We start from the raw sequence: 121,896 nt of genomic DNA on the forward strand, positions 1-121,896 counted from the left end.
TGTTGGGTCTTCATTGCTGTGCACAAGCTTTCTTTAGTTGTGGAGAGCAGGGGCTACTCTTCATTGCGGTGCATGGGCTTCTCATTGCAGTGGCTTCTCTTGTTGTGGAGCATGGGCGCTAGGCTCACAGGCTTCAGTCGTTGTGGCACACGGGCTCAGTAGTTGTGGCTCGTGGGCTCTAGAGTGCAGGCTCGGTAGTTGTGGTGCGCGAGCTTAGTTGCTCTGCAGCACGTGGGATCTTCCCGGACCAGGGCTCGAACCCATGTCTCCTGCATTGGCAGGCAGATTCTTAACCACTGTGCCACCAGGGAAGTCCCCATGCCTTTTTCTTACAGTCTCTCTTACTATATTGTTTTTTGAGTTACTTTCTTAGTGGTTGCCTAGGAAATTACAATTAGTATATTAACTTGCAACAATTAAGTTTAGATCAATAGCAACTTAATTTTAGTAGTATACAAAACTTTGCTTCAATATGGCTCCTTTGTGCTATTATTGTTATATACATATACATTACATGTTTATGTATTATAAGCCTATGAACGTGATTTTATAATTATTGCTTTGTGCAACTGTCTTTTAAATCAGGAGACAAAAAAGCTATAAACAAAAATAATTCATACAATCTTTTATATTCACCTAGGTAGTAAACTTTATTGGTGCTCTTTATTTTTTGGGTGAATTTGAATTACCATCCAATGTCCTTGCAGTTCAGCATGGACTCCCTGTAGTTTCTCTTGTAGGGCAAGTTTGCTAATGAGAAATCTGCTGTTTTGCATTTTTTTAATTGGCAATGTCTGAATTTCTCTTTATTTTTTAATTGTTCCTTGGATGTGTAATTCTTGGTTGACAGTCTTTTTTCTTCAGCAGTTTGAATATATTATTCTACTACATTCTGGCCTCCATAGTTTCTGATGAGAAGTTAGCTGTAAATTTTACTGAGTACCTTTTGTACTTGTGAGTCACTTTTCTCTTGCTGCTTTCAGGAGTCTCTCTTTGTCTTTGTCTTTTGACAGTTTGCCTATGATATATCTAGGTTTGGATCTCTTTGAATTTATCCTACTTGGAATCCATTGCACATTTTGGAGGTGTGGATTAATGTCTTTTATTAAATCTCGTTCATTTTTGGCTATTATTTTGTTCTCTCTGCCTCTTTCTTTCCTCTCCTTCTGAGATTTTCCTTATACATATGTTGGTATGCTTTATGAAGTCCTGAAGGTCTCTTAAGATTTGTTCATTTTTCTTTTTCTTTTCTTACAAAAGTGTAATCTACTTACAATATTATATTAGTTTCAGGTGTACAACATAGTGATTCAATATTTTTACATATTATGAAATGATCACCGTGATAAGTCTAGTTACCATCTGTTACCATACAAAGTTATTACAATATTATTGACTATATTTGCTGTGCTGTATATCACATCCCTGTGATTTATTTTATCTGTTCATTTTTCTTCATTCTTTTTTCTTTCTATTCCTCAGACTAGATAATCTCAGTTGACTGATACATTCTTATGCCAGCTCAAATCTGTGGCTGAACCCACTGAGCATAATTAATAAATAATTTTATTAAAACATATGAATCTATATGTACCATACAAGCAGTGAATACTCACTTTTTGTTACATTGCCATGCAATACTTACCAAAAAATACCATATTTTAGGTCAAAAGAAAATATTGCAAGGGGTATAATTTGTATTGGCTACATCCTAGATCACAAAATGCAGTAAATTCTAGCCATTTTGAAATTTAGAAACACCCTCTTAAATAACTATTGGGTTCAAAAGATAAAATTAAAATGGAAATTACAGATCATTTGTATTTGTCTTTATCTAACTTATTTCACTAAATATAATACCCTCTCTATCCTTCCATATTGTTGCAAAGGGGAGGATTTCATTTTTTTTATGGCTGAGTAATATTACATCATATATATTCATATATATATATCATATCTTCTTTATTTATCCATTCATCTGTTGATGGACACATAGATTGCTTCCATATCTTAACTATTGTAAATAATGCAGCTATAAACATTGGGGCAAACATATGTTTTTGAAGTTCTGTTTTCATTTTCTTCAGATATATATCCAGTAATGGAATTGCTGAATCATACGGTAGTTCTATTTTTAGCTTTTTGAGGCACGTCCACATGTTTTAAATAGTGACTGTGCCAATTAAAATTCCCACCAACAGTGTACTAGGGTTCCACTTTCTCTACATACTGGCTAACATTTGTTATTTGTAGACTTTTTGATGATAGGTGTCACCTGTTCTGACAGGTGTGAGGTGATAGTTCATTATGGTTTTGATGTGCATTTCTCTGATGATTAGTGATGTTGAGTATCTTTTCATGTGCCTGTTGGCCATCTGTGTAGTATATTTTCTTTGGAAAAATGTCTATTCAGGTCTCCTGCCCATTTTTTACTTGGGCTGTTTGTTTTTCTGATATTGAGTTACATGAGCCATTTATATATTTTGTATATTAACCTTTTGTCAGTCATATCATTTGCAAATATCTCCTCCCGTTCAGTAGGTTGTCTTTTTGTTTTGTCAATGGCTTCTTTTGCTGTGCAAAAACTTTTAATTAAGTCCCATTTGTTTATTTTTGCTTTTGTCTCTTTTGCCTTAGGAGAGAGATTAAAAAAAAAATATTGCTACAATTTATGTCAAAGAGTGTTCTGCCTATGTTCTTATCTAAGAGTTTTACGGTTTCAGATCTTACCTTTAGGTCTTTAATGCATTTTGAGTTTATTTTTGTATATGGTGTGAGAAAATGTTTAATTTCATTTTTTTACATGTAGTTTTCAGTTTTCCCAGCACCCCTTATTGAAGAGATTGTCCTTTTTCCATTGTATATTCTTGTCTCCTTTCTTGCATAGATTAATTGACCATAATTATGTGAGTTTATTTCTGGGCTGTCTATTCTTTTCCATTGATCTATGTGTCTGTTTTTGGGCCAGTACCATGCTGTTTTGATTACTGTAGCTTTGTAGTATAGTCTGAAGTCAGGGCGTGTGATACCTCCACCTTTGTTCTTTTTTCTCAAGATTGCTTTGGCAATTCAGGGTCTTTTGTGGTTCCATACAAATTTTAGGATTATTTGTTCTAGTGCTGTGGAAAATATCATGGGCATTTTGATAGGGATTGCATTAAATCTGTAGATTGCTGTGGGTAGTATGGACATTTAAACAATATTAATTCTTCCAGTGTATGTACATGGGATATCTAGGAAACTACAGATAATTTGGACACTAATGATAATGACGATAACATACTTAAAACACATCAGAGTGGTTCCTATATTTAAAGGCCAATTTGTAGATATAAATGCTTTTATCATTTAAAAGTTTTTTAAGATAAATAGCTAGACATTCACCTCAAGAATCCAGGAAAATAATTGCAAAATAAATGTAAAAAATAGAATTAATAAAAGATACAGACATTAATGAATTAGAAAGAAGAAAAACAATCTATAAACTCCCTTTTAAAAAGTCATATGTTATGTTTTTGTTCTTCAAGATAGTTCTTTATGAAGACTAGTAAAATAGACATATTTTGGTCAAAGTCACTGTTTTGTAGATAAACTAGGCCATATCTAGGGCTTTAGATAGGCAACACTACTGTAATTGCTCTTCTAACATAATAATGCTTAATATTCAATAGTTTCTATTTCATAACATTTCTGTTTCATTCACACAAATATTGTTGGAATAAGCCATATAATATCAATATGCCTGTATTTTCAGTCATCTCTAGGGTGGAGGTATGTTTATAAGCATTTCTATAGCAGAATCAATTAAATATTAATAGTATACTGTTGGAAAAGAAGTACTAATTGAAATAGAAAAACATATACATGTTCTTCACTCTAACTGGGGTTTCTGGACTTTGGACTCTGTACCACTAACTGAGCTTCTGGACAACTAAACCACAAGAGAATTCAACCAGCCAAGACTCAGCCAGATTATAATCACACCCCAGTGTAAATGGTGCCTTGGGAAAATTGTTGAAACTGGAAAACCATTTGGGATAGTGGTGAGCAGTTTCTACATTCTTGAACTCTGGAATTTGTCCTTGAATCTGGAACCTCTCTCTTCCTTGTTCTGGTTGTGGCTGCTTTGGTGAACTTTTAAAATAGTTTTGCTGTAGACAAGTACCTGGCCATTGTTCTTATGGATACACTGAACCAAGTGCAGATATTTCTGATTTAAATATTAATTTTTGTTTAGCAGTAAAAATTGCATTATGTCTTTCTAGGATGGGGCCACTTCAGATTTAGGGGGAAAAATCTTTCTACTAATTGAAAGAGAATTGTTTTTGATAGATGAGTGCCTTTTTATTCAGTTATTTCCTCACAGGAAATCATGAGACTAGGACCACACCGGAGGGGATGCATGGGTCTAATTTCCTCCTTTCTGCATACTGAAAGAAAGACTATGAAATGAAACTGCACTGGATTTTTTTTTTTAGTTTTTTTTTAATAATAATTTTTTTTATACAGCAGGTTCTTATTAGTTATCCATTTTATACATATTAGTGTATATATGTCAATCCCAATCTCCCAATTCATCATACCACCCCCCCTGCCACTTTCCCCGCTTGGTGTCCATACATTTGTTCTCTACATCTGTGTCTCTATTTCTGTCCCAAACTGCACTGGATTGCTGCAGCCTACCATGTACTGAATAATTAACATCTCACATGAGGTACCATTTATAACTGAATGAGTCAGAGTTTGGGATGTGTACTTTGAACTACTGTACTTGTTTACTTTGTATAGGTTAAGGGGTCCAAAGGATCTGAGGTGAGGGTGGGGATATCTCTCCTGAAGAAAATGGTGGACCCATTGTTAGTTTCCTGGAGAAAGAATAAAAATAGTTGTGGATTAAGGAAGGGAGGACTTCATCCTCTCTCCTGGTTGGAGGCAGTGGGATGTAACTCTGGTTAAGGAGGACATGATAGAGATAAATGACTGTGGAAGATAAGATGGTGTTGGCTACTTGTTTCATGCTACAGGCTAAAGAGGGAAATGGCTCAAGTGGATCCTCAGTGCAGAGCAATGGCTGATTGACTCTAGTACTAATATCTAAATTTCTATTTTACATTTTTTCTTTTGTATGTTCTAAGTCTCCTTTAGTATTTTTCAACCTTCACTAAAATTTCAAGTGCTACGGTCCAGTGTTACTCATGTTGTGGGGCATTAGGAATAAGTCTGTGTTCACTGCTGAAACGGAGTGGTGGAGGAATGTGGGTTTTCCCCCATTCTGCCCTCTCCTCTGAAGTCAGCTTGGTGGTAGTTGTCAGAAAATTGAATGGACCTCTTGACTGAGTAGAGAGTATTTGTCATACACCAGGCAATAGCTGAGGGCAAGTGGCCACTATATTACCAATGTGAGACATCTTCCCTGCTAATATTCCAAAAGGAGGAAGTTGGTCAGTGTTGGGAGATATTCTGATATCGTATACATGAGATTATCTAGCCAGTAGATATTTTAGTTACAGTACGTCCATCACATAGAAAAAGTCATTCATGCCAGTTAGGATATCTTGGCAATTAAGCTGTACCAGTTTGTGGTATTCAATAACTACCACAGAAAATTCAATGGAGAACTAAATTACTTATGGTTAATAATTAATAATAAAATAATGAGTTTATTACCTTCTCAAAAATGTCTAATGTTGAGAAAGAATATGACAAGAACAGAAAATTAATTTATACCAAAAGAAAACCAGATTTAAAGTGAATGCAGCCCATAGGATTTTTTCCCTATAATCTCTTTGACTAGAATAAAGGAACATGTTGACCAAGACATGTGGACAAATGTCTATATGTTAAAGAAAGATGTTGTTTGGCATCTCTTTGTTTGTGGGCCAAAGGTATAAATTCTTCCTGTTTCCTAGGAAAATTCTAGAACACTCAAGATTGTTAATAACCCACTGTTTTCTGTGCTTTTTTTTTTTCTTGTCAGGATTCCTATTATGCTGTTCTAAACACATGCTGAGGGGATTATTTGCTTACTACAATAGCACTGTGGGAAAGTTAGGTTGATTTACAAAGTATTATAGTTCTTCAAAAGCACAAACACTAAGAAAATCTAATTGGATATGGGCAGGAAAGCAATGGGCACATACTAAAATCTATATATTATTTTGTTTTCAGCATCAGTTTTGTCACAAAAATGTTGCAGTTCAGTTACTCTGTGTATATATATAATATCTGCAAATTTTGACCATTACAGATTTTATTTTGATTGGTAGAATATTGTACTTGTTTGGACACAATTATGCATCACAGCAAAACCTATGTGCGGAACTTATGTTGTACAGCTATTTTAATGAGCTGAAACAGGGGTTGGCAAACCTAAGGGCCAGTTCAGTCACATCCATTTGTTTACACATTATCTTCATGCCTGGAGTTATTCAAACTGCAAAGTTTGAAGGCACAGCTCCTAAGGACTGCTCTCACTTCTGATGCCAACTGAAAGTTTGAGAGGTTCCTAAAACCACCCTCAGGTTTGATAATTCATTAGAAGGCTTCATAGAACTCACTTAACGGCATGGTAAGTCCCTAAGCATTTTTGTACCTGTTGATCAAAAATTAATTAATTAAAAATTTTAAATATAGTTAATGCCAGTATCAGTGTTTCGTTCTAAGACATTCACAGGCAAATGATACTGGTAACAAAAAGGATGATACATAGGGAGTCTCCCTGCTAAGGCTGGATTTAAACCTCTGAGCATTGTTTGTTTTGTTTTGCACCAAGTAGGGTGATTAAATTTTGGGACTTACCATGCTGTTAATAAATGTTTATCGAGGGCCTCCTTTCGGCAAAAGTTATTATACTCATGATTCTGGTTTATTACAGGAAATGACACATTAAAATCAGCCAAAGGAAGAGGCACATAGGCCACAGTTTGGGAGAGCTCCAAACACAAAGCTTTTGTTGTCCTCTCCCATGGAGTAATGACCCACTAACCTCCCAGCACTGATGTTTGTCAATATGCCGGGAGTATTACCAGGGAAGATCAGCTGAGCTTTTGTGTCCAGAGTGTTAATGGAGTTTTATTCCACAGGCATAATTGACTGATTTCTTGCTTATGTGAGTGAACTCAGACCACTGATACCGTGTGACTCAAATCATGTGGTTTGTCTCTCTGGTATGGCCAGCTTGCATCCTAAACAAAGACAATCCTATTAGTTATGACATAGATCACCTTCCAGAAGCATTTTTGTACCTGTTGATCAAAAATTAATTAATTAAGGGCTTCCCTGGTGGCGCAGTGGTTGAGAGTCTGCCTGCCGATGCAGGGGACACGGGTTCGTGCCCCGGTCCGGGAAGATCCCACATGCCGTGGAGTGGCTGGGCCCGTGAGCCATGGCCGCTGAGCCTGCGCGTCCGGAGCCTGTGCTCCGCCACGGGAGAGGCCACAACAGTGAGAGGCCCGCGTATGGCAAAAAAAAAAAAAAAAATTAATTAATTAAAAATTTAAAATATAGTTAATGCCAGTATCAGTGTTTCGTTCTAAGACATTCACAGGCAAATGATACTGGTAACAAAAAGGATGATACATAGGGAGTCTCCTTGCTAAGGCTGGATTTAAACCTCTGAACATTGTTTTGTTTTGCACCGAGTAGGGTGATTAAATTTTGGAAAAGAGCAGGTAGTAGGGACTTACCATGCCGTTAATAAATGTTTATCGAGGGCCTCCTTTCGGCAAGGTAACTGCCAGGCATGCAGTTCTCCAATTTTTACATATTTGTTCCAGACAATGCTGGAGAAAAAGGTGATTTTCTAACTAAGGCACAGAATTATTTGATTCAAAACTGTTTATTCTAGATCTGTAAAGTCATTTGTTTTCAAATCTAAGTCCTGTGAAGATTTGGTGTTGTTTTGTTTTACACAATCATTTAAGTTAAAACTAAGCCATATTCTTTCGCCTGTGCAAGTTGTTAACATAATGGATGGTCATTGAATAAATAGAAGACAAAGTAGAGAAAGAAAACAAATAGTCCATTGTCTCATCTATCTTCTAATTTTAGGTTTTAAAAATGAAGTTGTGGGCTTCCCTGGTGGCGCAGTGGTTGGGAGTCCACCTGCCGATGCAGAGGACGTGGGTTCGAGCTCCGGTCTGGGAGGATCCCACACGCCGCGGAGCGGCTGGGCCCGTGAGCCATGGCCGCTGGGCATGCGCGTCCGGAGCCTGTGCTCCACAGCGGGAGAGGCCACGGCAGTGAGAGTCCCGTGTACGGCAAAAAAAAGGAAAAAAAATTGAAGTCATATCTCTACTCTTTATATTCAATATATCTTATCTTTCCTCCATTCATCATTATACTTGTTTTTTCAAGTTATTACACATTTTTAAAAAACATCATTTTGATGGTTATATAATAATTCTTGCATGGATTTAGCATTGTTGATTTTACCATTTGACTTTAGTTTTCTATATTTTTCTCAAATAATGTTTTTATTTCTTTGTTTGGTGGGATAATGCACCAGAATGCCACTTCAAACATTTTTTTTCAAATCTATGCAAACTATAGGGTAATCCAGAACATTTCTTCTAATAGATATCAATTGCTTATATAATAAAACACATGTATTTACATATGAATTAAATTTAATAATCAAGTCAAATAAGTTTTCTTATTTATAATTTTCTTCACCTTGACAAATACTAAGAAATATTTAATGCTATGTCTCATTTGTATGTTTAATCAAATCGAGTTTTCAGAAGATTTCCACATAAGGAAGGAACAAAAATCAATGTTGTCTAGTAAGGAGTGATTGTCTTGGGCAGTGTGGATTGGCCTGAGATGGGCAGTCACCAGGTTAGAGGGTAAGAGGATGTTCTTCATGATTCTGCCACCCAGAAGGCAGGAAGTGGGGTTTTAATCTCAGCTCTGCCTCCTAGCTGGTGGCCTGGATGCCTCCACCCTTCCTCATGATGTACTACTTTTCTCTGTAGGTCATTCCTCAAGACCTCCCTCTTCTGCTGCTTGGAAGTACATGACGTTGCTCAGCCTAACCCCTTCTCTCCGTTCTCCCAATATTGGCAAGGTTCTTGGTTCTGAAGTGAGGTTATTTCTTTCCTCACGTGACACAGAGCTATCTGTTCTCAGTGTCTTGCTGTGCTTCTAGTGATAATAGTTCTTTATTTAGCTTCCTCTCTATTACAGCTTTTCTCTCCCTAGGAGTTTGGCATGAGTTTCCGAGGGCTGGGTGGGAAGGCAGTCAAGTGCTGCCTCTCATGCTGCATCCAGATTTGTCCTCCTTCTCAGACCTCAGCCCTGTCTACTTACCAAGCCTGGTTCTCTCATTCCCTCCTCTGGGGTAGAACTCTTTCCCCACCAAGTACATTGCCTGTCAGAGGATAAAGGAAGAGTTTCTGCTCCCCAGTGGTTTCAGGGCCTCAGGCCTAGAGGTTGGCTGTCAGCATCTCCCACTGTTCTTGCCATGGTGCTCCTCGGTCCTCTTAAAGTTGTGCTCTGGTGAGCCTGTCTACAGGCTACCCTGACATGTTTAGACCTGTCTGAGTTCTCAACTTCTCAACTTGAGCTAATGTTCTGGGACCCTCACTCCACTGATTTAGAAATTATTGGACTTGATTATTCTTTTGTTAACACTAATTTTTAAATCTCACATCACTAAATCTCCACTGAGTTTATTTTTCAAATTCATTTGTGTACCAAACTACAATTTAATTGGGAAACTGGTCTAATACCCTTGTGAAAATGTGATTAATTTTTTTTGAACCTTGACTGATGAAGTAGATGTTTTCTGTTTTTATTTTATGTTCACTCTTCTTCCCATGCCCTTTATGGTGAAAAGTGGGTGACGAAGCAGGCAAAAGGAAGGGAAATAATTGTTTTTAATTTTTATATAGAAATTTCATTGTTCTTAAAAAATCTTTTTAGAAACTTTTCCTACAGCTTTTATGTACTATGATAAGATGTAGCCTTTATGGCAAAGCTTCAGAAGGTATGGTAAAAACTACTATTAACAAAGCAAGTAATGAAGAGGTTAGAAAAGCTGTTAGGTGAGTGCAAATCTCATGTGAAAGAAACTTCTTTCTTAGCTCCATCCATCCATCCATCCATGCAGTCATTTAGTTTTCACATTATGCCAGATGCTGTGCTGTGCATCAAGGATATGAAAATGATCAAGATATGGTGTGTGCCCCAGGGAGATATATAATCTGAAGGGGGACAGAGATGTGTCAAGAGGTATTATAGACATTGTTGATGCCCTAGGTCACATTCCTTTGGCCACCTCTAACTTGAGCTGTGGTAGACAGTGCCATGTATGTTGAAGCCTTCTTTTTTGTTTTAAATTAATTAATTAATTAATTTTTGGCTTAGTCGGGTCTCAGTTGTGGCATGTGGGATCTTTCGTTGCAGTAGACAGGTTTCTCTCTAGTTGTGGCGCATGGGTTCCAGAGCACGTAGGCTCTCTAGTTATGGTACGTGGGCTCAGTTGCCCTGTGGCATGTGGGATCTTAGTTCCCAAACCAGGGATCGAACCTGCGTCACCTACATTGGAAGGCAGATACTTAACCACTGGGCCACCAGCGATGTCCCATGAAGGCTTCTCACTACTAGTGTCCACTGAGTTTCTCAGCTTTACTGCCTCAGGGATCTCCCTGAAGCTACTCTCTGCCTGTGTGTGTGTGTGTGTGTGTGTGTGTGTGTGTGTGTGTGTGTGTTGGGATTGAGTCCTAATTACCCACGGTTGTAAACTGCTTAATAATTCCTCCTTTATTGGTTTTCCCTTTTTATCTGTCTCATCCTTCCCTCTTCCTCACTCTGGCTTCCTGGGAACACCACCCAAATAGTCTATGTGTACTCAAGCTCCTCATCATTTTCACCCCAGATCCTGCTTTTGGTCAAACCCAATTCTTGTATTATTAATACAAAGTAATAATATCTGTAGATGACGAAGGTATAAACAGAGTTCTCTTGTTCTACAGAGGATGGAGCAACTAATTCTCTCGGTAGGAGTTGCCAGGAAAGACTATTTGCAGGAGTCAAAGAAAGGGAGAAATTCGAAATTGATAGTTGAAAGATAAAGCTCTCCAATTTCTTTAACTATAGCTCAATATGAGGTATATAGTTCTGGGATGATATAATAGAGGCTACTTTGCATATCTCCTGTTATTTGCGTGACTTATACATGCCTGAGACTTTCTAGGCTTTCTGGAGGAGTGAATGATAAGGTGGAGCTAATGCCCAGTTCTCAGACTAAGTAGCTTTTAGAACTAAGAAAAGGAACAGTTCTATGCTTTGACCTTAGAAAACAACCCTGGACCAGGGAGGATGCTTCGAGATAGGAGAATGTCAAGATATCCAGGCTTGGTCCAGGGATAATGGTTGTGGTCAGGGATGAAAGGACAGTTTGCTTGCAACACTGTGTGGTAGCCTTCTGTTGTTACCAAGCTCCCAGGAGAATGTGTGTCAGGTTCCATGAGAGAAGGGCTGTAAAAATTTAAAGAGAAGGTCAAATGGAAAAGTTGTGATTCATCAAATCATTGTAAAAAACCCCTAAAATTATGAGAACCTCCCTGGGGAAGGCCCATCCCCCAGGAAAACCCAGTGCTTTGCCTGAGACCTCTGGAGAGTATGAGGTCTGAGCAGGTCCATACTGGTGTTGATGGGAGGAACATTGTATTCGCTCGGCTCTAGAGCCTCTAACCATGCCAAGAGGCAGGCAGAACCATCGAAGTTCCTGAGGCCACAAATGGCGGGAAGCCAACTGTGGCAGCTGCCCCATGAACTGGGCAGATGAAGGCAGTTATGCAGTGGGGGTTGGGTGAGAGCTCTGGTTCTCAGACTCAGAGACTATGAATATGGTTATCCACAACCCAGTCACCATTTCTCCCTGGTCATCTGGTAGCTGGACACTGGCCAAGCATGAGTTACCATGTCATGCTTAATGAACCAAAAAGACTACGCCACTTCTTTAAAAAAAAACAACATGGACTTCTCCATTTGGGCAATATAATAAAGCCTAACGTAGAATGCAAGGACAAACAACACAAACCCCCAGCTTTAGGCCTCTATTTCTCAACATAATTCTTAAAATAAAAAAAAAAGGGAAGTTGCAGAACAGTTGTATAATAAGGTCCAACATACATAAAAGACGTGTGTAAGAGTGTAAAGGCGTTGAAAGGGAACTGGAAGGGAGCTGCCTGTTTGTCGACAGTGGTTACTTGCAGGGAGGCACTGGGAGCTGGGCGTGGGAGGGAATGGTAAAGGGGACTTTATGTTCTGTTCTGGATTATCTGAATCCTTTACATATTATTTATGTAACCAAATAAAAAGCACACAGTTAAAAAAAATTACTTTCAGATTCACTCACTTCTCTGAATTTCCATTTTCTCATTTGTAAAATGGAAATAATAATACTTACCTCCCAAAGGTATGTTGCATATGAGAAAATGTCTGTTGAGCCTCCAGCATCTCAGTGCCTGACATATACCAGGCATTCAAGAAATTTTAGCTGTCTCTACCCTCTCTTCTCATGAGGTAAGGAAGAGAATAGCCATTTTAAATAAATCTGATTTCTTTGTTAAAATTCTCAACATTAAAGTAAAGGGAGAACCTGAAAGCAATCTTTCTTTCCTTAAAGGCCTAATAATCAGATTTGGGGTATTTCTTTCAGGAGATCAGAAAATGGGCCACACCACCGTGAACGTACCCGATCTCTTCTGATCTTGGAAGCTAAGCACGGTCGGGCCTGGTTAGTACTTGGATGGGAGAAAATGGGTTAGATTGCTCTGATTATTTCCTCACTTATAAGAGTCCCCCTGAAAATTTATGCCTAATTTTGCAATCTAAGCATTATAAACTGTCCTTACTTTGAAGACTTTTATGAAATTGCATAGACATTAGATCATATCAAGTATGATTATATAATTGATGGTTCATGAAAAAAACAAAATCAGTTTTCTGAAAATGTACCTAGATAAAAATGAGTAGTCTTCTTTCTGTCCACACAAGAACAAATAGTATATCCAAAAAAGTCACAGGACTGTAATGCTTCTTTCACTATTTTACTACATTTATATGTTACTGTATATATTACTACATATTACTAATATTGCTATATTTATATATTTTACTATTACTATATAATTTACCACATATTATAGTATACATTATATACCATACAATTTACTATGTAATTTATATATTTCACTATAATACTGTTTTTTGGTTTTTTTTTTTTGTGGTACGCGGGCCTCTCACTGCTGTGGCCTCTCCCCTTGCGGAGCACAGGCTCTGGACGCACAGGCTCAGCGGCCATGGCTCATGGGCCCAGCCGCTCCGCGGCATGTGGGATCTTCCCGGACCGGGGCATGACCCGTGTCCCCTGCATCAGCAGGCGGACTCTCAACCACTGCGCCACCAGGGAAGCCCAGTGAAACTTTTGAGGTAAGAAATATAACTAACTTGACATTTTCTCAATACTCACCGGCTGTCAGTATAGAAAACATGGAATTCAGATTACAGCCCTTGCCCAAAGGATTCACAAATTAAATTTGTCAGACTGAGGGAGAAGCAGCATGATGGTGGGGTGAAGCATTCCCTAAGGAGAAAAAGAAACAGAGTTAGGGAGGGGTGGGTCACTGGCACAGATTAACAGAGTGTTCTAGCTGTTTAAAGGACCCGAGATACCATTTAGCCATGTTCTGGGCCTTTTAGGAAGTTTCTTGGGAACAGAGCCTCCCTTACAGCTTGTTCACTGCTTTACCCCCAACACCTAAAACAATGTTCACCACTTTGTAGGTGCTCAGTAAATACTTGTTGACTGACTAGTATGGAAACTCAGGTCAGACAGGTGAACTGATATATGATCAAGGTCACTCAGCTGGTTTATAGTAGAGCTGGATCTAGCAACTAGTTTTGACTCTTCATTCTTTGCTCTATCAAATTTAGGAGGCAGCTCCTAAAAAATGAACTACTCCAACGAATGAAACCTCCTGTATGCTTTCTCTCTACCTTGCACATAGCATTTCTTCTTCCTATATGAAATATTACCAACCAAATATATCAATTTAATGTCTGAAATGTGAGTTGAGAGACTCGAGTTCTGTTCCTAGTTCCTCCATTCACTTCCTTTGTAACTGAGGCAAATGACTTAACCTGTTCAAACTCAGTTTCTTTTTTGGTTGTGAGAGGGGCTAAAGGTTCTTTCACTTCTCCTGTCCTGTGATTCTAAATTTCATGGAAGGTTCTAATAAGCTCACCTGTGGACTGTATGTCTTAATATCCTTATATCAATGTCCTTGAAGTGTGGTCATTGCATCACCTCTATCAGAATCACCTGGGGTCCTTTAACTATGCTGATTTTGTAATTGTTAAAAAGAATAAATTAGACACGTAGTTGTTGATTTGGAGGGATTTCCATTAAGTTATGCTTCCTAACACTTTCCACCTTTATAGTAATGGTACACATAAAAAGTGATAATACTTATGTGGTGTACTGGGGTAAGAAACTTTAGACTGTCTCTTTGCCAATTCCCCTCTCACTGAGAAACTCTGCCACTGAGTGAGAAAAACAAGTTGCAAAAAAAGAAAAATGATCCCCTTTTTGCAAGACAATACCAAAATTCTGTATGACTATGTATAAGCATGTCTGCATGCATATGTATTATATGTTTGTATACGATTATGTGAGTTACGTTATGTGCTTGTAGATATACAGTATTATAAGAATATTGAAAGGAACATACTGGGTTGTTAACATACGGGAGAGGAAGGAGGACAAAAAATAAAAAAATTTTAAAAAGGTGAAAACACTAGTGTGTATGCTATGAACCCATTTATGCATTTATGTAAAGGAATATATTCATATATAAAGACATTTAAAAATAGAATAAAAAATGCAGATCCATGGCCCCTACTGTAAAGCCAAATCTCAGGGACAGGAGATATGGAGAGGTGCATCATTAACAAATATTCCAAGTGATTCTGTAACAATGAAATCTGTAAATCTTTGCATTAAGTGCTAATATCATTAGCTGTAAACACAGCTTCGTTGGAAATTTCCATCCTGCAATGCAGGCTCAGCTGATCTTCATTGTCTTGGAACATAGTAGGTGCCTAATAAATAGCTGCTGATTATTTGGGTCATTTGGAGGACAGGTGGAGGGAATGAGGGCCAAAGTAGTGGGAGAAGTCCATCAGCTGGGCAAGGTCAAGCTCAGGAGCCATGAGGTAAAACAGGTAAGAACAATGGACTGGGCTCCCTTGGCATTTTCAAACATTCAACAGTATTTGCTAGGCACTATATACATGCAGGGCACTTTTCTCTATCTTATTTCATTTAATTCTAAAATAACCCTTTACAAACTCAGAGAGGGGACGTGGGCAGCACAGGTAGTATCAAAATGGGGATTTGAACCCCACGCATATTTTGAGCGCTCAGCTATAAACTAGACTCCTGGCAGCTGCTGAGGATAGGAGGGCAAGCACAATAGATGGTTTGCTCTTTTTCATGTCCGCAATCTTGCAGCTCGGCCACGATCATTCCAGTCTGTTGTCGATTATTATTTGACAGTCCTAGTCGGCTGCCTAGAAGCAGCATCTTTGTCATATATCCCAACCCGGATCCCGCCAAAGAGAGAATACAGCAAATGTGCTTTTTTGTCTATCGTCACTAGCTAGTGTTTTCACAGTGGGGAGAAACTATTTCCCAGATGATTTTGAATAGTGCAAGAAGACCAAGAAGACTAACTCTAGTTCCTTCCAATTCTTAGGCACCTATCAAGTGAAAATAATTCTGGCTTTTTATAGCTTTATCTGCTAAGTGTTTTGCTGTTAGAGCAAAAGGAAGGTGAGAGGTGGGGAAAGAGATGCCCCCTCATTAAGTTCAAGGGTGGGGCAACGAACGGTACAAATAAATTCCACACACATACTCATTTTTTGGTAATCTCTGGTGTTGGGTAGTGGATAGGAAAATATCAGAAGTGTATATTTTGCGCCTGAATGCTTGAAAGAAAACAAAAACGGCATCTTTTTGTCACCCACTAACATTAACTTAAGGGCCTGGATCTTTGGACCTGTGCCACCCCGCGATCATTTCTGGAGAAGTAGCCATTTTGCAGATCTGGAGAACGGTACCAAGGGCCGGACCCTGGTACTGAATCTCTCTTTCCCAAACGTCTGCGGAGCCAGTCCGGATCGGTAGCATCACGGCTGGTCTCCGTGATTTAGCAGCAACCCAGAGTCGGAAAAAACCGGAAGACGGGAGGCAGGGATTTCCAGGTGGAATCAGGGGTGTGCGAAATTCATTAGTGAGGACAAGGCCCCACCGGGCGTTATCTGTGGTTACAGGTGCGGAGCTTCTCTAGGTCTCCGAGCCTCTGAGCCCAGTTAAGCTGCCACTCCTTCCCCAGGTGTGCAGCCTGCGTCCCAAGCAGCCTTCCCAACCTGGGGAAGTGGTCTTAGTGTACGTCTTTCTTGCCAACAAAGTGCCACCTCTCCCGTAAGTCATGCTTGGCCACACGGCGCCGATTTTAAATCGATAACACAACCAAGTCCAGCCGGACGCTCCGCTCATCCAAATGGCTTAGCACAGAACACCTCCGCGCTCCTTCCACTGTTCCCAGCTTCCTCCGCCCCTAGTTCCTACTCGGTCGTACTTAAAGTCCGGAGTGCTGGAGTGCGGCTCGGAGGAACGGGATGGCGAACTAGGAGCGGCGCCGGCGTCCGGCAGCCCGTCGCACCGGGCATGCTCAGTGGCACGGCCGGCTGGGTGGCCTCGCGAGCTGTACCCGGATCTGCTCGGCGGCGGCGGCGGCGGCTGCGGCGGCGACGTGAGCGCGCAGGGGGGCGGCGGCCTCGCCTCCTCTCTGTCTCTCTCTGCGCCTGGGTCGGGTGGGTGACGCCGAGCGCGAGATGTCGGATTTTGATAGTAACCCGTTTGCAGACCCGGATCTCAACAACCCTTTCAAGGTGAGCGTCGTCCCCAGCATCTCCCGCCACCGTGACGCGTCGTTGTTTGTTTAAACCGACAAGTTCCTTCGCGCCCGCCACTCGGCCCCCTTCAGCCCCTTAAGACAGGGGCTCGGGGCCGCCGCACCCCTCTGGGGGGTCGCGCTCCGGCCCACGCGTCACTCGTTTTGGGGTCGGAGTGGAACCTACCGAGCTCCCCATACGGCCGGCCCTCCCCGCGTCCCCGACTGGAGAGGGTCGTGCCCTGGCTCGGGAGTGAGGGTTCCTGGGGCTTCGGGGTTCCTGGCCCGCCTCTCGGGAGCGGGGAGAGTGATGAGCCTAGAGCAGGTGGAGTTGTCACCTGTCAGGTAAGTGTGGCTGGCCGGGCAGGGGCGGGGGCCGGGACGCGGCGGAGGGGGGCTCACCCTCGGGAGGGGTTGTCATGGGGACCCGAGGGGGCGCTGAGAGGAGCTGCGTGGGTGATGGCAGAGATGTGGAGGAGAGGTGAGGGCACCGAGTACGCTGCAATTAAAAATAAAAGGTTTTTGTTTTTAATTTTTAAACTTGTGTTGCGCCCAGGTGCCACCAGCGGCGCTGCCACCCCTCCTCCCCACCATTTGCTTGAGGTTGAGGGTACTGATAACAAAGCGTAAGTTAAATATAAATAAACACACCTGGAAACAATAGTGCACGTGGACGATCATCTTCCTTCCTAACCGCTCTTAGTAAGGTAAACGACGGGATATTTTCCAAGCTCCTTGTGCGTCAGCTGTTCTCTGGGCTGTATGAGGATACCATTTCCCACATGAGCTTCTTTCTTTCTTGGAGTATACCTTTTGGATCCCAGCTTCGAGAGGGCTTGGCATAGAAACCGGCAAAGGAAGACGACTAAGGTGTTCATTATCTGCGCCTAACTTAATGCAACGTCTATATAAATACCTTAAAAAGTACCACTCCAGGTTTCTTAATGAGTGCTGTTGTTTAGCACGTGTAACTTGTTTCTGTTGCTCGAAGTTGGTTAATTTCTCCTGGTTATGTACAATAGTAACTTTAATTTGTGGTCCTACAAGGGTCACTTCTGGCTTGTTGAATTTACATCTCTTCTTTTACTCCTGGTTTTATCTCTTATTAAGAATTCTAGAAAAGGAAAAACATCCCTCTTCTGATTGTTTGCCTGTTAATTTCATGGAGGATTATCTTAACTAAATAATTCTGATTATTATTGACAGCTTGACTCACTGTAGAAACGTAGAATAGACTCAGTCAACTATTCCTTTGCCTCTAATAGCACTTAAGAAAATTCTCTACACCTGGCCTGAAACTTTTAGGTTTTAAAGAGGATATGGTTATACTTTGAGTAGAATTTTTTCCCCCCAGAAGTTTAGTATTCCATCATCCCATGTTGTGGAAAATCGGATTGTTCTTAAATCATAAACATTCTAAAGAGACATCTCATCACTTGCCAAATGGGTATTATTTTAGAATATTTTGAGGTATAACATTAAGAACCTGTTAGCTCTTCCTAATTCAAATAATTCATTGATGCTGTTTATTCAGCATCTGACAGTTTGGCTGTTTTCTGTTCTGTCATTCCATTTCCTGGCTTAATTTACGTAGCTAGTTCTCTTGTTAGGGCAAGACATTGTCGGCTTCTTAGCCCAGACTGCTTTTTTGTGACAAGTAATGTTGCCATGACACTTTCCTCTTCTGCTGTACAGAAGGTTGCTGTAATAATTCTAAACCCAAAAGTAGCTTTAAATATTCATTGTGGCATAAAATTATAAACTTTTTTGTTCTTTATAAGTGGGTGCATTCAGAGGACAGTGATTATTTAGGTTCATAAAATGCTTCAAAGGACGGATAATTTAGGCCTAAAGAAGACTTGGTTGTACACGTTTCTGTTTATGATCTTTCCCTATTTTCGGTGACTGTCAGAGCATTGTGTATCTGACCTTTGATTTTTCTACTTAAATTCAGCTGCCCTTCCTCCTCTCAAAGTAAAGCTTTACATTTATAGCATATTCTTTCTTCTTTCTACTGTTGGTTTCCTTCTATGTAAATGTGATTCTTGACATAGCATTTCTGGTCCTCTCTACTTACATATAAAAAGTTCTCAGGTGCATCTTTGTGTTACCTTATTGTCATCTTCTCAAATCTGTTCTTATTTTCAATATTTGAAATATTTCAATATTCAAAAATAAAGTTCATATTTTCAAAATATATATTTCACATTTGGCAACCATCCTAATTTCTTAATTAAAAACTATTTGATTTCCATTGCTAACTTGCCCATTGTCTTACATCGAGGTGTAGGTAGTGCAGAATTGGCATTGGAATTTAGATCACCTGATTCCTAGTCAATTGCTGATGGCACTCTATATTCTCTGTTTGCATTTCTTTCACCAAAATTCTTGTCTTGTGTTTGGAGCTTGGACTTGAGGCTCTCATGTAGTATTTAAAAGTTTTGGGTCAAGAGTTAAAACAAACAAACAAAGAAACAAACAAAAACCCCAAAACTGCATTTAATCTTGGCTTTGTCACTGACCAGCTGTGAAACCTTGGAAAGTTACTTAGCCTCTCTATACCTTTCGTTTACTATTATGTAGAATAAAATGATATCAATAGTACCTTCTCCAAAGGATTGTTAATAGGATTAGGTGAACATGCATTTAGTGTGTTATCAGTGCTCAATGCGTGGTGCCTTTAATTAGATAATAATAGGTAGTATTAATAGGAATTCAAGGAACTGTATTTAATTATAGTTGATGATATTATTCTTAGCTTATTAATTTGGTGAAGTTCATGTTACCTTTGAATCTTCTAGAGTGCTAATAGTAGCTGTTTGGCGGGTCATAGTTGAGGGATCAAGGCTAAAAATAATTAAGTGGTTTGCCCTAGGTCACCCTACTAAGAGTAGACCCAGGTTGTCTGAATCCTAGTGCTTTGTCACTTCACATGCTTCCTCCCTAATAAAAGAACTCTATATTAAAATTGAGCAACTGTCCATTTTATTCTGGCCTCAAACATTAATTCTACTCTATTGAAATAATCTATTTTAAATGGCATACAATTCAGTGTTCTTATTTATCTTTTTAGTTGCAGTAATATCAGTGGTATCCTAACAGTTTAGTTGAAGTTGAAAATTGAAAACTTTGTCTTAAAAAGAGACCCATGGGCTTCCCTGGTGGTACAGTGGTTACGAATCCACCTGCCAATGCAGGGGACACGGGTTCGAGCCCTGGTCTGGGAAGATCCCACATGCCGCGGAGCAACTAAGCCTGTGCACCACAACTACTGAGCCTGTGCTCTAGAGCCCGCAAGCCGCAACTACTGAAGCCCGCAGGCCTAGAGTCCATGCTCTGCAACAAGAGAAGCCACCACAATGAGAAGCCCGCGTACCGCAACGAGTGGCCCCCGCTCACTGCAACTAGAGAAAGCCCGCACGCAGCAACAAAGACCCAACGCAGCCAAAAAAAAAAAGACCCATAATTCAAGGATGATACCCGTTTTGTTTTCATTTACAATAAAGTGGATGCTACTCTTCCCTTAGCCATTTAAAATTTTAAGACTGGAGATTGGATAGCAACAGGAAAGGATTTTTTCTTTATCTTTCAGCATTAATCTGGAACATAGCGGTAGTAATTTATGGTCTGTGGTATTTTATGTTCATGTGAACTGCATGAGTTCCCAATCTCTTTTCCTCAGGTTGATATTTTAAAAAAGAGTCCACTGAGCTGCTGATTATATTTCATCAAATTAAGATGCATCATTATTTTATTTACCTCTGTTTCAGTTATCTATTGCCGTGTAACAAATACATGCAAAATCCACAGATATGGAGGCCGGCTGCATTACACCAGTTTATATAAGGGACTTGAGCATCTGAGGATTTTGGTATCCAAGGGGGCTCCTGGAACCAATACCCTGCTTATAGCAGGGTAATCCCAAAATGCAGTGGCTTGAAACAAAAATTACTTGCTCAGTATTTTGTTATTTGAGCTACATTTAGCTGGACAGTTTGCTTTTAAATGTTATTGTCTAGAGTCACTCATGTGGCTTCAGTCATCCAGCAGCTTGCCTAGAGTGGGACGGTTTAAGATGTCTTCGCTCAACTACCTGGCAGTTACCTGGGGCTGTCAGTGGGGGCAGCGATTGGTGCTCTTTCATGTGGCCTTTCCTAGGAATAGCCTGGGCTTTTTACGTGGTGGTAGCAGTGTTCCAAGAAGACGAGTGAAAGCCACAAGGCTTCTTGAGTCAGTTCGCTTCCGCTACATTCTTTTAGTCGAAACAAGCCACAAAACCAGCCCAGCTTCAGAAAAGGAGTGGGAGGATTAGACTTCACATCTTGATGAAAGGAACTCCGTCCCTCTTGATATAGACCTAGGAACTGAAAAGATAAACCCAGTGTAAAATGGTGAGACAGGTACAGGATAACCTCAATAGAACTCCCATCAAATGGAGGAGTGGGAGGCATGTAGCAGTCGCTGGTACAAACAGCGGGTCTCAAATCCAGCCAGGCTCATTATTCAGGGTCCCCTACTTTGGGGGCAATGAGAGTTCTTTGATTAGGGCCCAGTTCTACTACCTTGGAAGTCTTTTTCTAATCTTATTTTCTTCTGCTTTTGGCTCTACCCTCTGAGAAGTCCTTCTTTTCTGTAAATTACTCCAGTTTGTAACTGAGTAGTATTTTCAGTCTGCTTCCTTCCCATTGAAAATTGGGAGCCCAGAAACCTCTTTTCAATTTGAAATATCTCTGTGTCTTTTAGTCCAGGCTGGTACAACTCTCTTAACAATTTGTTAATCTTATATGGGTTCAAACTATCGCTTAAAACACATCTGTAATTCTTTTTGAGACAGTCTTCTTTATTTAGGGTATAGTGTCAGGGTGCTATGGATCAACGCTCTTTTTTTTTTTTTTTTTTTTTTTTGCGGTACGCGGGCCTCTCACTGCTGTGGCCTCTCCCGTTGCGGAGCACAGGCTCCGGACGCGCAGGCTCAGCGGCCATGGCTCACGGGCCCAACCGCTCCGCGGCATGTGGGATCTTCGCGGACCGGGGCACGAACCCGTGTCCCCTGCATCGGCAGGCGGACTCTCAACCACTGCGCCACCAGGGAAGACCTGGATCAACGCTCTTAAGATATGTGAAAGCCTTTTGTCTAGATTGAGTATCTCCTACGGCAGTGTAAGCTCCCAGGCAGGTACAATGGGAGACTGCTAGTGTGGGCAGGGTACCTCTCACAAATGCTAAAAGACAAAACTAGTGTTTGAGCATGTTTTATTTTGGTCCTTGGCTTTAACAATAATTGTAAAAGAAATGATGGTGAGTGTGAAAATTTTGAATGTAAACTGTTCTTTTGCTGATGTTGCCCCCCCCCCAACCAGAAAGGTTTTTTGGAGTGCAGTTAATATTTACTAGTGTCGAATGCAGATCCAGGAAACTTACTGGATATTTTCTTAATATGAATCACAGTGTTATGTAGTTCCTGAAAATATATATTGGATTAATGAAGTTAGTGACCAGTTCTTAAAAATGAATCTACAGTATTCTGTTCTTGTCCATCCAGTGAATATTGTCTTCAGTTCCCAGTGCGTATTTGAAGACTGGTTTGAACAAGATAGGTTGTTCCCAAGAAGAAGACGGAATGACCATGGGTCTGGAATCAAGTCCTAGGAAAATTAAGTTTACTCAATGGGTTTAGTCTACAGAAGGCTAAAGGGAAGTTTGAGATATACAGATGCTTGAAGGGTTCTTAGCTGGTTGAATGAATAAATGTGTTCTTGCTTCAGGAAAAAAAGGCCAATTGGCAGAGTTCATATGAAAATAGATTTTGTCCTAACATAAAGATTTAAAAAAATCTATTAGAATAGCCTGATAATGCTCTTTTGGTATGGAGTTCCCCAGCACCTGAAGGAATTCAAACAGAATTTCAATGACCTGTCACAGATGCTAAGGCAGACAGTTGTGTCTCAAGTTCTTTTTCTACTTTAAAACTCTCTAATTGTTACATTTTTGGGCCCTTATGGACCATATTGTGAATGCATAAATTCTCTCATGTTTTAATCTACTGGATGTTGGAATTGAGTCTGATCATCTCAGAGAAGAGGGTTTATGTTCTAGGATGCTATGGTCTGAGTCCCAGCATCTACTGAGGGAGCAGCCTGAAGTGATTACTTACACATAGGTGATCATGTCCTTTACTGTGTGATACTTGCCATGCTGGTCTTAGCTGACTGATCTTATCAAGCAGAGGCCAGTCTTTGAGCTGATCAGGAGCAGATAAGATCGCTTGGTCCAAAAACTTTGCCCCAACGAGAACAGTGATAGTTAACTGAGCTATCTTTCTCAGGAGCTATCTTTCTCTGTGAGAGCACAGAGAAAAAGCCAGGTAGTTGTAGCGGGAATAACCACGGAAAGACATGAGGAAAGAGCCAAATTATCTATCATGCAAATCATGAAGCAGTAGAGTAGGAATCGTCTGACCAGGCCTTCTGGTCATTTTATAGAATTCCAGTCCCTTATTCGAGCTGCTCTTGCACTACAAGAGATATTGCCATGTTTTGAAGAATTCCAGCCTCTGTGAAACCTGGCATCCTTCTTTCTGTGTGCAGAGTCTGTTTCTTTCAACCAGAATTGCCTAAAGGTAAATGCAAAGCAATATCTTCTTGCCCAAATAGTGATAGAATCAAACCTGTAGGGACTTCCCTGGTGGCGCAGTGGTTAAGAATCTGCCTGCCAATGCTGGGGATATGGGTTCGATCTGTGGTCGGGGAAGATCCCACATGCCGTGAAGCAACTATGTCCATGCACCACAACTACTGAGCCTGCGCTCTAGAGCCCACGAGCCACAACTGCTGAAGCCCGTGCACCTAGAGCCCGTGCTCCACAACAAGAGAAGCCACCGCACTGAGAAGCCTGTGCAACAAAGAGAAAGCTGCGCACAGCAATGAAGACCCAATGCAGTCAAAAAAAAAAAAAAAAAAAGAATCAAACCTGTATTTAGGGACTTCCCTGGTTGTGCAGTAGTTAAGAATCCACCTGCCAATGCAGGGGACACGAGTTTGAGCCCTGGTCCGGGAAGATCCCACATACCACAGTGCAACTAAGTCCGGGCACCACAACTCCTGACCCTGTGCTCTAGAGCCTGCGAGCCACAACTACTGAGTCCACGTGCTACAACTACTGAAGTCTGCGTGCCTAGAGCCTGTGCTCCACATCAAAGACAAGCCGCCACGAGAAGCCTGTGCACCACAACGAAGAGTAGCCCCGCTCACAGCAACTAGAGAAGGCCTGCGCGCAGCAACGAAGACCCAACACAGCCAAAAATAAATAAATTTATGAAAAAAGAAAAAGACCTGTATTTAGACCGAATACAGATAAAAATGATAGAAGAGGTCTACATGATATAATTAAAGTTGTACTTAGTTTTTGGTGGTAATGAAAGTCCAAACGCTATGGGATGTTTTTAAGTCACAAGGAAATTTCCCAACTTTTAATAGGTATGGGCATAAAAGACGATGTGGAGGTTGGTTGGATTTGACTTTGTACCGAGTGACTTCCCTGTGCAAGAAATGCCACAAGAAATCCTTGTAAGTGTGTATGCAGATAGCAATCTCAATAATCACCTCCCTGGCGTTTGGCATGGGGTGCTTATAAGAATTAGTAATGCCAGTTCATCAGTTGATGGACATTTGGGTTGTTTCTACCTTTTGACTATTATGAATAATGGTGCTATAAACATCTGTATACAAGTTTTTGTTTGAACACTTGTTTTAGTTTCTGTTGGGTATATACCTAGGAGTAGCATCTCTGGGTCTTCTGGTAATAATGTTGAATCATTTGAGGAGCTGCCAGACAGTTTTCCAAAGTGGCTGCGCCATTTTATATTCCCGCCAGCAGTGTATGAGGGTTCCGCATTCTCTACATCCTAGTCAACATTTGTTGTTACCTGTTAATAATTGTAGCCATCCTAGTGAGTGTGAAGTATCTAATTTTGGTTTTGATTTGCATTCCCCTGATGACTGTATGATGTTGAACATATTTTTATGTGCTTATTGGCCATTTGTATATCATGTTTGGAGAAATGTCTATTCAGATCCTTTGCCCATTTTAAAATTGGGTTATTTGTCTTTTTAGTATTGAGTTATAAATGATTTTTTAAAATATATTTTGGATATAAATCCTTTATCCAGATATACGATTTACAAATATTTGCTCCCATTTTGTCGATTACTTTTTTACTTTCTTGTTAATGTCCTTTGAAGCACAAAAGTTCTAAATTCTGATTAAGGTCAAATTATCTATATTTAGTGGCTTTTGTTTTGATATTATATCCAAGAATCCTTTGCCAAACCTGAGGTAATGAACATTTATCCCTGTGTTTTCTTCCAAGAGCTTTATAGTTTTAGCTCTTACGTTTAGCTTTATGATTCATTTTGAGTTAATTTTTGTATAGGGTGTGAAGTAAGGTCAAACTTCATTCTTTTGAATGTGGATATCCAGTTGTTCCAACACCATTTGTTGAACAGACTGTTCTTTCTCCTTTGAATGGTCTTGGCACCCTCGTTGAAAAATCTCTATTCTTAATCTGTGTTCTTGCAAAAGAAATGAAATATTTTAGTTTAAAAAGCCCTTCATATTTCATGCAAAATGGCTCCCAAGTACCTGCTGAAGTCCCTAGAGTATATATATCAGCTCTCCCAGCTTCCCAAATTGCCAGAGCTAGTGTTGCAACTCCTTCTAATCTCTGCTTGTTTCAAAACTTAAAAAAAAAAAAAAGTGTAATAGTGGGTTTTATACTTGTTTTTAGAATGTAATTCTAAATACATCAATATTACCAACTTGATACTTTTCCTTTTCTTTAAAAGAGACACTTCCATTTATTTTACAGAGTACAGATGAATTAGTGAATTTTTTTTGCATATCAGCAGAACTGTTGGAACCCCTTAAAAGAATAAAGCAAATAAGTGTATATTATAAAGTGTAGTGCATTTTGAGTATTGGTGAGATCAAACTAGGAAGAAAGGATTTGTGATAGGTATGCATTATAATTCTAAATTGATTGTTAATAGAAGAAAAATAAATCAGACATTTGAATGCAAGTGATTTAGTATATGTAGCTAGTAAAGATTTTTTCTTATCAAACACAGCCAAAACAATGCATATCATAGAAAAAACAATATGTACACAACAAATACTGGATGTTTCCACTTTGTTCAAGAGAAATAAGCAAAGGCAGAGTTGTATATATGCTACTGGCAGTCATTTTATCTGTGGGAACCCTCCAATGGTGGTTAGAATTCTCATATAGTGATGAGGAATATATGTGGAAGGTGGTAGGTGATAGGAAAAAAGCATCAAGAATATGGGCCAGTCACGGCAGGGGCTGGTGTACTAGTGTAATTTTACTACCATTTAGCAATTTTCCCGAAGCTGTTGATGCTTCTTTTGGTTGATTTAGCCAGTCTTGTGGTTTTATTTATGGCCTAGCATACCTAATTTTTGGCATCTCAAATAGTCATAAATTTTAGTGAATTGCTTACAAGTAAGTGGCATATTATAAAAATGTAAATTAATGTATTCCCTAAGCTTCAAAGAAGTGTTACATGCTTTTTCTACTTGATTAAAAAAAATTTTATGGAAATGTTTATATTTGAATCTCAGGGGGAACTTAACCACCATTTAGGGTTGAGTCCATAAGAAAATATTCTGTGAGCTATATATATTGCAGACAAACATTTCTGTGTTCTTAGGCTGGTGCTGGGGGCTTAGAGGAAGAAGTTAATGAAGTTTACAGAGGTGGCCCAGGGGAGTTGGTAAAAGGGTGGCTTTGGAACCAGGCAGCCTAGATTTGCTTGTTTGCCTCCTAGCTAGGTGACCTTAGGCAAATTGCTTAATTTTTCTGCCTTCAGTATTTATTTTTTTATTTTTTTACATTTCTTATAGTTCCAGAAGTTTAGCTTTTGAATTAAGACAAAGATGGGAAGCTCTTAAAATAACAGATAAAGGAAATAAATTATGGTGCAAGATTATCTTTGGTTGCAACATGTGATTATTCTTCTCGTTTATTTTATCCCTAAATTGCCTATGTTTCTTAAGGCAGACTCTAATTTTTATTAACTTTTAAACTTTTGGTATTAACAAATAGCAACAAAAACAAAACATAGAAATTACTGGTTGTCTTACAAAGTGTGGGGATTTTAGAAGCTATTATATATCACAACTTGAACTGAGGGTAATAATAATGAGAGCTCATTTTATTTTTATGACAAATCACCTTGTGATGTAAACTTTGTTTAAATGTTGGAAAGTTGTACACTTGGTTGTTTAATGTTGATGGTTTTTGAAAAGGATATCTAGTGTTCTTTTTATTATATTTGAGTCTAATATTTTTTAAAGTTGTAATTATGATTACTTTTTGACATCATGGGAAGCTAGCAGGAGATGAATCCCTGGTGTCACAGTTGGAACTCTGAACATTTTCTCTCCATGGATATATTGTAGATTTGGATTTGGTGGTATGATTTTAATTACTGGTCTGAAGAGCTTAACCACTAAGTTAACAAGAGTAGGTCATTTAGCCAGAAATCATTTCATAAGAAAATGTTCTGGGGGCTTCCCTGGTGGCGCAGTGGTTAAGAATCTGCCTGTCAGTGCAGGGGACACAGGTTCGGGTCTTGGTCTGGGAAGATCCCACATGCCGTGAAGTAACTAAGCCCGTGTGCCACAACTACTGAGCCCGTGCTCCGGAGCCCACGAGCCACAACCACTGAAGCCCGCGCCTAGAGCTAATGCAACAAGAGAAGCCACTGCAATGAGAAGCCTGCGCACTGTGATGAAGAGTAGCCCCCGCTCTCTGCAACTAGAGAAAGCCCGTGCACAGCAATGAAGACACAACACAGCCAAAAATAAATAAATAGATAAATAAATGTTCTGTAAAACATATTTAATCTGAGATGGAAAAACTACATTTAAAAGTTGACTGCCGCTGCTCATGCAGCTCAATGTCAAAAAAACAAACAACCCAGTCCAAAAATGGGCAGAAGACTTAAATAGACATTTCTCCAAAATGTATTGTATTGCCAACAAACACATGAAAGGATGCTCAACATCACTAATCGTTAGAGAAATGCAAATCAAAACTACAATGAGGTATCACCTCACACCAGTCAGAATGGCTATCATCAAAAATTCTACAAACAATAAATGCTGGAGAGGTTGTGGAGAAAAGGGAACCCTTTGCACTGCTGGTGGGAATGTAAATTGATACAACCACTATGGAGAACAGTATGGAGGTTCCTTAAAAAACTAAAAATAGAACTACCATATGACCCAGCAATCTCACTACTGGGCATATACCCTGAGAAAACCATAATTCAAAAAGAGTCACGTACTACAGTGTTCATTGCAGCTCTATTTACAGTAGCCAGGAGATGGAAGCAAGCTAAGTGTCCATCGACAGATGAATGGATAAAGAAGATGTGGCACATATATACAATGGAATATTACTCAGCTATAAAAAGAAATGAAATTGAGTTATTTGTAGTGAGGTGGATGGACCTAGAGTCTGTCATACAGAGTGAAGTAAGTCAGAAAGAGAAAAATACTGTATGCTAACGCATATATATGGAATCTAAAAAAAAAAAAATGGTTCTGAAGAACCTAGGGGCAGGACAGGAATAAAGATGCAGATGTAGAGAATGGACTTGAGGAAACGGGGAAGGGGAAGGGTAAGCTGGAACGAAGTGACAGAGTGGTATGGACATATATACACTACCAAATGTAAAGTAGCTAGCTAGTGGGAAGCCCCACATAGCACAGGGAGATCAGCTCGGTGGTGCTTTGTGTCCACCTAGAGGGGTGGGATAGGGAGGGTGGGAGGGAGACACAAGAGGGAGGAGATATGGGGACATATGTATATGTATAGCTGATTCACTTTGTTATACAGCAGAAACTAACACACCATTGTAAAGCAAATATACTCCAATAAAGATGTTAAAAAAAAAAAAAAGTTGACTGCCTATAATATGACCCAAATACTAAGACTTTTAAAAATTTTTTCACAGGTCTTTTCTTGCCACATTTAGCGGTAATTGTTTTGCTATTTCAGTATTTAATATGAATGACAGAAAACTCATTAATCTTGGTGGAGAACCACTATGTATGATAAAACAAACTTTTTGTTGCAAAAATCTCTTGAGAGTTTATTGGAAATAAGGGATGTCTTCCCATCCTTAGGATATTAGTTCAGTGGCTCATTCATTAGTGGTCATTTGAGCTTGGCAGTCAGTTGAACAGACATATGACCAATATTTTCCTGTTCTTTGTGATCAGCCTTTTTCTTTTTATGTCTGTGCATTACTATTGGGGCGCCTAGCTCTTTTAGCTACCCAATTTCTCAAATTTCAGAAGAAATTTTCATGATTCCATATAACAGAATGCTAAAATAAAGTATCCTGTTTGTAAGTATTCAAACTCTTGTGTCATTGTAGTCCCCGTTTGCCAATCCCCCTACCCCATCCCTTTTTACTTTCCTGATGAGCGTTTCTCTATTTAATGAGGGCAGTGAGTGATTTGGTACTTAGATTTTGAAGACATGGATTTATAGGTGGTTGGCAACATTTCTTCCAAGAAACGTTACATCTGATTATTTTATTTTGATTATCTTTTTAAAACACAACTTTGAGATATAATTCATATACCATACAGTTCACCAATTTAACGGGTACAATTTAGTGATTTTTAGTATTTTCACAGTTGTGCAGTCATTACTACTGTCAATTTTTGAACATTTTCACCACCTCAAAAAGAAACTCCATACGCTTTAGCAGCCATTCCACATTTCCCTCCCAACTTCTCCAGCACTAGGCAGCCACTAATATTCTTTCTGGACATTTCAAATGGAATCATACAGTATGTAGTCTTTATGACTGGTAGCTTTCATATAGCATCATGTGTTTAAGGTTCATCCATATTATAGCATGTATCAGGACTTCATTTCTTTTTATTGTCAAATTATAATTCCATTGCATGGGTATACTACATTTTATTTGTACATTTGTCAGTTGATATAAATTTGGGTTGTTTCCAACTTTTGGCTGTTAGGAATCATGCTGCTATGAATATTTGTACAAGTTTTTTATGAGTGGACGTATGGATGTATACCTAGGAGTGGAATTGCTAGGTCATTTGGTAATTGCCAAAGTATTTTCCAAAATGGCTGTACCATTTTACATGCTTACCAGGAGAGTGTAAGGATTCTAGTTTTTTGACATCCTTGCCAGTACTATCTTTTTTATTATAGCTATTCTAGTAGTGTGAAGTGGTATCTCATTATGGTTTTGATTTGCATTTCCCTGATAGCTAGTGATGCTGAGTGTCTTTTCATGTGCTTAGTGGCCATTTGTACATTTTCTTTAGAGAAATGTCTATTCAGGTGCTTTGCCCATTTAAAAATTGTTTTTTTATTACTGAGATAAAGTTTTTTTTAATATATATTCTAGATACAGGTCACTTATCAAATATATGTGAAAATTTTCTCCAGTTTTGTAGGTTGTCTTTATTTTCTTGATGGTGTACTTTATAGCAGGAAAGTTTTAAATTTTGCTGAAGTCCAATTATCTGTTTTTTTCTTCTGTTGCTTGTGCTTTTGGTGTTACATCTAAGAAGACATTGTCTAACCCAAGGTCATGAAGATTTACTCCTGTGTTTTCTTCTAAGAGTTTTATAATTTTAGTGCATATATTTTGGGCTTTGATTCATTCTGAGTTAATTTTTGTATATGGTCAGAGATGTCAGTTCTCTAAAGTTACTTAACTTTTAAAATCTTTCTTAAGGATTTATTATAGATGTAGGACACTTTACTACTATCTTAATGTTCAGTTCTTTACCCTGTTGGTTTAAGAAGTTATTTGCTCAGGTTTCTAGCCACTGCTCTATCTTTAGACATATTGTCTTTTTTTGTCTGGCTTTCATGTAATTCACGTAGCTCAAAAATGGTGCCACATAATAAATATGCAGTTTGGAATTGTAGGACCCCTTTACTTTAGTGATATCTCATGGCATTTGCTAATTCTTTTGCCAGTGGACTATTTTCTGTTATTTTGGTTAGATGGTTAATGTGGATCCAGTGGCATAATTTGAAAAACAGGCCAAGCATATTCTCAGTCTTTATCACCATTATATTTAAACTGTAGTATTTGCCAGTTTGATAAGGTCTTTATAGTTACTTAAAGTTTTTGTGTAATTGCTGTATTAGAGATTAAACAGTTTCCAATTCAGTTGTCTTTAAGAGGTTATTATCATTGAAAATGGAACAAGAGTACATTATTTATTTAGCCAAAAATTTATGGAGCACTGAAAGTGAATCAGACACTGTGATAGTCACTAGGAATACAGAGATGAAGAAGTCCCTGATGTTAAGGATCCACACTTGAGTTGGGAGACATAATGTGTCATTAAGTGCTTTGAAGGAGAAAGAATTGGTCGGTATTGTAGCCTCAGTTCCCCTGAATGCAGAGTCTGAGGCAGAAAGCTTAGGTGTTGTTATAGTTTGCCTCCCTCATTTTATGGATGGGAAAATTCAGACACAGAGGTTAATAGTTCCAAGTTTAGTCAGGAATTACAGAACTTGGATGAAAACTATTCCATGAATGGCTTTAATAAGGATAGAGGATTTCTTAAAGCAACTGCTCAGAGTGCTGTTGGCAATATAAAATAGAACATATATATACACAATATAATATAGAATAGAAAGCACCAGATCTCTTAATTTCATTTTGACTGTGGGCTAAGAAACTAGAGTTTCTTGCTTTCTATATTATTTAAGTCCCTTCCATAGATCATTAATTATCTGGATGAAATTTTCACCATATTATATTATGTTCAGAAATTATGTTTTGTTTCCAAAGAATTCTTCCTTTAGAATGTAGAGGGGCTAGATAGGGAAATAATTTTTTTTTTGGCACTTAATGCTGGTGTTAACATGGACAAAAATTGCAATTTAAGGTGTGGTTTGTTAACTTTTAAGTTTCACTTATGAGGTAAATCTGCTTGGGTGTGTTTGCTTCAGTTGTTTCTAATTTACTAAGGAGAGATCTGGTCCATGAAAAATTAGTTAAGATTGTCATGACTTGCAGTGACAATGAATATTAATTTTTCAACATCATGATTTATTGAATAATTCCTAGTGATTATTAAGCACTCTTTATAATGAGTTACAGAAGTTTTGCTAAATGTTGTTTTAGAGTCTTGCGGAGATTTTTAATGGCTTCTTGTAGCAGTTCCCCCTCCCCCCTTGAAATTCTCAGTGTGTTTTAAATTCATATGATTACAATAGCTTTGAGAAGTATAGAGTAGGAAAAAAATTTTACTCTCTGAAGGTAGTACCTCTCATAGTCCCTAGTTTGGGACTTTTCTCGTTTAATCAAGTTGCCTAGTCTAGTGTGTAATATTGATTGGATTAAGCAGAGCTATTGAGTATTTTAATTAAGTTTTGTGGAGCAATGCAGTGTTTAATTCAGCCTTTTTCTTTTGAAGACATTGTTTGAAACATAAATTTGTATTCTTTATCAGATTTTCTTCTGAAAACTTGGTCTTTGGAGTCAGATTTGAAATTGAATCTTGACCATGTCACTTGTTAACTATATGACTTTGGGCAAATTACTTAAATATCTCTGAGCTAGTATTCTCAGCAGTGAAAGAAAGGATACAGAATCTAAGTCATAGGGGTGGTCTGAGGATTACATGAGATAATTAAAAAATCTAGTATTGTGCTAAACTAGATGAAGTCTTTCTCTCTCCTTCAGTCTGTCTTGGCTTTAGCTGTCTTCAATTTCCCATAAGTTTCCTTGATAGAATTGTAAATATTCATTTTTTTCTGAATTTTAAAAAATATTTAAATTATTGTCTTCTGGTATCGTGAAAAAGTGTGAGGAAAGTGAAAAAGTATGGTGAAAGTCTGCTACCGTGTTGTATAAGAACGTTGGCTTGGAAAACTTCTGATCAGGTCTCTTGTCATCTTTTGTATTTTGAAAAACTTCGAGGGAATTTAGCTTTAAGTCTGAGTTTGTTTTCCTTTTTGTAACATACTGAATTTGCCCAAATGGATGAAAGTGAAATTATTAGCCATTCTTGAATAAATTATAATGACTAGATCAGCACTGTTGAATGCAAATATTTGTGCCACATGTAATTTAAAATTTTGCAGTAGCCGTATGGAAAAGAATCAGGTGAAATTAATTTTAATAATATATTTAACCCCGTATATACAAAATATCTTTCAACACATAATCAACATAACAATTATTGATCTTTTACATTGTTTTGTGCTTTGAAGTCAAAAACATGGTATGTTTTATACTTTCAGCACATTTCAATTTGGACTAGATATATTTCAAGTGGCTAGTGGCCACTATGTTATATAGCAAAGGTCTACGTGAGTAAAATATAATATTACAGCGGTAGTGGGCTTTAGCTGTGTTTGATAAAAATGTCAGTGGTTATCACTGGTTTAAAGCTTGTCTTCGTGCCTTAGCAGTCATTTATGTGGATGGTAAGAATTTACCCATCTTTGCAATCTCTATCCCAATAAATGATTTTACCAGTTATTCATCGTCCATTCCCAAAGATTCGTAAATTTTCATAGGCCCAAAATATGCTCTTCGATTATTGAGAGCATAAACCAAACTTAATATATGTTCTCTTCACAGTCATCAAATCTGTAGGTGTGACATGAGATTGTATTTTGAGAAGCTCATCCTGGATCACTGTGAAGAATACGTTGGGGAAGGGGTCAGAAGATTGGGGGGAGCAGTAAGAAGGCCATTGCAGTTTACATATGAGAAATACTGGCAACTAATGGGAGGGAGTGTGGGTTGGGAGTTGGAGAAGTGGAAAGAAAGAAGGGGGCTGATAGTAGCTTGAGAGTGATTGAAGGAATGCTTTTGGTTTTCTTTGCTTGTGTGCATTTTAAAGATGATTGAGACTTGAAATGTAGATGTGAGGCATCCTGTTGAGAGGAAGCAGATGAAAATATGAGAGAAAAGGGTAACTGATAGGGTGATCCTGAGAAAAGATGGGAAGAGATGAAACTTGTATATAAAGAGAAGTTTGTTGTTGTTGTTTTTTTTTAAAATAGGTTTTGTCAAGTTGGCTTAAACTTTAGAACTGTGGGGAATATCTATCACTAAGAAAAATAAAGGATAAATTAGAATTGTACTCTCCTCCCTCTCTTTTAAATTGGAAGGGAGAGAAGGTGAAATTAGAGTTAAATTAAGAAGTGATAGAGAACAGACTTGTGGTTGCAAAGGGGGAGGGGGTTGGGAGAGGGATGGAGTGGGAGGTTGGGATTAGCAGATGTAAGCTATTATATATGGAATGGATAAAAAACAAGGTCCTACTGTATAGCACAGAGAAGTATATTCAGTATCCTATGCTAAATCATAATGGAAAAGAATATTAAAAAAAGAATGTATATATATATGTGTAACTAGATCACTTTGTACAGAAATTGACACATTGTAAATCAACTATACTTGAGTAAAAAAAAGTGATTGAGCAGCAGTTTTGGATCAGTAAGTATGTTTGCGATCAGTGTGTATACTAGGCATCAGAAAATATTTATACTTATTAAAATCTTTCTCACCCAGAAGATTTTATTTAAATGTAGTTAATGGCAATAAACTGTTTTTCCATAAAGTTTTAATGGAATACAAAATGGCAAAGAACATTGGTTCCACCTGTTCTGGTTTTAAGGCATGGAGATGCACTCAGGTTACCTCAGCTGATGGAGGTCTGTTTGTTTTGGATTCTTGGGGAGGGAAGGAAGCCCAACACAGTCGATCTCTGCAGTTGTGATGAAACAGTTTCTGAGAGCTAACAAGGTGTTTACTCAATCCATAGCCCCTGCCCTTTACCTCCCTTCTGCCAACCATTTTCATGTGAAATCAATGTTTATAAAACATAAAAATTGAGCTTCACTGATTCAAATGAAGGTTAGGGGGCTGATCTCTGCCAGCCTTTTCCCCCTCTTCTGCCCCTCTGACACTTCCTCCTCCTTTTCCCTTCTTCCCGAGGCCCTTCTGAGGATCTATAGGAACATGTGAAAACTCCTCTAACACCAGTCATTCCTCATCAACTAGAAGAGCAGTAACTCCCTTGGCCCTCTTTTTGCTTTGGTGACTCACTGGCAACTCTAGTAAATGCCATTCCCCTCAGGTGCTGAACCTACTGCCGCTTTTCTGGTCACGTTCTTATGACTTAGCTTCTACTTGTCTTTTTTTATACCATGAACTAGTGTCATGTGCTGCTGCTGCTACTGATTGTAGTACAATCTTTATGTCTCATATTCAAATAGACTCTACTTGGATTGGTTAGTTATTATCCAATATAGAGTCACTTCTGTTGGGGTCTGCTAGGCTCCCTCATGTCCAGTTCTAAAAATGGCTGCCGTTGGCACAGAGGCCCATTCTTCATCCTTTCACATGTAGCTAAGCTGTCGGGGTCACATGACACAAGGCTAGGTGGAGAACTCCTGATTGCTTTCCTCAGAAGGTGGCTGCCGTTGTTTTTTGGCCTATTCATTACATAGGATGCTCTGTACGTTCTTGATACCTCAGTCAATCAAAAATGGACAGCTTTTTCTGTTTGCTCCTATTTTGTTGGTAATAATGATAACAGCCTCAGCTATCACACAAGTGTTTTCCATGTGCAGGAACTGTATTAAGCATTTTACATGTAGTAGCTCATGAGCTGTGTGATGCATTTTACTGATGAAAAAACGGAGTCACGTTGAAGTATGAAGTGCCTGTACAACGTTTACAGCTTTTCATTAGTGAGGCGGGGAGGGTTGAATACAGGCAGTCACCTTTCCAAACAATAAAAGACTTGTAGTCTATAGCATAACATTTCAGAGCTGCAACTGACCAGGGCAGTCATCTATCATATTTCTCCTATTTTACATATGAGACAATTGAGAGTTTAGGTGACTTGCTTAAGGTTGCAGAGGCTAGTCATTTCCAGCGAACCCAGAGTTTCTAATTCCTAGACCTAGTCCTCTTTTCTGCTTTAGAACGAGTACCTAAGACACAAAGTTTTGAATGTTAATTTTGAAACCCAAACCTATTAAGTGTTAGCAGATACAGTAAGTGGGTACATAATGTATGGTTGTACACAATCATCCATGTAGGCTTCTTTTGTTTTTAGCCTACTGTTTAGCTTGAGGGTGATATATATATACAGAGAAGAGACTGGAGTTATTCACAAGAAATATTTATTGAGGAAACTATTATTATTATTATTTTTGGCTGAGCCAGGTGGCATGCAGGATCTTAGTTCCCTGCAGAAACTATTATTGAATTAATGTCCTCATGTCTAGGAGAAGGTGAAAGTACTTTCTTGCCAGGTTGGAATCTTCCTGTGGTTATATGTGGCAGTGATTGAGAAAGTCCAACATATAAAGCATGATGGAGGAAATCAATTGAAATACAGTGAAGGTGCACAACCCTGGAGGGTTTGGTAAAGAAACTTGGATTAAAGATAGAAAAGAGCTAATTATGCTAGATGTAAAATATTTACTTATTCTCTTCTTTGAAAAAACATTTATTTCTTTAATGCATCTTGGTTTTTAATGAAACATGACCATGGAGTTAAGTTGCTTACTAAAGGGTTAGCAGAATAGCCCCGGCTTGACTAAATGACGTAGCTTTATGGATAGTCAGGTCCAAAAAGGATATTTAAACTCTAAAGAATGTCTTGATTCTTGAAAGTTAGTAAAATACAGAAGTCTAGTACATTCCTCTAAGTCAATAAAATAAGACCAGGTTAGAATGCTTTCCTTGGTAGAAATGCAAATTCTCAGCCACCATCCTGCACATCAAGGTATGTTCAGAGTGGGCCTCAGCAGTTTGGGTTTTAACAAGCCCTCCAGGTGATTCCAGTGCTTGTGAAGTTTGAGAACCACTGTCATAGAAGCAACCAACTTAACAGTTAAAACAATTTCATTTTGATTGTGCTGGAGAGGAAGTGAGATTTTCCTGCTGAAGTTTTAGAATCAATAAGCAACGAGCTCAACCAGTGTCTTCTCTGGATAAAGTTATGATTGTGGTAAACTGTTTTTTGTATCTGATGGAAAGAGTATATATAGGCATTAGAAGTCCTGGCTTCGTAGTTTATCTCAGATATATGCTACTTAACCTTGAGGAAGTTTCTTTTTTAAGGCCATAGCTTCTTTTTCTGAAAAATGGGACAATACCATCCACCAGGGAGGATCATAGAAAGGGTTGGAAATAATGTAAATAAGTGCTCAATACTTAATAGGCATTGAAAGATCATTCATTATTACTTAAATCATCAGCTTTGTTGGTTTTCTCCCAGTTTAGAGACTATAGCTCCCTCAACACTGTTTACATTTATTAAAAACTAATTTGAAATGTTAATTATGTGATAATTCAGAGATATCAGTTCTTTATCTTCCTAAATCATTTCTTTTTTTAGTGAGTGAGTTTTTTTTTTTTAATTAATTAATTAATTAATTTTTGGCTGTGTTGGGTCTTCGTTTCTGTGCGAGGGCTTTCTCTCGTTGCGGCGAGCGGGGGCCACTCTTCATCGCGGTGCGCGGGCCTCTCACTGTCGTGGCCTCTCTTGTTGTGGAGCACAGGCTCCAGACGCGCAGGCTCAGTAGTTGTGGCTCACGGGCCCAGTTGCTCCACGGCATGTGGGATCTTCCCAGACGAGGGATCGAACCCGTGTCCCCTGCATTGGCAGGCAGATTCTCAACCACTGTGCCACCAGGGAAGCCCCCTAAATCATTCTTGGCTAGATCATTCTTGGCATATAGTCTACTGCTTGGTCACCTAATACTACGTTAGGGGAAATTCCAGACCAACTAGAACTGAACTCAGTTTACATGAGACAGTGATTTTGGCAAACTGCCAGTTAACTTTCAGCCTGGATTAAACTTTTCTAGACTCTAAAAGGAAACAAGATCATTTAAATTATTGTAGTCACAAGTAGAAAATTGGGAGAATGATTTCATTTTAGGCCTCTTTAGAACTAAGTTGTACCTTATGTAGGATTAAAGAAAAAAAGAATTTAATGTGAATTTGAATTTTAGGACACTTGATAATTGGATATATGTATTTGTAGTATGAAAGTTGGAACTCATTGTACTTAAGTAGCGTTGAGAGAATGACATTGATTGCATGAATGTTGGCTAAGCAGGATCCATCTTTCCGACCCTACATTTTGCCTCCCCCCCCTTTTTTCTTTTTGAATTAATTTTCTTCCGTAATTGTGGAAAACATTTTCATGGTTCCAAAGGAAAAACTATAAAAGGCGGTACATTCAGAGAAGTCTCGCTTCCAAGTTTATGCTGTCTGCTCACTGTTCTCTTCCTCTCCCTATAGGCAATCATTTTTGTTTGTTTTTGGTTTATTCTTTTTAAAAAATAAAGACACATTCATTTTTATCTTCCTTTGTGGATAAAAGGCAACATTATATTTACACTATTCTGCACTTTACTTTTTCACTATTCCGTAGCATGTAGATCTTGCACCACTTTACAACTGCATAATACTCAGCTGCATAGGACTTTGTCATATAGATGTATTGTAGTTTATTCAGCCATCTTCTATTGACAGACATTTAGTTTGCTTCCATTCTTTGCTATTACAAATAGTATTTTGCAGTTTATCTTTGCAATAAATTCCTAGAAATGAGATTGCAGGTCGTAGTTTAAATGCAGATGTAGTTTTGCTAGCACTTGCCAACTTTCCCTCCATAGAGGTTGTAACAGTTTCTGTTCCTATTAGGAATGTTTGAGAATCCTTATTTCCTTACAGCTTTGTCAACAGAGTATGTCAGACTTTTGGATTTTTGCTAATCTGATACGTGAGAAATGATTACATCAGCATCCAATTGACTCTTGAACAACACAGGTTTGAACTTTGTGGGTCCACTTATATGTGGATTTTTTTTAATAGTAAATTTTATAGCACTACACAATCTGTGCTTGATTGAATCTATGAATGCAGAACCATGGATGTGGAGTATAGGGAGGGCCAACTATAACTTATACAAGGAGTTTTGACTGAGCCGAGGGTTGGTACCTCTAACCCCTGTGTTGTTGAGGGGTCAGCCGTAGTTTTAATTAGTGTTTCTCTTCTTATGAGTGAGAGTAAACATTAATTAAACATCTTTTCACTTAAACTTTTTGAATTAACTTCATATTTATGTTAATTTTTAAGGAAGTATTTCTTGGTTATTACTGCTGCTACTGTTGCAAATAATTATTCTGGATTTTCCCCCCCAGAGGTCGTAATAATAATCACTCAAGAAACAGTGTTACCTCTCATGTATGATTAAATAAAAAAGACCTATTTACCTATTTCTTGTATTCAGAGATGTCACAGTCTAATTTGGGAAAAAAGACTTGCATGAAGATCATCATGGTTCAGTGAAATAAATGCTGATGGAGATAAATACCAAGTTCTGTGGGAGCATTGAGATTGGGATGGAGTGACTTGGATATCAGGAAGGTATCAGGAAGATTATTGGTTAGCATATGAGGTAGTCTTTGGGTTGAGTCTTTAAGGAAGAGGAGGAGATTGCTAGGCTGAACCTGCCTGGAAGAGTATTACTGCCAGAGGAAGCAATGCCAAGGAAGAATATGGTGTCTGAGCATTCACAGGTTGCCTGGTTTTGTGGTGGGTTGTGGTGGGCTGGGCGTTGTGACGTGACTGCAGCTGGACCATCTGGATTTGCTAGGTCTCCACTTCTTGACCCTGAGCCCACTTCTAAATTTAAGCACAACAATGCCATCTTGATTAAAAATTTGATTAAAATATTCATGTTTCTATTTTCTTAATTTTCCCCCTGATGCATACATTCCCTCTTGATAATCTTCCTACTCATTTTTGAATAAACTGGGGAGGGTAACCCTGAGAGGAGGTAGAGTGATTTTTTTTGCCCCCTTCCCATTTTATTGTTGAGCAGGCCTAAAGACTTTTTCATCTCTGCTGTACTTTTAATTTATACTTACCAATTGCTTATTGCCAAGTTCGAGGCTCCTTATATAGTAGCTTGTTGTTTTTTAAAATTAACTAATTAATTTTTGGCTGTGTTGGGTTGCTGCACGTGGGCTTTCACTAGTTGTGGGAACCGGTGTTACTCTTCGTTGCGGTGCACAGCCTTCTCATTGTGGTGGCTTCTTTTGTTGTGGAGCACGGACTCTAGGCACGTGGGCTTCAGTAGTTGTGGCCTGCAGGCTCAGTAGTTGTGGCTCATGGGCTCTAGAATGCAGGCTCAGTATTTGTGGTGCACGGGCTTAGTTACTCCATGGCATGTGGGATCTTCCCGGACCAGGGCTCGAACCCATGTCCCCTGCATTGGCAGGCAGATTCTTAACCACTGCGCCACCAGGGAAGCCCAGTAGCTTGTTTTGTTTGGTTAAGGGAAAGGACTGGCAAGGTGTGAGGGTGGTTATAAGAGAGTTGATAAGCCTGGAAAGGTAGGCAGGGGCTAGTTGGAAACTTTGTATCTCATTTTGAGGAATGTATATTTTATAGTTGAGTCTCTAAAAATCTGAAATGGATAATGGGCAGAGGAGAGGGATTGGAGGAGGGGAGTGACAAGATTAGCTTTACATTTTTGAAAGGTAACTTTGATGACTGTGTTGAGGAAGATGGATTGGACAATGTACAGTGTAGACAAGGGAGCAATGGTCCCCAGACCAGCAGCATCACCTGGGAACTTGTTAGAAGTACAGATTCTCAGGTCCCACCCCGGACCTACTGAATCAGAAACTCTGGGAGTGGGGTGCAGCAATCTGTGTTTTATTTGATTCTGGTGAATGTGAAAGTTTGAGACTAGGGATATGAAGGCTGATGAGGCTGTATATTATGGTTTGCAAATGGCTTTCACATTAATTATGTAGTTGATTTTGTTGAGATGGTCATTATATTTGTGTCTTACTTTCACAGTCAAGAGAAATAGAATAACTAGGATTTTGTGATTTAGTTACTTATATGAAAGCCTAGTACTAAAATTTGAAAAGCTGGGATAATGTGGTAATATGTTATACTTGGAAGAGGGAGACAGTCTAGGATCATGTGGAACAATAAATACAGTCATGGGGAAGTACTGTAGTAGAATAAAACAAATAAGAGGTGCTTAATCTTGAATGCTCTAGATGTTGCCTGTACATGACATTGATTTGTATCGTGGTACTTAAATCTGCAGTGGGGAAAACTGAAGATATTATTTTTTAAAAAGGGGGAACGTGAACTCTTTGTGGAGCCCAGAGGAAAGGATGGGTTTACTCAAGATTTGCTGAGATGCCCTGTGCAATCGGTTCCACACAGCTGCTATGAGGTGGTCTATTTTCATTCTTTAAATAATAGCTAGCAGCTGATTTGCATTTAACCCAGTTTTCATTTGTTTTTCTTTGAGAGTGTGAGGGCTGTGGGTTTAAATTTCAACTTTCTGGAAGTGGGACTGAGTAAATCTGATAATCTTCTTTATTTTCCTCTGTTAGCTTTGCTGGGTGACCAAAAGGACAGATAAAGCAAATGCTTTGTAAATATCATAATTGTATCTTAAAGGATAAGTAATCTTTTTTTTCTCCTTTGAATTTTATTCCAGGACCCATCAGTTACACAAGTGACAAGAAATGTCCCACCAGGACTTGATGAATACAATCCATTTTCGGATTCTAGAACAGTAAGACTATTCTTAATTGGACTACTTTTAAATATTAAAATGGAAATTAAATAGGATTTATATTTCAATTATGGTTTCTTTTTAGTTGATTGGTTAAACTTATATAAAATAAGCTGTTAGTGTTTTATTTAGAATTTAGCAAGTTTATTAAAACAGGAAGGAATATTCCTAGTAATTGAAAATTACCATGATAGTTCTACAAATTAAATTGCTAATAACCCCTCTAATATGTTAAAATTACTACAGTTCTTTAAACAGGAGAGGTTTTTTGGTATACATGTTAGTTTCATGGTAATACAGGGTGATGTTTTCTTACAAAGAGAGATGTTCGTCTGGAACTGTACCATGAATAACTTGTATGGTTGTCATTTGAATTAGGTGATTCTGAATAGGACTAGCTTTCTACTCTGGTAGACTAGAACCTGTGGGACCTGGCCTAGGAGCATATTCTTCTCAAAATGTAGTCTTGGTTTATAAAATGAAGGAGTATGGAAAAAACCCTTAAAGAACACGGTTCTTTACCCTGAATGCATATTAGAAGCACCTGGAGAACTTTTACAGTATCTGTTAGGGCTCTAATCTCTCACAGGGCACTTTCGTTTTTTGTTTTTGCTATAGCGCTTTTGATGATTTTATTGTGAGCCAGTTTTGAGGACTACTGAAGGTAGGTTCTGTTGAGAATTCTCCCTCAAAATTTCTCTGGCAAATAATGTTGTCTCCTGTATTTGAGTTTCTAGCTCAAATATCACACTCACGAGGCCCCTAATTTTAAACCCTGTTGGCTCTTGAACTGTTAGTCATCCTCTTAAAGATATTAAAGTTCTTCAGTTACGTGCTTGGATTTACATGTCATTATAAGGATCCTTACTTGATCATCTCTTCCTGATGCATGTTTTTCATAGTCTAGAAAATAATTCTAGAAGATCGTGTAGGCTTTTGCTTGGAAATTTCTTCAAGATGTATTAACTTTTTAGTTTTAAGAAGAGCTTTGTACAAAGTAAAAGCACTAAAATAAGAGTGAACTTTAAAATTTCACTTTATTTCAAAGCCCTCATTTATTTTAACAGCCTCTGTTTATGTGTAGCAGCTGCAACCCAGGCTGGGATCATCAAGTGTTCTTTGAGCATGTCAGTTTCAGATTGAACCCTGTGAAATGGCCAATAAGTTGACCAGTTTTGACATGTAAAGATGGCAGCGTCGTATGGCTCAACCTTATAGTGAACTGTGAAAATGTATGAGATTGCAACTTGGTAGGAGTTGAAAGGGAGAAAAAGAAAAGCCCGGTATATTTTATTCCACTATATGTAGTTTGATAATTTCTGGGGGTGGGGTGGAGATGGGAACAAGACTGTTAAATTTGTTGGTAAAGAATAAAGGGAGGTTTTTATATAATTTTTTGGAAGATTTTACTAGCAAAAAATGTTTAACCTTTTTACAGTAGCAGCTTTAGATTATTCTTTTGAGAAGTAGTAATGTTCTTCAACAAGTTGTCTACTCTGTGCCATGTGCTTTACCTGTATTATCTTATCGAATTCTTATAACAGCATTCAAAATGGATATTTTTTGTTTCCTTTTACTGGTAAAGAATCTTAGACACAAGTCATCCAGCTAGTAAGTGGCAGAACTGGTTTATGTAACTCATCTTTTTTCTGTAAAGCTTTTGCCTTTTCCATTTTGTTAGTGCTGTCTTTAGAGACAGATGCCTAAGAAATAGAAGATAATGTCCCGGTCTATGGAAAATTTCTCACGTAATTGGGATTTTAAAAAATTACACGAATTAGATATATCCAGGAAGGATAAAACAGAAATGTAAATTATGGTTCTAAATGTTGAGACTTTACAGTCAAGGAAAGGTTTTCTGAAAGAGAGTAGGTAGGCAATAATGAAAAGCCAGCTTACAACGAAACACTTCCTTAGATTTGATGAGTAAGATAGTGTCAGAACCAGGAAAAATATTGTTACAAGAGCACTTAGGCATTTTCCACTGAACTTTTTACATGACGGAAAATACAGATGCAATAATTTAAAAATTCAAAATTCTTTTGTTTCATATATGTATGATTTTAGAAATTTGTCCCACCACTCCCCCCACCCCCACTGGGTTTTGCAGCTGTGACTATTTTCTAAGAGCAGACGTACTTGGATAATTGATGTAAGTGATATGTCAGAACTCAGTCCAGATACTATTTTAGTTGATTGTTGTTATCCATATTTTTCTTAGAAAAGTATTTGTGAAAATGAAGCTTCTAGATTGTTGCAGAAGGGTGTGGTGAGCTACTTGAGGTCAAGTAGGAAGATCCTTCAGCAGAATGAGCATATAACCTTAAGATTTTAGACAGTTCCTGTCTTTTTAATTTTTTTATTAGGTTTCCTTTTATATTTAGTTTTCTGTTTGAATGGAAACTTTAAGGAAAGTAACAATTAAATATTTAAATAATTTTAATAATTTACATATTAATTCATTCTGTATTATAAATTCAGAGAAAGGAATCCTCATAAAACACCACATAGTTTAGACTTAGTCTGTTGGCAGTAGACTGGAAGGCTATTCAGTTGAAATGTGGTGGTCTGAATTGAGATGTGCTATAAAATGGAGGGTAGTCTTTGGTTATGAAATAATTTTTTTCTGTTTGAACTCAAAATGCATTTTACCACTGGAATTATGTTGAGCTTGGTGGGTAGCTTCCCTGGCCTGCCCTCTAAAGCTTAATGCATAAATTACTAGAAGAATTAGCTCATCCTTGAGAACTGTTATGTATTTAGGGGGAATGTTTTCCTTTTAAATTAGGCAACAGTTTAAAATGCCTACTGCAGCTTGATTCTCACTAGTTTCAGCCACTGGTGATGGCATTCACGGCTTCAGACAGGATGTCTTCTGGCGGGTGTTGAAGTACAGGGATAGGGAGACCTATGTGTCGGGGGGGTAGCGTGGTGCTGTTGATAAAATCCTTAGTGATGTTTCTCAGGGCCTAGTTTACTGTCATATTTTTTTTCTTCAGGAATAGGTTGCTTGGTTCCTTTTCTGTTCTTCTAGTTGTTGACATATATGATCGCTGTCATATAAAGCAGCAAGATCTGCAGAAGAACCAAGAGAAGAAAATTCCAAGTACTGGCATGCTCAAGTGGTCATTTCTGACCATAAAGGACATAGATAAATGATTTATGTAAGTAAGAACTGCCTCTGACTAAGTTAATTCAGGACATGGAGTAGACTTAGAGTCATAAGACCTGGATTCTAATCTAGGCCTTGCCACTAATTAGTTGGTACCCTTAGACAAGCCATCTAACGTCTCTGGGCATTTTTTTTTTTTTTTTCCTTCAATGTGTAACAGTGGAGGCAGAGAGGAAGACTTTGAGATAAATAATTTCTGATGTCAGCTTTTGTTTTGAAAATGGATAAAACTTTAACTCCAGGCACTGACTGGATAGTACATAGTAGCTTGCCTATTTTTAATACCACAAAAGCAATTTCTGTACTGTAATATCTGTCTTTCTTTTCCCTTGGCACGCATTTCTTTTTTTCTTTCTCCTTTGCTTCTTGTCTTTCTTGGAGCTCATTATCTGTCCCTTCCGAAACCAGTCTTCTTTGTTTCTTGTCTTATTTAATGATAAATATTGCCTTCTGTTCTTCTAGTGTCATTGGCTGGAAGTACCTGAGTCGTCTTTGGCCCAAACAGCTTCTTTCCCTACATCTAATCAGTAGCCACGTCCTGTCATTTATACCTCCAGGAGATATTACCTGTCTGTCCTTTTCATTCCTACTAAACTGTCCTAATTCAGGTACTCATGTGAGATAATACAATGACCTGTCTACTTACCTGTCTCCAGTTTCTCTTCTTCAAATCAGTTTTTTGCACTATGACTAGAATTATTTTTTTAAGGCAAAGTTCAGATTAGGTCTTTTCTCCTTAGAAACGTGTGCATTGATTATGCATTGTCTACATAGTAGTGTGCCATGTGGGGCCTCCATGATTTGATTTAAGACTATCTTTTTTTATTTTTAATTTTTTATAGACTTTATTTTTTAGAGCAGTTTGAGGTTTACAGAAAAATTGAGCAGAAAGCAGAGAGTCTCCATAGACTTCTTCCCCAGAGTATCTGTTTAATCTTATCCTCTAAGGTGCCATTTGCTCCAGCTAAAGTCATCTACTTTCTAACCCACAACCCCATTGAGACCACCTCCCTTAGGGCATTTATTGGTCATTGAATGGAGTAAAGAGACACTGTGTGGTCATAATGCCTGGCTTCCCTCCTTTAATGGGCCAAGATGAACCTCTCATACTAGGTATATTCATTTTCTATTGCTGTGTAACAAATTACTAAAAATTTAGCAGCTTGAAAAAGCACACATTTATTATTTTATCATTTCTGTAGGTCAGGAGTTCAGGCACAGCTTAACTGGGTCATTTGTTCAGGGTTTCACAAGGTTGTGATCAAGCTGTGATCTGGGCTGTATTCTCATCCAGAGGCTTGACTGGGGAAGAATCTGTTTCCAAGCTCATTCAGGTTGTTGCCAGAATTAATACCCTTGTGATTGTATGACTGGGGGCCCCAGCTTTTGGCCAGCTGTCCGCTGGAGGCCACCTTCAGGTCATCGATGATGTCTACAGTCCCTAGAGGCTGCATGGTTTCTTGCCACACAGGCTTCAACATCATTATTTCAGAGAGTCTGCAGAGAGTCTCTCACACTTTGCTACTAAGATGGAGTCCCTATATTACATAATGTAATCAAGGGAATGATATCCCATCACTGTTACCGAATTCTGTCGATTAGAAGCATGTCACAGGTCCTGCATACACTCAAGGAGAGGGTTATTATATTAAGACGTGAACACCAGGAGGGTAGAATCATTGAGGTTCACCTTAGGGTTTGTATGCCACACTGGGAATAAGATGGCACATTAGGGTTAGGACTGTATAACTTCAAATCTCTTCATGCCCATTTAAAAGGATCAAAGTGGAGCCTGCAGAACACTTATCCCTCCCTACCCTCAACACTTGACTGCCCTAAGTTTATCAGAACTAATCTCATTATGCCTTTGATTCCTGTTTGTGTCATTCTCTACGAGAAGCCCCAGACTCCTCCTCATCTCCTGGATTTTAATCCTCATGATGCACTGCATGTTTCTTAGTCTGAACCCTTCTATTTCCTTAATTCCTGAAACTTGTGCTTTCTGGAAGTCAGAGTCCAACCAACTTCATCAAAATCCCCTATATCTTTATCTTTTTCTCTGAATGTTTTACCCTTTGCTCTGTGGAAACTGGCCTTTCTGTGAGGACACTGCTTCCCCTGTAACCTTCTCCAAAACTAGCTGCTTTTTCTCTCACAGTTCTCAGACAACTGGGCATAAAATTGGGGTAGGTATTGTCTTTGTTTCTAGCTGCTTCTAGATGGTTTTCCTCCTTCCTGTCTAAAAGGAATCCCATGTCATCATTTGAATCTCATGTCATCAGATTATAATTGGGTCCCAGGTCTCATTGTGGCTGTCATCTACTGATCTCTGAATTACTACACCTTATTTCTCTTTGTTTTCATTTCTTAATTTTAGTTCTTGGTCCACTATTACTCTTTCCAACACTATTCCTATTTTCTAATTTTTAAAAACATCTTTTCCCTACTCTTATCCCCATCCACCATTATGTATTTCTTTTTTTTGGCCGCACTGTACGGCTTGCTGGATCTTAGTTCCCTGACCAGGGATTGAAGCTGGGCCATGGCAGTGAAAGGCTGGAATCCTAACCACTAGGTCACCAGGGAACTCCTCCTGAATGTCATATTTTTTTTTTTTTTTTTTTTTTTTTTGGCCACACCATGCAGCATGCAGAATCCTAGTTCCCTGACCAGAGGTCGAACCCATGTCCCCTGCAGTGGAAGCGTGGAGTTTTAACCACTGGACTGCCAAGGAAGTCCCTGCTGTCCTATTTTGAATTCTTAGTGGTGATCTTTCCAACATCCTGCCTGTCAGTGCCTTAACCTCATCTCTTCCATTGAATTTTGCATTCCATGTTATCTCAAGTCACTCACTCCCGCTTCTTGTATCTTTTCGGTTACTCTTCTAGTTCCTCAATTTCAACACATCTTTCAGTTCCACCAGGACCTCTGGTTTGTTGATCCTACTATGTCACTGCCCTTTATCTACATCTTACTGTCTCCTCTCAGCCTAAATTCCACATCCAGTTGTCATAATCACTCTCCATGTACTCTCAACTCCCTTGCCTTCCCCTCTCCCCCTTACTTTGACATAAGTCTTTTGGCTAGAAGCCAAGCCCTGGTTAAAGACAACTCTATACTCTCTGCCCTTACCTTGCAGCTAAATATGGAGAAACACATGTAAACATACTGAATGGCCTCATTTTTAGTTCATAACCAGCTCTAAGTTGTACTGAATGTCCTAGTTATTTAATTGTCCACTGTCTTCTTCTCTCTCCTCACCTTTTCTTTTTCTCTCCTCATCTTTAAAATCTGTCCTCCTATCCTCATTCTCAGTTGATGACCTTACTTCTTATTTCACTGAGAAAATTGAAGCAACCAGTAGAGAACATCCACAGACTTCCACCGTCACGTCTACCTACCTACCAGCGTTTATACCCATGTGTTCTGTTTTCCTGCCTTTTACTTATAGATGAACTGTCTGTGCTTCTATCTAAAGCCATTCCCTCTATTTGTGCAGTAGATTCCATGTACTTTCACTTAAGAACTTTGCTGAATTGCTCCTCTCCAACATCACTAGTTTTATCACTTTCTACTGGATCATTCACATCATCATAAAAACATGTTTTCTTCTATGTTAGGAAAAAAAAAATCACAAAAATTTATTATTCATTTAACAGCTTTATTAGATAATTAATATACCACACACCCATTTAAAGTGTACAATTAAATGTTTTTAGTGTAGTAATAGAGTTGTACAACCATTACCACATTCTAATTTTAGAATATTTTTGTATCTTCTACCCCTGAAAGAAACCCTGCTTTCTTTATCAGTTACTTCACATTCCCCCCTCCCTCTCCAGCCATAGGCAAGTATATTTACTTTCTGTCTCTACAGATTTGCCTATTCTGGACATTTCATATAAATGGAATCGTAAAGTGTGTGGTCTTGTGCAACTGGTCCTTTTACTTAGCATAATGTTTTCAAGGTTCAACTATGTTGTGGCATGTATCAGTACTTCATTCCTTTTTATGGCTTTTTATACCACATTTTATTTATGCATTCATTAGTTGATGGGCAGTTACATGGTTTCCAACTTTTGGCTGCTCTGAACCTTTGTGTACTAGTTTTTGTGTGGACATGTGTTTTCATTTCTCTTGGATATACATAGGAGTGGAATGGTAGGGTCATATGGTAATAATATGTTTAACTTTTTGAGGAACTACCAGGCTGTTTAACAAAGTGGCTGCACCAGTGGAGAAGGGTTCCAGTATCTTCACATCCTTGCCAAATTTGTTATTGTCTGACTTTTTGCTTACAGCCATCTTAGCGGATGTGCAGTGATCTATCCTTGTTGGTTTTGGTTTGCATTTCCCTGATGGTTAATGATGTTGAACATTTTTTTTTTCATGTGCTTATTGGCCATTCGTATGTTATCTTTGGAGAAGTGTCCAGATTCTTGGCTCATTTTAAAATTGGATTTTCTTTTTGATATTGAATACGTGATATTAGATACAGGTCACTTGTGAAATAAGTGATTTGCAGATACAGTTGACCCTTGGACAACGCAGGTTTGAACTATGGGGGTCCACATACATGTGAATTCCTTTCACTAAATACATAGTACAGTACTGCACAATCAGTGGTGAATTGAATCCCTGATGCAGAACCTCGGATATGTAGGGCTGGCTCTAAAGTTATACGTGGATTTCCAGCTGTGTGGAGGATCAGTGTCTTACCCTTGCATTGTTCGAGTTATTTTCTCCGATTCTGTGGGGTGTCTTTTCACTTTCCTGATAGAGTTCTTTGACACACAGAAGTTTTAAATTTTGGTGTCACATTTGTCTATTTTTTCTTTGGTTGCTTCTGTTTTTGGTGTCATATGTAAGAAGCCATTGCCTAACTCAAGGTCATAAAGATTTACTCCGAAGTTTTCTTCTAAGAGTTGTATAGTTTCAGTGCTTACATTTAGGTTTATGATCCATTTTGAATTAATTTTCATGAATGGTATGAGATAGGTTTCCAGCTTCTTTCTTTTGCATGTGGATATCCACTTGTTCTAGCACCATTTTTTGAAAAGACTCTTCTTCCGCATTGGATTATTTTGGCACTCTTGATGAAAATCAATTGATGGTTAATGTAAGGGCGTATTTTGGGACTCTAAATTCCACTCGGTTGATCTGTGTCTATCCCTATGCCAGTCTCACACTGTCCTGATTACTGTAACTTTGTAACAAAACTTTATGTTAACCTTGTTTCCCTTTCGAGTCTAATTCTCACATCTCTGTCATTGAAAAACTTTCTCTGCTCCCAGTTGCTGCAGAACTCCTCTGAAGAGCTTTCTACTTCTCTTTCCCCTCAGCCCTTTCTCCTAAAAGATATTTCAGTAAGTCTTTTGCTCCCAACACTCCACCAAAACACACTCTTCAAGGTAGCCAATGACTTCCACGTTGCTAAATCCGGTGGTAAAACTGCAGTCTTACTCCATCTATCAGCAGCACAGACAGTTGATCACTCTCTCATTCTTAGAAAACTTTTTTCATGTGGCCTTCAGAGCACTTAAGTTTTTCCTTCTCCGTCTCCTTTGCTGATTTCTCTCCTTTCCCTGCCCCTTCAGCCCCAGTATTGGAGTGTGCCAGAAGTTAGGCTTTGCTTCTCTTCTCTGTCCATGGCCACTCAAATGGTTATTTCATCCAGCCTTACAGCTTTAAATATCATCTACGTGCTGATGACTCCCAAATTTACATCTCCAGCACAGAACTCTGCTCTGAACACCACACTCATGTATTCAGCTGCCTGCTAGATATGTCTACCTTGGATGTCTTAGAAACTGCAAATTCAGCTTGTCCAGTACTGAACTGAGCCCCCTCCTTAGAAACCTGCCCGTTTTCAATCTTTCTTATTTCTATCCTGTTAGTTGTTTAGGCCAAAACCTTGGTGGTATTTCATTATTTCCATTTCCTTACACATCACATTTCTGTCAGGGAATCCTGTTGGCTCTCCCTTACAAATACATACAGATCTGATGCCTTATCTCCATAGCCACCACTTGGCTTGAGCTGCCATCATCCCTTGCCTGGATTACTACAGTGGTGGTTTCTTGACTACTCTCTCTCTCCACCTTTAATCTATTTTCAGCTCAGTAGCCAGAGTGATACCTTGAAAAAAAAAGTTAATCATTTCAGTCTCCTGCTTAGAACTCTTCACTAGCTTTTGATTTTTTTCCACAGTAAAACCAAGAGTCCTTAAAATAGCATATAATCTGGTCTTCAATATCTCTCACTCTTATCTCCTCACTCCTTCTTTGTGTATTCTTTCCCAGCACCCTGGTCTTCCTTAGGCCAGGCATTCTCCTGACTGTGTATTGGCTATTCCTTCTGCCTTAAATGGTCTTCCCCCAGATATCTGCACACCTGACTCGTTCACTTCCGTAAAGTTTTTGCTGAAATATTTGCTTTCTTAACCACCTTTGTAAAATTATCCCTACTCAGCTTATACTCACGACCTGTTTACCGTGTTCATTTTTTTTTGTTCCATAAAATTTACTGCCTTCTAAGATACTCTATAATGTATTTATTATATGTATTGTTTATCTTCCATTGCTGGATTGTAAGTTCCATGAGAGGTGGGATGTTTGCCTGTTGTGTTCATTAATGTCTCCCAAGTGTCTGTAATTGTTTGTGGCACATTGCAGTTGATCAATGAATGTTTGAACGTATGAATAAATATGTCTGGCTGCACCTCTCTTCCTTCATGTGCCTTTCTCTATTTGCGAACTCCCATTCTTGTATAGCCCTTCTTTCCTCCTATTACTTACCTCCTCCCCCAGTTACTCTAATCTTTAAAAGCCTTGTTTTGAAATGGTCATCTATTGAGATAAAATTATTTCTACTTGTCCTGATTCTGACATTAGTATGTTTAATTTTCACCACCCTTAATAACAAGGGAATCTGTGTTAGGCAGAGCCAAAATCAGTTCTGTCTGCTCTGTCAGAGACTGATAAGGTCAGTGGAAGCTGCAAAAAGTTTAAGGTTTCTTTTGGCAGTCTCTCGATTAGGTGAAAGAATAGACAGTGGTTTATAGAAACTGTAAACTTTGTTGCCTCAGAGGGGAGTTCTCAAATTTCAGGGTGTATAAGAATCACCCTGGAGAGCTTACTTAAAATGTGACCATCTTGAAAATGCAAACCCCTTCTCTTCAACCCCTGAGTTTTTGAATCAGTATGTCCACAGTGGGGCGTAGAGTTTGCATTTTCAGTAAGCACCAGGGCTTTCTGATGCAGGAGATCTATGAACACGTTAATTGCTTTAGACCTGGGTATACTTAGAAACATTATGGGTTCACAGATGGAAGAGAAAGAGCCGGAAGAAGCAAGGAGAAATTTTCTTGAATAGGTGTTTTGAGTATGGAAGAAAACCAGGAAGGAGAACATATTTGTTGTATACATGAGAAAGACAACTTGTGGACCTCTCATTCCTCGAAGGGCTCTTATGTGCTCATTTATTTAATAATGAAACACCTTTGGAACTTCCAATGCAGAGAGCTCACTATATAACAGAAAAGCCTCTCCATAGTTGTGTTTCTTTGATTGTTATAATGTTCTTAATTCTATTGAGTGAAAATATATCTTACTATAATTTTTAATCTGTTGATCCTGGTTGAGTTCTCCAAAGCCACACAGATAGGCAAACGTAGTAATGTAATTTGTGTTAAAATATAAATAATTATAACCATGTAAAGTATAACTTTTACAGAGATTTAAGAAATGTAGTCTATTCCTAACTTGTGAAATTTCATCCGCCATGGGAGAAGGACATACAGCCTTGCTCTGGCCAGAGCTCTGCCCCCGAGGTCACTCTCCTATTCTCCTGGCTTCTCTAAAGTTTTTTCTCTGTCTCCATCTTTGCACCTTCTGTACTTTTCTCAATACTTTAAATTTTTCCCAGGGGCTTCCATAGCAGTGACAGACACAGTTTCAGGATTGTCAGGAGAAGAGCCTATCTTATTCTAGTACATCTAGGTGCACTAGAGTACTCTTTTTTTCTACAGATAGGTTGACTTTCCTTCTGTGTCTGCAGTTTTGATGAGTGTAAAATGAAGACGATATACTCAGGAGTGTCCAATGAGGCAGAAAGATACCACTTCTTACATCTCAAATATTTCTTCTGGTACTAAAGTAGAAGTTCCTTTAGTGAGGGTCTGTTGGTAGTAACTCTTTGAATATTTATAAATATTTATTATTTCACCTTAGTTCTCAAAAGCTAATTTCACTGGTTTTAGAGGTCGGCATTGACGGTTAGTTTCTCTCATCAGTTTGGCGCATTCTACTTGGGATCCCATTGTTGCTGTAGAGAAAATAGCTCTCAGTCTTACTGGCATTCCTTTGTATAGGTATTGTGTCTTTCTTTTTTTTCCCTTCTTTTTCTTCCAGTTTTATTGAGATATAATTGACATACGCCACTGTATAAATTTAAGGTGTGCAGTATAATTTGACTTACGGGAATTCCCTGGTGGTCCAGTGGTTAGGACACTGCACTTCCAATGTAGGGGGCACAGGTTCAATCCCTGGTCAGGGAACTTAGATCCCGCATGTGGTGTGGCCACAAAAAAAAAAAAAAAAAAAAAAAAAATTTGACTTACATCATGCATTGATTAGCACATCAAGTTTAGTGAATATTCATCTCATATAGATACAAAATGAAAGAAATAGAAAAAAATTTTTTCCTTGTGATGAGAACTCTTAGGGTTTACTCTCAACAACTTTCATATATAGCATGACAGCAGTGTTAATTATATTCATCATGTTGTGCATAACAGCCCTAGTGCCTGTTTATCTCACAACTGGGAGTTTGTACCTTTCGACTACTTTGATCCAATTCCCTGTCCCCCACCCCCTGCCTCTGGTAACCACAAACCTGATCTCTTTTTCTGTGTGTTTGAAGTATAATTGACCTACAACACTATTTTAGTTCCTGTTATGCAACATAGTGATTCAGTATTAAATGATCACCACAGTAAGTCTAGTTACCATCTGTCACCACGTAAAGATATTACATAGTTATTGATTATATTCCCCACACTGTACATTTCATACCCTGACTCATATATTTTGTAGCTGGAAGTTTGGACCTCTTAATCTCCCTGACCTTTTTCTGTTTTCCCCCCTCCCCCCTCCCCTCTGGCAACTTGCTGTTCTCTGTATTCATGAGTGTTTCTATTTTATTATGTTTGTTCATTTGTTTTGTTCTTTAGATTCCACATATAAATGAACTCATACTGTATTTGTCTTCCTCTGTCTGACTCACTTCACTTAGCATGCCAGCCTCTAGGTCCATCCATGTCACAAATGGCTAGATTTCATTCTTTTTTATGGCTGAGAAATATTTGATTCTATATATGTACTGCATCTTCTCTATCCATTCGTCTGTTGATGGTTCTGGGCCTTCTGGTGGTCTGGGCTGTGTCCCATGGCAGCTGGCCTACTGGTGGGCAGGGCCAGGTCCTGGCACTAATAAGCTAGAGAGAAGATTCCAGAATGGTGCTTGCCAGCACCAGTGTCCTCGTGACAGAATGAACTCCCCAAAACGGCTGCCACCAGCATCTATTGATATGTCCCCAGAGTGAGACCCAGCTGCCTCCTCCCTCTCTGGGAGGCTCTTCAAGAAGTAAGTGGGTCGACCCAGGCTCCTTTCAATTACTGCTTTTGCCCTGGGTCTCAGAGCAGGTGACATTTCGTGTGAGCCCTTTGAGAGAGGGGTCTCCGTTTCCTACAGTGCTCTGCCTCTCCTGAAAGCAAGCCCTGTTGGCCTTCAAAGCCAGATGTTCTAGGGGGCTCGTCCTCCCTGTGCAGGACTCCCAGGGTGGGGAGCCTGAGGTGGGGCTTGGACACCTCACTCCTTGCGGAGAACCTCTGCATTGTGATTATCCTCCCGTTTGTGGGTTGCCTGCACAGGGGTGTGGGTCTTGACTATACTGCGACTCCGCCCCTGCTCCATGTCTTGCTGTGCCTCCTTCTTTATATCTTTAGTTGCAGAAGATCTTCTTTGCTGGTCTTCAGGTCATTTCATCAGTAGCTGCTCTGTAAATAGTTGTAATTTTGGTGAAGCTTGTAGGAGGAGGTGAGCTGAAGGTCTTCCTCCTCTCCCGTCTTGGTCACACCCCCTTTCTCTTGACGGTTTTAAGATCTCTCATACTTAGGATTTGCTCTTTCACTATAGTGTGCCTAGGTGTTAACTTTTCGAACATCTGGTTTGGGTTTTGGAGTTTGAGAATTAGTGTCCTCACGTTCCCTTTGAACACTGACTCTCCCTCATTCTCTCTGTTTGCTTCCTGTGGAACTCTCAGTTGTACCTTCTCACTCTATTCTCATTTCTCTTAAGCTCTTGTATTTTCCTTTTTTTCATCTTTCTGCTACATTCTGTGCAGTTTCTTTCTTTTTCTCCTTTTTTTTTTTTACATCTTTATTGGATTATAACTGCCCCACAATGTCACGCTAGTCTCTGCTGTACAACAGAGTGAATCAGCCACATGTATACATACATCCCCTCCTTCCTGAACCTCCCTCCCGCTCTCCCCATCCCACCTCTCTAGGGGGTCACAAAGCACTGAGCTGATCTCCCTGTGCTATGCAGCAGCTTCCCACTAGCTATCTGTCTTACACATGGTAGTGTATATATGCCACTGCTACTCTCTCACTTCTTCCCAGCCTCCCCTTCCCCCACCGTGTCCTCAGGTACGTTCTCTACAACCTGTGTGGTTTCTTTAGACACACTTCTGTTTCCCTAATTATCTCTTCATCTTTGTGTAGTCTGCTGTTTCACACTTGTCTATTAAATTTATAATTCTAATTATTATAGTTTTCATTTCTGTAAGTTCCATTTGTATCATTTTAAAAGATATTTGGTCAATTCTTATAGTCTCTTGTTGCCTAGTCATGCGTTTATTACCTTCTTTTATTTCTTTATTAAGCATATCTATTTTATATTTTGCATCTGATAATTCCAGTATCTCTGATCTTACTTTGTAGTTTGTATATCTGTGGATCCTTGCTCATGATGGCTTGCTTCCTTCTGTGTTTAAGTCATAAGCCAATGTTACTTGGAACTTGAGCTGTGAAAATTCTTTGAAGCCTGGTATTTTTTTGTTTTTTAATTTTTATTTATTACTTTTGGCTGTGTTGGGTCTTTGTTGCTGCGCGGAGGCTTTCTCTAGTTGCGGCGAGCGGGGGCTACTCTTCGTTGCGGTGCGCGGGCTTCTCATTGCGGTGGCTTCTCTTGTTGCAGAACACGGGCTCTAGGTGCACGAGCTTTAGTAGTTATGGCACGTGGGCTCAGTAGCTGTGGCTCGCAGGCTCTAGAGCGCAGGCTCAGTAGTTGTGGCGCACGGGCTTAGCTGCTCTGCGGCATGTGGGATCTTCCCGGACCAGGGCTTGAACCCGTGTCCCCTGCCTTGGCAGGCGGATTCTTAACACCCCTGCGCCACCAGGGAAGCCCTGAAGCCTGGTTTTAAAGTGTGTTCCTCTCCTTTTGCCAGGTACTTGAGGTCACTACCAACCTGGGATATCTGGAAATGAAAATTTCAACTTGGAATATTTTATCTGTATTGGTAGTGGAAAACCTGGCCCCAAGTCTGCAAGGTGGTAGGGTTATGATTAGGAGTTCCCAGGGAAGATTTCTTTTTTTTTTTTTTTCTCTCCTTCCCTATCCAGAGTCAAGGGCAAGACAGGCAAGTATTCATACTGTTTCTTTCTGTGAAGCTGCTTTTCTGCTTATCCACTGAGGATGTTGCTTTTTAGGAAGTCCTGGCTTTATGCGGTGATCACAGATTGATTTTACCTTGTACGGACTCCCAAGCTTTGTCTCCAGCTTATTGAATCCTGGTGATTTTGTTAGTGGTATGGCATCAAGGCTCTTCTTTGGATTTGTGGTTTTTCCTACTTTCTGCCCTCTCAGCATTTCCTATCAGCTTAGTCATGTATTTACAATATTATTTAAATGAAATTTGATTCAGCATTTTTAGGTACTGCGTATCAGGGGTGTCACTACAGATGTGTGGTCTGCTGTGTTGCCATAAAGGGAAGTGTTTAGTGGATTGTTTTAATTTTCTTTTTGTTCATATGTGCAGAAGTGAAAAGTTGGAAAAGAATTTGGAGCCATCATTAGAATAGGTCTTTAATAATTATGACAAGAGCTATACTTGGCTTGAGGTGGCTAATCATGCATGTTGTGGCTGATGAAAATACTGGGTTCCAGAGCTGGACAGAGATTTAGCTTGCATTGGGAAATTTGAAGAAATTGTCAGCTCTCAGGTTGATATCAGTGGTATTAGAGATTTGTGCTTCTCCAATAATTCTCATGATTGCTATGCCACAAGCAACTATTACCTCGAATATATCAAATACTAGCTCTAAACTAGCCTTCATTCTTATCTGGTAATTCTTTATACTTAATACTTCATTTGTTACTTAAAGCAGTAAAGAATTTATAGTATGGTTTCAACTGGGTGAATTCTTGAGTAATTTCTGTGTGCTTTTCCTGAAGTGTGCTGCCAAACTAACTTTGCCAGGTGTTTTATTCGGTCATTGTTTTGTTGTTGCCACTTATTTAAACCAAGAGAGTGATACTTTAGGGCCATGATTTTCTAGTTGGAGAATAGTTAGGATTGATCAGCTTCAGTTTTTCTGCCTATTAATATGAAATATTGGAGTGGGAGAACAGGCGATTGGAATAGAGAATTTACAGTTCTTTCGGTGATAAAAATTATAGTGGAGATAAAAATACAAGAAAAAGCTTTACATCTCACTCTTCAGCAACAATCACTGTTAACATATTGATACATTTTAAAGTAAAAAATTGGGATTATACTGTCTATACAGTTTTGTTTTATAACTTATAATTTTTTAATGTATTTTATTTTTGGCTGCATGGAGTCTTGGTTGTGGCATGCGGGATCTTTTGTGGTGTGCAGCTTCTCTCTGGTTGTGGCACGCGGGCTCAGTAGTTGTGCTCAGTAGTTGCAGCACGCGGGCTCTCTAGTTGTGGTGAGCGGGCTCCGGAGTGCATGGGCTCTGTAGTTGTGGCATGTGGGCTCTCTAGGTGTGGCTCACATGCTCAGTAGTTGCGGCACGTGGGCTTAGTTGCCCCACGGCATGTGGGATCTTAGTTCCCCGACCAGGGATCGAACCCGCGTCGCCTGCATTGGAAGGCGGATTCTTAATCACTGGACCACCAGGGAAGTCCCATAACTTATAACTGATACAAGCTTTCCCCATTTCATATTCTTTCAAAACTTTTAAATAGCTGCATAATATATTCTCCTATGGGTGGATCATAATTTAATTTATATTTTATCTACTGTTGGACATTTGGGGGTATTTCTAACTTTCTTTTGCTTTTACAAATAATGCTGTAGGGAGTACTTTGGCATACACACATTTGTGCATACCTTGGATTATTTCTGTATATTTTTTAAGAGTAGCTATTTATGGGGCTTCCCTGGTGGTGCAGTGGTTAACAATTCGCCTGCCAATGTAGGGGACACGGGTTCAAGCCCTGGTCCGGGAAGATCCCACATGCTGCAGAGCAACTAAGCCCGTGTGCCACAACTACTGAGCCTGCGCTCTAGAGCCCGTGTGCCACAACTCCTGAGCCCGTGTGCCACAACTACTGAAGCCCGCATGTCTAGAGCCCGTACTCCACAACAAGAGGAGCCAATGCAATGAGAAGCACGTGCACCAGAACGAAGAGTAGCCCCCGTTTGCTGCAACTAGAGAAAGCCCGCACTCAGCAATGAAGACCCAATGCAGCCAAAAAAAAATATATATATATATATATATATATATATATTTATAAAAAAAAGAAAAGAGTAGCTATTTATGGGTCATAGGGTATAAATACTTAAATGCCTCTTAAACATGATGTCAAATTGTGCTCTAGGATTATTATATGAACTAGTTTATATTCCCATTATCAGTGTGTGAGAAATGCCCATTTTACCACATCTTTCCCAAAATGTGGTAGTAGTCTTATGGTAATAATCATTTAAAAAATAAATTAGGTGAAAGTTGAATTTCTTTGATTACTGGTGAGGTTGACATTTTGAATATATTTTTTGTTTTTATACATTTTTAAATTAATTTTATTTTTGGCTGCATTGGGTCTTTGTTGCTGTGCGTGGGCTTTCTTCTAGTTGCGGTGAGCGGGGGCTACTCTTCATTGTGGTGTGCGGGCTTCTCATTGAGGTGGCTTCTCTTGTTGCGGAGCACGGGCTCTAGGCACACAGGCTTCAGTAGTTGTGGCATGCGGGCTCAGTAGTTGTGGTTCACAGGCTCTAGGGTGCTCAGTAGTTGTGGCACACGGGCTTAGTTGCTCCGCGGCATGTAGGATCTTCCTGGACCAGGGCTTGAACCCGTGTCCCCTGCATTGGCAGGCGGATTCTTAACCACTGCCCCACCAGGGAAGTCCAGTCATCTATATTCTATGTACTGTATTATTTCTAATATCTTTATAGTTTCCTTGTTTTTTTCTTTTTGCATTGAACTTTAATCCATTTGGAATTTATTCCAAATAAATTAAGATATGGGATCTGATTTTTTTTTCTCCCAAACATTTAAATAATTGTCCCAGCACCATTTATTGATATCTTTTCTTTTCCCACTGATTTGAAAAGCTGTCTTGATCATATGCTTTAATTTTTATATACATCATCATTGTGTATATACAGTGATGAGTGATATGAGTGATATGTCACTGTTTTTTTATATTTCTTGATTACTAGTAAGGTTGAACCATTAGTTCCTATGTTTATTGGCCATTCCTGTTTTCTCTTCTTTGTTTTGCCTGTTCAGATATTTTGCCCATTTTCCTATTAGTAGTTTGTATTTTTATGGATTTGTAACAGTTCTTCCTGTATTGAGTAGCAATACTTTTTGCTAAATCTATTATAACCAATTTTTCCTAGTCTGTTATTTGACTTTTCACTTTGACAGATTCAACTATACTGAAATTTAATAACAATCTTAACTTTATGGTTTATGTGCTTGCTAACCTTAATTTTACAAATACTTATTGATCATTTACTGTGTTCCAGGCACTGTTTTAGGTACTTGGGATGCAACATAGATAGGATACACAAAGATTTCTATAGCTTATATTTGAGAAGCTCTTATGTACCCTGAGTTCATGAAAATATTCATGTATATTTTTTTCCTAAAAGTGCTTAAAGTTTGCTTTTTCACTTTTAAGTCATTCATCCACCTGGAATTTATTTTTGTATGTAATGTCAAGTAGGAAATCTAGTTTAATTGTTCCATCTGGTTAACCAGTTATCTCAGAACCATTTACTGACTAATACATTATTTCTCCACTGTTTTGTGGTGTGACCTCTGTTGGGTATCAAGTTTTGGGGGGTTTGTTTCTGTCTCCCTACTGTTTATTGGTATATTTCTTATCTTTGGCATCTGTACCACACTGTTCATTACTGTATTAAGTCTTGATATTATAGGTTTGCCTACCTTACTCTTCTTCAGAATTGTTTGACCTATTCTTAGCTCTTGGCATTTCCATATGAATTTTAGAATCAGCTGTACTCCATTTATATCTTTGGTTGTGTCTGGCTTCCTTTTCAGGGCTGCTGTTTGCTGTGTCAGAATAAAATCAAGCTGCATTGCTGGTGTCTTCTGACTTTAATAGTTCTTCTGATCTTTGAACTTCCCTTTGCAGCTGCTTGCTTGTATGTTTTCTCTCTCTCTCTTTTTGTTTTTCTTTTCCTTTCCCTTTCTTCTTGTCCTATTTTTCTTATGGCCATTTTAAAGAATCCTTAAAATTATTTTCTAACTGAAAAAAATAGTATAATGGGGAGAGAAGGCAATTAATAGAGAAGTGTATAAAGCAAAAGGTGCCAATCCCTTTGATAGTTTGCTAAGACATCCCAGAGATTTTTCTGGACATATACAAATGTGTGTTCATAAAAGAAAAAAATTTGGTCATATGCATGCTGTTCTGTAGTTGGCTTTATTTCATTTAGTATTTAAAAGGGCATTCTCCTGTAGAACTAACTAATTCCTTTTGATGACTGCATTGTATACATATACATATATATATATATATATATATAGTAATTTAACCAATTCCCCTTTGATGGATTTGTAGATATCTACCTACTGTTTGAACTTGCAGCTACTTTCACGTACTGTTGATCGTCACTGGCAAAGTGGAGGTTGTGCAGTTTATTTTCCATCTCCCTAATGTCTCCCCTCTTATTCTTTTCAAGGAGTATTAGTGGGGTTCTGCCAGGACCTCTCCTATTTACTTTTTAAGGGCACTGGCACATAGCTTTGTTAGGTGGGAAGAGTTGACAGCCTAGTTGACAGTTAACCTTGGTGTAAATTCTTCAGTTTGGTGCTATCTGTATTTTACTAAAAAAACATACTTGAAGGTTTTTTGTTTTCGTTTTGTTTTGTCTTGAATGCATAGTGTTCTGGAGGAGAGTGCTAACAATGTCGTGTTAAGAGGTAGCAGCCACATTGAAGAGTTAAGAAATGAGTGAGCTTGAGAAATTGGAGATGAAGAGCTTCACTAGCTCTTTACTGCACACTGGATTATGAGAATTCAGGGGAGGAAGTGAGGCAGTTCTTGCCACTTTGGTTTTTATTAGTGTTACACTTTTTGAAAGAAGTTGAAGTTGGATTTCTATGTTACGTAATTTGTCCTTTTCTTAATCTTCCTAGCCTCCACCGGGCAATGTGAAAATGCCTAACGTACCCAGTACACAACCAGCAATAATGAAACCAACAGAGGAACATCCGGCTTATACACAGATTGCAAAGGTTAGTTCATGTTACATGTGTAAATTCATATTGGAAATTACAATATCAATAACATGTGCTTTCAGAGCAAAATAATTCTTTGTATAGTGCATTCCTTATTGTTTAATTTTTAACTCACTTTTGAGTCTGGTTTAGCTAGCTTCTCAATCCTATGATACTCATACCTCTTTTTCAGCTTATAGCATTTGCTTTACTCCATTATTAGCAGTTACTGAATTCATTCATCATCTTGGTGTATAATTTGTGTAGAGAAATTTTTATTGCTTTTGGTCTCACGTTTTAATGCACAATTCCATTAAAGTAACAATGATAGATCAATAGATATTATTGGAAGAGAGTTATGATGGCTGAGCAAAGCACAGTGGTAGGAAGTAGGAGGTGGCAAAAATACCAAGAAAAAAGGAGATGAATAGGATGCCTGGTATTACATAAAGTCAGATGGAGTTATAAACCAGAATTTCTTAACCATATCCTCCTTTCACTTCATTATCTTATAAAATATAAGATATTATATAATATTCCTGCATTGGGAACCTTAAGTACCATTTAACCCAATTCATAAGAGCCAATTCATTGCCCTTTTCTCCATCTGTCTCTTTTCCTCAGCTGTTCTCTTTGTCTCAGTCCCTCACTCTCATTTAGGCACAGAGTTCACCTTAATTTCGTTTTCCCAATTACCTTATGATTTTTTTTTAAACATCTTTATTGGAGTATAATTGCTTTACAATGGTGTGTTAGTTTCTGCTGTATAACAAAGTGAGTCAATCAGCTATACATATACATATATCCCCATATCTCCTCCCTCTTGCGTCTCCCTCCCACCCTCCTTATCCCACCCCTCTAAGTGGTCACAAAGCACCGAGCTGATCTCCCTGTGCTATGCGGCTCCTTCCCACTAGCTATCTATTTTACATTTGGTAGTGTATATATAAGTCCATGCAACTCTTTCACTTCATCTCAGCTTACCCATCCCCCTCCCTGTGTCCTCAAGTCCTACCTTAGAATTTTAACTGCTTTTACTGACAGAATTTTTTCTTGTCCTAATGGGCCCAACATTTCTACCATGGGTTTTCATAACCAAAAGGCCTAAATGGGCCAAATATTTCCATAATATTTTCTGAAATTGTAATTTTTAGTGAATTCCTATACTGTGGAAAGAGCATTTGAATTAGGTTTCTAGCATAGTAGAGAAGTAGGAGTATAGTAGAAGTAGAAGTAGAAATATTGCTGTATTTTATACTTCTGACAATGCATTCCCTTATTTTTTGTTTAGGAGCATGCCTTGGCCCAAGCTGAACTTCTTAAACGCCAGGAAGAACTAGAAAGAAAAGCAGCAGAATTAGATCGTCGAGAACGAGAAATGCAAAATCTCAGTCAACATGGTAATATCCAAAGAAATTTCAAATAAAAATAACTTTAAAATTCTTTAAAATTTTAAGCTTTTGCACTAGCTCTAGATCATTTGGTTTGTGGATATAAAACTCTGCCCTGTTATTCTAGCAAGGAGGTCAGACATGGCAGATTTTCTACCTGATGCTCTGTGGCTCTCTGATCTTGGCTGATTTACATAGTGTTTTGATAGATTAGAATAGTGTTAGCCTCTGAATGCAAATATGATGATTTTGGTTTATTGTAAGGTCGGGAGTCTTTGATTCTACTCTTGGGCCTTTACCTCGGTCTGTTAAAGCTTTATGAGCACATGGGAGTGTGCCCTATGTTTGACTGCATTTAACTCTTAACTTCTAGTTTATTCAGACCAGTTTCAAATTAATCTGCCCCTGTCCTCACAAGTATATCCGTATATGTCAAACCAAGTTTAAAAAAAAAAAAAAAGCATCTGTGGTGAGGTGACTCTAGGAAGCCTGGGGTATTCTGATGATGCCAAAGAAATAAGTAAGTGGTGAATTTTGATTATGTCCTATGAAATTCATTCAGGCTGTGACTACCAAAGGTCACTTCAAGGGAGTAGCTTAGGGAAAGCTAGCAAGTATCTGGGTAAGAAGCGATGAGAGAACTAGGCAAGTCATTGTGAGTATGTCTGGATAGTGATGGAGTGACAATGTTAGGACAGTGATAACATTCAGTGATACTGAACTATTTCTTCCTTATCCTAGAATGTGTAAGTCTAGGGCCTCATGAGGACACATTTATCCTGGGCCATTTTCTTGCTTCCAGCATCAGAGACAGCATCTGTGAAAGGAGAAACTAGAGGTTTAATTGAGATCAATATTTCTAAAATACATGTAACGAAAATCTGTCCTGTTCCCTTAGCTTTGACTAATACAAATTACTTCTATGAGAGATGTTTTAGTAAATGAAGTAGTTATGAAGTGTGGTAAATTAAGAGACTTGCCGTATGTTATACACTTAAGTACTTTTCATCTGTTAGCTCACTTCATCCTCAGTACAATTCTGTGAAGGGTGGTGAGTTCTTCTCAGTTTACAGATGTAGAAACAAAGTCTTCAGCAGGTTGGATAAGTTGCCCAAGCCCTCCTAGCCAGTAAGTGTCTAGGAGCTTCTATTGATAGTTTCAGAGCCTTTGTTCTTTACTACTATTCTCTGCTTCTCGAGTAGTATGAGACTTGTATGAGAAATGAAAGAACAACATGTAGTTTGAAAAGAATGATAAAACAGTGGAGACATGTTGGGAAGAATCAGAAATAGAGGACGCTTTTTTCCCACTATGAAGAATTTCCTGGTCTATGAAAAAGTATGTAAAATCTAATCTTTGTAAGTGTGGGATATAATATCTAAAATGAGAAAATGGCCTTTAGGCGCTATTTTTACTCTCTGTTTTCAATGTTTTGACTTCTTTAATTTTAGTTTTTTATTTCCCCACACCACTTCCCAAGCCTTATTTTCAGTCTAGTTTCTTGAAATAGACACATTTTCTCTCCTTACACATGGAATTTGTTTTTGCTCTAGGTTTTTGAAGGTGCTATAATTCCTCAGCTTCTTTCTCATGACTGTTTTGTATTTTCACATAGTTTTATGCTTTTCTTACATGTGTCTTTTGGACATTATTTTTTTCAGACTTGGAGATTTCCAAATTTGATTCTTTGGTACTGGTTATCTTATGTTTCTTCATGGAGTTAACAGTAGAAAACTTGAAAGATTCAGAAGCTGGTCTTCCCTCTCCACATGCGTTAGGAGTTATATTTAAAGATTGAAGACGTGGAGGAGGAAATCTGTAGGGACTTAAAAACTTCATGGCCTTCATGTGAGAGCCAGAGTCTTGGGACTTTGAAATAAATCTCTTTTTAGGGCAGAGTCACAGGATATGTCCCTGTGCTCTTTTTTCTTTTCTTGTTTCAACTTACATAAGTGGTATGACACTGGAAAATTATTTTACCATGTAATGAGTTCTAAATTAATATTTTGGGAAAAGTTTTAAAAATAAAAAGCTTGGTTTTCAGAGTTGTAGGAATGTAGAGATACAGTGTTATATTTTTGAAACACCTATTAAAAGAATAGATAATATTCTTCTTTATTATGAAACAAATAATTACATGCAAAAAGAATAGCACATATTTGTCCTTATATAAATAACTTTGTTTTTTTATTTGCAGGGAGAAAAAACAATTGGCCACCTCTTCCTGACAATTTTCCTGTGGGACCTTGTTTCTATCAGGATTTTTCTGTAGACATTCCTGTAGAATTCCAAAAGACAGTAAAGATTATGTACTACTTATGGATGTGTGAGTATAGAACAAATTATATATTTATTTGAAAAAGTTTATATCTTATTGTCAAAATCTACTTTTTTAAAACTCATATAAGGGTAGTATCATAAATTGGTCTTTTCCTATAGATATTTTAATTTTGAGTGAATCATGTCGTATTTAGGTATGTCAAAATTGTATACTATGTGACAATCTAAGTTCTTAGCTGAGGAAGACCTATATATTGAGAACTGGCATTCTTTTGAGGAAAGGACTTCCCTATCATACAGTAGAATTTTCAATGATCCTTTCTCCCTGCAAAATGTTATCGAGGCAATATTTGCTTTGAAAAAATTACTCATATGATTTTTATGCAAATGAAGGCTATTAAAGCATTATGACTTTTTAAAAGGGGCATAAAATATTGAAATATTATAAACTATTTTTCTTAGAGCTTTGAGCACAATTTACTTTTCATTTTCAAGTGGTGAGGAATACTTTTATTATTGGAAGTGCCTAACTAGTATAGGATGTTTCATTAAATAGAACGTTAGGACATACATTTTAGGCTGTGATGTTCACATTGCTTTGAATATAATTATGACACATGGAATATTAAAACTAAATGTCAATCTGTTACCAGTTTTTTGTATGTACACAGAATTCCCACTTACTCTGTTGCATTTTTATTCCAAACAGCAGTCTCAGCCCCATTTAACATCATTGTGTCAGTAAGAGAGGTAGCTGTCATGACTTCTCATCTGCACAGTTGCTGGGTTAATGGACACATTGTGGAGTAAACTCTCGTTGGAGGAAATTTTTATGTTCTTACTGTATGATTAGGGAGCCTCCCTCCACCAAGTATATGAGATCATTTTCCTCAAAATCTTTTAGGAGTCTTCTTCACATTTGTGAAACTGCTTTGGAATATGAGAAATGATTCCTTATGGATAGTACCTTTTTAACTCTTAGTTTCTTTTGAGTTATGTTGTTAATCTGATTTCTTTGGTTAATCCTGAGTGTCAATAGTAGTACATATTTTTATTTTTAAAGGTTTTGATTTCATATATGTCCATACTAAACAACTCATATTTTATTTAATCAATAAATCATAAAATATATGTAGATTATAAAATAATTATTTTCTTAATGAGCAGAAATTGGCCTCACATTTTAAGTATAAGTTCTTTGACTTTAGTGAAAAAGCACTTTAAATGGGGGAGATGGGTGTTGGAAGAAAATTCTATAAGGAATTTAGTAAATAGAGATCGAATGGGGGAGATGATTAATTTTAACTGAATGGTTAACTGCTTTACCAATGCTGATTGTTTCAAAATAGGTCTGTTTTGTCTTAGAAATAGATAACTTTCTGAGGTTCTTAGAAATAATATAGTTGGCTATAGTTTTTCCTAGCCCTATTCAGTTTGCAGATCTGTTAACTATTCAAAGAGGGCTCAAGATTCCATCCAGTTAAGGTTCCAATTTGAAGAAGCATTACCTGGAACAAAGTAAGATCTAGTGCTAGTTCAGCACTATCTCTAAATTTCATAAAATATAGGTTGTTTTAATAAATTATTTTCAAGAAGTGTCATCTTGTTACTGATTTTGGAGTTGACTGATGCTTTCACATTGTACTAATAATTATAACAAGAGATAACATTTATGGAGGATTTATCAATACTTTGTGCCAGGCACAGAACTAATCACTTTATATACATTATGTTATTAACTCTTAACCATGTTATGAAGCAGCTACTATATTATCTAGTTTTATAGATTGGGAAACTAAAGCTTAGAGAATTTGAGGTAACTTGTCCAAGATTACACAGCAAGTAAGGTTGGGTTGGATAGCTTGACTCTAGATCCCAGCATCTAGATTTCCATGTTATACCACCTACAAAGTACCAAAATAAAGAAGTAATTTACATTTTAAACCCAAATATGATGAAGATATGGTTTCAAAGTTACCTTACTTGAAGCAAATAATTTTCACTCTAAAGGAACTGAAGCAATTAGAAATACCGCTATGAAATGAATCTCAACCTCTTTGAGTATACTCTTGAATTTAAAGAGAAAGAAAAATATCCAGCTACATTAAAGACCACTTAGTGAGGAAGATAATATATTGTCGTAAATTTGTTTATTTTAGGTAGCTATATTGTAATGCAGAACTTAGCAAGAAGAGTAGTAGTTGCAAATTTAGATTCTAGTGATAGTTGCAAATTTAGGTCCACTAATACCAGATTTGAGTGCTTAATAAAGCAAATTGAAATTTTATAAGAAGGAGGGTCATTCAACTTGGAAATCATGTAAACGAAATGGCCTAAAATTTTCTTATTGTTTTACCTACACTTGGAACCCACCAAGTGGATTGGAGTTGGATTGAAATTAGCAACATAGAATCATGCATTTCACATTACCTTGCCTTTCTATGTGTTTTTTGATCTCTATGTAAGTGGACTGATTGTTTAGTAAGTAGGCCTAGACGTTTCCTCTTCATTGGGGTGCAAACAAATGACCTATTATTGATCATGGTTGTTGGTTACTATGAAAACACATAGAAAAAATTTTAATAGATTACACAAAATTTAATTGATATTTTTATCTATACTTGGAAGAATTTTTGTGAACTTTAAAATACTCATACCGATATAGTCTGTCTTTTTTTTCTTAAACAGGTTAGGAGATAAACCTTGAAATTTATTTCTTTGGAGGTTGAAATTTGAGTTAGAATGTTCTGAACATTTAAAACTTTTTTAGGCAATTGGATGCCACTTAATATTACAGAATAATATCTCACAATCTCTTGAATTCTGTTTTTAAGCCCTTAACAGAACTACTTTTATTTCGAGGTGAAGGATTTTGAGTAAATTTATTAGTAAGCTAGCTTTCATGAGTTAGAAATCCTAATGGGAATAAGTAAGAGTCTTTCCTGTGTAGTAGAATAGGGTGGAATTTTAAAGCTGGAAGAGCCTCCTGCATTTCTCCTGCTGAAAAATTGAAATGCACAGAGGTTGATTAGCTCAATATTATATCACTATAACCCAGGTGTTTTCATTCCTCCTCTGGAGCTCTCTCTCCTTCTGTGGAGTTTGTGTGTTTATCTGGTTGTTAGATGAGAGCAAATTTAGAGGCATCCTAGAATGTGTTTATACCTTGTTCAGTAAGTATTAATTTTATTTGATTAATAATTTAAAGAGATTTTAAAGTTTTTTTGATGTATGTTGATTTTTAAAATTTACATTCACTTGGTTTTCCCTTTGTTATTTTTAATTAAAGTAGTGGCTTGTTGTATATTTTTATTGTATTGGTAGCTTACATTAAACAGTATTTTAACTTTTCTGAAATAATTTCTTTCTTGTAATAAATTCAGCCTGTGAATAAATTTAAAAAATTATTTAAAAAGTTATTAATTATAATGGGTAAATGTTGTTCTTTAGGATCATGGTGTCCTTAGATGTTACTCAGATTTTTGGGTTTTGGTCTGTCAGGGAAAGTAATTACTAACAGTACAGGAAGAATTTGCCAAGATCTATTTGTGTTAACGGAAAGAAAGATCTGCCACAGCAGGTAAAGTGCATCATAGTAAACTTCTTTTTTTCTTTTTAAATTAGTGTAATCCCCTACCAGAACATTGTTTTTAATCCCAGGACCTTAAAAAGTGGACAGCTTTATGAAGATGAGTTAATAATCCTTATAGATTGACTGTATAGTCACTGGAAGTTTCTGCTGTGTTAGTGTTTTTAGTCCAATGATTCGAGTTAATTTTATTGCTTAAAAATGTTACAGTGAGATTGCGCAGGGCACTTCTCTATTTTCTCTTCTCTTGTGTAGTTCACACTGCGAGGAGCCTGCAGCCCCATTCTGTAAAAATTATAGTTCTGAGTGTAGGATCTTTTTCCTCTCAAGTCCCGGTTCTTTTCCTGGCAGCCACTATTTTTCTGCTTGGGCCTTGAGTCAAGAGACACATCACATGTCATCACATGGTTCCTTCCCAGGGGAGAACCCCTTAAGGTTGTGCGTCTCTGGTTTAGCTGTGTAATTGCCTGTTAGGGGAGGCCCAAAAGAATTTTTGCCAAACAGTGCATGTATTAGGACTCTTCTACCTGTGAATACTCTGTTTTCAAATCAGACATGTAAGAGATAGCAACAATGTTTTGAAAAATACTAAATGGAAACATGAGGTAGAATACACTTGCTCTTAGGAAGTATTTTTTCATTTATAATTTTTGTTGAATTGAACACATAAATTGAATGTAAACATTTCTTTTCTATTTTGTTTTTTGATTCCACAGTCCATGCTGTAACACTGTTTCTAAATATCTTCGGATGCTTGGCTTGGTTTTGTGTTGATCCTCCAAGAGGGGTTGATTTTGGATTGAGTATCCTGTGGTTCTTGCTTTTTACTCCTTGTTCATTTGTCTGTTGGTACAGACCACTTTACGGAGCTTTCAGGTAAAATGTGTGTACTTTAAAATATGCTCTTTAAAACCTGTGAAGTAAATAATTTGTAGTACACCTTAAAGGGAAAAGTGACATATTTTCATTTTTCATATTTTTTATTATTGTATAATATACCTTCAGAAAAGTCCGTATATAACATCTCTGTGTATTAAGTCCGTATATAACATGCTCGTGTATTCATTTGACTTTGTAACAAATAATATCCCATTCTTTTCTCCCACTTGAGAAAAAGATCAAACATGAAAATGAATGAGGGAAAAATGAGAACAATCTTAGGTCTTAATATTTGTAAAAGATTCTATTCCATATGATACATTTGACTTTAAAGAAAATTTTGCTTTTTATTCTCCCCTTCAGAAAAAATCAGAAGTGGTGATTAAAGCCTAATTTTTAAATGAACCTAGGTAGCCTAGGTAGGGTGAATATACATGTGATATTTAAAGTGAGTCACTTTTCACCTGGCAACTTGGTAATTATTTTCTGTGGAAATTCATTTTTGGTTTTTCAAAATGCAGTAACGTTTTACAACTGTTTAGACTATAAGATTAACTATACTACTTTGCATGGTATATTTTAATCAATGGTTAGGATTAACATTTCTTAAATGCGTGTTCTGTGGGGTATTACTAGGTGTTGTAGAAAAAAAAGTTCATTAGCTTAAGTTTGGGAACAGTGGGATAATAAAATTAAATAAGTTTCTTCATTTTAGAATTTCTTAGACTTCTTTAAGAGCCTCATGTGCTTTGTGATATGACCATGAAACCATTATTTGTGTGTGTGTGTGTTGAGTACCTTGTTGGACTCTTGCTTTAGGAAATAAACATTGGGAAATGCTGATTTAGATGATAGCCCTAGATGAGTCCATGTATTCAATTGTTTATCAACTTATTTTTATTTGAGTAAACTCATTTATGAATAACAAACCTCTTTCAACTCTCAGGTATGAGGAGCAGCATTACTAGGAAATAGGCATGTATTGTGCAGATGACATATTAGGGAAATTAGAGGGCCACATTCAGTTGTTTAACTTTTTTTTTTACTATTTGAACAAAAAATTTGATTATTCAGAATGTGTATCACCACCCCCATCCCCCAAAGCCCTGCCAAATGAAATTAGAAACGCAGATAGGTAAACAGAAAACGAAAAAGAAGGAGAAGGGGGAAGATTAGGGAATTTGGAGAAAAAAGATGTCATTCAACAGAAAACTAAATTGGTTAGAAATGGAATGAAGGGAAGAAAATAGATGGGAGGAGGGAGAGGGAGGAAAATCTTTGGATCTAATGGAACGTGAGAGGTTGGTTATCAAGGAATGGGGAGGGGCACCCCTATAGATGTAGGTTGGAGAAGAATAAAAGGGACCTATTTACTCCTTGTGTGAACAGGAGGAGAGTTACTGCTGCTCTTTTCCTTGTTATCTAAGTCTGGCTCACAAGTTTTTAAATTTTTTGACGTGGCCTCTGCTTGCCTGCTTCCATCGTGTTACCAGTGTATCTGTAATGATGCTTGTGGGTGGGAATGGGGATGTCTTTGAGACTTTGAAAATGACCTGAAACTAGAGACTTTGAATTTTAAGCCTTCTGTGACAAATGTAGCCAGAACAAACTATAAAAAGCCAGTTTTCTGCCATTTATCACTTGAAGTCACTTGGTTCCTTTTATTCCCTTTCTTTGCCAGTGGAAGTAAAAATGCTTTGTGGAACATTTTTACTTCTGGCATTATTAACCCCTGGGCTAAATTCTTAGCTGCATCTCAACCCTTTAGAGTATATGTATCACAAATATGTTAATTATCTGGGCTTTACTGTTTGGAGCAGAACTGAGAGGAATAGTTTTTTTAGGGGAAAGTTGAAAGTATTTTAAATCATTAATTAATATACCTTCTCAGTGTATAACTTTGGCATTTTCTTCACCCAGATTGCCAGTGGTTTCTGGGTCTGTTAAGTCTCTTCTGAAGTATCTGGTAAGCTTTTTTAAACATCTACTGATGACAGATTTCTCCCTTAAATATGGAAATCTTAAACCAGATACATTGGGTATGATTATTTCTATTAAATACAGGGTTTTAAATAGACTTTACGTATTCACGTAAGTGCTTTATTTGAGATCAATTTTGACAGGGATTACTGCCTTTTGAGAAGGGGCAGAGTCACAGGATGTGCAAGTGTTTCATATTCTGTTTCAAGACTGATGATTAAGAAATGAAACACAAGCATCTGAACATATTACGTCAGTAGAAAATGGGTAACTAAAATCTTTTAGGCCAGATGCACATATTTCTTAAACCAAGTTGTTATTGAAAGCATTTAGTTTTTATTAATCAGACTCTGGAGTGAAGCTAAAGTGCTTTTTAAAAGTTTTTCAAGTTTTATTCTTCTCTGACTAATGATGTATTTGCCTCTATTGCCATATTTAAATACCTACTGTGAACTTGATTTCTTCAGGTTTCCCTAAAAGTGAAGAAAAGAATGGTAAGCAATAAGAAAAACATGGCAGGGATTGATTTTAGAATAAACCAGTCATTGCAAACATACAAGTTAGAGGGACATTAGGTCTGAGAATGTGATCAGATTTTTTTTTTTTAGTTGTCTGGTGAATTTTTTTTTTCCCCCCTTGTAGATAGGTGGTAATTCCAAGTTTCTAGAGTAGCTGTTAGCTTTGTCGTGGGATGCTGAAAATAACTAGAGGGCATATTAGGAAGTCTTTATTCTAGAATGATCAGTTCTTTGTTTTTTGTCCCTTAGTCAGTTGAAGTTGCATAGTTGCTTAGTCAGTTGAAGTCAGTTGAAGTTGCATTTGTAAGTTTATCTCCTTCTTTGCCTCCCTGTTGACTCATAATCTAAAAGTAAATCCTTTTTAAAGGTTAATAGTTAACTTTGTTATCAAGAATTTGTTGTATTTTGCTTAATAACATGATGGCTGAGTAAACCTTTGGGAAGAAGCTGGGAAGAAAAATATAATTGTTTTAACTGAATTATAAAATGCCTTTAGATGGAGTTAAAGTATTTGCTAATAGCTTTGGAGCCTACTGAAAAAATTTAAAGCTACATTTAAGTGATTATAATCAATAATCTCATATACTAAATCATACTGATAATTACATTTAATGAGTTTAAAATGTGATAAAGGTTGATTCTCTTTAGGAATAATCATTTTAAAATTAGTTACCATGCATGAGAAGTTGGTTTTCCAGTGTCATCTGAGTTTCTGTTTCAGTATTTCATTTGCAAGTTTGTTATTGAGTTCACTTGATGCTCTTAGGGAGATGTTAAGATAAATAACTAATGATTGTAAAGCAGTTAGAAAATAAGTACTAAGGTTAAATTAATCACTCACTGAATACAGACAGTATATATTAGGCTGGAGATACAAAGAAGACATGGTACTTGCCCTGTAGAAACATATAATATATAAATAAGTTTAAAAGTAGGTATTACTGAAACTTGGCTAGTAGAATTTATACATTAAAACAGAGTAATATTCAAACACCCCCAAAATTTGAAATACAGAGTAATTTAATACTGATATCATACCTCTGATATATCTCTAAATAGAAGATTAGTTATTTTCAAGTGAGTCTTCTTGGATTATCTTTTTGAGGATTTAAGTTTTTAATAAACATTCTTCTCTGAAATCAGAAAAAAGAAAACCCAAGACCTTGTTTTTACTGGAACCACTGAAATATCAGAATGTCCATGAAAAAGATGAGTTTTAAACTGTATAAAATACTGTTCTATATGAATATGACTTCTCTTAGTGTTACTGAACCAAACTTGGGTCCACTCACCTGTGTGCAGTAAAGCCAATCTACTGCCACTGGGTTGTGGTGAAGGAAAGTGCAGCATTTATTGTAAAGGTACCACACAAGGAGAACGGGTGGCTCATGCTCAAAAACCCCTGAACTCCCTGAAGTGTTTCAGCAAAACATTTTGAAAGGCAAGGTGAGGGAAGGGTGTCCCAGGGTATGTGATCAGCTCACACACAATTCTTTGACTGGTTGTTGGTGACGTAACAGGGGTTAACGTTATCAATCCTTAGGCACCAGTAGGTCTGGGGGCTACATGCTCATGCTTGTCAAGTAGTTAATTTCTTCTATTTGGTGGTAGTTTTAGCATCTATAAAACAACCCCAGAAGTGTGCATCAGATATTATTATCTAGGTACTTCAGAGAGGAGCTACAGTCGAGGATATGAGGGAATGAATGGTCTGTCCCTGGAAGGCCCCATAGGGTCCTGCTCAGTTACATTAGTTTTCAACCAAGAAGCTCCTTTTACTGATACATGCAAAGGACTTTGACCTCCCTGAATTAATCCCATTGCCTGAATCTGAAGGAGAATTTTATAGAGAAGTTTCAAGCGTATGTGCTTTTCAAAATTAAGTTTATTAGGTATCAGAATTAAACTCAGAGTTGTCATTTTGTCATTTACATATTTTTTAAAAGACTAACTTTATTCTTAATTTTATGCTTCCACAAATCACCAGGCATTATGTAAATACTTTAAAATATTAGGTAATTATTAATGAAGCAGTGTTTTGTTGAAAAAGTATGATTATTGGAAACAGACTGAGAAAGGGTTAGAATTCTGGCTTCCCCACTTAAAAGCTGTGTGCTGTTATGAAAATGCAGTAAAACCTCTCAGTTTTTTGAGTGTAAATTGGGCATAATATTTGCAGAGTTGATAAGATTAGAGATAATATGTACAAAATATTTGTCTTTAAAGGTGGTCAACAAATGGTAGCTGGAATGTTTTATATTTTTGTTTTTGTTAGGTTTTATCATTTACTTTTGATGATCCATAAAACCATTACTTGTTATGTTATTTTTTGCTGCTTTTAGTTCATTGTCCTTTGGTACCCCAGTCTAACCTGGAGGAATCATAATGTACACTAAAGTGTATGTAGGTTCTTTGTATTGCTTGATAAAAATAAACTTTAAAAAACGTTGTCTGGAGCAGAAGCAAGAAGAGCTACAATCCTGCAGCCTGTGGAACAAAAACCACATTCACAGAAAGATAGACAAGATGAAAAGGCAGAGGGCTATGTACCAGATGAAGGAACAAGATAAAACCCCAGAAAAACAACTAAATGAAGTGGAGATAGGGAACCTTCCATAAAAAGAATTCAGAATAATGATAGTGAAGATGATCCAGGACCTCGGAAAAAGAACGGAGGCAAAGATTGAGCAGATGCAAGAAATGTTTAACAAAGACCTAGAAGAATTAAAGAACAAACAAACAGAGATGAACAATAGAGTAACTGTAAATGAAAACTACACTAGAAGGAATCAATAGCAGAATAATTGAGGCAGAAGAACGGATAAGTGACCTGGAAGACAGGATGGTGGAAGTCACTGCTGCGGAACAGAATAAAGAAAAAAGAATGAAAAGAAATGAAGACAGCCTAAGAGACCTCTGGGACAACATTAAACACCAACAACATTCGCATTATAGGGGTCCCAGAAGGAGAAGAGAGAGAGAAAGGACCCGAGAAAATATTTGAAGAGATTATAGTCGAAAACTTCCCTAACATGGGAAAGGAAATAGCCACCCAAGTCCAGGAAGCACAGAGAGTCCCATACAGGATAAACTCAAGGAGAAACACGCCAAGACACATAGAAATCAAATTGGCAAAAGTTAAAGACAAAGAAAAATTATTGAAAGCAGCAAGGGAAAAACGACAAATAACATACAAGGGAACTCCCATAAGGCTAAGAGCTGATTTCTCAGCAGAAGCTCTACAAGCCAGAAGAGAGTGGCGTGACGTATTTAAAGTGATGAAAGGGAAGAACCTACACCAAGATTACTCTACCTGGCAACAACCTCATTCAGATTTGATGGAGAAATCAAAAGCTTTACAGACAAGCAAAAGCTAAGAGAATTCAGCACCACCAAACCAGCTCTACAACAAATGCTAAAGGAACTTCTCTAAGTGGGAAACACAAGAGAAAAAAAGGACCTGCAAAAACAAACCCAAAACAATTAAGAAAATGGTAACAGGAACATACATATCGATAACTACCTTAAACGTGAATGGATTAAATGCTCCAACCAAAAGACACAGGCTTGCTGAATGGATACAAAAACAAGACCCATCTATATGCTGTCTACAGGAGACCCACTTCAGACCTAGGGACACATACAGACTGAAAGTGGGGGGATGGAAAAAGATATTCCATGCAAATGGAAATCAAAAGAAAGCTGGAGTAGCAATACTCATATCAGATAAAATAGACTTTAAAATAAAAAATGTTACAAGAGACAAGGAAGGACACTACATAATGATCAAGGGATCAATCCAAGAAGAAGATATAACAATTATAAATATATATGCACCCAGCATAGGAGCACCTCAATACATAAGGCAACTGCTAACAGCTATAAAAGAGGAAATCGACAGTAACACAATAATAGTGGGGGACTTTAACACCTCACTTACACCAATGGACAGATCATCCAAACATAAAATTAATAAGGAAACACAAGCTTTAAATGACACCATAGACCAGATAGATTTAATTGATATTTATAGGACATTCCATCCAGAAACAGCAGATTACACTTTCTTCTCAAGTGCACATGGAACATTCTCCAGGATAGATCAAATCTTGGGTAACAAATCAAGCCTCAGTAAATTTAAGAAAACTGAAATCATATCAAGCATCTTTTCTGACCACAATGCTATGATATTAGAAATCAATTACAGGGAAAAAAGCACGTAAAAAACACCAACACATGGAGGCTAAACAATGTGTTACTAAATAACCAAGAGATCACTGAAGAAATCAAAAAATACTTAGAGACAAATGACAGTGAAAACACGATGATCCAAAACCTATGGGATGCAGCAAAGGCAGTTCTAAGAGGGAAGTTTATAGCTATACAAGCCTACCTCAAGAAACAGGAAAAATCTCAAACCATCTAACTTTACACCTAAAGGAACTAGAGAAAGAAGAACAGACAAAACCCAAAGTTAGCAGAAGGAAAGAGATCATAAAGATTAGAGCAGAAATAAATGAAATAGAAACAAAGAAAACAGTAGCAAAGATCAATAAAACTAAAAGCTGGTTCTTTGAGAAGATAAATAAAATTGATAAACCATTAACCAGACTCATCAAGAAAAAGAGGGAGAGGACTCAAATCAATAAAATTAGAAATGAAAAAGGAAAGTTACAACAGACACTGCAGAAATACAAGCATCCTAAGAGACTACTACAAGCAAATCTATGCCAATAAAATGGACAACCTGGAAGAAGTGGACAAATTCTTAGAAAGGTATAGCCTTCCAAGACTGAACCAGCAAGAAATAGAAAATATGAACAGACCAATCACAAGTAATGAAATTGAAACTGTGATTAAAAATCTTCGAACAAACAAAAGTCCAGGACCAGATGGTTTCACAGGTGAATTCTTTCAAACGTTTAGAATAAAGAGCTAACACCCATCCTTCTCAAACTCTTCCAAAAAATTGCAGAGGAAGGAACACTCCCAAACTCATTCTATGAGACCACTATCACCTTTATACCAAAACCAGATAAAGATACTACAAAAATAGAAAATTACAGACCAGTATCACTGATGAATATAGATGCAAAAATCCTCAACAAAATACTAGCAAACAGAATCCAACAACACATTAAAAGGATCATACACCGTGATGAAGTGGGATTTATCCCAGGGATGCAAGGATTCTTCAGTATACGCAAATCAATCAATGTGATACACCATATTAACAAATTGAAGAAGAAAGACCATATGATCATCTCAATAGATACAGAAAAAGCTTTTGACAAAATTCAACACCCGTTTATGATAAAAAACTCTCCTGAAAGTAGGCATAGAGGGAACCTACCTCAACATAATGAAGGCCATATACAACAAACCCACAGCAAACATTATTCTCAGTGGTGAAATACTGAAAGCATTTCCTCTAAGATCAGGAACAAGACAAGGATGTCCACTCTCACGACTATTATTCAACATAGTTTTGGAAGTCCTAGCCACGGCAATCAGAGAAGAAAAACAAATAAAAGGAATACAAATTGGAAAAGAAGAAGTAAAACTGTCACTGTTTGCAGATGACATGATACTATACATAGAGAATCCTAAAGATGCCACCAGCAAGCTACTAGAGCTAATCAATGAATTTGGTAAAGTTGCAGGATACAAAATTAATGCACAGAAATCTCTTGCATTCCTATACACTAATGATGAAAAATCTGAAAGAGAAATTAAGGAAACACTCCCATTTACCATTGCAACAAAAAGAATAAAATACCTAGGAATAAACCTACCTAGGGAGACAAAAGAACTGTAGGCAGAAAACTATAAGATGCTGATGAAAGAAATTAAAGATGATGCTAACAGATGGAGAAATATACGATGTTCTTGGATTGGAAGAATCAATATTTTGCAAATGACTATACTACCCAAAGCAATCTACAGATTCAGCGCAATCCCTATCAAATTACCAATGGCATTTTTTACGGAAGTAGAACAAAAAATCTTAAACTTTGTATGGAGACACAAAAGACCCCGAATAGCCAAAGCAGTCCTGAGGGAAAAAAACGGAGCTGGAGGGATCAGACTCCCTGACTTCAGACTATACTACAAAGCTACAGTAATCAAGATAATATGGTACTGGCACAAAAACAGAAACATAGATTAATGGAACAAGATAGAAAGCCCAGAGATAAAGCCACGCACCTATGGTCAACTAATCTATGACAAAGGAGGTTAGGATATACAATGGAGAAAAGACAGTCTCTTCAATAAGTGGTGCTGGGAAAACTGGGCAACTACATGTAAAAGAATGAAATTAGAACCCTCCCTAACACCATACACAAAAATAAACTCAAAATGGATTAGAGACCTAAATGTAAGACCGGACACTATAAAACTCTTAGGGGAAAACATAGGAAGAACACTCTTTGACATAAATCATAGCAAGATCTTTTTTGATCCACCTCCTAGAGTAATGGAAATAAAAACAAAAATAAAGAAATGGGACCTAATGAAACTTCAAAGCTTTTGCACAGCAAAGGAGACCATAAACAAGACAAAAAGACAACCCTCAGAGTGGGAGAAAATATTTGCAAACGAATCAACAGACAAAGGATTAATCTCCAAAATATATCAACAGCTCATGCAGCTCAATATGAAAAAAACAAACCAATCCAAAAATGGGCAGAAGAGCTAAATAGACATTTCTCCAAAGAAGACATACAGATGGCCAAGAAGCACATGAAAAGCTCCTCAACATCACTAATTATTAGAGAAATGGAAATCAAAACTACAATGAGGTATCACCTCACACTAGTTAGAATGGGCATCATCAGAGAATCTATGAACAACAAATGTTGGAGAGGGTGTGGAGAAAAGGGAACCCTCTTGCACTGTTGCTGTGAATGTAAATTGATACAGCCATTATGGAGAGCAGTATGGAGGTTCCTTAAAAAACTAAAAATAGAATTACCATATGACCCAGCAATCCCACTACTGGGCGTATACCTAGAGAAAACCATAATTCAAAAATGACACATGCGCCCCAGTGTTCACTGCAGCAGTATTTACAATAGCCGGGTCATGGAAACAACCTAAATGCCCATCGACAGATGAATGGATAAAGAAGTTGTGGTACATATATACAATGGAATATTACTCAGCCATGAAAAGGAACGAAATTGGGTCATTTGTTGAGACGTGGGTGGATCTAGAGAGTGTCATACAGAGTGAAGTAAGTCAGAAAGAGAAAAGCAAATATCATATATTAATGCATATATGTGGAACGTATAAAAATGGTACAGATGATCCGGTTTGCAGGGCAGAAATTGAGATACAGATGTAAAGAACAAACGTATGGACACCAAAGGGGGAAAGTGGCGGGGGTGGTGGTGGTGGTGGTGTGATGAATTGGGTGATTGGGATTGACATGTATACACTGACACGTATACACTGTAAGAACCTGCTGTGTATAAAAAAAAAAAAGTTGACTGAAATGATATTTGTATTTCTGTACATGGTTATGTGCCGGTGATCAATGGGAAGAAATATACAAAAATACAGCTAATAAAGAGAGTTGTAAAAAAAAAAAAGTGTGATAATCTAGTCTTTTAAGTGGAGTTTTTGTGTATTTATGTTTGATGTAATTACACTTATGTAATTACATTAAAATTATATGTAATTTGGTTACATTTTTGTTTATCTTTAATGATGTACATGGATATATATCTAATATTTATAGCTACTACTTACCATATAAAACATATCTGTTAAATACCTTTTGCTTTCTTTACCTTTTAGATTAATAAAATATTATTCTATTTTTCATCTATTCTTTTATCATTTTCTCTTATTATAGGTCTACAGACAATGAACTCCCTCAAATTTTGTTTGAAAACATTTTCATTTCACCTTCATTTTTTAGCTTTACTGAGGTATAACTGAAAAAATTGTAATATATGTAAGGTATACAACATGGTGCTTTGATATTCATACACATTGTGAGAGCATTACCACAATTGAGTTAACACATCCATCACCTCACATATTTACCTTTTCTTTCCTTACAATGTAGTCTTCTAGCAAATTTCAGTGATAGAATACAGTATTATCAACTATAGTTACTAGGTTCTACATTAGATACTTAGACCTTATTCATCTTAAAAGTTTGTATCCTTTTACCAACTTCTCCCCATTTACTCCAGTCCCTGGTAATCACCATTCTACTCTGTGTTTCTATGAATTCTACTTTGTTTTTAAAAAATTCTGCATATAAGTGATACCATGAACTATTTATCTTTCTCTGTCTGGCTTACTTCACTTAGTTTAGTAAGGTTCATTCATGTTGTTGGAAAGGGCAGGATTTCCTTCTTTTTTAAGGCTGAATAATATTCCATTTTATTTATATACACACTATATATATACACACACACTACACTTCCTTTATCCATTCTTGCATCAGTGGACACTTAGGTTGTTTCCATACCTTGGCTGTTATGAACAATGCTGCAATGAAAATGGGATTACAAATATCTCTTCCAGATAATGATTTCATTTCCTTCAGATAAATACCCAGAAGTGGAATTGCTGGATCATATGGTAGTTCTATTTTTAATTTTTTGAAGAACCTCCGTACCCTTTTCCACAGTGGCTGCACCAGTTTACATTTCCATGAAGTGCTCAGGCATTCCCTTTTCTCGTCTTCCTCACCAACACTTCTTATTTCTTGTCTTTTTGATAGTAGCCATTCTAACAGACATGAGGTGATATCTCATTGTGGTTTTGATTTGCTTTTATCTGATGATTAGCGATGTTAAGCATCTTTTTGTGTATCTGTTGGCCATCTGTGTGTCTTCGTTTGAGAAATATCTATTCAGATTTTCTGCCCACTTTTTAATTGGATTGTTAGGGGGTTTTTTGGTATTGAGTTGTATGAGATTTTTAATATATTTTGGATATTAACCCCTTATTATTATATGATTTGCAAATATTTTCTCCCATTTGGTAGATTTCATTTTGTTGACGATTTCTTGTGCTGTACAGAACTTTTTTTTTTTAAGATTTTTTTTAAAGGTCAGGTCTTTTATTTACTTATTTTTGGCTGCGTTGCTGCGCGCGGGCTCTCTAGTTGAGGTGAGTGGGGGCTACTCTTCGTTTGCAGTGTGTGAGCTTCTCATTGCGGTGGCTTCTCTTGTTGAGTAGCATGGGCTCTAGGTGCACGGGCTTCAGTGGTTGTGGCACGTGGGCTCAGTAGTAGTAGCTCGCAGGCTCTAGAGTGCAGGCTCAGTAGGTGTGGCGCACGGGCTTAGTTGCTCCATGGTATGTGGGATCTTCCTGGACCAGGGATCGAACCTGTGTTCCCTGTATTGGCAGGCAGATTCTTAACCACTGCCTCACCAGGGAAGTCCTGAGAAGCTTTTTTATTTGATGTAGTTCTACTTGTTGATTTTTGCTTTTGGTGTCTAGTCCAAAAAATCATTGCCAAGACTGATGTTGAGGAGCTTACCACCTATGTTTTCTTCTAGGAGTTTTATCGTTTCAGGTCTTATGGTCATGTTTTTAATCCATTTTGAGTTAATTTTTGTGTATGGTTTAAAATAGTGGTCCAGTTTCATTCTTTTGTATGTGGCTGTCCAGTTTTCCCAGCACCGTTTATGGAAGAGACTGTCCTTTCCCCCATTAGATATTCTTGGCTCCTTTGTAGAATGTTAATTAACCATATATGTGTGGGTTTATTTCTGGGCTCTCTATTCTGTTCCATTGATCTATGTGTGTGTCTTTGTGCTGGTACCATACTGTTTTGATTACTATAGCTTTGAAATATAGTTTGAAGTCAGGGAGCATGATTCCTCCAGCTTTGTTCTTCTTTCTCAAAGTTGCTTTGGCTACTCAGGATCTATTTAAGTTTCATACAGGTTTTATAATTGTTTGTTCTATTTCTGTGAATCTGAAAAGTGCTGTTGGTATTTTGTTAGGAATTGCATTGAGTCTGTAGATTGCCTTGGGTAGTATGGTCATTTTACAATACTAATTCTTCCAATCAATGAGTGTGGAATATCTTTCCATTTATTTATGTCTTCAGTTTGTTTCATCAGTGTCTTATAGTTTTCACTGTGTAGGTCTTTTACCTCCTTGGCTGAATTTTTTCCTAGGCATTTTATTATTATTCTTTTTTGGTGCAATTGTAAATGAGATTTTTTTTCTTAATTTCTCTTTCTATTCATTTTTTGTGTATAGAAACACAACAGATATTTGTATATTGATTTTGTGCCCTCTAACTTTACTGAATTTGTTTATTGGTCCTAACAGTCTTTTGGTGGAGACTTTAGGGTTTTCTATGTAAATATCATGTCATCTGCAAATAGTGACTATTTCACTTCTGCCTTTCTGATATGGATTTTTTTTTCCTTGCCTAATTGCTCTGGGTAGGACTTGCAATACTATGTAGAATAAAAGTGGTGAGAGAGGGCATCCCTGTCTTATTCATGATCTTAGAGGAAAAGCTTTTAGCGTCTCACCATTGAGTATGATGTTAGCTGTGGGCTTGTCATATATGACCTTTATTATGTTGAGGTATGTTCCCTGTATATCCTCTTTGTTGAGAGTTTTTATCATAAATCGATGTTGAATTTTTGCAAATGCTTTTTATGCATCTGTTGAGATCATATGATACTCATCCTTCATTTTTTTTGTTAATGTGGTGTATCATATTGATTGATTTGTGGATGTGGAACCATCCTTGCATCCGTGGAATAAATCCCACTTAATTGTGTTTTATGATCCATTTCATGTGTTGTTGAATTTGGCTTGCTAACATTTTATTGAAGGTTTTTGCCTCTGTGTTCATTAGGAACAATGGCTTGTAATTTTCTTTTTTTGTAGTGTACTTGTCTGGTTTTGGCATCAGGGTAATGCTGGCCTTGTAAAATGAGTTTAGAAGTGTTCCCTCCTCTTCTGTGTTTTTTGAAAGAGTTTAAGAAAGATTGTTATTAATTCTTCTTAATAACCAATGAAGCCATGTGGTCTTGGACTTTTGTTTTTGGGAGGTTTTGGTTACCGATTCAGTCTCCTTACTAGTAATCGATCTGTTTAGATTTTCTGTTTCCTCATGATTCAGACTTGGCAGGTTGTATGTTTCTAGGAATTTATCCCAGTATAAACTCATGTATTAAATTCTTAATTTCAGTAGTTTCTTTCACTTTTGCCATGTGTACTTGAACATTTTTTAAAGATTTTATTCTCTTATGAAATTTTGTTAATGTCTTTGTGTGCATACTTCAGTATCTAGAATACTCTGTGAAATTGTTTTGTATTGTCCATATTTTACTCTTGGTATTTAATCATATGGTGCATCTCTTGGTATACTTAACAAGATTTGATTGAATCTGGATATGGTGAATAAAGAATTGTGGCGGATTCTGATGATGTTCAGTTGTTTCAGAGCAAGTTCACCTTTGCCATGCTTGTCAGCTAGAGTATAAGTCAGGGGCTAAGCTGAGTTAAGGCTGAGTTGCAGTTTTGTTTAATTTCTGTCTATGTCTGGTTCTGCCCTAGTCATAGAGGTTAACCCTCTAGGTTTTTAATTGAGAACCTGATATGTTCACTTGGGCTCCTCCCTCAGCAAGTCCTGGACTCACACAGTATAGTCCTGTGATCCCTAGAGGGGAGAAGGGAGGGAGGACAGCATCCTTTTAGAGGGTCCATGACATGAAAACTATTTCATAATAACATTAATATGTTGTTCTCTTAAGTATACAGTGGAGTTTTCCAGAGGCTTACATGACTTGCAAAGAGTTTGAATGTAGAAACAGAAAAGAGAATGCAGCTATCTTCTATTAAACCAGACATTAAAGAGGTTTGCAAAAATATAAACTAATGCTACTCTTTTTGCTGTTTTTTTTTCAGTTTTCATGAAAATGTTATTTTATTGTAAGCAATTTATTATCTAAAAAATTAGTTGAATGCTTTAAATATTTCTCAATTTTAGTTTTTCATTTTGTAAAGCAAGAGCTACAACCCACATAAGCAAATGTTCTTTGAGATGCTCAAAAATAAAGAGGTCCTGAGACCAAAAGTTTCAGAATTGCTGTTCTAATCCTTTTCCCATTAGGGGACACTGCAGAAAAGTCTCCTCTGCTTTCAGAGGCTCTGCTTATCTCTTTAGCTTCTGTATTTGGTACATGCCTTGAGAGAAAAGTTGGCTGCATGTTTGGGCCAGTTTTATGCTTCTCACTTCTCATTTCTCATCAGTATTTTGTTACAGTGCATCCTTAGTTTTGTGTCGCGAGTCCTGTGAATCTGCCAAATCTCAGTTGGTTTGTCTGTTCCCTGGAAGCAGCGCTCTCTGCAGGCAGAATCTGAATTTTCAACTTATTGTCTTGCATTCAGGAAAAATGAATTGAGGCCATAGAAAGTCAGCTTACATTTCTGTAGTTCTTTTCCACTCCAGAATCATGATCTCTCTATTCCTGGATGCTTCAGCAGATTTAAGCAGATTTTTTTTTTCCCCCATTTTATCCTGCTGTTCTAGTTGCTCTTGGCAGGGATGTGTTTGACACCAGCTTTTCTGTCATATTAAGAACTGTAAAAATAAAATTAATTTATTTGGTGCTTAGCATTTCCATCTCTGCTTACATTGCTAATCTGTTCTTGCATACTGTCTAGTTTATCCATTAGAACCTGTAGCATATTAATCATAGTTGTACATTCCTGATCTGGTAATTCCAACATCCTAGTCATATCTGACTGTGGTTCTGACGCTTGCTCTCTCTCTTCAAACTGTTTTCTGCATTTTAGTATGTCTTGTAATTTTTACTTGATAGCTGGACATGATGTAGTAGGTAAAAGGAACTGCTGTAAATAGACCTTTAGTCATGTGATGGTAAGGTGTGGGGGAGGGGAAGCGTTCTGTAGGCCTGTGATTAGGTCTCAGTCTTTCAGTTAGCTTGAGCCTCTGGACTGTGAACTGCACCAGTGCTTCTCAGCCCTTCCTTCTCCTCAGGTGGGACAGGCTGGCCTACAGTGGGCTGGAGTTGGGTATTTCTGTTTCCTCATGTAAGTTAGGCTCTAATAAAACCTCAGCAGGTTGGGCTGTGGTTAATTAGTTTCTCCTGAGGGCAGTCCTTGTTAAGAACAGAGTGCTCTAGAGTATTTGCAGATGGTTCCATTTCACCACCTCCTCCCGGAAGCATGAGGGGATTTTTTTCTCTAAAGAATTCACTCTGAGAACCAGATTGAGCTGTTGTTGGTAAAATTCACAAATGTGTGGGATTCCCCATATGACTAGGTCTCCCTGGAGTTTTTAACTCTTCAGAGTTGTCCACTCTGAGCCTCTTGTCAATTACAGTTCAGAATTCCTCCCCTGGCAATGGTTGCCGCAGAGGTTTCTGCTTATGGGTTTTTGCTCTAATAACTTTTGATTCTCTGTATTCATCTATCTGTCTCCCAGTTTTGGGGTTGCAGTTTGCCCTCTGGCTTCACTTCTCTTTCAGATCTGAGAAGAGTTGTTGACTTTTCAGTTTGTTCAGCTTTTTACTTGTAGTTAGGATGGTTTGCTACTTCTAAGATTCTTCCAGGTATACTTTTTCTTTTTTAAGATTTATTTATTTATTTAATTTTTGGCTGCGTTGGGTCTCTTAGTTGCGGCACGCAGGATCTTTCATTGTGGTGCGCAGGCTCATCATTGCAGTGCGCAGGCTTCTCTCTAGTTGTGGTGTGCGGGCTCCAGAGCGCATGGGCTCTGTAGTTTGTGGCATGCAGGCTCTCTAGTTGAGGCTTGCAAGCTCAGTAGTTGTGGTGCGCGGGCTTAGTTTTCCCGTGGCATTGTGGGATCTTAGTTCCCTGACCAGGGATCGAACCTGCATCCCCTGCATTATAAGGTGTATTCTTTACCACTGGATCACCAGGGAAGTCCCTCAGGTATACTTTTTAAAAGTAAGCTATCTCTGGGCAGTAGACAGTATATTTTTGGTCCTGTTCCTTTAGAACATACTTAGTATCTGTAGGGATATTACACCTTTTATGTTGGAATATTTTGCTAATTGAAATTAAAAATTAAATATAATTAAACTATAACACTATTTTAACATCTTGAAAAGTGTTATACTAGTGTATGAACCAGAAAGTCAATCAAATTTTTTCTGTAAAAAGATACTTTATATTTGATTTTAAGTGTAAAAACATCCAAAGCTCAGGAATTGATATTAGTTCATTTTTATGTTGTTTAAATAGTCTTTCAAGTTAGTTTAATGTACGTTAAAATACCGCCTTTTGTAATTAACTTGACTCTTTTTCATCCTGTTTGTATAACCAGAAAAAGAGAATTTTTCTTTTTTGATTCCAAAGTGAAGTCTCATATTAAATTTATCTTAAGGAAGGGTAATATTCTTTCTATACCTGCAAGAGGAACCTACTGCTTAGTTTCTTACATGTGTATATAAATATATAGTGCTTTAGAGTCCACAAGTCTTGTTCAGTACTTTATATTGTTTAATGTTTAGAATCTTTCTAGTGGATCATTAGTTGCTGAGATTTTCACCTAGGCCTTCAGACTGGAAATTTAGGGCTCCTGTTTTCCTTTCTACTTTATTATGTTTACATTATTATTTAATTTTCAGAGAATCTAGGTAACTTAATATCTCTGTTCAGTGGGGTAATTAATTTTAGAATACAGTTGAACCTTGAACAAATGGGTTTGAACTGCCTGGGTCCACTTATACGTGGATTTTATTCAATAAATACTACTACAGTACTACATGGTCCATAGTTGGTTGAATATGTGGATGTGGAACCTTGGATACAGAGGGCTGACTGTAAAGTTCTATACCGATTTTCGACTGGGGTGGGGGTGGGGTCCGTACCTAACCCGTTGTTCAAAGGTCGGCTATATTTACTGGCAATGTTTATTTCTTGAATGGTTCTTTAACCACAGTAGTTAAGAGCTTACTCTTCATTACAAAGTTCTGTACCAGCTGGGTGTTGAGAGTGAGGAGAAGGAAAATGGTCTGTTAATTTTTATGTGGCTTACTTTATAGTAGTTTTTCTAGTGTGATGAAAGGACCCTTGATATTCTCCTTGCAGAGAGCTTAAGGTTCTCCCTTTTCTAACTGTATATCTGTGTAAAGCTGATTTTCTTAATTTTCAACCATAATAATATAGAATAGATTGAGGGTAGAAGCTGATATGAAAATCCATAGAGAATGTAGCAGTGCTGGGGATTTAAAAACTCTGAAACTGACACCTCCTTCTGTGTACACTTGAAAGAATGTATATTCTGCTTTGGTTGGATGAAATGTTCTGTTAATATCAGTGTGGTCAAAATGGTTGATAGTGTTGTTCAGGTCTTCTGTATTCATACTGATTTTTGTCTGCTTGTTTTGTCAGTTCCTGAGAATTGACAAAATGTTGAAATTTCCAACTTTAATTGTGGATTTTTCTCTTCTTTTAGTTTTATCTTCATGGACAGTCTTGTTAAGTAGATATATATTTATGATATGTTTTCTTTGTGCTTTGAATTCTTTATCATTATATAGCTTCCCTCATTATCCCTGGTATAATAATCCTTTTTTGTCATCTATTTTATCTGATATTATGACAACTATTCCAGCTTTCTTTTAATTTATGTTTGCATATTATATCTTTTTCTATTCTTTTACCTTTAACCTACTAATGTTTTTATATTTATAGTGACTTTTTTTGGTAGGCAATCTTTATTTGGGTCTTGCTTTTGCATCCAAGTTGGCAGTCTATCTATATTAATTGTGCGTTTATGCCATTTACATTTATTGATCTGATTAGATTAGAATCTGTCTTTTTACAAACTATTTTCTATTAGTTCCAACTGTTGTTTCTTTTTTATTCCTTTTTGTCTACTTCTGGATCAATTGAGTATTTGTAAATAATTTTATGTTCTCCTATGTCTTCATTATTTCTACCTCTTATCAAAATCTTTTTTAGTGATGCCTGAGTTTTTATAGTATACATTTTTAATTAGTCTTGGTCTATGTCCAAATTATAATATTCCTATTCATGTGTACTGTAAGGACCTCCCAAAAGATTACTCCCATTTTCTTCCCCAATTCTTTGTGCTATTTTTGTTAGGTATTTTATTTTTACATACGCTAGAAATACACAATGCATTGCAATTACTTTTGCTTCAGACAGTTGTCTCTTGTAAAAATTAAAAATAGAGAGAAATGAATTTTATAATGGACTTCATTAAAGCCATTTCAGCACTTTTCATTTTCTTGTTTAGACCCATGTTTCTGTCTCATATCATAATTGTTTTGCCAGAAGAATTTTGTTAAATATTTCTTTTAGTACAAGTCTGCTGGTAACCAGTCCTTTAGTTTTTCATTTTTTAAAATTATTTATTTATTTATTTATTGCCGTACGCAGGCCTCTCACTGTTGTGGCCTCTCCCGTTGCGGAGCACAGGCTCTGGATGCGCAGGCTCAGTGGCCATGGCTCACGGGCCCAGCCGCTCCGCGGCATGTGGGATCTTCCCGGACCGGGGCACGAACCCGTGTACCCTGCATCAGCAGGCGGACTCTCAACCACTGTGCCACCAGGGAAGCCCTAGTTTTTCATTTTTGAAAGATATTTTTACTGGGTATAAAATTCTGAGTTCAGTTTTTTTTTTTTTTCTTTCCGTATTTTAAACACATCACTTTGATGTATTCTGGCTTGCAGAGCTTTTGATGAGATGTCTGTTATAATTCTTGTTCTGTTTTTAAAGTTTTTTTTCTCTTTCTGCTTTCAAGATTTTTTCCTTATTTCTGATTTTGGGCATTTTGATTATGATGTGCATGTTTGTGTGTTCATTTGTGTGTGTTTTGGTGTGTATCTTTAGTGTTCTCTAATTTTCTTGGATTTGTCATTTGGAGTATTTAGTTAATTTTGGAAAATTCTCAGTCATTATCTGTTCAGGTAATTCTTCTGCCACTTCTTTTTTTTTTCTGGAATTCCTGTTATATGTGTGTCAGACTGCTTGATATTGTCCTTCAGCTCTTAGATGCTCTGTTCTTGTTTTGTCCACTCTTTTTTAATCCTTGCATTTCAGTTTGTATAGTTTCTATCTTCAAGTTCACCCTCAGCTGTATTGAGTGTATTGATGAGCTTGTCCAAGGTATTCTTCATGTCTATTACCATGGTTTTCATTTCTACCATAGTCATTTGGTTATTTTCTATAGCTTACTTATATGCTGAGAGTCCTCTTCATTCATGGTATCTACCTTTTTGACTGGAGTCTTGAACATATTAATCATAGTTATTTTAAATTTCTTATTTAAAATAAGAGTGCTAGATACCTCAAAACTCAAGCTGTATTATTGTTCAGTATTCTTTGTTGACAGAAGTGTCTTAGAGGCATATTTGTAGGAAAAAAATATATGTTCTTAAGTTTTCTCTTTGATAAGAGCCTTGTGTAATATGATGAAAACAGTTTAATTGTGACCTAGAGTCTAACCAATGTTAACTTGACTTCTATTTTGCTTTAATTTATTAGTTTTGCTGTTCAAAGGTAATTTGAAAATGGTTGGCTATTGGCTGAGTTTAGCTGTTTAATGCTTTCTAAATTGAATGGCAATTCAACTGTGAGATTTTAGTTGTCACTCAAGAAAATCTTTGACTAATAAGTAAAAGTTTTAGTAAATTTTAGTCCTTATTTTCTTATTAGCTGCAAAACACTATTCTTTCTATTGTATCCTCCCTGACTTTTTCTAAAAGGAAGTATTTTAAAGAACCTAAATTATTACAAATGAAAAAATTTATAATCTTCTCATATAAGAAAGACTGAGCATTTGGGATTAATTTAATATAGATAGTGATATTCTATTGATTGATGATTAGCTTTCTTGAACAAGATGGAATTAAAATAATATCCTAGAGATAGTTTTATCACATGGTTAAAAACATCAGGATACACAGAGAGGTCTCAGCATTTCTGTTACTAGCTCTGTTTTTGGATCATTTAACCTCTCTAAATCTGTTTATTCATCAGCAAAATGGAGCCAATATTAGTGTCTGCCTCATGGGGGTAATGTAAGCATTAAATGGGTAATGCATGTGTTTGCCATGGTTCCTGGCACGTAATGTTGAACAATTGTTAGCTGATATTGCAAAATAGGGAGTCAGTTAAGTATAGAAGATCCAAAGCTTGAACCCAGGTTGTGGACTAGGTTTAAAATGGTCCAAGTTTAAAATTTCATTACATACAAACTTTTTATTATGCCCCCTGCTTTTAGCAGAACACAAATGGAAAGAAGACAAAGTCTAGGGTCCCTTCCATCCCAGTTCTATGCATTTTAGTTTAGGCTAGTGAGTGTTCTTAATAGATTTTATATCACAGACTCCACTGTGAATCTGAAATTTGTGATTCCTCTTCCTAAAAAGATACAGACATGCAAAATATTATGCACAATTTGGGTGGGTTTGTGGTGCTGCCTTTTAAAGCCTACTTATGGAACCGTGTTCTTGGAGAAAGAATTGATTTTGGCGCAAAAGCATTAGGGGGAGGATGAGGCTGGTTTAGATAGCCTTGCATCTCAAAGTGACTAAGACAAGGAAAGCAGCTGTATTTCTTAGGTTCCTTTTTATTCTATTGCCTTTACATCATCTTCATCATCAGGAATTTCATGTATTACTTGATTCTGGTAGTAATGAAGTTACCAACCATGTCCCAGAAATTTTCAAGATTTTATCAGAGGCTAAATGTCACTTCTGTAAGCAGAATATTACTTCTGTGAGCAAAATTGTTTGCAGTGCAGTACTGTACTGGTGTAAGAGAGGTACCAACAAGTAACATTTATTGATTGTTTCCTATGTGCCTGTACATCCCCCACTAAGCACTTTACATGTATTATTTCATCCATATAAAGGTAGATTCCACTGTTGTTCTTATTTTGCAAATAGAAAATCTCAGATTTAGGCCTAAATTTTCTTTGAAGTTACACAACTTTAACCGGAAGAGTCTGGATTCAAACTCAAATCTTTCTCTAAAGCTACATGCTGTTAACTACTATGCTGAGTTACCAAAGGTAAAACGTTTAGTACTTTAGTTAAGTTGTACCCATTTATTGTAGTTAAATGTAAAATTTCTGTTCTCCCTTTTAAAATAATGAAATACTTTGTCTTCCCTGATTCCTCAAACTGTAGTTGTGATTAATCTCTGTTATTGATATGTACTGTGAAATAAAAGATTTATGTGTTCTTAATACAGTTTTTCTGAGATTTTAAATGATAATTTAGGGAAGGACATTTTTATGAAAGGTGTACTATAACTTGTCAGTATGTTATTTGAAGACAATTAAACCAAAAACAACTGGCTTATTTGAGATTAAGTTTTCCAATAGGCTTTGATCTGGAAGAGCCAGAATGGCAAGCAATAGGAAGCTTTTATTATTTAGTTATCTATTCTGATGAAGAAATTGGTTACATAGTTGGATCTGTTATGAATAAATATTCAAAATACCACAAGTACTTCACTGTAAACTGAGGTGGATTACAAGTTAAAACTACTTAGCTTAAATCAATTGATAGTGTTTTTCTAACTGTAGTTCTACTCTTTCTTCTTTGGGTTAAAATGCCTCTGTACAAGCTGGGTTGTTTAAACAGTCGGCTTCGTAACCTCTTTCTATATACAAGACCCATCGCCTTTGCTTTGGGATGCCAATAGACATTGTCTACACCCGCAATGATGTTTTTTCTTCTGGACCTTTTCTGATTCTGGCTCTGGTACAGCCCTCCACTTGAGGGGTGGGGAGTGGTTATCTGGCCCTGTAAGAGCTTCGCAGCCTTACCTGGCTCTTAAAGCAACTCAAATGAACTTGAAATTCATGTGATGATTGTATTGTTTAAGTTTACACTTTACAGAGTTTTCTACTATTTAGTATACGGGAAATTATTTATACTTAATGTGCTTTCTAGCACTATGACTACCTCAGTTTTTTGCATATGTCTTTAATAAATTTTAGCCTTTCGGCAGGGAATTGCAACCTGGTATTGTAAAATCGTTTTCACAGGGGAGTCAGATTCACTTTTTTATATTGTTTTGATGTGAAGAACTATATTTTCAGTGACTGCTTGTATAGTTAAAAACAAAGTAACCTTTTAAAAATTTGAATTTGATTTTACATTTGTAATAATTTGGACAGATTAGATAGAGGAAGATTTGTGCACTCTTGTAGGAGTCCAGATAGTTGAGTAAGTGCTGGCACATGGAGTTTAAATTTCAGAGAAAGTTGAAATATTTTTAAAATAATCATTTATATTAGCATGGTAAATGTACACAAAATGAATTTTACTGTCTTCTTGTCCAGAAACAGGAAAGTTGGTTGATAGAATGAGGCAAACAAAGTCTATCGAGAAAGATATTTAGCCTCCTTCAATGGTAAAAGTAGAAAAAATGAGTTTTAAGGACTCCAAGGTTTCCATTTCATCAACTTAGTGTACTAGCTGTGCTTTTATAGGTACTAACTGTACCTATAAAAGAGGAAGGCGAACCAATTTTTACATTCCTCCATTTGTATTTGAGAGCAATGTTTTAGAGGTAGTTCCTTTTTAGTAGGACAGCTTAAGTTTTAAAACATATTCTGTACCTTGTAATAGATTTCTTAGAGGTTGTTATTAGGCAGTTTCAGCTTCTAGACTATATCTGTGAGCTTGGAACTAAGTAGAAAGATCCCTCTTTGGTAACTGAAATAGCTGTTATGAAGCCTTTAGAATTAGTCTATTTATGAAGCCCTTTTTCAGAGAATATATTACATATATAATTTTAACCACTCTGATATTCTGGTTTCTTGGTACATAGATAATAAAGCAAGATAATAATTAACAAGAAAAAAGAAAATACCTATGAGCCATGCTCACATAAACAAATGATAGATAAATGAAGTGGAAGGGACAAATCTTCTCTAATGAAGACTTCCAAAAATGTGTTTTGGGGTTGGAATAGTCACTAGGATGAACAGGAATGGAGTAAACTTAGGACATTTGAAAATCTTGCCAAACAAATCAAATTCAACAGTATGTTTAAAGATACTGTGTCATGATCAAGTGGGTGCAGCTTATTCTTGGAATTCAAGGTTGGTTTAATATTAGAAAATTAGTTATTGTAATTCACCATATTACAAACTAAAATAGAAAAACCATATGATCATCTTAATTGATGCAGAAAAAGCATCTGACAAAATCTAACAACAATCACTTTCATGATAAAAACACTCAATAAACTGGGAATAAAAGGTAACTTTCTCAACTTGATGAAGGGTATCTATGAAAAACTGTAACAGCTAACATCATACTTAATGGTGAAAGACTGAAAGGGGTTTCTGCTTAAGATCAAGGACAAGATAAGGATGTTCATTCTCACCACTTATATTCAAATTGAAATGGAAGCTCTAGCCAGTATAAACAGGCTGGAAAACCAAGTAAGAGGCATCAAATTAGAAAGGAAAAAGTAAAACTGTCTTTATTCACAGATTACATAATCATCTATGCAGAAAATATAAATGGAGAGATATACCTTGTTAATGGATTGGAAGACTCAACATTATGATGATGTGAATTCTCTCAAAATGGACCTATAGATGCGATGCAATCCCAATAAAAATCCCTGCATGTTGTTTTATAGAAATGAACAAGGTGATTCTAAAATGTGTATAGAAATGTAATAGTCTAGAATAGCCAAAACAACTTCGAAAAAGGGCAACAAAGTTGGAAGATTAACACTGCAAATTTGAAGACTTACTAGAAAACCCAGGTAATCGTATTGACATAAACGTTGACATATAGAACAATGAGACAGAATAGAGTGTCCAGAAATAAATGCACCCATATATAGATTACTGATTTTTTAGAAAGGTACAAAGGTAATGCAGTATAGAAAGGACAGTCTTTTTAAGAAATTATGCTGGAATAATTGCGTATCTGTATGCAAAAAAGAACTTTAATCCATACCTCATACTATATTTTAAAAATTAACTAAAAAAGGGACATAGACTTAAATGTAAAACCAAAAAAATATAAAACTTCTGGAGAAAGACAAGAAAAAAAACTGTGTCCTTGTCTTTGGCACAGATTTCTTAGATACAGCAATAAAATCAAGATCCATAAAAGAACAAATTGATAAGTTTTGTCTTTTTATGAACTCCAATTTTTGTTCTTTAAAAGACACTCTTGGGATTTCCCTGGTGGTGCAGTGGTTAAGAATCTGCCTGCCAATGAAGGGGACACGGGTTTGAGCCCTGGTCTGGGAAGATCCCACATGCTGCGGAGCAACTAAGCCCCACGCACCACAACTACTGAGCCTGCGCTCTAGAGCCTGCGTGCCACAACTACTGAAGCCCGCATGCCACACCTACTGAAGCCCATGCGCCTAGAGTCCACGCTCCACAACAAGAGAAGCCACTGCAATGAGAAGCCCGTGCACTGCAATGAAGAGTAGCCCCTACTCGCCGCAACTAGAGAAAGCCTGCACGCAGCAACGAAGACCCAACACAGCCAAAAATAAAATTAATTCATTAAAAAAAAATGTTAAACTTATATCTGTGTGTTCTAGCCATTCCAGTTCTAGGTAGTTACCCAGGAGAAAAAGAAATATATGTTCATATGTAGACATATGCATGAATGTCCATGGCAGCTTTATTTATAGAAGTAAAAAAACTAGAAACAATCTAACTGATCATCAACAGGTGAATGAATAAACAAACTGTGGTGGTACTATACAATGGAATACTACTCAGCAATGAAAAAGAATGGACTTTTGTTACATGCAGCAACATGAGTGAATCTGAAAATGTGCTGAATGAAAGAAGGCAGACAAGAAGAAAGTGTAGACTGTATGATCCCATTTAAATAAAACTCTGAAATACGAAACTATAGTGACTGAAAGCAGTGGGTGGGGAGGGAGGGATTAACCAGGAACACAAGGAAAAATTTGGAATATGTTCACTATTTTGATTAGAGAAGGTTCATAGTTATATACTTATGTCAAACCTTACCGATTTGTATATTTTAAATACTTGCAGTTTATTGTATGTTAATTATAATTCAGTGAAGCTATTTGATAAAAAATGAAAACAAAATAATTTTTCTTTTGCCAAGATGTTTTGTGGTGCAGTTGGAAATTGAAAGGACAAAGTGAGGCTGGAATAATAACAACATGGTCTAGTATTTGGATAAATGGTTCACATACATTATTATGTTATTATTTTAATTTCAAGTCTCAGGTAGTTGCCACTGGTTTTTAAAAATATTTTTTAATGTTTGAATGTCAGTCTACAAGTGAATGTAAAGGCATTAAGAACAATGACATTTTCCCCTTTCTTTTTCTCCCTACTCTCTTTCTTTTTAAAAACAGGAGTGACAGTTCATTCAGATTCTTTGTATTCTTTTTCGTCTATATTTGTCAGTTTGCTGTACATGTACTCCAGGCTGCAGGATTTCATAATTGGGGTAACTGGTAAGTCATTTACTTTAATTACTCTAGTTATAATCTGTTCATCTAGTATCTTAATATAATTTTTGGATTCCTAAAAATATTTGACATAGAAAAACCAGATTAGCAAAAGTATACAAATAATAAAAAATGCAATTTAAAAGTTTCCTAAGGAATAACCTTTGAAGGAATTTAAGAAAAGGCTACCTGTTATGTGTAAAGCACTATTTTAGGTATGCAAACATATATTTTCATACACACACAAATGCATGTGTGCACACATACACACACATCTTTGAAAAGTGGAGTCACTGCATGCACATATATGGGTATATCTTTAAACAAATAGAATCGTTCTTAGCCTGGCAAAATGCTCACTCAGTGGGGGACCCTCAGAAACTGAGACTATTTGGACACAGGTTAGAAGGTCATAGATTTATGTCTCTCTTCAGACACTCTGGAGCAAACATTTCCTTGAGTGAAGTGGTGCATAGAAGAGTACCTATGTATAAAATCATCCCTCCCTCTCTTCTTTCTCTTACAACCATTGCATACAGTTGAATTTTTATTAAGCTAAAAGCACGTGTGAGGCAACTTTGCTGCACTACGTACATAAACTGAAACGATCATGTAACTAGAGTGTATTTGAAGACTTACATTCAGTATGCTACTACTGAATTAGAGTAGTCACTGAAAGTCAGACAACTGCTGATAGCTTTGCAGATCTAACGGGCATATATACATGCAGAGAATTTATTTGGGTATTTTAAATCAGTTCTAGGAAAGAGTAGCATTCATTATGATTTTAAAAAGTGTTTACTCTTCAGCATTTGAGAGAAAGGAAATGTTTTAAATGTTTAATTTAAAAAATACACTGCTTATGTTAACAGCATTTTTGTATTCTAATGAAAGCTAAATAATTTCTTTTGCTTTTTTTTTTTTAAATAAATTTATTTATTTTTGGCTGCGTTGGGTCTTCATTGCTGTGCACAGGCTTTCTCTAGTTGCGGTGAGCGGGGTCTGCTCTTCATTCCGGTGCATGGGCTTCTCATTGCGGTGGCTTCTCTTGTTCTGGAGCACGGGCTCTAGGCGCGTGGGCTTCAGTAGTTGTAGCCCGTGGGCTCAGTAGTTGTGGCTTGCAGGCTCTAGAGCGCAGGCTCAGTATTTGTGGCGCACAGGCTTAGTTGCTCCGCGGCATGTGGGATCTTCCCAGACCAGGGCTCTAACCCGTGTCCCCTGCATTGGCAGGTGGATTCTGAACCACTGCACCACCAGGGAAGCCCTTCTTTTGCTTTTTAGAACAGACTTAGAAAAAAGCGTTGAAATTGAGCACAGCAGCCTGTGAGGTGATGAAATAGCACAGGAATCTGCTGGTGAGGCTGCATACAAGGTGACCTGTTGTAAGATAGACCTCAGGTACTTCAGCAGACTTTAAAAAATTAGACTCTTTATTTTGAGATAATTGTAGAGTCACAGACAGTTATAAGAAATAATGCAGAGAGATCCCAAGTATCCTTTATCCAGTTTTCCCCAGTGGTAACATATTGTAAAACTATGGTATAATACCGAAGTCAGGATCTTGACATTGATTCAGTGAAGACACAGGACATTCCCATCACCAAAGGATCCTCTATGCTGCCCGTTAATAGCCACACTCACTTCCCTCCTTAACCCCAGCAATCACTAATCTGCTTGTCATTTCAAGAATGTTATATAAATGGAATCATACAGTTTGTACACTTTAGCTTTTCTCACTAAGCATAATGCTCTGGAGATTTATCCAGGTTGTTGTGTCTCAGTAGCTCATCCCTTTTTATTCCTGAGCAGCATCCATGGTATGGATGGACCACAGTTTGTTTAACCATTCACCAGTCCGAGGGACCTTGGATTGTTCCTGGTTTGGGGCTATTCTGCTAAAAACATTCGTGAACAAGTTTTTATGTGAACATAAGTTTTCATTTCTCTGTGATAAATACCCAAGAGAAGAGTGTAATTGTTGGTTCATATGGAAGTTGCATGTTTAGTGTTGTAAAATTTCTATTTATTTATGTTTAGATTATTTATTTATTTATTTTTGGCTGCATACCACAACTTGTGGGATCTTAGTTCCTTGACCAGGGATTGAACCCGGGCCCTTGGCAATGAGAGCCAAGGGAGTCCTAACCACTGGACCTGCTAGGGAATTCCCTGTTCAGTGTTTTTAAAAAACTGACAGTATTTTCCAGAATGGCTTTAACATTTTACAGTCCCAACTACAACATATGGGTGATTCAGCCTCCACATCCTCACCAGCCTCTGGTGTTGTCACTACTTTTTTTTTTAAGCTGTTCTGATGGGTGTGTAATGATATCTCGCTGTGGTTTTAATATTTATTTCCTTAATGACTCATGATGTTTTATCTTTTCATGTGCTTATTTGTCATCTATATATCCTCTTGGTGAAATGTCTCTTCATGTCTTTGCCCATTTTCTTTTTTTTTTTTGGTTGCGCTGGTCTTCATTGCTGCGTGTGGGCTTTTCTCTATTGCAGCGAGTGGGGGCTACTCTTCGTTGCAGTGCGCGGGCTTCTCGTTGTGGTGGTGCCTTCTCTTGTTGTGGAGCACGGGCTCTAGGTGCGCGGGCTTCAGTAGTTGCAGCACACAGGCTCAGTAGTTGTGACACGTGGGCCCCAGAGTGCATGGGCTTCAGTAGTTGTGGTGCGCAGGCTCTAGAGTGTGTGGGCTTCAGTAGTTGTGGCATGTAGGTTCAGTCGTTGTGGTTCAGGGCTTAGTTGCCCTGTGGCATGTGGACTCTTCCCGGACCAGGGATCAAACCCGTGTCCCCTGCATTGGCAGGTGGATTCTTAACCACTGACCACCAGTGAAGTCCTTTGCCCATTTTCTAATTGAAACTTTTTAATTTTAAGAATTTATTTTTACTGTTGAGCTTTGAAGTTTCTTTATATATTTTGGATACTAGCCCTTTGTTGAATATGTGGTTCTCAAATATTTTTTTACATAATTAAAATGAACTTTAAAAAATAATAATGAAATCATAGGCTTAAAAAATGTAAAATGTCTTGGTACACATTTAAGGCTCTGGATTTTGGTGTTTAGGTTTGAATTCAGACTGTGCTGTTTTTATTAGCTGTGTGACCTTGGGCAAGTTACTGAATAATCTTGGTGACTCAGTTTCTTATCTGTAAAATAGGGATTAAAAATAGCATATATCGTAGAGTGTTGTTGTGAGAATTAAATGAGTTAATATGTGTAAAGACTTGGATGTTGCCTGGATTGTAAGTGCTGAAAATGTGTTAGTTATTATGCTGTTTTTAAAAATTGTGCATTAACTTACTTGCCTAATTTTAGTTTTCTTCTTTTAATTTCATAGTGGTTGGATTTCATCCCTTACTGGTCTCAACAAAAGTATTCCTGTTGGAATCATGATGATAATCATAGCAGCACTTTTCACAGCATCAGCAGTCATCTCACTAGTTATGTTTAAAAAGGTAAGTGAAATTTTATGTCTGTAAATTGTTTTAGTGAACCTGATATTCAGTTCTCATTTTCCCATTTTGCTCTTTATTTAGTGTAACCTCAAGCCATTTGGTTGTTGTTCTTATGCAAGTTTGCTCCTGAGGATTACTTTTTACAATTAAAAGTTATGCATAGATAAATTTTAGAAAATTGCATCACATTTAATGTTTCCCGTAGATAGAGAATATTTTTAAATTCTGTTAACCGAGGGCTTCTTTTATCAATTGAAGAGTCAATCTCATTTTTAAAATTTGTATCTTTTTATATATTCTGATTTCTTTTTTTGAATATGAAACATAGTAGACCGATTAATAAATAGAAGTAAAACTCTTGTGTGGTATGAGCATTTTATTTGTATTTTATCTAAGAGTATAAAGTGAGCTGGTAACAGATTCAGGCTGGATTATGGACTGAATTTTATTTTTAGTAACTGCCCAATTATCTTAGCTATACAGTTGGCAATCTATATCCACATGTTCCACGTCCTCTAATTTGAGCAACTGTGGATTGAAAATATTAGGGGAAAAAAAATTCCAGGAAGTTCCAAAAAGCAAAACTTGAATTTGCCACACAATGGCAACTATTTACATAGTATTTACATTGTTTTTACAACCATTTATATAATATTTACATTATATTAGGTTTTATAAGTAATCTATAGATGATTTCAAGTATACATATGGGACAGATGTGGGGAGGATGTGTGTAGGTTACTTGCAAATACTACGCCACTTTGTATAAGGGACTTGAACACCCTCAGATTGTGGTACCCATGGGCGTGGGGATGAGGGTATCATGGAACCAGTACCCACAGATACTGAGGGATGACTGCGCCTCCTCCTGTCAAATTCCCATGGCTGTTTTCACTGCCTTAAAGAAAATCATTCCATAGGGTAGGAGAAAGGTCAGGTTTTTTTATGTATAAAGTTTTATTGTGCCTTGGGTATGTATTTTTGATATTCTACACATGTTCCAACTTAATATAGAGACCCTGTGAATTACACCTATGTTTTAAAATAATACTTTTTGGTGGGTCTCACATTAAGGAAAATAAGTCCTTAAAACATTTTTTCTTTGTTTTTTTACTCTGTGGCAACTTGGGAATATGTACAAGGATTGCACAGAAATAACTGTACCTTATATTTAAGAAAACTGCATTCTTGAAATATTTTGCTGGTACATTTGTCTTTAATCCTTCTCAAAACTCTGTGAAACCTAGGCTATGTTCTTTCTGTCCATATTTTGCTAGTCATTTTCCCTCTTAAAAGCTTTTACTTCTTTTTAGAAATACACATACATAACTATTGAAACTCCGCTTTCTAAAGTTACTAGATCCTATACCAGCCTTTTTTTCCGTTTTCCTCCTCCTTGGACGCTGAAGCCTTCTATTCTACAGGTGGCCCTTCTTCCTCAGCCTTTATGGTTATGTTCTGATTCTCCTGCCTCTGAGGCTAGTCTTTCTCCTTCATTTCTTTGTTCAGCTCATAACTAAAGGTCTTCTTAAATGCAGTCAGGTCTCTGCTCTTTGTGCTTGCTCTACTGTATTTTTTCCTTTGGGAATTTCAACCTCCCTCATTGTTTCAGTTTCTTCCTTACCTGCATGAACTAGAATGTTGGAGTTGAAAGACAGTGCTTTACACAAACATTTAGTTGCATCTTCAGGTGACTGTTTATATCTCCAGTTGATTGGTATCATCATCTCACAGTAATGCATAAACTCATTCTTTTCTCAGAACCAGCACTCCTTCCAGAAGTTCTGATTCATATTCAAGAAACATTTATTAACACCACATATTGTATGATTCCACTTATATGAAATGTCCAAAATAGGTAAATCTTTAGAGACAGAAAGTAGATTCGTGGTTGCCTATAACCAGGGGTGGGGTAGAGGGTGACTACAAATGGTTATAGAATTTCTTTTTTGGGGTGATGGTGAAAAAGGTCTATGAATATACTAAAAACCATTGAATTGTATACTTTACAAGGGTAAATTGTATAGTGTCCAACATTTATCTCAATGAAGCTGTGTTTTAAAAAGGAAATTTATTAAGTAGCTATTATACATGAGTGGTTGTAAGTACTTTTTCATGTGATTCCATTTAAAACTTATGTCATTACTTTGTCAGTGCTTCCATTACTTTTTTTTTTTTTAACATCTTTATTGGGGTATAATTGCTTTACAATGGTGTGTTAGTTTCTGCTTTATAACAAAGTGAATCAGTTATACATATACATATGTTCCCATATGTCTTCCCTCTTGCGTCTCCCTCCCTCCCTATCCCACCCCTCCAGGCTGTCACAAAACACTGAGCCAATATCCCTGTGCCATGCGGCTGCTTCCCACTAGCTATCTACCTTACGTTTTTTAGTGTGTATACTCACTTTCCTAGACACTTTCTTAGTGTCTGTTCCATCTTTCTCTTCCTTTCCATTTCCAACCTCAGCTAACCCAGAGATTTTTTTACAGGTCGCTCATACCCCATTCCCACTTCCTTCAGTTCACTTTATGTATAGTTACTATTTTAATCTAAAAAAAATCCCAAATAAACCCAGCACTCTGAAGAGTTTTGAAGTGGACTTCAGGTTGGGGAATGGGATTGTGGTGGTAGTGGTAGTAGGGCTGGTGGTGGCCTTTCACAACTCCCGGATCCAGACTTTATACTCCATTCAAAGTTACTGCTTGGTTTCTTTAAATACATTACGTACATTGCTTTGTCTCAGTTTTTGTTCATGGTATGCTTCTTGGCCTCTGGGTTGCTTTATCTTCTCTACCAGTTGAAGACTTACAAGTGCTCTTTCAAGACCTAGTTCCAGTCTCATATTCTTCGTCTGTGAAATAAGGAATTTAGATGAGATGATTTTATGAAGCACAATAAATGGAGATAATATAAGCTAAAATATAGTCTGAGCCAGCTTTCATATTTGTAACGGCAAGGATTTCTTTTAATTTGATAGAAATTGAGATCCAGTGAAAACACCTGATTTTTCTTTTTATTTTCTTTTCCATACTTGCTCAAAACTTGCTGTTTTTTCTTCCAATTTCATTGAGATATAATTGACATACAGCACTATATAAGTTTAAGGTGTACAGCATAATGATTTGACTTACGTCATGAAATGATTTTTAATAAGTATAGCAAACATTCATCATCTCAGATACAAAATAAAAATTTTAAAAATGTTTTTCCTTGTGATGAGAACTCTTAGGATTTACTCTCTTAACAATTTTCATATATAACATACAGCACTGCTAATTATATTTATCATGTTGTGCATTACATCTCTATTACTTATTTATCTTGTAACTGGAAGTTTGTACCTTTTTAACTATCTTTATCCAATTCCCCTTCTCCCACCCGCCGCCTCTCATAACTACAAATCTGATCTCTTCTTCTATGAGTTTGTTTTTGAAGTATAATTGACCTACAACACTATGTTAGTTTCTGGTACACAACATAGTGATCTGATATTTCTGTATGTTTCAAAATGATCATCACAGCAAGTCTAGTTACCATCTGTCATCATATAATGGTATTCTGTTATTGACTATATTCCCCACACTGTACATTTTAAAAGAAAAAGTCCTTTGGGGCTATGTAGCCATAGTTTATAACCACTAGGAGTCAGGCTTTCCATAAGCAGTTAATGCCCTCTAAAAGTTATCTGTGCACACTGTTTTGGCTCTAGAATAGTTGCTTTTTATTAGGCTATTCTGCGTCTCCAGTACCAGCTAAATGGTGCTCTGTGGTATATATTTATTTCAATGGCAATGAATACAATTTTGAGAATTTTGTGGACATTCTGAAGTCCTGCATAATTTGGAGTTAGCTAATCATTGGTGTCTAAAGTGCCCAGTATGAGCACTATGGTATCTTTGTTTTCCCCATAGTGTCATCTTATAATCCAAATTTAAAATAATTGAAATGCAAGAATATCTGTCTCTTGTACCTATTCATAGATAACGGAATAGTTTAATCCTTACCTTTCACAGATAGATTTTTAAAATTTTCTTTCAGATTATTCCCAAACAATATTTTTTTTACAGGCCCATCTTTTTATAGTAAGCTATTAGAAAGAATTAAATAATAGTTTTGGGCTAAGGGAGAGGTATTATAAATGGGTCAAATAATAAATGAATGAGTCATAGGAGATTATATATCAGGGGAATACAAAATTTCCCCCATCCTTTAATTGATAAAAGAGCTAGAATAACTTAGTACGCTAGAGATAAATAGATAATACATAATTTCTATTTCCTTTGGGACCTAGTTTTGAATGGTTATTTTTCTATGAAATTTAAAAAATTGTTAATAGACTTTGTCCACATTAATAAAATAATTGTTAGTAGTGATTTTTTTGCGTTTCAGAAGAATTAAAAAAAAAGTTATTTCACTTCTTTAAAAAACAAGTTTTTAAAGTACTTAAAAATCTTTGTCTATACCAAAATATCTGTTTTGCAAATAATCTTTTATTTTGTGTGAGAGTATAGAATTAGGGTATATGATCCACAATAATGAAAAGCCTCATTTATTAGTTGGTGTTTTACAGTAAATGCTTTGTGAAGCTATCCTACTGTATATAAAGTGATAGTCCTCTTAGATTAAAAGTGAATCTCACTTTCTTTGAAAGCATTGTAGTTGTTCACTACCCTCCCCTCCCCTTTTATTTCTGATTCATTTTGGATCTAGGACAGAATGCTGATAATTTTACTGTAATATCTTTCTGTACTATCACAGACAGGCATGCTGCTTCTCTCTCTTCCTCTCTCTGAATCGTCCAACACTAAGGTCTTTTCTGATTATCTGGTATCAATGTCAGATGATTCACATTGCCTATTAAAATGCTAGTCCAGGGCTTCCCTGGTGGCGCAGTGGTTGAGAGTGCGCCTGCCGATGCAGGGGACGCGGGTTCGTGCCCCGGTCCGGGAGGATCCCACATGCTGCGGAGCGGCTGGGCCCGTGAGCCATGGCCGCTGAGCCTGCGCGTCCGGAGCCTGTGCTCCGCAACGGGAGAGGCCGCAGCAGTGAGAGGCCCGCGTACCGCAAGAAAAATAAAAATAAAAATAAAAATAAAATAAAATGCTAGTCCACATGCTGCTTATTTTCATCCAGGGGACACAGAGTAGGTACAGTAATACTTTTGAATCCCTAGAAAAATTGGCACTCCGAGCAGGTTGTTTATATCTGTCATCAGTTGGTATCCTTAGTATGTTCACTTCTTTTTTTGATTGCCCAAATCTTAATTTTGTTATCCTTTTCTATAAGTACTAGGCTAGATACTTATTACATCCCAAACCTCAGTTAATATAACTAAATCATTGTGAATTATCTTTACCTAGGCATTTTCAAATTCGGTGGATCTGCTAGTTTATAATGCTGTACATATGATATTTTCATCCAAATCTTTATATGCATATTTTAATGGCTTTATTACTGAGATGTAACTCACATATCATGCAGTTTACCCGTTTAAATTGTATAATTCAGTGCTTTTGGGTATATTACATTATTTTTAAAAATTGTGGCTCTACATAAAACATAAAATTTGCTATTTTAATAATTTTTAAGTGTACGATTTAGTAGCATTAATTACATTCACAGTGTTGTGTAACCACTACCACTATTTCCATTTTTCATCACCCCAACAGGAATTCTGTGGTCATGAAGCAGTAACTCTTCAATTCCCCCTACCACCAGCCCTTCATAGCCTCTAGTCTGTTTTCTGGCTCAATGAATTTGCCTATTCTAGATATTTCATATAATTGGAATCAAACAATATTTTCCTTTTGTGTCTGGATCATTTCACTTAACATAAAGGTTTATCCATGTTGTAGCATGTGTCAGAATTTCATTCTTTTTATGACTGAATAATATTCCACTCTGTGTATATACTACATTGTGTTTATTAGTTTGTTGATGGACACTTGGATTGTTTCCACCTTTTTTCTACTGTGAATAGTAGTGCTACTATGAATATTGGTGTACAAGTATTGCTTTGTCTCTGCTTTCAGTTCTTATGGGTATATACCTAGGAGTGGAATTGCTTGGTGGTCATATGGTAATTCTATGTTTAGCTTTTTGAGGAGCCATCAAACTGTTTTCTTCAGTGACTGCACTGTTTTACATTCCTGCAAGCAATGTGCAAGGGTTCCAATTTTTCTACATCCTCGCCAACATTTATTTTCCATTTTCTGATTATAGCCTTCCTAGTAGGTGTCAAATAGTATGTTCACTTTTAAAACAATTAACCTCTGAGGTAATTGCAAACTAATAAGCATTTTACTTTGTAACACAGGTATAGTCTGCTAGAGTAGTACTGAACTTATTTGGTAACTTTTTTAAAATAATGAGGATGATTTGGGGCCATTTGTTTAATCCATAGGAGATATGGAAACAAATAATTGTTCAGTGACTTCTACCACAAGTTACTATGTGTTCTGGGGGTAAAACTATGAGTGGAAATTGCCGCTTCCCCTCAAGGAACTTTAAAAAGCATGTAGATATAAGACATGTGAATAAACCCTGCAAGAGAAGAGTCACAGGGGCTTCCCTGGTGACGCAGTGGTTGGGAGTCCGCCTGCCGAAGCAGGGGATGCGGGTTCGTGCCCCGGTCTGGGAGGATCCCACATGCCGCGGAGCGGCTGGGCCCGTGAGCCATGGCCGCTGAGCCTGCGCGTCCGGAGCCTGTGCTCCGCAACGGGAGAGGCCACAGCAGTGAGAGGCCCGCATACCGCAAAAAAAAAAAAAAAAGAAGAGTCACAATATACATCCCTAAAAGTATTGGAAGTGCTGACAAAAGGGAGAGCCACAGCTAGTTCAGGCAGAAGGAGGACAGCAATATTTAAGATAGACCTCAAAGGATGAGTGGAATTTCAATAGTGTGAATCTAGAGTTAAAGAGGTTACAGAAAGGGTATCTGACCCAGATCTATGGGCAGGAGGGTTCATAGAGAGTTTCTAAGAAATGTTTAATTGAAAAAATTAGGCTTAGAGGTCCAGAAGTTTTTTCAGAAATTCAAAATGAGAATGAAACAATTTTCAAAAACTCATTTTTCCCAGCTTTAAAAAATGTTGAAATCATTTTGGTATGACAGGGATCTTAAAAGCATGATTTCTTTTCCTTCCAGTTTTATTGAGATATAATTGACATACAGCACCGTATAAGTTTAAGGTGTACAGCATGATGGCTTGACTTACATACATCATGAAATGATTATCACAATAAGTTTAGTGAACATCCATCATCTCATATAGATATGAAAGAAATACAAAAATATTTTTCCAGGTTTCCCTGGTGGCGCAGTGGTTGAGAGTCTGCCTGCCGACGCAGGGGACACGGGTTTGTGCCCCGGTCTGGGAAGATCCCACATGCCGTGGAGCGGCTGGGCCCGTGAGCCATGGCCGCTGAGCCTGCGTGTCCGGAGCCTGTGCTCCGCAACGGGAGAGGCCACAACAGTGAGAGGCCCGCGTACCGCAAAAAAAAAGAAAAATTTTTCCTTGTGATGAGAAGTCTTAGGATTTACTCTCTTAAGAACTTTTGTATATAACATACTGCAGTGTTATTTATATTCATCATGTTGTACATTGCATCCGTAGTACTTATATGTCTTATAAACTGGAAGTTTGTGCCTTTTGTGCCTACTTTCATCCAGTTCCCCCTTCCTCCACCCTCTGTTTCTCATAACGACAAATCTGATCTCCTTGTCTATGAATTTGTTTCTTTTTGAAGTATAATTGATCTCTAACACTGTTAGTTCCTGTTATACAACATAGTGATTTGCTATTTCTGTACATTTCAAAATGATCACCACAATAAGTCTAGTTACCAACTGTCACCATACAAAGATATTACATAATTATTGACTATATTCGCCACACTGTACATGTCATACCTATGACTCATTTATTTTGCAGCTAGAAATTTCTAATCTTAATCTCCTCAGCTATTACTCTCCTCCCCCCACCCCCTCCCCTCTAGCAACCACCTGTTTGTTCTTTGTATCTATGATTTTGTTCCTGTTTAGCTATGTTTGTTCAATCGTTTTGTTTTTTAGATTCCACATGTGAGTGGAATCATACAGTATTTCACTTAGAATAATACCCTTTAGGTCCATCCACGTTGTCACAAATGGCAAGATATTCTTTTTTTTTTTTTTGCCGTACGCGGGCCTCTCACCGTTGTGGCCTCTCCCGTCGCGGAGCACAGGCTCCGGACACACAGGCCCAGTGGCCATGGCCCACAGGCCCAGCCACTCCGTGGCACGTGGGATCCTCCCGGACCTGGGCACTAACCCGTGTCCCCTGCATCGGCAGGCGGACTCTCAACCACTGCGCCACCAGGGAAGCCCAAGATATCATTCTTTTTTATAGCTGAGTAGAATTCCGTTGTGTGTGCATATGTGTGTGTGAGTGTGTGGGTGTGTGTATGCCACATCTTCTTTCTCCATCTATTGATGTGCACTTAGGTTGCTTCCATATCTTGGCTATTGTAAATAATACTGCAATGAATATATATCTTTTCGTATTAGTGTTTTCATTTTCTTCAGATAAATACGTAGGAGTGGGTTTGCTGGCTCTTTTGGCAGTTCTCTTTTTAATTTTTTGAGGAATATCCATACTGTCTTTGATAGTGGCTGCTTCAATTTATATTCCCACAAACAGTGCACAAGGGTTTCCTTTTCTCCACATCCTTGCCAACACTTGTAATTTGTTGTCTTTTTGATAATAGCCATTCTGATAGGTGTGAGGTGACATCTCATTATGGTTTTGAATTACATTTCCCTGATGATGAGTAATGCTGAGCATGTATTCATGTGCTTGTTGCCCATTTGTTTTCTTTGGAAAATGTCTATTTAGGTCTGCCCATTTTTAAATGAGGTTGTTTGTTTTTTTGATGTTGAGTTGTATGGGTTCTTTGTATATTTTGGATATTAACTCCTTGTCAGGTAATATTGTTTGGAATATCTTCTCCCATACAGTAGGCTGCCTTTTTGTTTTGTTGATGGTTTCCTTCACTGTGCAAAAGCTTTTTAGTTTGATGTAGTCCCATTTGTTCATTTTTGCTTTTGTTTCCCCTGCCTGAGGAGACATATCCAAAAAATATTGCTAAGACTGATGTCAAAGAGTGTACTGCCTATGTTTTCTTTCAGGAGTTTTGTGGTTTCCAATCTTAACATTTAGGTATTCATTTTGCATTTATTTTTGTTTATGGTGTTAGAGAATATTCTAATGTCATTCTTTTACTAGTAGGCGTCCAGTTTTCCCAGCATCACTTATTGAAGAGACTGTCTTTTCTCCATTCTATATTCTTGCCTCCTTTGTCATAGATTAATTGACCATAAGTACACAGGTTTATTTCTGGACTCTATTCTGTTCTGTTGATCTATGTGTCTGTTTTGGTGTTAGTACCATAGTGTTTTGATTACTGTAGCTTTGTATTATAGTCTGAAGTTGGGGACTGTGATTCTTCCAGTTCTGTTCTTCTTTCTCAAAATTGTTTTGGCTATTTGGGGTCTTTTGTGTTTTCATACAAATTTTTAAATTACTTGTTCTAGTTCTGTGAAAAATGCTATTGGTATTTTGATAGGGATTGGATTGAATATTAAGATTGCCTTGGGTAGTATGGTCATTTTAGCAATATTAATTGTTCCAATACATGAACACAGTATATGTTTCTATCTGTTTGTGTCGTCTTCAGTTTCTTTCATCAGCGTCTTATAGTTTTCCAAGTACAGATGTTTTACCTCCTTAGGTAGGTATATTCCTACATATTTTATTCTTTTTGATGCAGTCGTAAATGGGACTGTTTCCTTAATTTCTCTTTCTGATAGTTCATTGTAAGTGTATAGAAATGCAATAGATTTTTGTATATTAATTTTGTATCCTGCAACTTCACTGAATTCATTGATGAGTTCTAGTAGTTTTTTGGTGGCATCTTTATGACTTTCTATGCATAGCATCATGTCATCTGCAAACAGTGACAGTTTTACTTGTTTCTAATTTGGATTCCTTTTATTTCTTTTTCTTGTCTGATTGCTATGTGTATTGCTTCCAATACTATGTTGACTAAAAGTAGAGAGGCTGGGCATCTTTGTCTTGTTCCTGTTCTTAGAAGAAATGCTTTCAGCTTTTCAACACTGAGTATGATGTTAACTGTGGGCTTGTGATTTGTGGCCTTTGTTACTCTGAGGTATGTTCCCTATGTACCCACTTTGTAGAGTTTTTATTATAAATGGATGTTGAATTTTATCAAAAGCTTTTTCTGCATCTATTGAGATGGTCATATTATTTTTATTCTAAAATTTGTTAATGTGGTCACGTTGATTCATTTGCAGATATTGAACCATACTTACACCCCTGGGATAAATCCTACGTTATGATTGTGTATGATTCTTTTAATGTATTGTTGGATTTGGTTTGCTAATATTTCATTGAGGTTTTTTGCATCTATGTTCATCAGTAATATTGGCCTGTAATTTTCTTTTTTTGTGATATCTTTGTCTGGTTTTGGTATCAGGGTGATGCTGGCCTCATAGAATGAGTTCAGAAACATTTTTTCTCTGCAGTTTTTTGGAATAGCTGAGAGGGGTTGATGTTAACTCTTCTTTAAATGTTGGTAGAATTCACCTGTGCAGCCATCTGGTCCTGGACTTTTGTTTGCTGTGAGAATTTTTTAAATTACTGATTTAATTTAATTCTTGGTAGTTGGTCTGTTCCTAATTTCTATTTCTTCCTGATTTAGTCTTTGGAGATTGTACATATCTAGGAACTTATTTGTTTCTTCTGGGTTGTCCATTTTATTGGCATATAATTGTTCATAGCAATCTATTATGATCCATTATATATCTGTGGTGTCAGTTATCAGTTCTTTTTCATTTCTGATTTTACTGATCTGGACGCTCTCTCTTTTTTTCTTGATGAGTCTGGCTAATGGCTTATCAATTTTGTTTACCTTTTCAAAGAACCAACTCTTAGTTTCATTGAACTTTTCTATTTTTTAGTCTGTATTTCATTTATGTCTACTCTGTTCTTTATGATTTCTGTTAACTTTGGGTCTTGTTTGTTCTTTTTCCAGTTACTTTAGTTGTAAGGTTAGGTTGTTTATTTGAGATTTTTCATTTCCTGAGGTTGACTTGTATCACTATAAACTTCACTCTTAGAAACTGCTTTTGCTGCTTCCCATGGATTTTGGATCATTGTGTTTTTGTTTTCCTTTTTCTCCAAGTATTTTTTAAATTTCCTGTTTGATTTCTTCAGTGGCCCATTGTTTGTTTAGTGAGCATATTGTTTAGTCTCCATGTGTTTGTGTTTCTTACATTTATTTTCTTGTAGTTGATGTCTAGTCTTACAGCATTGTGGTCAGAAAAGATGCTTGATATGATTCCAGTTTTCTTAGGTTTACTGTGATTTGTTTTGTGGCCTGCCATGTGATCTATCGTGGAGAACGTTCCATAGTGCACTTGGAAAGAACATGATTCTGCTACTTTTGGATGAAATGCTCTCTATTTATCTATTAACTTCATTTGGTCTATTGTGTCATTTAAGGCCAGTGTTACCTTATTGATTTTCTGTCTGAATGATCTGTCCATTGATATAAGTAGGGTGTTAAAGTTTGCTAGTATTATTGGGTTTCTGTCAGTTTCTCCTTTTATGTGTGTTAGTATAGTAATTCCCCTACATACAAACGAGTTCCATTCCAAGAGCGTGTTTGTAAGTCCAGTTTGTTCGTAAGTGCAACAAAGTTAGCCTAGGTACCCAACTGACACAATCAGCTATATAGTACTGTACTGTAATAGGTTTATAATACTTTTCACACAAATAATACATAAAAAAAAAAATGCAAAAAAAAAAACTTTTTTTTTTTTTTTTTTTTTTTTTTGCGGTACGCGGGCCTCTTACTGTTTTGGCCTCTCTCGTTGTGGAGCACAGACTCCGAACGTGTAGGCTTAGCGGCCATGGCTCATGGGCCTAGCCACTCCGCGGCATGTGGGATCTTCCCAGACCAGGGCACAAACCCTTGTCCCCTGCGTCGGCAGCTGGACTCTCAACCACTGCACCACCAGGAAAGCCCAAGAAAACATTTTTAATCTTACAGTACAGTACCTTGGAAAGTACAGCAGTACAGTACAATAGCTGGCATACAGAGGTTGGCATTAAGTGAACAGGCAAGAAGAGTTACTCACTAGAGGAGGGAGAAGGGGTGGGAGATGGTAGAGCTGAAGGTTCGTCAGCAATAGGAGATGGAAGGTAAGCTGCAGTTTCACTCACGCCTGACGTTGATGGAACGAATCTTTGAAAGTTCACAACTTGAAGGTTCATATGTAGGGGACTTACTGTATGTAGTCTGTATATTTAGGTGCTCCTATGTTGGGTGTGTATATATTTACAACTGTTATACCTTTTTCTGGATTGATCCCTTGATCATTATTTAATGGCCTTCTTTGTCTCTTGTTACTGTTTGTTTTAACGTCTATTCTGTCTGGTATAGGTGTTGCTACTCCAGCTTTCTTTTCTGTTTCTGTTTGCATGGAATACCTTTTTCCATCCCCTCACTTTCAGTCCGTGTGTGTTACTTCAGGTCTAAAGTGAGTCTCTTGTAGAGCGCATATATATGAATCTTGTTTTTGTATTCATTTAGCCACTCTGTGTCTTTTGATTGGAGCATTTAGTCCATTTACATTTAAAGTAATGACTGTTAGGTTATGTATTTATTGGCATTTTGTTAATTGTTTTTTGGGTTATTTTTTGTAGTTCTTTTTTCTTTCTTTTTCTCTCTCCCTTGTGATTTGATGACTATCTTTAGTGTTATGTTTGGATTCCTTTCTTTTGTGTGTGTGTCAATTATAGACTTCTGGTTTGTTGTTACCATAAGGTTTATATATAGCAGTCTGTGTGTGTGTGTGTGTGTGTGTGTGTATGATTATTTTAAGTTGTTGATCTCTTAAGTTTGAACACATTTTAACAACCCTGCATTTTTACTCCACCCTGCCACATTTACAGTTTTTGACATCATATTTTACATCTTATTTTGAGTATCCCTTAGCTACTTATTGTGGATATAGATAATTTTTCTACCTTTTATTATTATTATTTTTTAAATATTTATTTGGTTGCACCAGGTCTTAGTTGCGGCAGGCAGGCTCCCTAGTTGTGGCTTGCGGGCTGCCTGGCTCCTTTTAGTTGTGGCATGTGGGCTCCTTAGTTCAGTAGGCAGGCTCCCCAGTTGCAGCTTGCCAGCTCCTTAGTTGTGGCTCACTGGCTCCTTAGTTGTGGCATGCATGTGGGATCTAGTTCCCCAACTAGGGATCGAACCCAGGCCCCCTGCCTTGGGAGCACAGAGTCCCAACTACTGTACCACCAGGGAAGTCCAAATTTTTCTACTTCTGTCTTTTAAGCTTTCTACTAGCTTTATAAGTGGTTAATTTACTACCTTTACTGTTTGTTTGCCTTTGCCAATGAGATTTTTCCTTTTGTAATTTTCATATTTCTAGTAGTAGCCTTTTCTGCTTTGAGAAGTCTCTTTAACATTTCTTATAAATCTGGTTTTGTGGTGCTGAACTCTTAGCTTTTGCATGTCTGTAAAACTTTTGATCTTTCCTTCAAACTGAGTAGTCTTCTTGGTTGTAGGTTTTTTTCCATTCATCACTTTAAATATATTGTGCCACTCCCTCTGGCCTGCAGAGTTTCTCCTGAAAAGTCAGGTAATAGCCTTATGGGAGTTTCCTTGTATGTAACTTGTTTCTTTTCCCTTGCTGCTTTTAATATTCTCTCTTTATCTTTAACTTTTGCTATTTTAATTACAGTGTGTCTTAATGTGGTCCTCTTTGGGTTGATCCTGTTTGGAGCTTTCTGTACTTTCTTGACCTGGATGTCTATTTCCTTTCCCAGGTTAGGGAAGTTTTCAGCTATTAGGTCTTCAAATATGTTCTCTGTCCCTTTTTCTCTCTTCTGGGACCTCTATAAAGTGAATGTTAGTACACTTGATGTTGTTTTGGAGGTCTCTTAAACTGTCCTTATTTTAAAAAATTCTTTTTTCTGTTCAGTTTGAGTGATTCCACTGCTCTCTCTTCCTGTTCTCTGATTTGTTCCTCTGTATCATCTAGCCTACTGTTGATTCCTTCTAGTGTGGTTTTAATTTCAGTTATTGTATTCTTCAACTCTGTTTGATTCTTCTTTGTATTTTCTAACTCTTCGTTAATCTTCTCACTATGTTCATCCATTTCTTCTCCTGAGTTCTTTAAGCATCCTTATGATCATTACCTTAAATTCTTTATTGTGTAGATTGCCTACTTCCACTTCACTTAGTTCTTCCTTTGGAGTTTTATCTTGTTCCTTTGTTTGGAACATATTCCTCTGTCACCTCATTTTGGTTAATTCACTGTTTTCATTTTTCTGTCTTTGGTAGGCTTGTTATATTTCCTGATCTTGGAGAAGTGGCCTTATGTAGGAAATGTCCTGTGTGTCCCAGCAGTGCACTTCCCTCTGGTCACCAGAGCTATATGCTCTGGGATTGCCCCATAGGTAGGTTGCATGAGCCCTTTTGTTGTGGTATGCTGACTACTGTGGGCAATCTGGTAGGCATGGCTAGCCCCCGGTCTGGTTGGTTGCTATGCCCTGCCTTGTGTAGAGGCTGCCAGCCACTGATGGGCCAGGCCGTGTCACGAGGTGGCTGGTTACAGAGCCCCAGGGGGTCCCAGAGCTAGTTTTGGCCCACGGCTGGGTGGAGCTGGGTCTCATGTTGGCTGGTTTGTATGCTAGGTGTCTCAGATCCCATGTTGGCCTGCTGGTGGGTGGGGCCAGTTCCTGACATAACTGTCTGCCATGTCCATGGTGTCTTGAAGCTGGTGTTGGCTTTCTTTTGGGTGTGATTGGGGCCCAAGGGGTCCCCGGGCTGGTGACTGCCCACTGGTGCATGAGGCTGAGTCATGGGGCTGGTGCTGGCCCACTGGTGAATATAGGCAGGTCCTGCAGTCTCTGGTTGCAGAACCAGGGCATCCAGAAGCTAGGGTCAGCCTGTTTGTGGATGGGGATGGGACATAGGGGGCTCCCAGGGCTAGTGCTGGCTCACTGGTGGGTGGACCCAGGTTCTGGGGTCTCTGGCTGCATGGCCCTGGAGATCTGGGGATTGATGTTGGCCAGTGGTTTGTGGGGCTGGGTCTTGGGTTAGCTGGGGGCTCTGGGGATCCTAAGGCTGCTGGTCTGCTGGTGGGTCAGGCTGTGTCCACCTGTTAGTAGCTTTGCCTGAGGTGTCCCAGTTCTGGTGCTGACAGGTTGGTGGGTGGGACCAGGTCCCGGCCCTGATTAGAAGGAGGATTCCCAAATGGCACTTTCTATCACCAGTGCCCTTGTGGTGGCCTGAGCTCCCCAGATTGGCTGCTGCCAGCATCTGTGTCCCCAGGGTGAGTTCCAGTTGCCTCCTGGGTCTGCAGGAGGCTGTTCAAGCGGGTCTTACCCAGGCTCCTTTCAAATGACTGCTTCTGCCCTGTGTCTCAGGGCAGGCGGCATTTCCTGCATGCCCTTTCAAAGTGAAGTCTCTGTTTCCTACAGCGCTCTGGCTCTCCTGGAAGCAAGCCTTGCTGGTCTTCAAAGCCAGACGTTCTGGGGGCTCACCTTCCCAGTGGAGGAGCCCATGTGGGGCTCGAACACCTCACTTCTCAGGGAATCTCTGTGATTCTAATTATCCTTCTGTTTGTGGATCGCCCACCCAGGGGTTTAGGCCTTGACTGTCCCGCATCTCTGCCCCTACTACCTGTCTTATTGTGCTTCCTTCTGTAGAACTTTAGTTTTAGTAGATCTTTTCTGCTAGTCTTCAGGTCTTTCTCATCAATAGTTGCTCTGTAAATAGCTGTAAGTTTGGGTGCCCGTGGGAGGAGGTGAGCTCAGGGTCTTCCTACTCTGCCATCCAAAATCATGATTTCTTGCTATGGTGTTCTGGAAGCATTAATGGAAACAATACATTTGGATTATTTTGTTTAAATAAAGTACCATGGTTTTTAATTTCCATAATATTTTGTGTGTCATTCAACCACATTGTACACTAAGATATTTTTGAAGATACATTAAGGAAGCAGGATTCTTTTCTGGAGTTGTGTCTTGGCTGTGACACTTTTGCAGATATTTTAAAGTTAATTTTAATTTTAATTAGTCTAACACATTTACATAATTCTCATTTGATCCTCAGGAAAACTCTGAGAGACAAACAGGACAAGAAATATTCTTGTTGTATGAGAAGTAAACTTGAGGTTTTGAGTGGTGTCCAGCCCTGCAGAAAGTAGTGGAATCACTAGGTACCGAATCTAGTGTCCTTTCTGTGGTACTCCTAGGACTAAATATGTAGGTTAGTGCAATTCTCATAAGTAGAAGAGATAGCAAGTATTTAAGTTGTTTAGTTTTTGCTTTTTAATTACACTGTTTTACCTTAAAACTATCTCCCTGATTTCTTAAGGAGTGTGTTATCAATAGATATCAGTAGATATCACTGAAACATAACAGGGAAATGGTAAGCTTTTTGAGATGTTGATCCATGTAAGTAGCCCGTCATCTTGCTGGGACACTGAAATGAAGAATCACCCCTTTCACGTGGATGTCGTGGATCTAATGCAGTATTTGAGCATTGTGCGCTGAATACATATGCAGTCTTTTCCCTCTAGGTGGCTCTCTGGGTTTATATAGATATAGACTATTGAGAAATGTATTATTCCTACCTTTATTTTACCTCTCTGCTCTGTGGGGCTATGAATTACATTTTAAGTAATTAAACCATGAAGTTCATGAACACATAACATCAGCCACTCAATTTAATACAAATTTGAAAGAAGGAATAAATTAGAACAGATGTTTGTTAATTACATGCCCATAAATTGGGGTGGGGGGAAGGGGGAGAGACAGACAAGTTAACCTGTAATTACTTTGCACTGTGGCTAGGTCTGGTAAGTAAAGAAGGTTTATTAGATTTCTATAATACACTTAATTTGTAGGATCTAATCATATGTACTCATTGTGAGATAAATTTCTTAAACATAGGTGTAGTAATTTATCTGTATCTTTAATTTTTTATTTTAAAAACTTGGTTTGGAAAGGGAATAAAAATATACTTATGGTAGTGCTGTGGTACTAAAAGAATTTTAAAGTTCACCAGTATATGTACTTGTCAATGCTCTCTTTTTCTCCCTGACCCTTTTTTTTTTTAAATTTGCACTTTGTTTATTTTTGGCTGTGTTGGGTCTTCATTGCTGCGTGTGGGCTTTCTCTAGTTGTGGTGAGCGGGGACTATTCGTTGCAGTGCGTGGGCATCTCATTGCGGTGGCTTCTCTTTGTTGTGGAGCACAGGCTCTAGGCGCACGGGCTTTAGTAGTTGTGGCACACGGGCTCAGTAGTTGTGGTTCGCAGGCTCTAGAGCGCAGCAGGTGCAGTAGTTGTGGCGCATGGGCTTAGCTGCTCCATGGCATGTGGAATCTTCCTGGACCAGGGCTTGAACCCATGTCCCCTGCATTGGTAGGCGGATTCTTAACCACTGCGCCACCAGGGAAGTCCCTCTCCCTGACCCTTTTTAAAAAAAAAAAATTATTTACTTGGTTGCACTGGGTCTTAGTTGCGGCACGCAAGATCTTTAGTTGTGGCATGTGGGATCTTTTAGTTGCAGCATGCAGGATCTTTGTAGCGGCATGCAGGATCTTTTAGTTGCAACATGTGGGATCTTTAGTTGCGGCATGCGGGATCTAATTCGCTGACCAGGGATTGAACCCCGGACCCCTGCATTGGGAGCGCGGAGTCTTAACCATTGGACCAGCAGGGAAGTCCCTCTCCCTGACCCTTTAATACTTTGATCCATAGTAATATGGCATTTGCTTTCGCTACTGTGTATCAGAAGAACTTGGGACTTTGACCCCTTATTTTCCCCGACAGCTCTTCATTCCTTAACTGCTTTCTTCCCTTGGCATCTGTGAAAAGGTCCCTGGTTTTACTCATTCCTCTCTTAAACATTTCTTGTTGTTATGGGTGCCTCTTAAATATTGGTGTCTAAACAGGCTTCGGTACTTGATTTTCTTCTTTTTCTACTTTATGTGTTATCTCTCCGTGGACAGTTTCATTACGTCAGAGTTGTAGCTACCATTATGTGCCATTGGTTTCCAAGTCCACGTCTCTCGCCCATTCCTCTCTACCTCCAAACCACATTTTCACCTGTCTGCTGGGGCAGGCTTAGAGTAGGTATTCAATAAACATTTGTGCAATGGATGAATGTTTAGAACTCAGTGTCTACTCTCCCCCCAAACCAACGTATCCTCTGTATTCTCTTTGTGAAACAACTTCCCAGTATCTAAACTTGACTTGAAAGTACTTGACTCCTACTTTTCCTCACTCCACAGTTAACTCCACAATTAACCAGTTCCTATGTATTTAGGTTTGGGAAAAGGGCTGACTTGGGTGTACTGCCCCCATCCTCCAAACCTGCTTTGATGACATTCTAGTCAGGCTTCTAATTTAGACCTAATCACAATGCAGTGTAATTACAAGTTCACTTTTCTGTCTCATCTTTCCTCCTCATCTTTCATACCCCCAAGTTTGTAGGTATGTAATAAATAAATATCAGTATTTGTCCTAGTGTGCCTTGTTATTTCCTTTCTCAAATTTGTATTAGTTGGAGTGGCTGATGTTATGGATTGATGTGCTTCATAGTTTATGCATCTTCGAGAGAGATGCTAACAGAAAGAGTATTTTTGAACCCTGCTCGTAAAAATCTAAGATTTGAGTGATGAATCAGTATGGACAGATAGCGCTCAGAAGTGTTTCTTCTTAAATCCTTTAGGACTTGACCATACACAAAAACTTAAATAGTATTCAGAGTGAATTATCTTTAAGGACACACATATTGCTCGCTACATTAAATGATAAAACGATACCTTTTGATACAATAGGGGCAGGGGTGTATATGTAGCCAACATAGAAATAGGTAAGGTATTATTTTTTTGGAATTGTCTAGGGTAGTGAATTAATGTATTTAAGTCAGAATGTCTCCTGTTGTGTTTAAACCATTCTTTTGTAAGGCTGTAATGTCTTAATTAGGTACAGTGGAAAACATAGCTTTTTGCATTTGGTTAAGAAGTCATTTTTTTATATTATTTTTGGTTTGGCATAGGCATAATTATCTCATCTGCATTGGAGATAAAAGGGAAAAATCTATTTTAAGAAAATATTTACATACAAGGTTGTGTGCCACTGTGGTGGCTGGTGTTCTTGATCTTAGGAATCCTGCCTAGAATCTAGTCTTTTTATCTCTGAGTCATGTTGGGATTAATTGAAGAGCTATTGATAATGAACGCATAGATTACCACTCATCTTCTCCCACTTTTCTGTGCCTCCGTAGGTACATGGACTGTATCGCACAACAGGTGCTAGTTTTGAGAAGGCCCAACAAGAGTTTGCAACAGGTGTGATGTCCAACAAAACTGTCCAGACTGCAGCCGCAAACGCAGCTTCGACCGCAGCAACCAGTGCGGCTCAGAACGCTTTCAAGGGCAACCAGCTTTAGAGTCTTCAAACAATACATTGTTACCTTCTGACTGTACTTTTTTCTCCAGTTACTGTATTCTATAAATATTTTTTTTTGTTCAAAACACAGTACACACAGCACGTATATTTCCTAATCACTTGTGCATGGGCTAAAACCAGAAAAACTTCCTTGTCTTATTATTTACCTGACAGTTTCTTAATATTTCAGTGCCCCTTGCAAAAAAAAAAAATTACATGTGAAGTAAATATTCTCCATATTTTTTGGGGGATGAATGTTCAGCGAATTATTTCAGTGGTGACACGCTGAAATTAACGTGGCACTTATGATTAAAAACGCACTTAGTACTTGCTGCAGTCATTCTTTCAGGAGTCAGACGTAAGGATTACACATTGGAGCAGTAAAGCAATGCTTCATTCCTTTTCCTTATTTATATTGAAAGAAATAGGACATCAGAGACTTAGGGATTTTTAAATTGGCTTGCTTTTTAGCAGTTTCAGTCACCAGTGAAGAGCCTGTGTACACTTCATGGTAGATAATGTAAATTTTATCTTTTTATTTTCTTAGAGTAGTTGATATTTTGATAACCAAGCTCTGATCTTGCATGGTCACCATGTTTCTTAAAAGAATTAGTATTTTGGGTTATGCACTGCTTATGGTTGCAGGTTTGGGGAGTTGTTTATAGAATCATAGAAATGATTTTCTGTAATACTTTCTTCTAAATAAAAATTCACTGGGGTGCAATACGAGGATATAATATAATATGCAGTGCATTATCCAAAAGAAAAGGTAGATAAGTGATGGAATAGAATGTAGTGATGATAATACCTTTTTGTTTTTAATTTTCAGTATTCATATCATAGTAAAATATTACTGTATGGAAACTTTGGTATATTCTTGTGGCTACTCTTTTTAATTGAACTGAGATTGTGTTTGGCAGCTCTTTTCTGGGGTATGTGTGTGTAATTTTTAACAGAGGTATTAAAATCTAGGCTAACTCCATGTCCAAAGAGAACATAACAGTATTTAAGAAATTTTTCTTTTAGCCTCTCATGTCTAGTTGGCATTAAAAATAAAAAGACCCTGGCACTTCACATATACTTGAATCCCTAACGCACCTCAGTCTTTGAATTTTTGAGACAGACTGAATACATTAAAATTTGTAGCAACAGAAACAATAAAACATTTAACTTGCATCAAGCAAGAAAATACAGATACAGCTGAATGCATTAATTATGGATATAATCATGTTAAAATTATTACTATGCAGCACAGAACTTCATTCTTATACTTGGGTTGAAACTTCGAGTCATTTTTAATAACTGATTAAATGACTTAAAGACATTTGTAAAGTCACAATACTGTTGTTTTGGAAGTCATTAGCTAACCTAAAAGACTGCAGAATAATAAGTATTCAACTTGATTTTGAAAAGTAAGGATACTCTATTAGATTATATTATTTGAGACTAAAAAATTGGCTGGGTGTAAATGGTTAAATCACTTTTATTCTTCCCCCCAAATCTGGAGTTAAAATGAGTTTCATGCTGGGGGTAGGATGGTGAGTTCTCACTATTTATGAAAGAAGCTTTGTGTGATACTAGATATAACACGGATCCATCCAGATGGTGTTTACATTTGATTTATTTGGGACTTTGTTGAAGTAATATACTTGGAAGATATTTCTTTTATTCTGATGAAAGTAGGATTCAGAGTATGAATTTAAAGCTGTTTTTATGAATATTTCTGATCAGTGATAATCCCTACTTACTTTCTCAACCAAATAAGCCAGTTCAAGATCTTTAGAGTCTATAATCTTACTGAAAATCTGTCTCATCAGTATGCTTTGTTGAGTGTGGATTTTATAAACATTCAAAACATTAACCACAAAATACAGCAAAAGTATGTCTGTCTGTCATTAATTCATCTCTCAAGTTCCTTTTGTTTTTCTTCAAACTGCAAAATGAAAACTTTATCATAGAGACTTGAAAAATACTGAGATACTTTCCTTCAAGAATTAGGAATGCTTCTCTCTATTCTGTAGAAATCCTCTATTGCTAAATAGCAAAGAATAATTACAACCAACTGAACCTTTCTTTGTTTTGATGGGGGAAATGTTGTTTTAAATTCCAGTTATTTGGGTTAATACAAACTGATAAGAGAAAAATGTTTTTTTAAAAACATAAATGTGCATTAAAATGATGGCACTGCTTAACAGTTTAATAAGGTAGAGGGGTTTTTAATTCTTATAATCTCTATTCTCTTAACAATAATTATTAGTAAATAGTCACATTTGCACTCAGTAGAAGATTGGCACTTGTTAGTGTTTTATATTTAATATTAGCATTACCCTGTATCGCAATCATGAAATGGTCTTCACATTGTAAGGACCCGTGTCACTTTTCAGTTGGTAATATTAAGTTTTGGCTATTTTATTTCAAACTAAAGTTTGAACACTGGAAAATCACTGCTCAGTGGTTTTTAATTTGGGACTTGGATTATTTATCTAGGGATGTGTGTATATTTTGTCAACGAGTGATAGTGCGCTGCCATTACGGTGACTGTCATGGTTCTGTATAAACGCCCTCCGTCTGTCCCTCTAATGTTGCATGTTTTCAGTGGTTTGGAAGTTTTGTATATTTATTGTATTAACACAGAATGTCGTAAAATAAAATGCTGTTTACTGGATGTTTGTATAGTTTTAAATACTGTATTAGCACTTCAGAGGCAGAAATTATGCTGAGGGCCTAAGGTATATAGAAATAACCACATTTAATTTTTAAAAAATAAGTTGTGTATAATTCTGTCACGTGCTACTAAACAAAATAAGTATTATAAAAGACTTAGTTGAAAACTCAGCAACATAAAATGACAATTTTTCCGTTGCTTTCACCTTTGTAGGTAGTAGAACATGAGGTTCACTCATTAAATATTTTGACCACTTTAAGGTCAAAATACACAGACTGTCTAGCAGTTAGTGAGATTCAAAATAGAAAACCTGTTTTGTGGCCCAGATTTTCTCCTTGTAGGTTAACATGGATGCCTCTGTACTTGTATTGTATTGATTTGATTGAACTTGTGTTCTGTTTTCTAGCCTCACTACCTGTTGTTGTTTTATGTACTGATGAAAGTACAAATTCGTGTATTGTTGGATTTTTCACTTGGCTATCTAAAGAGGATATAAAAA

At 37.5% G+C, this 121,896-nt stretch overlaps 1 protein-coding gene and 1 non-coding gene across 4 annotated transcripts; both read left to right on the forward strand.

Annotated features, from left to right (window-relative positions):
* Positions 1-16,761: 16,761 nt before the first annotated feature.
* On the forward strand, positions 16,762-121,397 carry SCAMP1 (secretory carrier membrane protein 1). Of its 3 annotated transcripts, none has more exons than XM_029216960.1 (9): positions 16,762-16,965; positions 41,583-41,660; positions 61,539-61,637; positions 62,911-63,019; positions 65,208-65,336; positions 69,596-69,755; positions 95,616-95,717; positions 99,062-99,179; positions 118,569-121,397. In XM_029216960.1, exons 1-9 carry the CDS (start codon positions 16,909-16,911, stop codon positions 118,731-118,733), a joined length of 1,017 nt encoding a protein of 338 aa, XP_029072793.1. In that variant the 5' UTR covers positions 16,762-16,908; the 3' UTR covers positions 118,734-121,397. The 3 variants fall into 3 exon arrangements, with proteins under 3 accessions (XP_029072793.1, XP_029072796.1, XP_029072794.1); XM_029216963.1 differs by lacking the exon at positions 118,569-121,397 and adding an exon at positions 113,610-113,640 and having other exon boundaries at positions 16,790-16,965; XM_029216961.1 differs by lacking the exons at positions 16,762-16,965; positions 41,583-41,660 and adding an exon at positions 44,721-44,824 and having other exon boundaries at positions 118,569-119,080.
* On the forward strand, positions 53,317-53,389 carry TRNAG-UCC. Its single transcript has one exon. It is a non-coding gene; the product is annotated as a tRNA-Gly (tRNA).
* Positions 121,398-121,896: the final 499 nt, after the last annotated feature.

This window comes from Monodon monoceros, unplaced genomic scaffold (assembly GCF_005190385.1).
Source record: "Monodon monoceros isolate NGI ecotype Baffin Bay Population unplaced genomic scaffold, NGI_Narwhal_1 Super_Scaffold_12, whole genome shotgun sequence".
Lineage (NCBI taxonomy): Eukaryota > Metazoa > Chordata > Mammalia > Artiodactyla > Monodontidae > Monodon > Monodon monoceros.

Coding starts and splice junctions, on each gene's coding strand:
- SCAMP1 (XM_029216960.1), top strand. CDS start 16,909: ATGTCGGATTTTGATAGTAACCCGTTTGCAGACCCGGATCTCAACAAC. Junction 41,661..61,538: donor CATTTTCGGATTCTAGAACA/GTAAGACTATTC, acceptor TAATCTTCCTAG/CCTCCACCGGGCAATGTGAA. Junction 65,337..69,595: donor TATGTACTACTTATGGATGT/GTGAGTATAGAA, acceptor TTGATTCCACAG/TCCATGCTGTAACACTGTTT.